Raw genomic sequence first — 144,179 nt, 5'->3', positions numbered from 1 at the left:
AACTGGGGGGAATAACAAATGGATTTATGCAATTAAATGACTGTCGAAAAAGAACACTCAACCCAGACCATCTGTAGGCTCTCTCTTCAGTTGGGTTCATACACAGAATCCTGTCTCCTGTCTGGAGTCCTCTGGACCCAAACAGGATCATTTCAGACAACCCTAGAACTTGTGTTATAAAACACTCATCTTTATCTAAACATGTCACCTAAACGAGAACATACACGGATGACTCATGTTCAAGAGAGGAAGGCATAAGTCAACTTTTTATGTAGCGGTGAAACTGGACGTCCTCAAGTTCAGGCAGATGGAACAGACAAGGATGAGACTGTAGGTTTAACACTGTAAAATTGCACTTAGGAACGATTACTCAACAGCTTAACTGAGTTTGTTTTCATCTCACTACAGAAAGACACCATGGTACTCTCGACTGACATGAGGTAACTTGGACTAGATTCTGTCAAATGGGAATGACAACTAATGATTTGCTCGGACAGATAACCCCTAGTATCAATATCAGAGACACTGAAAGTGTTGTCTTTAAAAAAGATAAACCCCTAGTATCAATATCAGAGACACTGAAAGTGTTGTCTTTTAAAAAGATAAACCCCTAGTATCAATATCAGAGACACTGAAAGTGTTGTCTTTTAAAAAGATAAACCCCTAGTATCAATATCAGAGACACTGAAAGTGTTGTCTTTTAAAAAGATAAACCCCTAGTATCAATATCAGAGACACTGAAAGTGTTGTCTTTTAAAAAGATAAACCCCTAGTATCAATATCAGAGACACTGAAAGTGTTGTCTTTTAAAAAGATAAACCCCTAGTATCAATATCAGAGACACTGAAAGTGTTGTCTTTTAAAAAGATAAACCCCTAGTATCAATATCAGAGACACTGAAAGTGTTGTCTTTTAAAAAGATAAACCCCTAGTATCAATATCAGAGACACTGAAAGTGTTGTCTTTTAAAAAGATAAACCCCTAGTATCAATATCAGAGACACTGAAAGTGTTGTCTTTAAAAAAGATAAACCCCTAGTATCAATATCAGAGACACTGAAAGTGTTGTCTTTAAAAAAGATAAACCCCTAGTATCAATATCAGAGACACTGAAAGTGTTGTCTTTTAAAAAAGATAAACCCCTAGTATCAATATCAGAGACACTGAAAGTGTTGTCTTTAAAAAAGATAAACCCCTAGTATCAATATCAGAGACACTGAAAGTGTTGTCTTTTAAAAAGATAAACCCCTAGTATCAATATCAGAGACACTGAAAGTGTTGTCTTTTAAAAAAGATAAACCCCTAGTATCAATATCAGAGACACTGAAAGTGTTGTCTTTTAAAAAGATAAACCCCTAGTATCAATATCAGAGACACTGAAAGTGTTGTCTTTTAAAAAGATAAACCCCTAGTATCAATATCAGAGACACTGAAAGTGTTGTCTTTTAAAAAGATAAACCCCTAGTATCAATATCAGAGACACTGAAAGTGTTGTCTTTTAAAAAGATAAACCCCTAGTATCAATATCAGAGACACTGAAAGTGTTGTCTTTTAAAAAGATAAACTCCTAGTATCAATATCAGAGACACTGAAAGTGTTGTCTTTTAAAAAGATAAACCCCTAGTATCAATATCAGAGACACTGAAAGTGTTGTCTTTTAAAAAGATAAACTCCTAGTATCAATATCAGAGACACTGAAAGTGTTGTCTTTTAAAAAGATAAACTCCTAGTATCAATATCAGAGACACTGAAAGTGTTGTCTTTTAAAAAGATAAACTCCTAGTATCAATATCAGAGACACTGAAAGTGTTGTCTTTTAAAAAGATAAACCCCTAGTATCAATATCAGAGACACTGAAAGTGTTGTCTTTTAAAAAGATAAACCCCTAGTATCAATATCAGAGACACTGAAAGTGTTGTCTTTTAAAAAGATAAACCCCTAGTATCAATATCAGAGACACTGAAAGTGTTGTCTTTAAAAAAGATAAACCCCTAGTATCAATATCAGAGACACTGAAAGTGTTGTCTTTAAAAAAGATAAACCCCTAGTATCAATATCAGAGACACTGAAAGTGTTGTCTTTAAAAAAGATAAACCCCTAGTATCAATATCAGAGACACTGAAAGTGTTGTCTTTTAAAAAGATAAACCCCTAGTATCAATATCAGAGACACTGAAAGTGTTGTCTTTTAAAAAGATAAACCCCTAGTATCAATATCAGAGACACTGAAAGTGTTGTCTTTAAAAAAGATAAACCCCTAGTATCAATATCAGAGACACTGAAAGTGTTGTCTTTTAAAAAGATAAACCCCTAGTATCAATATCAGAGACACTGAAAGTGTTGTCTTTTAAAAAGATAAACCCCTAGTATCAATATCAGAGACACTGAAAGTGTTGTCTTTTAAAAAGATAAACCCCTAGTATCAATATCAGAGACACTGAAAGTGTTGTCTTTAAAAAAGATAAACCCCTAGTATCAATATCAGAGACACTGAAAGTGTTGTCTTTTAAAAAGATAAACCCCTAGTATCAATATCAGAGACACTGAAAGTGTTGTCTTTTAAAAAGATAAACCCCTAGTATCAATATCAGAGACACTGAAAGTGTTGTCTTTTAAAAAGATAAACCCCTAGTATCAATATCAGAGACACTGAAAGTGTTGTCTTTAAAAAGATAAACCCCTAGTATCAATATCAGAGACACTGAAAGTGTTGTCTTTAAAAAAGATAAACCCCTAGTATCAATATCAGAGACACTGAAAGTGTTGTCTTTTAAAAAGATAAACCCCTAGTATCAATATCAGAGACACTGAAAGTGTTGTCTTTTAAAAAGATAAACCCCTAGTATCAATATCAGAGACACTGAAAGTGTTGTCTTTTAAAAAGATAAACCCCTAGTATCAATATCAGAGACACTGAAAGTGTTGTCTTTAAAAAGATAAACCCCTAGTATCAATATCAGAGACACTGAAAGTGTTGTCTTTTAAAAAGATAAACCCCTAGTATCAATATCAGAGACACTGAAAGTGTTGTCTTTAAAAAAGATAAACCCCTAGTATCAATATCAGAGACACTGAAAGTGTTGTCTTTTAAAAAGATAAACCCCTAGTATCAATATCAGAGACACTGAAAGTGTTGTCTTTTAAAAAGATAAACCCCTAGTATCAATATCAGAGACACTGAAAGTGTTGTCTTTAAAAAGATAAACCCCTAGTATCAATATCAGAGACACTGAAAGTGTTGTCTTTAAAAAAGATAAACCCCTAGTATCAATATCAGAGACACTGAAAGTGTTGTCTTTTAAAAAAGATAAACCCCTAGTATCAATATCAGAGACACTGAAAGTGTTGTCTTTTAAAAAGATAAACCCCTAGTATCAATATCAGAGACACTGAAAGTGTTGTCTTTTAAAAAGATAAACCCCTAGTATCAATATCAGAGACACTGAAAGTGTTGTCTTTTAAAAAGATAAACCCCTAGTATCAATATCAGAGACACTGAAAGTGTTGTCTTTTAAAAAGATAAACCCCTAGTATCAATATCAGAGACACTGAAAGTGTTGTCTTTTAAAAAGATAAACCCCTAGTATCAATATCAGAGACACTGAAAGTGTTGTCTTTTAAAAAGATAAACCCCTAGTATCAATATCAGAGACACTGAAAGTGTTGTCTTTTAAAAAGATAAACCCCTAGTATCAATATCAGAGACACTGAAAGTGTTGTCTTTTAAAAAGATAAACCCCTAGTATCAATATCAGAGACACTGAAAGTGTTGTCTTTTAAAAAGATAAACCCCTAGTATCAATATCAGAGACACTGAAAGTGTTGTCTTTTAAAAAGATAAACCCCTAGTATCAATATCAGAGACACTGAAAGTGTTGTCTTTTAAAAAGATAAACCCCTAGTATCAATATCAGAGACACTGAAAGTGTTGTCTTTTAAAAAGATAAACCCCTAGTATCAATATCAGAGACACTGAAAGTGTTGTCTTTTAAAAAGATAAACCCCTAGTATCAATATCAGAGACACTGAAAGTGTTGTCTTTTAAAAAGATAAACCCCTAGTATCAATATCAGAGACACTGAAAGTGTTGTCTTTTAAAAAGATAAACCGCAGCAATGAACTGAACATGCATCTTACTGTCCAGACAGACAGGTCCAGATAGACAGGTCCAGACAGACAGGTCCAGACAGACAGGTCCAGATAGACAGGTCCAGACAGACAGGTCCAGACAGACAGGTCCAGACAGACAGGTCCAGATAGACAGGTCCAGACAGGTCCAGATAGACAGGTCCAGACAGACAGGTCCAGACAGGTCCATATCTGATACAGACAGGTCCAGACAGGTCCAGACAGACAGGTCCAGGCAGACAGGTCCAGACAGACAGGTCCAGACAGACAGGTCCAGACAGGTCCATATCTGATACAGACAGGTCCAGACAGACAGGTCCAGACAGACAAGTCCAGACAGGTCCATATCTGATACAGACAGGTCCAGACAGGTCCAGGCAGACAGGTCCAGACAGGTCCATATCTGATACAGACAGGTCCAGACAGACAGGTCCAGACAGACAGGTCCAGACAGACAGAAAGATGAGGAAGACATAACAACAAGATAAAAGCTTGAGGCCTCGTGACGTTGGATTACACTACGGTTGGATTGTTGGTGCCAGTTTGGTGGTCTGGTGTGTGGCTCTTGGCCAAGACGAAAGAGGTGAATCATTTTTACTGGAGTCTGTTTTAAACTATCGTTGGCTGAACATCTCAGGTGATTCCCTCATAAATGTTATACAAACAGCCTTTCCCTGTCTGCTCTCGCTCAATCTCACTCGCTCTGTCTATCTGTGCACATACTAATACATTAAAACATGTACACATGCAACTCCAAAACTGCAACACAAATATAGGTATTGCAACATGATATGCATGACATTCAATCTATGTCCAGCCCATGACAACTAAAATACCCACAAAAACATTTTGTTTTGCATTCGCGTGCTTATCTGATGCTATGAGAAAATTACGAACGTCCTCTTTAGAGATTCTAATTTTATCTCAGGTCTTTGCAAACACTCCTAAATAGAATAAGAAAACAGGTTAGCAAATTCGCTATGTAGATATTTTGACATGTCAACCACTTACTGACTGTAAAAGCAATATTATAGGGACCAAAATAGAGCCTAAATATTGGTATGGTTTTGGTAGCTGTCAAATGTCACAGCAGACAGGAAGGAAAACATCCGGTGGCGCGCACACCTTTCGGTTCTGGAGAGCAGCGACTCACTTTGGCCCGTCTCTCTATTTAAGAGTGTAAATGACTTCCTTTATATCTCTGGATAACGTGCGCAATTGTCCGTGATAATACCGTTCTCTTATCCATTATTTCCAAAGCTCGTTTTATTGTAACTAGGATAGAGCAGTTTGATTTTCAGAATCCATTGGCTATCCGGTGATGGGACTGTCCTGTGCAGAGGCAGCGGTTACTTAGCAACTACACACGTACTATGCATGAAAAGGAAACAAAGACAAACGACATTGATAGCTGCTGTTTATTTTGTTGCCTGGTAATTATTTATTGCAATACCAGCAGTGTTGGGTGCTGTCGACATCCAAAGACGACCCAACTGGAAAAACGCTTGGAGGTAAGGATGACAGCAGGGGTGTACTTATACATCGTATATATATATATTTTACCTTTACAATTATTTACAATAACGCCCTATGGGACTCCCAATCACAGCCGGTTGTGACACAGCCTGGAATCGAACCAGGATCTGTAGTGACGCCTCTAGCACTGAGATGCAGTGCCTTAGACCGCTGCGTTGCTCGGGAGCCCGGAGTGTCTACGGCGATACGGATATCACGTATTATTGATATCTACGTAGTGCATTGATGTGAGTCAAACTGCTGCTCTCTCATTTAGCTATTTGCGCCTTACGGATTGTGGTTGTTGTGGATGGCTGTTCACAAATCTAAATGAGTATTTGAACCCAAGAATGGTTGAATTGAAGAAGTTTAAGCTGCCTATCAATCATTGTTTTTGAAACCAGCGGACAGCCAGTGAAAAATGTGCTCTGACAACAGCTGCATATTGTAGATCCCAGCCTATGGAATAAAAGTGTGGCTTTTATTGCTCAATCTAATTCATGCTGATAAAATAAATAAATCATAGGTCTAATGTACACTCGCACACTTTTAGTAGACTTAAAGGGGCAATCTGTAGTTGCTACATCCATTTATGGACGTATACATTATATATATTAATGTAAAGATATAATTTTATTGATTATTATGTTTAAACTCAGAAAAAAAGAAACTGCCATTTTTCAGGACCCTCTCTTTCAAAGATAATTCGTAAAAATCCAAATAACTTCACAGATCTTCATTGTAAAGGGTTTAAACACTGTTTCCCATGCTTGTTCAATGAAACATAAACAATTAATGAACCTGTGGAAAGGTCATCAAGACACTAACAGCTTACAGACGGAAGGCAATTAAGGTCACAGTTATGAAAACCTAGGACACTAAAGAGGCCTTTCTACTGACTCTGAAAAACACCAAAATAAAAGTGCCCAGGGTCCCTGCTCATCTGTGTGAATGTGCCTTAGGCATGCTGCAAGGAGGCATGAGGACTGCAGATGTGGCCAGGGCAATACATTGCAATGTCCGTACTGTGAGACACCTAGGACAGCGCTACAGAGAAACCGGATGGACAGCTGATCGTCCTCGCAGTGGCAGACCACGTGTAACAAAACCTTCACAGGATCGGTACATCTGAACATCACATCTGCGGGACAGGTACAGGATGGCAACAAAAACTTCCAGAGTTACACCAGGAACGCACAATCCCTCCAACAGTGCTCAGACTGTCCGCAATAGGCTGAGAGAGGCTGGAATGAGGGCTTGTATGTCTGTTGTCTGGTGAGGACCTGCCTTACATCACTGGCAACAAGGGCACAAACCCACCATCGCTGGACCAGACAGGACTGGCAAAAAGTGCTCTTCTCTGACGAGTGCTTTTTCTCCCCAATTTCGTGGTATCCAATTGTTAGTAGTTACTATCTTGTCTCATCGCTACAACTCCCGTACAGGCTCGGGAGAGACAAAGGTCGAAGGTTGGGTTACATTCTAAATGTAATCTGTTCCAGTTACTAGTTACCTGCCCAAAATTATAATCACTAACGTTACTTTTGGATTACAAGAGATTACAGTCCGCATCCAACCCGGAAGCCAGCCGCACCAATGTGTCAGAGGAAACATCGTGCACCTGGGGACCTGGTTAGCGCCCGGCCCGCCACAGGGGTCGCTAGTGCGCGATGAGACAAGGATATACGTACCGGCCAAACCCTCCCCGGACGACGCTAGGCCAATTGTGCGTCTTCAAGTGCAGTCGCAAAAACCATCAGCCGCTATGATGAAACTGGCTCTCATGAGGACCGCCACAGGAAGACCCAGAGTTACCTCTGCTGTAGAGGATAAGTTCATTAGAGTTAATGGCACGTCATATTGCAGCCCAATGCTTCACAGAGTTCAGTAACAGACACATCTCAACATCAACTGTTCAGGGGAGACTGCGTAAATCAGGCCTCCATTGTCAAATTGCTGCAAAGAAACCACTATTAAAGGACACCAATAATAAGAAGAGACTTGCTTGGGCCAAGAAACACGAGCAATGGACATTAGATCGGTGGTAATCTGTTGTTTGGTCTAATGAGTCCAAATTTGAAAATTTTGGTTCCAACCGCACTGTTTTTGTGAGACGCAGAGTAGGTGAACGGATGATCTATGCATGTGTGGTTCCCACCGTGAAGCATGGAGGAGGAGGTGTAATGGTGTGGAGGTGCTTTGCTGGTGACACTGTCGTGATTTATTTAGAATTCAAGGCACACTTAACCAGCATGGCTACCACAACATTCTGCAGCGATACGGTAACGGTTTTCTTCTATCTCCTCCTCTGACGAGGAGGTGTAGCAAGGATCGGACCAACATGCGACGTGTAGATTGCGATCCATGTTTATTAAACTGAAGCAACACGAATCTAAATACAAACACTACAAAACAATAAACGTAACGAAAACCGAAACAGCCTAATACTGGTGCACATAAACACAGAACAAGGACATCAGGAGACCAAGGACATCAGGATACTAAGGACAATCACCCACGAAACACTCAAAGAATATGGCTGCCTAAATATGGTTCCCAATCAGAGACAACGATAAACACCTGCCTCTGATTGAGAACCACTTCAGACAGCCATAGACTTAACTAGAACACCCCACTAAGCTACAATCCCAATACCAACACACCACATACAAAAACCCATGCCACACCCTGGCCTGACCAAATAAATGAAGATAAACACAAAATACTCTGACCAGGGCGTGACAGATACGCCATCCCATCTGGTTTGCGTTTAGTGGGACTATCATTTGTTTTTCAACAGGACAATGACCCAACACACCTCCAGGCTGTGTAAGGGCTATTTGACCAAGGAGAGTGACGGAGTGCTGCATCAGATGACCTGGCCTCCACAATCACCCGACCTCAACCCAATGGAGATGGTGTGGGATGTGTTGGACCGCAGAGTGAAGGACAAGCAAAAAGTGCTCAGCATATGTGGAAACTCCTTCAAGACAGTTGGAAAAACATTCCTCATGAAGCTGGTTGAGAGAATGCCAAGAGTGTGCAAAGCTGTCATTAAGGCAAAGGGTGGCTACTTTGAAGAATCTCTTTTTGTCACACTTTTTAGGTTACTACATATGTGCTATTTCATAGTGTTGATGTCTTCACTATTATTCTACAATGTAGAAAATAGTAAAAATAAAGAAAAACCCTTGAATGAGTAGGTGTGTCCAAACTTTTGACTGGTAGTGTATATACGGTAGGACATGGTATATCTCTATGGATCAGACATTGTTTGGACTCACATGTTCTAGATGATCTATGTTTTGGTGGTGCTGTATCCAACAACATCTCACTACCATAGCATTACTTAGCCTATAAATGGTGGAGTCATTTGAGTAAGCCAAGCTTATAACAACAATGACCTGCTACATGTACCCCATGACTCTGCTGTGACTCATCCACATCCAAAGGTAAGAAATCAGTTTAAACGTTTGTGGGTGTCCATCATATATAGACTATAGGCGACCATGGCTGAGGGTTGAGAAAGACCATTTTGAGTATGATATGCATCTTAGGTCTAACTATAGTTAACGTGATATAATTACTAAGGGGAGATTTTTTAAATGCAGAACATGCATGTGGTGTTAAGGCATGTTGATGGATTGCCATCATCAGGTGAGCCTCTGTCCAGTCCTCTCCTATAACGACTGTTTATTATCTCTCATGTGAACAACCAATTACGGGAGGAAATGGTCTCTGACATCGTTACACCTCGCAGATCCTGCATATAGTCGTTTTTATGTTGTTGTTCAGATAACAAATCTAAAACTATTTTAGTTTTGTTGAAATATTGTCAGTAATACGTTGACTTTTGCAACAGACGGGAAAAATCACAGTAGGAGTGACACAAATGTCCATTTGAAAAGGCTGTTGCACCTTGCATGACCATGGGCTCGAGAGGCGGGGTCTCTTCCAAGAGCAGAGAGTCTCTCTGTCCACAGCTCTTCTACTGTGTTTCTCATATCAACATTGAAGCGCGAGAGGGAGCGCAACAGCCCGCATGCAGCAGACGCTTGACTTCAATCATTTTTGCTCACTGACTCTATTACTTGTCGATTTCTTTGAAAACTGGATCATTATCTTATATCAAACATAAATAGGGTCATGCAAAACTTCTTTGAATCTTCAGTTCGAGGCTCTTTTAAGACTTTTCCCTGGAGAATATGAACATGACATGTGGGAAGTGTGATTTGCTGGCATTATAATGTCAAGTTTGCCATCGTCTTAGACTGCGAAGGATGAACCGAATGGGTTCCTTTACATAGAGCCTATAATATCCATTTATGCACTAGGAAAAAAATAAGATAGAACAACAAAAATGGAACCATTTACATTGCACGATATGCTCATAAACTCAACTAATCTTTATAAGATATTATGTGACTTTGGAATCAAGAATGTCTCAGAGTGTGATGATGAAAGCGAGACCCCTCCGGAACCGAAAGGTAACCAATCCTATTGATAATCATAAATTAAATGAACAAAAAGTCAATGTCTAATTGTAGTATGTTTTAAATCTAAATAAAACATTTTAGTGGAGATATTGATGAAAAGTCACAAAACTGTTTTGTTTTGAGATCATAACATTCCCAGACTGTTTCACACACGTTGGGCCATTTGTTTTTTCATTGTGAAAATGCGTTGTTTCTCAAATAATACATATTTTAAACTGTTAGTCATATTTTGGGATTTTTGCTCAACTGCACATGGGAGAGCGACCCTCTGGACACCCCCAAGCAGGGCCAGTGCGCTTTACACCGGTTGAAGTAGCATGCGTTCTTTCTGCTCCTCTGCTTGGATGGAGTGCCCTAGGACTGAATATCATTTTGTTTTTTTTAATGTAAATTAAGACCAGGTCAACAAGTATTTGCCTATTTGCTTAAGTCAAAATGGTCTGAGTGTTACATTGACGGAAATGATCTCTGAATTCCCATTGCAATTGAGCTGATATGTATAATATAGATCTATAATCTTTAAAATATTAAATAAGGGACAGAACATGTTGAATTTAATGTTGCTAATTCAAGCCCCACATATGCACACACTGTTCCCCTGAGTGATGCGACCAATCAGAACGGACTCCTACTGAATTCCAGCTTGCCTTCATTAATGCTCTAAAATAACCCGGATGAGTGATGCGACCAATCAGAACGGACTCCTACTGAATTCCAGCTTGCCTTCATTAATGCTCTAAAATAACCCGGATGAGTGATGCGACCAATCAGAACGGACTCCTACTGAATTCCAGCTTGCCTTCATTAATGCTCTAAAATAACCCGGATGAGTGATGCGACCAATCAGAACGGACTCCTACTGAATTCCAGCTTGCCTTCATTAATGCTCTAAAATAACCCGGATGAGTAATGCACAACAAAAATATTTTACAATCGAATTAGGATACACTTAAATGAACGTCAACCTCTTCACACAAGGGCTATGTCATTGAAAACAGACAGACTTAATGGATTGATTATTTGAAAGTAATGATAATGATCGTGATGATAATAATGACCGTAACAATTTCGGGATGATAATGATGTTGATTATTATTAAGATAAAGGATGTTTATGATAATAATAATGACGATAAAGACAATTATCACAACAATAATGCTGACCATTTGTCTCTCCTCTGTATAGATTTGAATCAGACGGTACGTATCTTCCTCTATAGCCTCATCTTCCTGGTCAGCGTGCTGGGTAACAGCCTGATCATCGCCGTGCTGGTGAGAAACCGCCGCATGCGCACCGTCACCAACCTGTTCCTGCTCTCCCTGGCCGCCAGCGACCTGATGCTCTGCCTCTTCTGCATGCCCTTCACCCTCATCCCCAACCTCATGAGGGACTTTGTGTTTGGCTCGGGCATCTGCAAGGTGGCCATGTACTTCATGGGTGAGTTTACTGTACACAGGTCACGACCCTGGTGCCGATATGGTCCCTGAGAAACAAAGTCGTGGCCATGTACTTCATGGGTGAGTTTACTGTACACAGGTCACGACCCTGGTGCCGATATGGTCCCTGAGAAACAAAGTCGTGGCCATGTACTTCATGGGTGAGTTTACTGTACACAGGTCACGACCCTGGTGCCGATATGGTCCCTGAGAAACAAATTCGTGGCCATGTACTTCATGGGTGAGTTTACTGTACACAGATCACGACCCTGGTGCCGATATGGTCCCTGAGAAACAAAGTCGTGGCCATGTACTTCATGGGTGAGTTTACTGTACACAGGTCACGACCCTGGTGCCGATATGGTCCCTGAGAAACAAAGTCGTGGCCATGTACTTCATTGGTGAGTCCTGTGGAAGCACTGTACGTACACAGGTTCTGACCTGGGCCCGTATTCACAAAGCGTCTCATAGTTGGAGTGCTGATCTAGGATCTGTCCATATAATCTAATTCATTATACACTGCTCAAAAAAATAAAGGGAACACTTAAACAACACAATGTAACTCCAAGTCAATCACACTTCTGTGAAATCAAACCGTCCACTTAGAAAGCAACACTGATTGACAATAAATTCCACATGCTGTTGTGCAAATGGAATAGACAACAGGTGGAAATTATAGGCAATTAGCAAGACACCCCCAATAAAGGAGTGGTTCTGCAGGTGGTGACCACAGACCGCTTCTCAGTTCCTATGCTTCCTGGCTGATGTTTTGGTCACTTTTGAATGCTGGCGGTGCTTTCACTCTAGTGGTAGCATGAGACGGAGTCTACAACCCACACAAGTGGCTCAGGTAGTGCAGCTCATCCAGGATGGCACATCAATGCGAGATGTGGCAAGAAGGTTTGCTGTGTCTGTCAGCGTAGTGTCCAGAGCATGGAGGCGCTACCAGGAGACAGGCCAGTACATCAGGAGACGTGGAGGAGGCCGTAGGAGGGCAACAACCCAGCAGTAGGACCGCTACCTCCGCCTTTGTGCAAGGAGGAGCAGAAGGAGCACTGCCAGAGCCCTGCAAAATGACCTCCAGCAGGCCACATATGTGCATGTGTCTGCTCAAACGGTCAGAAACAGACTCCATGAGGGTGGTATGAGGGCCCGACGTCCACAGGTGGGGGTTGTGCTTACAGCCCAACACCGTGCAGGACGTTTGGCATTTGCCAGAGAACACCAAGATTGGCAAATTTGCCACTGGCACCCTGTGCTCTTCACAGATGAAAGCAGGTTCACACTGAGCACATGTGACAGATGTGACAGTCTGGAGATGCCGTGGAGAACATTCTGCTGCCTGCAACATCCTCCAGCATGACCGGTTTGGCGGTGGGTCAGTCATGGTGTGGGGTGGCATTTCTTTGTGCTCGCCAGAGGTAGCCTGACTGACATTAGGTACCGAGATGAGATCCATAGACCATATGCTGGTGCGGTTGGCCCTGGGTTCCTCCTCATGCAAGACAATGCTAGACCTCATGTGGCTCGAGTGTGTCAGCAGTTCCTGCAAGAGGAAGGCATTGATGCTATGGACTGGCCCTCCCGTTCCCCAGACCTGAATCCAATTGAGCACATCTGGGACATTATGTCTCGCTCCATCCACCAACGCCACGTTACACCACAGACTGTCCAGGAGTTGGCGGATGCTTTAGTCCAGGTCTGGGAGGAGATCCCTCAGGAGACCATCCGCCACCTCATCAGGAGCATGCCCAGGCGTTGTAGGGAGGTCATACAGGCACGTGGAGGCCACACACACTACTGAGCCTCATTTTGACTTGTTTTAAGGACATTACCTCAAAGTTGGATCAGCCTGTAGTGTGGTTTTCCACTTTAATTTTGAGTGTGACTCCAAATCCAGACCTCCATGGGTTGATCAATTTGATTTCCATTGATGATTTTTGTGTGATTTTGTTGTCCGCACATTCAACTATGTAAAGAAAAAAGTATTTAATAAGAATATTTCATTCATTCAGATCTAGGATGTGTTATTTTAGTGTTCCCTTCATTTGTTTGAGCAGTGTATAATCTGAGATGCTTTGTGGATATGGGCCCTGGTTACATATTCACAAACTGTAATGGGTTTGTTTGTTGGGATTTGTGTGGTACTGCAATACAAGGTGCTCCAGCTTCTGCAAGTGTTGCATAGTTAAGGTATTGTATTGCACACAATCAGTAGGGTCAGATGTTTTTTAATTTGACCTTTATTTAACAAGGTCAGTTAAGAACAAATTCTTATTTATAATAATGGCCTACCGGGGGAACAGTGGGTTAACTGCCTTGTTCAGGGGCATAACAACAGATTCTTACCTTGTCAGCTCGGGTATTCGATCCAGCAACCTTTCGGTTACTGGCCCAACATGCTAACCACTGGGCAACTTGCTGCCCCATGCGTGGTCTGACCTTATTATTGTCTTCTACACCGATGCCACTCACTTCAAGGGGTCAGGTAAGGGAAGAGAGTACAGTAGGTTCTGTCCACATAGGAAGATTCCTTCCAGTTCCAACCACTCACTGGGGGCGATTAAATTGGCCTGATGATAGAAAATCAATAGAGAAGCAAATCCCAGAAGCCATTAAAGCCTCAATTGTGTCTCTGACCTGGTGCCTGGTGTGAAGAGACACCAAATAAAGCAATCTGATGGCTATTAGCCGTGGCTGCGTTCCCACATCGCCTCTCCTCCACTGGGGCTATTAGCCGTGGCTGCGTTCCCACATCGCCTCTCCTCCACTGGGGCTATTAGCCGTGGCCGCGTTCCCACATCGCCTCTCCTCCACTGGGACTGTAAATGTACTGGCACGTCTCCTGATTTAAGGAGCCATTTACCAGTGGTGTAAAAAGTACCCAGCTGTCATACTTGAGTAAAAGTAAAAGTGAATACTACTTGAGTAAAAGTCTAAAAGTATTTGGTTTTAAATATACTTAAGTATCAAAAGTAAATGTAATTGCTAAAATATACTTAAGTATCAAAATTATTTCAAATTCGTTATATTAAGCAAACCAGACTACAACGATTTCTTGGTATCTTAATGTACGGATAGCCCTGTGGCACACTCAACACTTAGACATAATTTAAAAACAAAGCATGTGTGTTTAGTGAGTCCACCAGATCAGAGGCAGTAGGGATGACCAGGCATGTTCTCTGTTTAGTGAGTCCACCAGATCAGAGGCAGTAGGGATGACCAGGGATGTTCTCTGTTTAGTGAGTCCACCAGATCAGAGGCAGTAGGGATGACCAGGCATGTTCTCTGTTTAGTGAGTCCACCAGATCAGAGGCAGTAGGGATGACCAGGGATGTTCTCTGTTTAGTGAGTCCACCAGATCAGAGGCAGTAGGGATGACCAGGTATGTTCTCTGTTTAGTGAGTCCACCAGATCAGAGGCAGTAGGGATGACCAGGTATGTTCTCTGTTTAGTGAGTCCACCAGATCAGAGGCAGTAGGGATGACCAGGTATGTTCTCTGTTTAGTGAGTCCACCAGATCGGAGGCAGTAGGGATGACCAGGTATGTTCTCTGTTTAGTGAGTCCACCAGATCGGAGGCAGTAGGGATGACCAGGTATGTTCTCTGTTTAGTGAGTCCACCAGATCAGAGGCAGTAGGGATGACCAGGTATGTTCTCTGTTTAGTGAGTCCACCAGATCGGAGGCAGTAGGGATGACCAGGTATGTTCTCTGTTTAGTGAGTCCACCAGATCAGAGGCAGCAGGGATGACCAGGTATGTTCTCTGTTTAGTGAGTCCACCAGATCAGAGGCAGAAGATATGACCAGGTTTGTTCTCTGTTTAGTGAGTCCACCAGATCAGAGGCAGTAGGGATGACCAGGTATGTTCTCTGTTTAGTGAGTCCACCAGATCAGAGGCAGTAGGGATGATCAGGTATGTTCTCTGTTTAGTGAGTCCACCAGATCAGAGGCAGTAGGGATGACCAGGTATGTTCTCTGTTTAGTGAGTCCACCAGATCAGAGGCAGTAGGGATGACCAGGTATATTCTATGTTTAGTGAGTCCACCAGATCGGAGGCAGTAGGGATGATCAGGTATGTTCTCTGTTTAGTGAGTCCACCAGATCAGAGGCAGTAGGGATGACCAGGTATGTTCTCTGTTTAGTGAGTCCACCAGATTAGAGGCAGTAGGGATGACCAGGGATGTTCTCTGTTTAGTGAGTCCTCCAGATCAGAGGCAGTAGAGATGACCAGGGATGTTCTCTGTTTAGTGAGTCCTCCAGATCAGAGACAGTAGGGATGACCAGGGATGTTCTCTGTTTAGTGAGTCCACCAGATCAGAGGCAGTAGGGATGACCAGTTATGTTCTCTGTTTAATGAGTCCACCAGATCAGAGGCAGTAGGGATGACCAGGGATGTTCTCTGTTTAGTGAGTCCACCAGATCAGAGGCAGCAGGGATGACCAGGTATGTTCTCTGTTTAGTGAGTCCACCAGATCAGAGGCAGTAGGGGAGACCAGGTATGTTCTCTGTTTAGTGAGTACTCCAGATCAGAGGCAGCAGGGATGACCAGGTATGTTCTCTGTTTAGTGAGTCCACCAGATCAGAGGCAGTAGGGATGACCAGGGATGTTCTCTGTTTAGTGAGTCTGCCAGATCAGAGGCAGTAGGGATGACCAGGTTTGTTCTCTGTTTAGTGAGTCCACCAGATCAGAGGCAGTAGGGATGACCAGGTATGTTCTCTGTTTAGTGAGTCCACCAGATCAGAGGCAGTAGGGATGATCAGGTATGTTCTCTGTTTAGTGAGTCCACCAGATCAGAGGCAGTAGGGATGACCAGGTATGTTCTCTGTTTAGTGAGTCCACCAGATCAGAGGCAGTAGGGATGACCATGTATATTCTATGTTTAGTGAGTCCACCAGATCGGAGGCAGTAGGGATGACCAGGTATGTTCTCTGTTTAGTGAGTCCACCAGATCAGAGGCAGCAGGGATGACCAGGTATGTTCTCTGTTTAGTGAGTCCACCAGATCAGAGGCAGTAGGGATGACCAGGGATGTTCTCCGTTTAGTGAGTCCACCAGATTAGAGGCAGTAGGGATGACCAGGGATGTTCTCTGTTTAGTGAGTCCTCCAGATCAGAGGCAGTAGAGATGACCAGGGATGTTCTCTGTTTAGTGAGTCCTCCAGATCAGAGACAGTAGGGATGACCAGGGATGTTCTCTGTTTAGTGAGTCCACCAGATCAGAGGCAGTAGGGATGACCAGTTATGTTCTCTGTTTAGTGAGTCCACCAGATCAGAGGCAGTAGGGATGACCAGGGATGTTCTCTGTTTAGTGAGTCCACCAGATCAGAGGCAGCAGGGATGACCAGGTATGTTCTCTGTTTAGTGAGTCCACCAGATCAGAGGCAGTAGGGGAGACCAGGTATGTTCTCTGTTTAGTGAGTACTCCAGATCAGAGGCAGCAGGGATGACCAGGTATGTTCTCTGTTTAGTGAGTCCACCAGATCAGAGGCAGTAGGGATGACCAGGGATGTTCTCTGTTTAGTGAGTCTGCCAGATAAGAGGCAGTAGAGATGACATGGGATGTTCTCTGTTTAGTGAGTCCACCAGATCAGAGGCAGTAGAGATGACCAGGTATGTTCTCTGTTTAGTGAGTCCTCCAGATCAGAGGCAGTAGGGATGACCAGGGATGTTCTCTGTTTAGTGAGTCTGCCAGATAAGAGGCAGTAGAGATGACATGCGATGTTCTCTGTTTAGTGAGTCCACCAGATCAGAGGCAGTAGGGATGACCAGGTATGTTCTCTTGATAAGTGCGTAACTGGACCATTTTCCTGTCCTGCTAAGCATTTAAAATGTAACAAGTACTTTTGGGTCACTGAAAATGCATGGAGTAAAAAGTGCATTATTTTCTTTAGAAATGTAGAGTGAAGTAAAAGTAAAAGTTGTCAAAAATATAAATAGTCAAGTAAATTACAGATTCCCCCCCAAAAATGACTTAAGTTGAACTTGAAAATATTTTGACTTAAGTACATTACATCACTGCCATTTACTCTGAGCTGAAAGGTCCAGGTCAGAAGAGAAGAAGAGAGAAGAAGAGAGAAGAAGAGAGAAGAGAAGAAGAGAGAAGAAGAGAGAAGAAGAGAGAAGAGAAGAAGAGAGAAGAAGAGAGAAGAAAAGAGAAGAGAGAAGAAGAGAGAAGAAGAGAGAAGAGAAGAAGAGAGAAGAAGAGAGAAGAAAAGAGAAGAAGATGAGAAAGAAGAACAGGGTACAAAAGGGATCTGTTGTTGTTCACAAGTGTCTCAATGACTTGAAACTCTCAGCCACAGATATATCAACGTCTACGTAGTTGAGGATCCATTCTCTACATTCTTTACAGTCGAGGCTGTACCGTTCTCATGCTTCGTAACCTGTTCAAACACATTCTATTGATATTTGTTATGTCTGGATACAGGTCCTGGATACAGCATAGCTGAAATTTCAAGTGCCCTTGTAGTTCAAATCCTTTTCAGCCATATTTCCTCACTGGATATAGCATGGATATATATCCCCTGGATATGTCATGGATATATATCCCCTGGATATGGCATGGATATATATCCCCTGGATATGACATGGATATATATCCCCTGGATATGTCCTCTGGATATGGCATGGATATATATCCCCTGGATATGACATGGATATATATCCCCTGGATATGTCCCCTGGATATGACATGGATATATATCCCCTGGATATGACATGTATATATATCCCCTGGATATGACATGGATATATATCCCCTGGATATGTCCCCTGGATATGACATGGATATATATCCCCTGGATATGACATGGATATATATCCCCTGGATATGACATGGATATATATCCCCTGGATATGGCATGGATATATATCCCCTGGATATGACATGGATATATATCCCCTGGATATGACATGGATATATATCCCCTGGAAATGACATGGATATATATCCCCTGGAAATGACATGGATATATATCCCCTGGATATGACATGGATATATATCCCCTGGATATGACATGGATATATATCCCCTGGATATGTCCCCTGGATATGACATGGATATATATCCCCTGGATATGTCCCCTGGATATGACATGGATATATATCCCCTGGATATGGCATGGATATATATCCCCTGGATATGACATGGATATATATCCCCTGGATATGACATGGATATATATCCCCTGGATATGTCCCCTGGATATGACATGGATATATATCCCCTGGATATGACATGGATATATATCCCCTGGATATGACATGGATATATCCCCTGGATATGACATGGATATATATCCCCTGGATATGACATGGATATATATCCCCTGGATATGACATGGATATATATCCCCTGGATATAGCATGGAGAAGTCCCCTGGATATGACATGGATATATATCCCCTGGATATGGCATGGATATATATCCCCTGGATATGACATGGATATATATCCCCTGGATATGTCCCCTGGATATGGCATGGATATATGTCCCCTGGATATAGCATGGAGATGTCCCCTGGATATGACATGGATATATATCCCCTGGATATGACATGGATATATATCCCCTGGATATGACATGGATATATATCCCCTGGATATGACATGGATATATATCCCCTGGATATGACATGGATATATATCCCCTGGATATGGCACGGATATATATCCCCTGGATATATCCCCAGGATATAGCATGGATATATATCCCCTGGATATGACATGGATATATATCCCCTGGATATGACATGGATATATATCCCCTGGATATGACATGGATATATATCCCCTGGATATGGCATGGATATATATCCCCTGGATATGACATGGATATATATCCCCTGGATATGACATGGATATATATCCCCTGGATATGTCCCCTGGATATAGCATGGATATATATCCCCTGGATATGACATGGATATATATCCCCTGGATATGACATGGATATATATCCCCTGGATATGACATGGATATATATCCCCTGGATATGACATGGATATATATCCCCTGGATATGACATGGATATATATCCCCTGGATATGACATGGATATATATCCCCTGGATATGTCCCCTGGATATAGCATGGATATATATCCCCTGGATATGTCATGGATATATATTCCTGGATATGTCCCCTGGATATAGCATGGAGATGTCCCCTGGATATGACATGGATATATATCCCCTGGATATGTCCCCTGGATATGACATGGATATATATCCCCTGGATATGACATGGATATATATCCCCTGGATATAGCATGGATATATCCCCTGGATATGGCATGGATATATCCCCTGGATATGACATGGATATATATCCCCTGGATATGACATGGATATATATCCCCTGGATATGACATGGATATATATCCCCTGGATATGTCCCCTGGATATGTCCCCTGGATATAGCATGGATATATCCCCTGGATATGACATGGATATATATCCCCTGGATATGGCATGGATATATCCCCTGGATATGACATGGATATATATCCCCTGGATATGACATGGATATATATCCCCTGGATATGACATGGATATATATCCCCTGGATATGACATGGATATATATCCCCTGGATATGACATGGATATATATCCCCTGGATATGACATGGATATATATCCCCTGGATATGTCCCCTGGATATGACATGGATATATATCCCCTGGATATGACATGGATATATATCCCCTGGATATATCCCCTGGATATGGCATGGATATATATCCCCTGGATATGACATGGATATATATCCCCTGGATTTGACATGGATATATATCCCCTGGATATGACATGGATATATATCCCCTGGATATGGCATGGATATATCCCCTGGATATGACATGGATATATATCCCCTGGATATGACATGGATATATATCCCCTGGATATGACATGGATATATATCCCCTGGATATGACATGGATATATATCCCCTGGATATGGCATGGATATATATCCCCTGGATATGACATGGATATATCCCCTGGATATGACATGGATATATATCCCCTGGATATGACATGGATTTATATCCCCTGGATATGACATGGATATATATCCCCTGGATATGACATGGATATATATCCCCTGGATATGACATGGATATATATCCCCTGGATATGACATGGATATATATCCCCTGGATATGTCCCCTGGATATGACATGGATATATATCCCCTGGATATGACATGTATATATATCCCCTGGATATGTCCCCTGGATATGGCATGGATATATATCCCCTGGATATGACATGGATATATATCCCCTGGATATGACATGGATATATATCCCCTGGATATGACATGGATATATATCCCCTGGATATGGCATAGATATATATCCCCTAGATATGACATGGATATATATCCCCTGGATTTGACATGGATATATATCCCCTGGATATGTCCCCTGGATATGGCATGGATATATATCTCCTGGATATGACATGGATATATATCCCCTGGATATGTCCCCTGGATATGGCATGGATATATATCCCCTGGATATGACATGGATATATATCCCCTGGATATGACATGGATATATATCCCCTGTATATGTCCCCTGGATATGACATGGATATATATCCCCTGGATATGACATGGATATATATCCCCTGGATATGACATGGATATATATCCCCTGGATATGACATGGATATATATCCCCTGGATATGACATGGATATATATCCCCTGGATATGACATGGATATATATCCCCTGGATATGTCCCCTGGATATAGCATGGATATATCCCCTGGATATGACATGGATATATATCCCCTGGATATGACATGGATATATATCCCCTGGATATGACATGGATATATATCCCCTGGATATGACATGGATATATATCCCCTGGATATGGCATGGATATATATCCCCTGGATATGACATGGATATATCCCCTGGATATGACATGGATATATATCCCCTGGATATGACATGGATATATATCCCCTGGATATGACATGGATATATATCCCCTGGATATGACATGGATATATATCCCCTGGATATGGCATGGATATATATCCCCTGGATATGACATGGATATATCCCCTGGATATGACATGGATATATATCCCCTGGATATGACATGGATTTATATCCCCTGGATATGACATGGATATATATCCCCTGGATATGACATGGATATATATCCCCTGGATATGTCCCCTGGATATGACATGGATATATATCCCCTGGATATGACATGTATATATATCCCCTGGATATGTCCCCTGGATATGGCATGGATATATATCCCCTGGATATGACATGGATATATATCCCCTGGATATGACATGGATATATATCCCCTGGATATGACATGGATATATATCCCCTGGATATGACATGGATATATATCCCCTGGATATGACATGGATATCTATCCCCTGGATATGTCCCCTGGATATGACATGGATATATATCCCCTGGATATGACATGTATATATATCCCCTGGATATGTCCCCTGGATATGGCATGGATATATATCCCCTGGATATGACATGGATATATATCCCCTGGATATGACATGGATATATATCCCCTGGATATGACATGGATATATATCCCCTGGATATGACATGGATATATATCCCCTGGATATGGCATGGATATATATCCCCTGGATATGACATGGATATATATCCCCTGGATATGACATGGATATATATCCCCTGGATATGGCATGGATATATATCCCCTAGATATGACATGGATATATATCCCCTGGATATGACATGGATATATATCCCCTGGATATGTCCCCTGGATATGGCATGGATATATATCTCCTGGATATGACATGGATATATATCCCCTGGATATGTCCCCTGGATATGGCATGGATATATATCCCCTGGATATGACATGGATATATATCCCCTGGATATGACATGGATATATATCCCCTGTATATGTCCCCTGGATATGACATGGATATATATCCCCTGGATATGACATGGATATATATCCCCTGGATATGACATGGATATATATCCCCTGGATATGACATGGATATATATCCCCTGGATATGACATGGATATATATCCCCTGGATATGGCATGGATATATATCCCCTGGATATGGCATGGATATATATCCCCTGGATATGACATGGATATATATCCCCTGGATATGACATGGATATATATCCCCTGGATATGTCATGGATATATATCCCCTGGATATGACATGGATATATATCCCCTGGATATGACATGGATATATATCCCCTGGATATGACATGGATATATATCCCCTGGATATGTCATGGATATATATCCCCTGGATATGACATGGATATATATCCCCTGGATATGACATGGATATATATCCCCTGGATATGACATGGATATATATCCCCTGGATATGGCATGGATATATATCCCCTGGATATGGCATGGATATATATCCCCTGGATATGACATGGATATATATCCCCTGGATATGACATGGATATATATCCCCTGGATATGTCATGGATATATATCCCCTGGATATGACATGGATATATATCCCCTGGATATGACATGGATATATATCCCCTGGATATGACATGGATATATATCCCCTGGATATGACATGGATATATATCCCCTGGATATGACATGGATATCTATCCCCTGGATATGTCCCCTGGATATGACATGGATATATATCCCCTGGATATGACATGTATATATATCCCCTGGATATGTCCCCTGGATATGGCATGGATATATATCCCCTGGATATGACATGGATATATATCCCCTGGATATGACATGGATATATATCCCCTGGATATGACATGGATATATATCCCCTGGATATGACATGGATATATATCCCCTGGATATGGCATGGATATATATCCCCTGGATATGACATGGATATATATCCCCTGGATATGACATGGATATATATCCCCTGGATATGGCATGGATATATATCCCCTAGATATGACATGGATATATATCCCCTGGATATGACATGGATATATATCCCCTGGATATGTCCCCTGGATATGGCATGGATATATATCTCCTGGATATGACATGGATATATATCCCCTGGATATGTCCCCTGGATATGGCATGGATATATATCCCCTGGATATGACATGGATATATATCCCCTGGATATGACATGGATATATATCCCCTGTATATGTCCCCTGGATATGACATGGATATATATCCCCTGGATATGACATGGATATATATCCCCTGGATATGACATGGATATATATCCCCTGGATATGACATGGATATATATCCCCTGGATATGACATGGATATATATCCCCTGGATATGGCATGGATATATATCCCCTGGATATGGCATGGATATATATCCCCTGGATATGACATGGATATATATCCCCTGGATATGACATGGATATATATCCCCTGGATATGTCATGGATATATATCCCCTGGATATGACATGGATATATATCCCCTGGATATGACATGGATATATATCCCCTGGATATGACATGGATATATATCCCCTGGATATGACATGGATATATATCCCCTGGATATGACATGGATATATATCCCCTGGATATGGCATGGATACATATCCCCTGGATATGACATGGATATATATCCCCTGGATATGACATGGATATATATCCCCTAGATATGTCCCCTGGATATAGCATGGATATATCCCCTGGATATGACATGGATATATATCCCCTGGATATGACATGGATATATATCCCCTGGATATGACATGGATATATATCCCCTGGATACATCCTATCTACATGCATTTCTTTCAGCTGGGTTACGGTTGTATTATTCATTGTCTTTGGGAAATGTTCCATCGTGGTGTTTCTTTGTAGTCAGATAGTTCACAGCCTCCCTGATCAGTTTGTTCTTGACTTGGGTCCGTGCGGTGAGATCCCGGCCATGTCAGTAGCTATGATTACCTCATCTGTCACGGGGTGTAACCAAGGTAACGTGCATGTATTTATAGGTGCCGTTGTTTGTTGTTTTGTGAGTTTTGTAACATCCACCGGTTAACGGATGGGGTTGTTGATCATCCACAAGTGCTGGAACTTACCTCTGTCCCTAAACGCTCGTAAAGTACAAAGTGACTAGCCGTGAACGTGTAAGGCCAGCTATTCCAAGTATTACAGTAGACAGTGCCAATCCCACCTGCTGTGTGTACAGTATTACATTAGCCATTGTACAAGGTTTAAAAGGGACAATCTGCGATTGCTATCTTCATTTTTGGACTTTTAAATGAATGATATTTAAAAAAATGTAACTTATAAATGCCTAATGAGCTTGGTTTAATCACAGACGTACAAAATCACATATGCTAGTGTAGCCTACAGTCTTGTCTGTTATCAATCTATTCATCAGATTGTATACTCAGTCCTGTGGTACAAAACTGTGGACCGCTAACCGTCGTCATCTCTCCAGGGATCTCGGTGAGCGTCTCCACCTTCAACCTGGTGGCCATTTCCCTGGAGCGCTACAGTGCCATCTGCAACCCCCTGACCTCCCGGACCTGGCAAACCAAGTCCCACGCTGCCAAGGTCATCTCTGCCACCTGGGTGGTGAGCTTCCTGTTCATGCTGCCCTACCCCATCTCCAGTACCCTGGTGCCCTTCACCCGGGTCAACAACAGCACGGGCAACATGTGCCGCCTGGTATGGCCCAGTGATGTCATCCAGCAGTCCTGGTGAGAGGATAGATAGTTTCATTTTGGTAGACGGGTGCCATCACAAAGAGGGGTTTCAACTGCTAGGTGATTTTCACTGTAAATAATGGAACGGTCTGTGCAAAAGATGAAATGGGCTATTCATGTCTATTAATTTAAGGGGGAAGTATCAAATTCACTGATTTGTTGGTCTGTTAGATGATAGATACTTAACAATGATGAGGTAGATCATCACTGAGCTCAGAGATCAGTTCTTGGTCAGGTCAAATCACTTTGATGCATGCTGAATGGGCACTTGCTTTCGACCAACCCGGTGACACCATCGAGCCTTCTTCCTTACAGGTATGTGTCCCTGCTGCTGCTGCTCTTCCTGGTTCCTGGGATCATGATGATGACAGCCTATGGCCTCATCTCCCTGGAGCTCTACAGGGGCATCAAGTTTGAGATGGCCAACAGGAAGTCCAGCAGAGGTACGTATACAAAACCTCAACCGACCTCTTGAAAATGTCCAGCTCTGGCGATTATTATCATGCCATATCAATTTGGTGGCATCCTTATTGGTCATTGTTTACCATTGGCTAATCTTTGGTAAATCTAATTTGCACAGGATCAGTCATTATTCATGTCTTATTTTTCTGATCTATCACAGAGATGATTAGATCCCCTTCTATCACCTATCATTTTTATTTAGAGAAAACATCTTTAGTTTAAGTTAATTTTGTATTCACATCTGATGTTATGATCTGTCACAGAGAGAGAGTGCAGCACCGGCAGCATCAAACCCGGCGACAACGACGGCTGCTACCTTCAGCCCGCCAAGAAGAAGGGCGAGCTTGCCCACCTCCAGAGCCCTCCCTCGACCCCTAGCCCTAACGTGACCGTCAACAGCAGAGACAACGTGGACAGCAACAAGTCCAAGCTGAGCCGTGTGTGCAGCAACAGCTCCACCTGCAACCTGATGGCTAAGAAGCGCGTGATTCGCATGCTCCTGGTCATCGTCTGTCTCTTCTTCCTATGCTGGACGCCCGTGTTCGCCGTTAACGCCTGGCGGGCCTTCGACCGCCGTTCTGCCGACAAGCTCCTCTCGGGGGCGCCGATATCCTTCATCCACCTGTTGTCGTACACCTCCGCCTGTGTCAACCCCATTATATACTGTTTCATGAATAAGCGTTTCCGCCAAGGGATTCTGTCCACCTTCACCTGCTGTAGCAGCCCCAAGGCCGGTGGAGTCGGGAGGGGGGCTGGGAGTAGGATGGGGACGGGGAGAGGGGGAGGAAGAGGAGGGATGAGGAGCAGAGAGGAGAATGGGCACACGCCGCAGAGTGGTAATAACACGCATTTCACATACAGTAGTATCCGTGGCTCCGCCCAGGCTTAGCTTCCTTTCTCCATCATTGACCAATCAGAATGAGTAAGTGGTCATGCAGCACCCCCTCCCCCCCTCCCCTCACACACACACACACTGTACATTGAGCTTTCGGTCTCTGATGAGGTCATGCATGCCTGCTTTCAACTTTTAAAGTCACCATACTTGTGAAAGTGGACATCTCAGACAATAGGTTGATGATATACTTGGTGTCATTACAATGAAAGGACAATCAAACGATGGCATGTTGACTACATGAAATGGAGAAATGGGATAATCAGCCAAGGTTTTCAACAAGGAGAAGGTTATGCATTTAAATAAGTATCGGTAAACAAACTACATGGACTGAGGAACGGTGGCACGTGATATAAAACTCTTTATGAGGTACAGGAACCTACATGCTTCTTTGATAGGGACCGTGAGAAAACATGGCTAGTTTATGTCTTACAGCCATGAGGTTAACATCCAATGCTGTTCCTCCACACAGACATTCACCTCAAACACCCATGATGTGTACAATCGTCAACGGTGTCTCTTCAAGTAAACCCCTCCTCCTCTCCTGAATCACCCACGGGGAAAAGCAGCACCCTAGTTGTCTTGGTTTGACGTTGACCAGATGATCCCAGAGGAACGTCCAAGCAGCTTTTTCAGAGCCATGTAAGATCTCCATGAGCATGGTGAACAGATGAACCCTGGCTGACCCTTGTGTGTGTGTGTGTTTTCTCCCCTCTCTGCATAATATTCTCTCTGTACACATTCTTGTCAGGGACTTGAAAGGCACAAGCCACAGCCCAATGACGACACCACGTTCCCCAAGACATTAATAACTTCCCATACCTCGGACTCCTTTTTACAGGCAGTGTGACACACAAATATGCCCATACGTGTAAATAATTGTTACCATAATTGTTACCATCCCTGGCCTTGTCATGCTCTGAAACGCATTCCTAGCCTTGTAGCATAGTGTCATCCTCGTGGGCGCACAACAAAAAAAAAAAACTGTGTTTTCTTGTCCTTGACTCAGTCATCTTTTATCGTTGTACCTAGTGTACTATTTATTGTAAGTGACACGACTGTGGCCTTATCGTGGTGTGGGACTCTGTGCACCTGTCTGTCCCACTACTTCAAAAGGACCTTTCCCAGCATTACCTGTCAAGCATATCACACCTGGTCTCTGTTGACTTGGGTTGTTAAATACACTGCAGCACAAATGTAGCAAATGGTGTTGTTTTCTCCTCTTTGTTGTATTGTATCGTCATGTCACTGTTAATTAGAGGATTTTTAGTGTTGCTCTCGAAGGGAAATTGTTCTGTAAAGTGCATGGGATGCATTACCAAAAAAAAAAAGTAAATTAAATATTAAAAGTCTGTAGTGTTGTATGAGAATGTCAGAATGCATTTCTGCTCTGCTATGCTACTTGCTGGTGTCTGTGGGGGGGGGGGGGGGGGGGGGGGGGGAAGCATAAACACACCACGTCATTTCAATGTGGAGAATTGGGTAATATGTTTAATAGATACGTTGGGTCAATGAGATTCCTATATTCAACCCACTCAAAAAGACAACACATTGTTGAATTCCCAAACTTTTGGCTATCACTATGCTAAAAGCACCATCTAAAAGCACAACCAAATTCAAATTCAAATGAATGTCTGATTTTTGGTATAGTTGTCACATAAATGTGTTTTCACTGCGCTTTCAACCACAACAAAGTTCAAACGGGAATACCAATGTCGGACGTTTTGTTGATTTATAAAAATCAACTTGAAGCACAGTGATAACGCCTTATCTAACAGCACAACCAAGTGACCTGGATTGCAGTTGAGATTACGTTATACTACATGGTGCAAATAATGAATGGCGTTTGAGATTCTGTGCTGGCTATAGCAATTGTGACGTTGTCCACAGACCTGTGACCCTGAACCTGCAGGCTTTCTGATTACATCAGATGTTTAAATGTTACAGTTACCGGCCACTGATGCGTTACTCATTTCACGGTTGAATAAATTCTGTTACATTAGTTTGTAAGATAACCTTAACATTAGGCTGTTTACAGTATAGCAAAAGTGATATTGAATTACGTTTGGTTGTCAACGCAACCAAATATCAACATTTGAAGGAGATGCATCCATGTTTGCTACTGAGTCTTGATTTAATTAGAGTTTGTCTACAAATTAATAATGAACATGTTGGATTCACGACTCCATTTGGACCAAAAATCTAACTTAAAGACCAGGACCAAATCAAATACACTTTAAAAGGCACATTAAATACAGTTTTGATTTGATAAAAGTCTTTGAAGGAGTAGTCCACTATTTTACAACTTGATTTTAAATGGTTCCTCACCCTGAAAGGAGTCTGTGGCCCAAGAGAAACAGTAATCCATGGATCAGCTCGTTTTAAACAGCCACTACAAACTTCAGCTAACCTTAACCACCACAAGCTAACAATCAATGGGGTTGATGAGAGCATGAGCATGTAAAAACAAACCCCCAACAAATCAAAATCACCTGAAATCAACATATTTGGTTTTATGTTTTTTCTTCTCGCATGCCCCTATCACTCCCATTGATTGTGAGCTTGTGATGGCTATGGTTACATTTCATTTGCTCTGTTGAACCGACCTTTTGGAATGACTTCGATAGCAACAGTGAACCTATTGAGTGGAGATCTCAACAATCATTCTCATAATAGCACATTTGGTAATAGTCAGTGACTAATATCCAAGCTGAGCTTGGTTAAAACCCTGGATGGGAGACCGAAGGGATAGCTGTAGACGGCCCCAGCTCTCCAGTAGGAGGTGCTGTAGGCGGCCCAGCTCTCCAGTAGGTGCTGTAGACGGCCCCAGCTCTCCAGTAGGAGGTGCTGTAGACGGCCCATCTCTCCAGTAGGAGGTGCTGTAGGCGGCCCAGCTCTCCAGTAGGTGCTGTAGACGGCCCCAGCTCTCCAGTAGGAGGTGCTGTAGACGGCCCATCTCTCCAGTAGGAGGTGCTGTAGACGGCCCCAGCTCTCCAGTAGGAGGTGCTGTAGACGGCCCCATCTCTCCAGTAGGAGGTTCTGTAGATGGCCCAGCTCTCCAGTAGGAGGTGCTGTAGACGGCCCCAGCTCTCCAGTAGGAGGTGCTGTAGACGGCCCCAGCTCTCCAGTAGGTGCTGTAGACGGCCCCAGCTCTCCAGTAGGAGGTGCTGTAGACGGCCCATCTCTCCAGTAGGAGGTGCTGTAGACGGCCCCAGCTCTCCAGTAGGAGGTGCTGTAGACGGCCCCATCTCTCCAGTAGGAGGTGCTGTAGACGGCCCCATCTCTCCCTATGAGGTGCTGTAGGCGGCCCAGCTCTCCAGTAGGAGGTGCTGTAGACGGCCCATCTCTCCAGTAGGAGGTGCTGTAGACGGCCCCAGCTCTCCAGTAGGAGGTGCTGTAGACGGCCCCATCTCTCCAGTAGGAGGTGCTGTAGACGGCCCCAGCTCTCCAGTAGGAGGTGCTGTAGACGGCCCCAGCTCTCCAGTAGGAGGTGCTGTAGACGGCCCCAGCTCTCCAGTAGGAGGTGCTGTAGACGGGACCAGCTCTCCAGCAGGAGGTGCTGTAGACGGGACCAGCTCTCCATTAGGAGGTGCTGTAGACGGCCCCAGCTCTCCAGTAGGAGGTTCTGTAGATGGCCCAGCTCTCCAGTAGGAGGTGCTGTAGACGGCCCCAGCTCTCAGTCAAGTTCTTCTCAACAAACCGTTTCTGTATGGACCTCGCTTTGTGCACAGGGGCATTGTCATGATGAAACAGGAAATGGCCTTCCCCAAACCGTTGCCACAAAGTTGGAAGCACAGAATTGTCTAGAATGTCATTGTATGCTGTAGCGTTAATATTTCTCTTCACTGGAACTAAAAGGAGCCTAGCCCAAACCATGAAAATCAGCCCCAGACCATTATTCATCCTCCACTAACATACTTTTCCATATCTAGTGTAGATGCCACGTCACAATACGGTGACCACTTACATTGAAACAACGTTGATTTAACCAGTTTGTGCCCAGTGGGTAACCTCCGAACTGAAGGTAGAGTTGCATCAAAGATGGCCTATTCAGTCTATTCGCAGTGCAATGTCAGCCCCCTACAAGGCTGTTACCATGTTGATGTATACTTTAAGTCCTTCAGGTCCTCCAATGTAAAATACATATAAAGACAGTTCATTTCACACATAATTGTCAATTTTTTATTTCTTGTGTTTTTTTTTTTTTATATGCCAATATAGCAACTTTTTTTCTTGTTTTTCTTCCTTTAAATGACATGGAATTTCAATATGTACAAAAAACAAAACAACCAATCATTATGTTATCAAAAAAAAACAATCCCCTTGTTTCACGTTATTGCTAAAAATGTTACAAACTGCACAGATTTCTACCGTCAGCAAACCCTTCGATCGCTGAGTATACTACCACTGGCTGACACCTCTGTTTACCATTAATGGAACATTACACACGGAGACAGAGAGAGAGAGAAAGATGGAGACAGAGAGAGAGAGAAAGATGGAGACAGAGAGAGAGAAAGATGGAGACAGAGAGAGAGAAAGATGGAGACAGAGAGAGAGAAAGATGGAGACAGAGAGAGAGAAAGATGGAGACAGAGAGAGAGAAAGATGGAGACAGAGAGAGAGAAAGATGGAGACAGAGAGAGAGAAAGATGGAGACAGAGAGAGAAAAAGATGGAGACAGAGAGAGAGAAAGATGGAGACAGAGAGAGAGAGAAAGATGGAGACAGAGAGAGAGAAAGATGGAGACAGAGAGAGAGAGAAAGATGGAGACAGAGAGAGAGAGAAAGATGGAGACAGAGAGAGAGAAAAAGATGGAGACAGAGTGTGTGTGAAAGGATGCGTGAGGGGGACAATATAAGAAATGGGACTGCAGCGAAGTTAAGCGTGCAGAGCTGAGAGAGTGAAGTCAAAACGTAGGTACAGAGAGACACAGAGGAGAGGGACACATTACTACTCCATAATGCAGCCAGCCAATCGTCTCGAGGAGTATTTCAAGGCAGAGCGTGTCAGAGAAAGGCTCCTCCCACACGGCTGTTCCTTTACTTAAAGCTGCTTCTCGCCCTGTCCTGTTTAGCAGTGCATGACAAATCTATGTTATAAAAAGACATTTGGCATATTAGAGGATACATACATACGTTGTTCAGAGCTCATTCACCCCCCCCAAAAAAAAACAGCTGCTTTTGGAAGGAAACAAACAATACGACTGACAAAATTAAAACCGCTTGAAAGTACAGTATGTACACAGTATTTGCAAAAAGCTTCACACGAGGTTAAGAGAGTATTTCATCAGATTTTGTTACCAGGTTAATCGTTTGTCCAGATTATAAGAAGACATGTAACAACATCCCACCCCTGTAAGAGAGAACTGCCTTCTCCTTGTTGAGTGAAATGTGAGAACGGATGCTTTTCTTGACCATGAAAACAAACAACTTAGTTGGACCAGCGCCGTTGCTAACTAGCATAGCTGGTCCCATTGTTGAAAAGAGTTATGGGATATTAGAATCCAAAAACAAAAACCCCAAAGCAGAAAGACAGCTGACTGGAGAATGATTCAGGCATTAGGCAGGCGTTTCCCGAACTCACTTCTCCCAGCTGACATCATGAAAACACCGAGCAAAACCCACAAAAAGATTCAGCGACCACCTTATTGACATGACAATAGAGTGAAAGGGTTTGGAAAAGGCCAGTAGCTTTTCTCGTTGTTGTGTAATTCCATAGTAAGGTGATAGGTGACAAAGCTCATGTTGGTTCCATGCTGCAAACTATTCAATTCAGGTTGATCGCACCCATTCTGGAATGAATTAAAAACATAAAACAACTGTCACTGGAGCGACAGCAACTGATCTTTTGTAAATTGACTCCCGGCGCCAAAGTAGGCAGCAAAGGCAGTAATGACCTTATTTCTTTAACATAGAAAATAAAACAAAACGGGGAAACTTTACACAATAATAAAAAAGATATATCATCAATATTACACTGTTTACATTAACATCAATGGCTGAAGAAACAGGTGGGTGGTGGTGGTGGTGGTGGTGGTGGGGGTGGTGGTGGAGGTGGTGGTGGAGAGGGTGGTGGAGGTGGTGGTGGTGGTGGTGGGTGGTGGTGGTGGTGGGTGGTGGTGGGGGTGGTGGTGGAGGTGGTGGTGGAGAGGGTGGTGGAGGTGGTGGTGGTGGTGGTGGTGGTGGGGGGTGGTGGTGGTGGGGGGTGGTGGTGGGTGGTGGTGGTGGGTGGTGGTGGTGGTGGGGGTGGTGGTGAGGGTGGTGGAGGTGGTGGTGGTGGTGGTGGTGGTGGGTGGGGGTGGTGGTGGGGGGTGGTGGTGGGGGGTGGTGGTGGTGGTGGTGGTGGGTGGTGGTGGTGGGGGTGGTGGTGGAGGTGGTGGTGGTGGAGGTGGTGGTGGTGGGTGGTGGTGGTGGGGGTGGTGGTGGAGAGGGTGGTGGGTGGTGGTGGTGGTGGGGGTGGTGGTGGAGAGGGTGGTGGGTGGTGGTGGTGGTGGAGGTGGTGGGGTGGTGGTGGGGGTGGTGGTGGTGGGTGGTGGTGGTGGGTGGTGGTGGTGGGTGGTGGTGGTGGGGGTGGTGGTGGGGGTGGTGGTGGTGGTGGTGGTGAGGGGGGGGGGCAGAAGCATCCCATCTGTTACGTTTGTATTTTTAGAGGAAACTTAGCCCTGTTTTGTTCCCTTTTATGAAATGGATTTGACTGTTAAATGGGTACATGACGAGAGAGGCCTGTAATACTTGTTAATTAAAAACATATTCAAGCTTCAGCATCATAGTTCTTCCTGGAAGAGCACATCGTCCCACTGTAACACACTGTGATCAAACTATTGGCGTTGATCGTCTTCTTCAGCCACATATTATTGTGCCAGAGAAATAATCACTTGTTTTATATTTGGATCAAATTCAGAAGGTGGCCAACCAACCTGGCCAACCAACCTGGCCAACCAACCTGGCCAACCAACCTGGCCAACCAACCTGGCCAACCAAAAGTCCATCTTTACAAGAACATTGATTGTTTTGAACATGAACAGTGTACACACGCACAAACACACTTTGAAACGGAACGAGTTTCGCTCACCGATCCATTGTTACAGACTATACAGCAGATCGTGAGCACACACACAAACAAGCTGGTGAAGTAGGTGGTCAGGCAAACCTCAAGAGACACGACCTGTATAATATTGCTGTACGTTTCTCTAAATATACATCTTCAATGATACAGCCTACATCTAGAAAGGCCGTGTTACTGTTAACAGAAGACTCGATCACCATAAGTACATTGGCTGGGTTTGGCTACTTTCAGACGGTGACGTACTTGTTTTGTTCGGGTCAAAAACCACAGGACGTTAGTTAAAAGGCTTTTAAATGAGCCACAGTGCTTGCAAGACAATGTCTCTAAAACGGAGAAAGCACGAGTGCTGTGATGAAGTAGACATATACAGTATCAGTCAAAAATGTTATAACACCTACTCATTCAAGGTTTTCATTTTTTTTTAAAACTATTTTATACATTGTAGAATAATTGTGAAGACATCAAAACGATGACAAAAACACCAAAAAAAAGTGTTCAACAAATCAAAATATATTTGAGATTCTTCAAAGTATCCACCCTTTGCCTTGATGACAGCTTTGCACACTCTTAGCATTCTCTCAACCAGCTTCATGAGGTAGTCACCTGGAATGCATTTCAATTAACAGGTGTGCCTTCTTAAAAGTTAATTTGTGGAATTTCTTTCACTTTTAATGCATTTGAGCCAATCAGTTGTGTTGTGACAGGCTAGGGGTGGTATACAGAAGACAGCACTATTTGGTAAAATACCATCATTACTTTAAGACATGAAGGTCAGTCAACGCAGACAATTTAAATAACTTTGAAAGTCGCAAAATCCATCAAACAGGACCGCCACAGGAAAAGAAAACCCAGAGTTACCTCTGCTGCAGAGGTGAAGTTCATTAGAGTTACCAGCCTCAGAAACCGGCAATTAACTGCACCTCAGATTGCACCTCAGAGTTCAAGTAACAGACACATCTCAACATCAACTGTTCAGAGGAGACTGCGTGAATCAGGCCTTCATGGTCGAATTGCTGCAAAGAAACCACCACTAAAAGGACACCAATAAGAAGAAGAGACTTGCTTGGGCCGAGAAACACAAGCAATGGATATTAGACCGGTGGAAATCTGTTCTTTGGTCTGGAGTTCAAATTTGAGATATTTGGTTCCAACCGCCGTGTCTTTGTGAGACGTAGAGTAGGTGAACGGATGGTCTCTGCTGCGATATGCCATCCCATCTGGTTTGGGCTTAGTGGGACTATGATTTGTTTTTCAACAGGACAATGACCCAACACACCTCCAGGTTGTGTAACGGCTATTTGACCCTAGAAGGAGAGTGATGGAGTGCTGCATCAGATGACCTGGCCTCCACAATCACCCCACCTCAACCCAATTGAGATGGTTTGGGATGAGTTGGACCGCAGAGTGAAGAAAAAGCAGCCAATGTGGGAACTCCTTCAAGACTGTTGGAAAAGCATTCCAGGTGAAGCTGGTTGAGAGAATGCCAAGAGTGTCCAAAGCTGTCATCAAGGCAAAGGGTGGCTATTTGAAGAATCTCAAATATAAAATACTGTTTTGGTTACTACATGATTCCATGTGTTATTTCATAGTTTTGATGTCTTCGCTATTATTCTACAATGTAGAAAACAGTTTTTTTTTTATTAAGAAAAACCCTTGAATGAGTAGGTGTGTCCAAACTTTTGACTGGTACTGTAAGTGTTGTACTTTTACACTGAACAGAGTTTGTTTTAACAACAAATCTCCCAGAACGCTGGTCGTATATGACAGTGTGTTTTTGAAGCAGTGACACAAAGATAGCATTATGGGTTATGTTGTCCAATGAAACAACTTCCTGTACCGAGTCCAGGTGAAAAAATATACAGGTTAGGACAACGTAATAATTCCATTGGGCAGCGTTAGAAAACAAACAACTTAATTGGACTAGCGCCGTTGCTAACTAGCATAGCGGGTCCCATTGTTGAAAAGAGTTATGGGATCTTAGAATCCCCTTTGTCATCTTCAGCCTAGTAATGAGCAGAGATAAGACCCGACTGTTCCCCCTCCCACACACAGATTCGTTCTAGTTACGTAAATGAAAAGGGCAGGTCGTTGGACGAGTAATGTTACTCTTTGACATTTAAGTGAGCGGTAAAGGCCACTTCAAATTGGAAGTGTCTGTCTTTTCGGGTTTTCTAAAAACCAACGAAAGTTTTAAATGCCACCAGAACTATACACAGGAAGACACCAAGGCCCGGAAACACAATATACTGACAGATTTGAAGACGTCGCTGGACACTTCTACAGCAACATGATATCAACTTTGGATATGTGACATGATTTTAGTTGACTGTAATAATATTACTGTACTAAGGCTACCATTTCATTTTAACGACTAGACTCATTAAAATGTGAAAATGACAAACTATTTTGTAACTGGAAGTCCAGTTTTTTTTTTTTTTTTTACATTTTAAATCAAATGGAAGAATTCACTTCACCACGGCTCCATGTGTGATGTACAGACATGTTGTACTTTCCAAAGGAAACGTAGCTTGTAGCGAACAGAGTATTGCAGGCAAGGCAGAGGCGTTGCTTAAAGCTTTTCTTTTTAAAGACTTCATTAAAAAAAAAACAATGAGAATACAAAAAATTAGGCCCGCTGAGGTTACCCCCTAACACAAACAAACCATCGGTTAGGTAAAAAATAAAAAATAAATCCCAAGACTAGCAAAGTATCAAAAATTCAGCGTTCCGTCAAAAAGACCGAAAGAAGCAGGCATTTGATGGAGACAAGAAGTAAAGGTAGCTATAATACACATGCCAGGTCGGGATTTGGACAACATAAAAAAAAGCCCAAAGCTCGGAGGAAGAGAATAGAAACTATTTGGTAACAAAAGTGTACTATACGGTTTCATACAAAAACAGGTGAAAATGTACCTTTACTGAAGCTTATGCAAGATCCTTGGTCCACAAAAACCATGGCATCGTCATGACATTTTTATGTCCCCCCCCACTATGTCCACTCCTCGCTCTCCCTCCAAAAACAATACATTTCCTCCCTTTACAGTAACATAGACGACTAACGAGCCAAAAAAAAGAGGGGAAAAAATGAACAGAGGGAGGGGGGGAGCGCACAAAATCAACCTTTTAGTTAACGTACTATACATGTGGTGGATGTATAGTTGTTGTGGTCTCCGTTCAAGACACTGTGGCGCTCTGAGCCAATAGGAACTCCCTATGTATGACACAGCTCCAACACCATGAACCGACAAGCATGTCCCTTACGAACCACAAGAGGGCAGCGGCGAGGAGTTCGCACAGTTTCTCTTATTTCCGCTGGTCGACAACTTTTAACATAGGAACTGTCTTTGAATTCCTCCTTTTTCCGTCCGATCAATTTTCAATTTCAGCTTCTTTTGAAATCCCAAATCAATATGCAGCACTTTTAGAGAGTCAGTTTACTTCATAGTCTTTTTACCAGGTGGTACATTTTGCTCTCAAGGCATATTGTGTGTGTATATAAGTGTGTGTGTGTGTGTGTAAGTGTGTGTGTGTGTGTGTTTGTGTTAGGACACCACGGCTGCAACCGTGGAAGAGGATGTGACTCCTGCGTTGTTGGGGCCGTAGCTGTTGTTAGCGTCGCTGTTGTTAGCGCTGTTGCTGCTAGCCGTTAAAAGACGGTCGCTGCCCGCCCGTAGGATGGCTCCGGCGGCGTTGCAGTGTGGCCGCGGCCCAGGCTCCGGTGTGTAGGTGAAGGTGAGCGTGGTGGAGTAGATGATGCCGTCGTTTCGCACCAGCGTGACGGGAACCTGCACCGGCTGACGCACCCAGCGCCAGCCCTCGCGGAAGGCAGAGATGTCGGGAACCACGCACAGCATGCTCTCCGCACACCTACACCAGCAAGCAGAGAGGAGAGAGTCAGACAGGCTTGACTCTAGCTATTTGGGTTGAATCCCTCACAGTGTGCCGACCTCACTGTTGACTAAAGAAACAACAAGAAAGGTCAGTCATGTAAAGATCCCACGTCGGTTGAGTATTGTCTTTCATGGTCCTTCGAGCAGGATTTGAACAAATGACAAGTATACCCCACTGGTAATATGGATCCATCAAGCACTATGCGAGGGTTGTGTTATCCATAGTGTCTATGATTGGCGACTACAAAAACAGTCCTGTAAAATCTCACTACGATACACACATCTCACACAAATGGGTCAAATGGGGATCGTGGCGTTCTCAGTCAACATTAGGGCCACTTACACGCCATTCTGCAGAGGACAACAACCTCAACGTTTCACACCCGGCTTCTCCCAGCGGGGTTTTAAATCCAGGGTGAATCCTACCGTTTATTACAGATTAAACCATGGAGCTCTTTCATCTGATCTAAAGACCTCTCTCTCTACCTCCATGGGTGGCAGACAAACACTGGGATCGCTAATTCATCTAGAAAATTCGACATCAAAAAGGAAAAACAGTACCTTTTGAAGAATGTTTGGCAGAGCCTAAAGGGTGTGCTTTGAAAATGGAAATATCTGAGCCTAAATTGAATTCACGTTTGTTCAGTTGGTACTCTCATTAGCAGAACATTGCTTTGATTTGGATCAAAGCACGGCTGTAATCTGTCTGGGTTATCCCCTGGTTAGTACTCATATAGAGATTATAATGAGTAACAAGGTCAGACTGAGTAGGAACATCCCCTACCCCTCTCCCCAGAAAGGTGTATCTCATTCATCGTTTGAGGCCGTTTCAGTTTGACTTTAGTAGAATAAAGTGGTGTTTCTGATTCTAAATCCTTTCTGTCTGGTCAAGCTACAGTATTCTGTCTGGTCAAGCTACAGTATTCTGTCTGGTCAAGCTACAGTACTCTGTCTGGTCAAGCTACAGTACTCTGTCTGGTCAAGCTACAGTACTCTGTCTGGTCAAGCTACAGTACTCTGTCTGGTCAAGCTACAGTACTCTGTCTGGTCAAGCTACAGTACTCTGTCTGGTCAAGCTACAGTACTCTGTCTGGTCAAGCTACAGTATTCTGTCTGGTCAAGCTACAGTATTCTGTCTGGTCAAGCTACAGTACTCTGTCTGATCAAGCTACAGTACTCTGTCTGGTCAAGCTACAGTACTCTGTCTGGTCAAGCTACAGTACTCTGTCTGGTCAAGCTACAGTACTCTGTCTGGTCAAGCTACAGTACTCTGTCTGGTCAAGCTACAGTATTCTGTCTGGTCAAGCTACAGTACTCTGTCTGGTCAAGCTACAGTACTCTGTCTGGTCAAGCTACAGTACTCTGTCTGGTCAAGCTACAGTACTCTGTCTGGTCAAGCTACAGTACTCTGTCTGGTCAAGCTACAGTACTCTGTCTGGTCAAGCTACAGTACTCTGTCTGGTCAAGCTACAGTATTCTGTCTGGTCAAGCTACAGTATTCTGTCTGGTCAAGCTACAGTACTCTGTCTGGTCAAGCTACAGTACTCTGTCTGGTCAAGCTACAGTACTCTGTCTGGTCAAGCTACAGTACTCTGTCTGGTCAAGCTACAGTACTCTGTCTGGTCAAGCTACAGTACTCTGTCTGGTCAAGCTACAGTATTCTGTCTGGTCAAGCTACAGTACTCTGTCTGGTCAAGCTACAGTACTCTGTCTGGTCAAGCTACAGTACTCTGTCTGGTCAAGCTACAGTACTCTGTCTGGTCAAGCTACAGTACTCTGTCTGGTCAAGCTACAGTATTCTGTCTGGTCAAGCTACAGTATTCTGTCTGGTCAAGCTACAGTATTCTGTCTGGTCAAGCTACAGTATTCTGTCTGGTCAAGCTACAGTACTCTGTCTGGTCAAGCTACAGTACTCTGTCTGGTCAAGCTACAGTATTCTGTCTGGTCAAGCTACAGTATTCTGTCTGGTCAAGCTACAGTACTCTGTCTGGTCAAGCTACAGTACTCTGTCTGGTCAAGCTACAGTATTCTGTCTGGTCAAGCTACAGTACTCTGTCTGGTCAAGCTACAGTATTCTGTCTGGTCAAGCTACAGTATTCTGTCTGGTCAAGCTACAGTACTCTGTCTGGTCAAGCTACAGTACTCTGTCTGGTCAAGCTACAGTATTCTGTCTGGTCAAGCTACAGTATTCTGTCTGGTCAAGCTACAGTACTCTGTCTGGTCAAGCTACAGTACTCTGTCTGGTCAAGCTACAGTATTCTGTCTGGTCAAGCTACAGTATTCTGTCTGGTCAAGCTACAGTACTCTGTCTGGTCAAGCTACAGTATTCTGTCTGGTCAAGCTACAGTACTCTGTCTGGTCAAGCTACAGTACTCTGTCTGGTCAAGCTACAGTATTCTGTCTTGAACAACTTGAACATAATTTTGCACCTCCATATTGAGCCACAGTAGAGAGGAGCAGCGAGGTGTGTCTGTCAGTACCTGTACATGGTCTCTGCCTCCACGTCTCCGAACCAGACCCTCAGGTTTGAGGTGAAGTTCTGTCCCGTCAGCTCCAGCATGGCCACATCCCCACCCCCGTTTAGCTAAACACACACACACACACACACACACACACACACACACACACACACACACACACACACACACACACACACACACACACACACACACACACACCCACACCCACAAAAGCATAAATGTTTTTGTGTTGTTGACAGAGGATGAGATGGAATCTGGTAAAGGGACTAAAGGGTGTTTGTTTGGAGCACTGCAAGAGGAACAAATTGTTGTTTATAATAGGAATGGAGTGTGGATGTGGCCTGTGTGTGCATGCATATCTGTGTGTGTCCCTCTCTAACCTGTGTGTGCGTGCATATCTGTGTGTGTCCCTCTCTAACCTGTGTGTGCGTGCATATCTGTGTGTGTCCCTCTCTAACCTGTGTGTGCGTGCATATCTGTGTGTGTCCCTCTCTAACCTGTGTGTGTGTGCATATCTGTGTGTGTCCCTCTCTAACCGGTGTGTGCGTGCATATCTGTGTGTGTCCCTCTCTAACCTGTGTGTGTGTGCATATCTGTGTGTGTCCCTCTCTAACCGGTGTGTGCGTGCATATCTGTGTGTGTCCCTCTCTAACCTGTGTGTGCGTGCATATCTGTGTGTGTCCCTCTCTAACCCGTGTGTGCGTGCATATCTGTGTGTGTCCCTCTCTAACCTGTGTGTGCGTGCATATCTGTGTGTGTCCCTCTCTAACCTGTGTGTGCGTGCATATCTGTGTGTGTCCCTCTCTAACCGGTGTGTGCGTGCATATCTGTGTGTGTCCCTCTCTAACCTGTGTGTGCGTGCATATCTGTGTGTGTCCCTCTCTAACCTGTGTGTGCGTGCATATCTGTGTGTGTCCCTCTCTAACCGGTGTGTGCGTGCATATCTGTGTGTGTCCCTATCTAACTTGTGTGTGCGTGCATATCTGTGTGTGTCCCTCTCTAACCTGTGTGTGCGTGCATATCTGTGTGTGTCCCTCTCTAACCTGTGTGTGCGTGCATATCTGTGTGTGTCCCTCTCTAACCTGTGTGTGCGTGCATATCTGTGTGTCCCTCTCTAACCTGTGTGTGCGTGCATATCTGTGTGTCCCTCTCTAACCTGTGTGTGCGTGCATATCTGTGTGTGTCCCTCTCTAACCTGTGTGTGCGTGCATGCATATCTGTGTGTGTCCCTCTCTAACCTGTGTGTGTGTGTGTGTGTGTGTGTCCCTCTCTAACCTGTAAGCTCTCAACTCCAGGCACGGGGGTGACAGGCGAGTGGACGGGGCCCATGCCCTCGTAGAAGGTGTACTCAGCCTTGTCGGTGCTGATGATTGTCCAGGACGCTCCGTCGTTGATCATCTCTTTGTTTGGTTCCTTTGGGCATGGGGTGGCCTGGGGGGGAGGCAGACACACACACACACACAGACACACACACACGCACACAGACACACACAGACACACACACACACACACACAGACACACACAGACACACACAGACACACACAGACACACACAGACACACACAGACAGACACAGACAGACACAGACAGACACACACAGACAGACACAGACAGACACACACACACACACACACAGACACACACACAGACACACACAGACACACACACAGACACACACACAGACACACCGTATTTCAGATATAGATAAATAAATGTAATGAAGGTAGTCTCAACGCATAATAAAGGTAGTCTCAACTAGTCTCAGCGCGTAATGAAGGTGGTCTCAACGCGTAATGAAGGTGGTCTCAACGCGTAATGAAGGTGGTCTCAACGCGTAATGAAGGTAGTCTCAACTAGTCTCAGCGCGTAATGAAGGTAGTCTCAACTAGTCTCAGCGCGTAATGAAGGTAGTCTCAACGCATAATAAAGGTAGTCTCAACTAGTCTCAGCGCGTAATGAAGGTGGTCTCAACGCGTAATGAAGGTGGTCTCAACGCGTAATGAAGGTAGTCTCAACGCGTAATGAAGGTGGTCTCAACGCGTAATGAAGGTAGTCTCAACTAGTCTCAGCGCGTAATGAGGGTAGTCTCAACTAGTCTCAGCGCGTAATGAAGGTAGTCTCAACGCGTAATGAAGGTAGTCTCAACTAGTCTCAGCGCGTAATGAATGTAGTCTCAACGCGTAATGAAGGTAGTCTCAACGCGTAATGAAGGTAGTCTCAACTAGTCTCAACGCGTAATGAAGGTAGTCTCAACGTGTAATGAAGGTAGTCTCAACGCGTAATGAAGGTAGTCTCAACTAGTCTCAGCGCGTAATGAAGGTGGTCTCAACTAGTCTCAGCGCGTAATGAAGGTAGTCTCAACGCGTAATGAAGGTAGTCTCAACTAGTCTCAACACGTAATGAAGGTAGTCTCAATGCGTAATGAAGGTAGTCTCAACGCGTAATGAAGGTAGTCTCAGCGCGTAATGAAGGTGGTCTCAACGCGTAATGAAGGTGGTCTCAACGCGTAATGAAGGTAGTCTCAACGCGTAATGAAGGTAGTCTCAACTAGTCTCAGCGCGTAATGAAGGTGGTCTCAACGCGTAATGAAGGTAGTCTCAACTAGTCTCAGCGCGTAATGAAGGTGGTCTCAACGCGTAATGAAGGTAGTCTCAACGCGTAATGAAGGTAGTCTCAACTAGTCTCAGCGCGTAATGAAGGTAGTCTCAACGCGTAATGAAGGTAGTCTCAACTAGTCTCAGCGCGTAATGAAGGTAGTCTCAACGCGTAGTGATGGTAGTCTCAACTAGTCTCAACGCGTAATGAAGGTAGTCTCAACTAGTCTCAGCGCGTAATGAAGGTAGTCTCAACGCGTAGTGATGGTAGTCTCAACTAGTCTCAACGCGTAATGAAGGTAGTCTCAACGCGTAATGAAGGTAGTCTCAACGCGTAATGAAGGTAGTCTCAACGCGTAATGAAGGTAGTCTCAACTAGTCTCAGCGCGTAATGAAGGTGGTCTCAACGCGTAATGAAGGTGGTCTCAACGCGTAATGAAGGTAGTCTCAACTAGTCTCAGCGAGTAATTAAGGTAGTCTCAACGCGTAATGAAGGTAGTCTCAACGCGTAATGAAGGTAGTCTCAACGCGTAATGAAATTAGTCTCAACTAGTCTCAGCGCGTAATGAAGGTAGTCTCAACGCGTAATGAAGGTAGTCCCAACTAGTCTCAGCGCGTAATGAAGGTAGTCTCAACGCGTAATGAAGGTAGTCCCAACTAGTCTCAGCGCGTAATGAAGGTAGTCTCAACGCGTAATGAAGGTAGTCCCAACTAGTCTCAGGGCGTAATGAAGGTGGTCTCAACTAGTCTCAGCGCGTAATGAAGGTAGTCTCAACGCGTAATGAAGGTAGTCTCAACGCGTAATGAAGGTAGTCTCAACTAGTCTCAACACGTAATGAAGGTAGTCTCAACGCGTAATGAAGGTAGTCTCAACGCGTAATGAAGGTAGTCTCAACTAGTCTCAGCGCGTAATGAAGGTAGTCTCAACGCATAATGAAGGTAGTCTCAACGCGTAATGAAGGTGGTCTCAACGCGTAATGAAGGTGGTCTCAACGTGTAATGAAGGTAGTCTCAACTAGTCTCAGCGCGTAATGAAGGTGGTATCAACGCGTAATGAAGGTAGTCTCAACGCGTAATGAAGGTAGTCTCAACTAGTCTCAGCGCGTAATGAAGGTAGTCTCAACGCGTAATGAAGGTAGTCTCAACGCGTAATGAAGGTAGTCTCAACTAGTCTCAGCGCGTAATGAAGGTAGTCTCAACGCGTAATGAAGGTAGTCTCAACGTGTAATGAAGGTAGTCTCAACTAGTCTCAACACGTAATGAAGGTAGTCTCAACGCGTAATGAAGGTAGTCTCAACGCGTAATGAAGGTAGTCTCAACTAGTCTCAGCGCGTAATGAAGGTAGTCTCAACGCGTAGTGATGGTAGTCTCAAATAGTCTCAGCGCGTAATGAATGTAGTCTCAACGCGTAATGAAGGTAGTCTCAACGCGTAATGAAGGTAGTCTCAACTAGTCTCAACGCGTAATGAAGGTAGTCTCAACGCGTAATGAAGGTAGTCTCAACGCGTAATGAAGGTAGTCTCAACTAGTCTCAGCGTGTAATGAAGGTGGTCTCAACGCGTAATGAAGGTAGTCTCAACTAGTCTCAGCGCGTAATGAAGGTGGTCTCAACGCGTAATGAAGGTAGTCTCAACTAGTCTCAACGCGTAATGAAGGTAGTCTCAACGTGTAATGAAGGTAGTCTCAACGCGTAATGAAGGTAGTCTCAACGTGTAATGAAGGTGGTCTCAACGCGTAATGAAGGTGGTCTCAACGCGTAATGAAGGTAGTCTCAACTAGTCTCAACGCATAATGAAGGTAGTCTCAACGCGTAATGAAGGTAGTCTCAACTAGTCTCAACGCGTAATGAAGGTAGTCTCAACGTGTAATGAAGGTAGTCTCAACGCGTAATGAAGGTAGTCTCAACGTGTAATGAAGGTGGTCTCAACGCGTAATGAAGGTGGTCTCAACGCGTAATGAAGGTAGTCTCAACGCGTAATGAAGGTGGTCTCAACGCGTAATGAAGGTAGTCTCAACGCGTAATGAAGGTAGTCTCAACGCGTAATGAAGGTAGTCTCAACGTGTAATGAAGGTAGTCTCAACGCGTAATGAAGGTAGTCTCAACGTGTAATGAAGGTAGTCTCAACTAGTCTCAGCGCGTAATGAAGGTGGTCTCAACGCGTAATGAAGGTAGTATCAACTAGTCTCAACGCGTAATGAAGGTAGTCTCAACGCGTAATGAAGGTAGTCTCAACTAGTCTCAACGCGTAATGAAGGTAGTCTCAACGCGTAATGAAGGTAGTCTCAACTAGTCTCAACATGTAATGAAGGTGGTCTCAACGCGTAATGAAGGTAGTCTCAACGCGTAATGAAGGTAGTCTCAACGTGTAATCAAGGTGGTCTCAACTAGTCTCAACGCGTAATGAAGGTAGTCTCAACTAGTCTCAGCGCGTAATGAAGGTGGTCTCAACGCGTAATGAAGGTAGTCTCAACATGTAATGAAGGTAGTCTCAAAGCGTAATGGAAGGTGGTCTCAACTAGTCTCAACGCGTAATGAAGGTAGTCTCAACTAGTCTCAACATGTAATGAAGGTAGTCAACGCGTAATGGAAGGTAGTATCAACTAGTCTCAACGCGTAATGAAGGTAGTCTCAACTAGTCTCAACGCATAATGAAGGTAGTCTCAACGCGTAATGAAGGTAGTCTCAACTAGTCTCAACGCGTAATGAAGGTAGTCTCAACGTGTAATGAAGGTAGTCTCAACGCGTAATGAAGGTAGTCTCAACGTGTAATGAAGGTGGTCTCAACGCGTAATGAAGGTGGTCTCAACGCGTAATGAAGGTAGTCTCAACGCGTAATGAAGGTGGTCTCAACGCGTAATGAAGGTAGTCTCAACGCGTAATGAAGGTAGTCTCAACGCGTAATGAAGGTAGTCTCAACGTGTAATGAAGGTAGTCTCAACGCGTAATGAAGGTAGTCTCAACGTGTAATGAAGGTAGTCTCAACTAGTCTCAGCGCGTAATGAAGGTGGTCTCAACGCGTAATGAAGGTAGTATCAACTAGTCTCAACGCGTAATGAAGGTAGTCTCAACGCGTAATGAAGGTAGTCTCAACTAGTCTCAACGCGTAATGAAGGTAGTCTCAACGCGTAATGAAGGTAGTCTCAACTAGTCTCAACATGTAATGAAGGTGGTCTCAACGCGTAATGAAGGTAGTCTCAACGTGTAATCAAGGTGGTCTCAACTAGTCTCAACGCGTAATGAAGGTAGTCTCAACTAGTCTCAGCGCGTAATGAAGGTGGTCTCAACGCGTAATGAAGGTAGTCTCAACATGTAATGAAGGTAGTCTCAACGCGTAATGGAAGGTGGTCTCAACTAGTCTCAACGCGTAATGAAGGTAGTCTCAACTAGTCTCAACATGTAATGAAGGTAGTCAACGCGTAATGAAGGTAGTCTCAGCGCGTAATGGAAGGTAGTCAACGCGTAATGGAAGGTAGTCTCAACGCGTAATGGAAGGTAGTATCTCACTCACTTGAAACTGTATGATCCTCTCTTGGGAAAGGCACAGGTACATCCGCTCTGTGTCCTTCAGGTAGAATGAACACTTGTGCAGCTGGGAAACGGGGTCGTCTGCATCCAACAAGGCCGTCTGCTTGTCCACCTTACGGATGATCTGACACACACAGACAGGCTGGTGTTTAGGGTTTAGTTGCTTAGAGCTCAGTGTACAAATAACATCATTAACTTTCATTAGTGTGTGTGTGTGTGTTGGTAATAAAGAGAAATAGTGAGAATATTAACATAAAAAAAGACATACAAGACACAAAAGTAAAGAGTTCTGTAGGAAAAATGGAGAGAGGAGAGAAACATGGAGAGAGGAGAGAGAAACATGGAGAGATGCGAGAAAAATATGGAGAGATGAGAGAGAAACATGGAGAGAGGAGAGAGAAACATGGAGAGAGGAGAGAGAAACATGGAGAGAGGAGAGAGAAACATGGAGAGAGGAGAGAGAAACATGGAGAGAGGAGAGAGAAACATGGAGAGAGGAGAGAAACATGGAGAGAGGAGAGAGAAACATGGAGAGAGGAGAGAGAAACATGGAGAGAGGAGAGAGAAACATGGAGAGATGAGAGAGAAACATGGAGAGAGGAGAGAGAAACATGGAGAGAGGAGAGAGAAACATGGAGAGAGGAGAGAGAAACATGGAGAGAGGAGAGAGAAACATGGAGAGAGGAGAGAAACATGGAGAGAGGAAAGAGGAGAGAGAAACATGGAGAGAGGAGAGAAACATGGAGAGAGGAAAGAAACATGGAGAGAGGAGAGAGAAACATGGAGAGAAACATGGAGAGAGGAGAGAGAAACACGGAGAGAGGAGAGAGGAGAGAAACATGGAGAGAAGAGAGAGAAACATGGAGAGAGGAGAGAAACATGGAGAGAAACATGGAGAGAGGAGAGAGAAACACGGAGAGAGGAGAGAGGAGAGAAACATGGAGAGAAACATGGAGAGAGGAGAGAGGAGAGAAACATGGAGAGAGGAGAGAAACATGGAGAGAGGAAAGAGGAGAGAAACATGGAGAGAGGAGAGAAACATGGAGAGAGGAGAGAAACATGGAGGAAAAACATGGAGAGAAACATGGAGAGAGGAGAGAAACATGGAGAGAAACATGGAGAGAGGAGAGAAACATGGAGAGGAGAGAAACATGGAGAGAAACATGGAGAGGAGAGAAACATGGAGAGAGGAGAGAAACATGGAGAGAAACATGGAGAGAGGAGAGAAACATGGAGAGAGGAGAGAAACATGGAGAGAGGAGAGAAACATGGAGAGAAACATGGAGAGAGGAGAGAGAAACATGGAGAGAGGAGAGAGGAGAGAAACATGGAGGAAAAACATGGAGAGAAACATGGAGAGAGGAGAAAAATATGGAGAGAGGAGAGAGGGGAGAAACATGGAGAGAGGAGAGAAACATGGAGAGAGGAGAGAGAAACACGGAGAGAGGAGAGAAACACGGAGAGAGGAGAGAAACACAGAGAGAGGAGAGAAACACGGAGAGAGGAGAGAAACACGGAGAGAGGAGAGAAACACAGAGAGAGGAGAGAAACACGAAGAGAGGAGAGAAACACGAAGAGAGGAGAGAAACACGGAGAGAGGAGAGAAACATGGAGAGGAGAGAAACATGGAGAGACGAGAGAAACATGGAGAGACGAGAGAAAAATGGAGAGAGGAGAGAAACATGGAGAGAGGAGAGGGGAGAGAAACATGGAGAGAGGAGAGAAACATGGAGAGAGGAGAGGGGAGAGAAACATGGAGAGGAGAGAGAAACATGGAGAGAGGAGAGAGAAACATGGAGAGAGGAGAGAAACATGGAGAGAGGAGAGAGAAACATGGAGAGATGAGAGAAAAATATGGAGAGATGAGAGAGAAACATGGAGAGAGGAGAGAGAAACATGGAGAGAGGAGAGAGAAACATGGAGAGAGGAGAGAGAAACATGGACAGAGGAGAGAGAAACATGGAGAGATGAGAGAGAAACATGGAGAGAGGAGAGAGAAACATGGAGAGAGGAGAGAGAAACATGGAGAGAGGAGAGAAACATGGAGAGAGGAGAGAAACATGGAGAGAGGAGAGAAACATGGAGAGAGGAGAGAAACATGGAGAGAGGAGAGAAACATGGAGAGAGGAGAGAAACATGGAGAGAGGAGAGAGAAACATGGCGAGAGGAGAGAAACATGGAGAGAGGAAAGAGGAGAGAGAAACATGGAGAGAAGAGAGAAACATGGAGAGAGGAAAGAAACATGGAGAGAGGAGAGAGAAACATGGAGAGAAACATGGAGAGAGGAGAGAGAAACACGGAGAGAGGAGAGAGGAGAGAAACATGGAGAGAGGAGAGAAACATGGAGAGAAACATGGAGAGAAGAGAGAGAAACATGGAGAGAGGAGAGAAACATGGAGAGAAACATGGAGAGAGGAGAGAGAAACACGGAGAGAGGAGAGAGGAGAGAAACATGGAGAGAAACATGGAGAGAGGAGAGAGGAGAGAAACATGGAGAGAGGAGAGAAACATGGAGAGAGGAGAGAGGAGAGAAACATGGAGAGAGGAGAGAAACATGGAGAGAGGAGAGAAACATGGAGGAAAAACATGGAGAGAAACATGGAGAGAGGAGAGAAACATGGAGAGAAACATGGAGAGAGGAGAGAAACATGGAGAGAGGAGAGAAACATGGAGAGAGGAGAGAAACATGGAGAGAGGAGAGAAACATGGAGAGAGGAGAGAAACATGGAGAGAAACATGGAGAGAGGAGAGAGAAACATGGAGAGAGGAGAGAGGAGAGAAACATGGAGGAAAAACATGGAGAGAAACATGGAGAGAGGAGAAAAACATGGAGAGAGGAGAGAGGAGAGAAACATGGAGAGAGGAGAGAAACATGGAGAGAGGAGAGAGGAGAGAAACATGGAGAGAGGAGAGAGAAACACGGAGAGAGGAGAGAAACACGGAGAGAGGAGAGAAACAGAGAGAGGAGAGAAACACGGAGAGAGGAGAGAAACATTGAGAGACGAGAGAAACATGGAGAGAGGAGAGAAACATGGAGAGAGGAGAGAAACATGGAGAGAGGAGAGGGGAGAGAAACATGGAGAGGAGAGAGAAACATGGAGAGAGGAGAGAGAAACATGGAGAGAGGAGAGAAACATGGAAAGAGGAGAAAAACATGGAGAGAGTAGAGAAACATGGAGAGAGGAGAGAAACATGGAGAGAGAAGAAAAACATGGAGAGAGGAGAGAGGAGAGAAACATGGAGAGAGGAGAGAAACACGGAGAGAGGAGAGAAACATGGAGAGAGGAGAGAAACATGGAGAGAGGAGAGAAACACAGAGAGAGGAGAGAAACATGGAGAGAGGAGAGAAACACTGAGAGAGGAGAAAAACATGGAGAGGAGAGAAACATGGAGAGAGGAGAGAAACATGGAGGAAAAACATGGAGAGAGGAGAGAGGAGAGAAACATGGAGAGAGGAGAGAAACATGGAGAGAGGAGAGAGGAGAGAAATATGGAGAGAGGAGAGAAACATGGAGAGAGGAGAGAAACATGGAGAGAGGAGAGAGGAGAGAAACATGGAGAGAGGAGAGAAACATGGAGAAGAGAAAAACATGGAGAGAGGAGAGAGAAACATGGAGAGGAGAAAAACATGGAGAGGGGAGAGAGGAGAGAAACATGGAGAGAGGAGGGATAAACATGGAGAGAGGAGAGATAAACATGGAGAGAGGAGAGAAACATGGAGAGAGGAGAGAAACATGGAGAGAGGAGAGAGGAGAGAAACATGGAGAGAGGAGAGAAACACGGAGAGAGGAGAGAAACATGGAGAGAGGAGAGAAACACGGAGAGAGGAGAAAAACATGGAGAGGAGAGAAACATGGAGAGAGGAGAGAAACATGGAGGAAAAACATGGAGAGAAACATGGAGAGAGGAGAAAAACATGGAGAGAGGAGAGAGGAGAGAAACATGGAGAGAGGAGAGAGAAACATGGAGAGGAGAAAAACATGGAGAGGAGAGAGGAGAGAAACATGGAGAGAGGAGAGAAACATGGAGAGAGGAGAGAGGAGAGAAACATGGAGAGAGGAGAGAAACATGGAGAGAGGAGAGAAACATGGAGAGAAACATGGAGAGAGGAGAGAAACATGGAGAGAGGAGAGAAACATGGAGAGAGGAGAGAAACATGGAGAGAAACATGGAGAGAGGAGAGAAACATGGAGAGAAACATGGAGAGAGGAGAGAAACATGGAGAGAGGAGAAAAACATGGAGAGAAACATGGAGAGAGGAGAGAAACATGGAGAGGGGAGAGAAACATGGAGAGAAACATGGAGAGAAACATGGAGAGAGGAGAGAAACATGGAGAGAGGAGAAAAACATGGAGAGAAACACGGAGAGAGGAGAGAAACAGAGAGAGGAGAGAAACACGGAGAGAGGAGAGAAACACGGAGAGAGGAGAGAAACACGGAGGAGAGAAACACGAAGAGAGGAGAGAAACACGAAGAGAGGAGAGAAACACGAAGAGAGGAGAGAAACACGAAGAGAGGAGAGAAACACGGAGAGAGGAGAGAAACATGGAGAGAGGAGAGAAACATGGAGAGACGAGAGAAACATGGAGAGAGGAGAGAAACATGGAGAGAGGAGAGGGGAGAGAAACATGGAGAGAGGAGAGGGGAGAGAAACATGGAGAGGAGAGAGAAACATGGAGAGAGGAGAGAGAAACATGGAGAGAGGAGAGAAACATGGAAAGAGGAGAAAAACATGGAGAGAGGAGAGAAACATGGAGAGAGGAGAGAAACATGGAGAGAGAAGAAAAACATGGAGAGAGGAGAGAGGAGAGAAACATGGAGAGAGGAGAGAAACACGGAGAGAGGAGAGAAACATGGAGAGAGGAGAGAAACATGGAGAGAGGAGAGAAACACGGAGAGAGGAGAGAAACATGGAGAGAGGAGAGAAACACAGAGAGGAGAAAAACATGGAGAGGAGAGAAACATGGAGAGAGGAGAGAAACATGGAGGAAAAACATGGAGAGAGGAGAGAGGAGAGAAACATGGAGAGAGGAGAGAAACATGGAGAGAGGAGAGAGGAGAGAAATATGGAGAGAGGAGAGAAACATGGAGAGAGGAGAGAAACATGGAGAGAGGAGAGAGGAGAGAAACATGGAGAGAGGAGAGAAACATGGAGAAGAGAAAAACATGGAGAGAGGAGAGAGAAACATGGAGAGGAGAAAAACATGGAGGGGAGAGAGGAGAGAAACATGGAGAGAGGAGGGATAAACATGGAGAGAGGAGAGATAAACATGGAGAGAGGAGAGAAACATGGAGAGAGGAGAGAAACATGGAGAGAGGAGAGAAACATGGAGAGAGGAGAGAAACACGGAGAGAGGAGAGAAACATGGAGAGAGGAGAGAAACACGGAGAGAGGAGAAAAACATGGAGAGGAGAGAAACATGGAGAGAGGAGAGAAACATGGAGGAAAAACATGGAGAGAAACATGGAGAGAGGAGAAAAACATGGAGAGAGGAGAGAGGAGAGAAACATGGAGAGAGGAGAGAGAAACATGGAGAGAGGAGAGAGAAACATGGAGAGGAGAAAAACATGGAGAGGAGAGAGGAGAGAAACATGGAGAGATGAGAGAGAAACATGGAGAGAGGAGAGAGAAACATGGAGAGAGGAGAGAGAAACATGGAGAGAGGAGAGAGAAACATGGACAGAGGAGAGAGAAACATGGAGAGATGAGAGAGAAACATGGAGAGAGGAGAGAGAAACATGGAGAGAGGAGAGAGAAACATGGAGAGAGGAGAGAAACATGGAGAGAGGAGAGAAACATGGAGAGAGGAGAGAAACATGGAGAGAGGAGAGAAACATGGAGAGAGGAGAGAAACATGGAGAGAGGAGAGAAACATGGAGAGAGGAGAGAAACATGGAGAGAGGAGAGAGAAACATGGCGAGAGGAGAGAAACATGGAGAGAGGAAAGAGGAGAGAGAAACATGGAGAGAAGAGAGAAACATGGAGAGGGGAAAGAAACATGGAGAGAGGAGAGAGAAACATGGAGAGAAACATGGAGAGAGGAGAGAGAAACACGGAGAGAGGAGAGAGGAGAGAAACATGGAGAGAGGAGAGAAACATGGAGAGAAACATGGAGAGAAGAGAGAGAAACATGGAGAGAGGAGAGAAACATGGAGAGAAACATGGAGAGAGGAGAGAGAAACACGGAGAGAGGAGAGAGGAGAGAAACATGGAGAGAAACATGGAGAGAGGAGAGAGGAGAGAAACATGGAGAGAGGAGAGAAACATGGAGAGAGGAGAGAGGAGAGAAACATGGAGAGAGGAGAGAAACATGGAGAGAGGAGAGAAACATGGAGGAAAAACATGGAGAGAAACATGGAGAGAGGAGAGAAACATGGAGAGAAACATGGAGAGAGGAGAGAAACATGGAGAGAGGAGAGAAACATGGAGAGAGGAGAGAAACATGGAGAGAGGAGAGAAACATGGAGAGAGGAGAGAAACATGGAGAGAAACATGGAGAGAGGAGAGAGGAGAGAAACATGGAGGAAAAACATGGAGAGAAACATGGAGAGAGGAGAAAAACATGGAGAGAGGAGAGAGGAGAGAAACATGGAGAGAGGAGAGAAACATGGAGAGAGGAGAGAGGAGAGAAACATGGAGAGAGGAGAGAGAAACACGGAGAGAGGAGAGAAACACGGAGAGAGGAGAGAAACAGAGAGAGGAGAGAAACACGGAGAGAGGAGAGAAACATTGAGAGAAACATGGAGGAGAGAAACACAGAGGAGAGAAACACGAAGAGAGGAGAGAAACACGAAGAGAGGAGAGAAACACGGAGAGAGGAGAGAAACATGGAGAGAGGAGAGAAACATGGAGAGACGAGAGAAACATGGAGAGAGGAGAGAAACATGGAGAGAGGAGAGAAACATGGAGAGAGGAGAGGGGAGAGAAACATGGAGAGGAGAGAGAAACATGGAGAGAGGAGAGAGAAACATGGAGAGAGGAGAGAAACATGGAAAGAGGAGAAAAACATGGAGAGAGTAGAGAAACATGGAGAGAGGAGAGAAACATGGAGAGAGAAGAAAAACATGGAGAGAGGAGAGAGGAGAGAAACATGGAGAGAGGAGAGAAACACGGAGAGAGGAGAGAAACATGGAGAGAGGAGAGAAACATGGAGAGAGGAGAGAAACACGGAGAGAGGAGAGAAACATGGAGAGAGGAGAGAAACACTGAGAGAGGAGAAAAACATGGAGAGGAGAGAAACATGGAGAGAGGAGAGAAACATGGAGGAAAAACATGGAGAGAGGAGAGAGGAGAGAAACATGGAGAGAGGAGAGAAACATGGAGAGAGGAGAGAGGAGAGAAATATGGAGAGAGGAGAGAAACATGGAGAGAGGAGAGAAACATGGAGAGAGGAGAGAGGAGAGAAACATGGAGAGAGGAGAGAAACATGGAGAAGAGAAAAACATGGAGAGAGGAGAGAGAAACATGGAGAGGAGAAAAACATGGAGAGGGGAGAGAGGAGAGAAACATGGAGAGAGGAGGGATAAACATGGAGAGAGGAGAGATAAACATGGAGAGAGGAGAGAAACATGGAGAGAGGAGAGAAACATGGAGAGAGGAGAGAGGAGAGAAACATGGAGAGAGGAGAGAAACACGGAGAGAGGAGAGAAACATGGAGAGAGGAGAGAAACACGGAGAGAGGAGAAAAACATGGAGAGGAGAGAAACATGGAGAGAGGAGAGAAACATGGAGGAAAAACATGGAGAGAAACATGGAGAGAGGAGAAAAACATGGAGAGAGGAGAGAGGAGAGAAACATGGAGAGAGGAGAGAGAAACATGGAGAGGAGAAAAACATGGAGAGGAGAGAGGAGAGAAACATGGAGAGAGGAGAGAAACATGGAGAGAGGAGAGAGGAGAGAAACATGGAGAGAGGAGAGAAACATGGAGAGAGGAGAGAAACATGGAGAGAAACATGGAGAGAGGAGAGAAACATGGAGAGAGGAGAGAAACATGGAGAGAGGAGAGAAACATGGAGAGAAACATGGAGAGAGGAGAGAAACATGGAGAGAAACATGGAGAGAGGAGAGAAACATGGAGAGAGGAGAAAAACATGGAGAGAAACATGGAGAGAGGAGAGAAACATGGAGAGGGGAGAGAAACATGGAGAGAAACATGGAGAGAAACATGGAGAGAGGAGAGAAACATGGAGAGAGGAGAAAAACATGGAGAGAAACACGGAGAGAGGAGAGAAACAGAGAGAGGAGAGAAACACGGAGAGAGGAGAGAAACACGGAGAGAGGAGAGAAACACGGAGGAGAGAAACACGAAGAGAGGAGAGAAACACGAAGAGAGGAGAGAAACACGAAGAGAGGAGAGAAACACGAAGAGAGGAGAGAAACACGGAGAGAGGAGAGAAACATGGAGAGAGGAGAGAAACATGGAGAGACGAGAGAAACATGGAGAGAGGAGAGAAACATGGAGAGAGGAGAGGGGAGAGAAACATGGAGAGAGGAGAGGGGAGAGAAACATGGAGAGGAGAGAGAAACATGGAGAGAGGAGAGAGAAACATGGAGAGAGGAGAGAAACATGGAAAGAGGAGAAAAACATGGAGAGAGGAGAGAAACATGGAGAGAGGAGAGAAACATGGAGAGAGAAGAAAAACATGGAGAGAGGAGAGAGGAGAGAAACATGGAGAGAGGAGAGAAACACGGAGAGAGGAGAGAAACATGGAGAGAGGAGAGAAACATGGAGAGAGGAGAGAAACACGGAGAGAGGAGAGAAACATGGAGAGAGGAGAGAAACACTGAGAGAGGAGAAAAACATGGAGAGGAGAGAAACATGGAGAGAGGAGAGAAACATGGAGGAAAAACATGGAGAGAGGAGAGAGGAGAGAAACATGGAGAGAGGAGAGAAACATGGAGAGAGGAGAGAGGAGAGAAATATGGAGAGAGGAGAGAAACATGGAGAGAGGAGAGAAACATGGAGAGAGGAGAGAGGAGAGAAACATGGAGAGAGGAGAGAAACATGGAGAAGAGAAAAACATGGAGAGAGGAGAGAGAAACATGGAGAGGAGAAAAACATGGAGAGGGGAGAGAGGAGAGAAACATGGAGAGAGGAGGGATAAACATGGAGAGAGGAGAGATAAACATGGAGAGAGGAGAGAAACATGGAGAGAGGAGAGAAACATGGAGAGAGGAGAGAGGAGAGAAACATGGAGAGAGGAGAGAAACACGGAGAGAGGAGAGAAACATGGAGAGAGGAGAGAAACACGGAGAGAGGAGAAAAACATGGAGAGGAGAGAAACATGGAGAGAGGAGAGAAACATGGAGGAAAAACATGGAGAGAAACATGGAGAGAGGAGAAAAACATGGAGAGAGGAGAGAGGAGAGAAACATGGAGAGAGGAGAGAGAAACATGGAGAGAGGAGAGAGAAACATGGAGAGGAGAAAAACATGGAGAGGAGAGAGGAGAGAAACATGGAGAGAGGAGAGAAACATGGAGAGAGGAGAGAGGAGAGAAACATGGAGAGAGGAGAGAAACATGGAGAGAGGAGAGAAACATGGAGAGAAACATGGAGAGAGGAGAGAAACATGGAGAGAGGAGAGAAACATGGAGAGAGGAGAGAAACATGGAGAGAAACATGGAGAGAGGAGAGAAACATGGAGAGAGGAGAAAAACATGGAGAGAAACATGGAGAGAGGAGAGAAACATGGAGAGAGGAGAGAAACATGGAGAGGGGAGAGAAACATGGAGAGAAACATGGAGAGAGGAGAGAGAAACATGGAGAGAGGAGAGAAACATGGAGAGAGGAGAGAAACATTGAGAGAAACATGGAGAGAGGAGAGAGAAACATGGAGAGAGGAGAGAAACATGGAGAGAAACATGGAGAGAGGAGAGAGAAACATGGAAAGAGGAGAAACAGATGTAAAAGAGAGTGAAGTGGTGGGTAGTACCAGGCGTGGCAGGGCCATCCCGGTGACAGAGCAGACCAGTTTGACCGTCTGTCCATAGTGGATGTAGCCATCTCTCACAGTGAACTCCTCTCCTTCAGACTCCTCGTCATCCACTGGGGAACAGGACACACAACATTCATCTTTTGTTGCAATAGCACATACACTTACACGGAGTATAAAGAATATTATGGTGGAAATGTAACGTCAGGCCAGCCTCTCAACAATCCACTTTAAAACAAGGCATGGTATTGTCATCTACCCATACAGTGGAATCAGAAAATATTCAGAACGCTTGACTTTATCAAAATGTTGTTACATTAGTCTTATTCTTAAATAAATTACATAAACAAATGTCCTCAATCTACACACAATACCCCATAATGACATCACAATACCCCATAATGACATCACAATACCCCATAGTGACATCACAATACCCCATAATGACATCACAATACCCCATAATGACATTACAATACCCCATAATGACAAAGCAAAAACAGGTAAGAATTTTTTGCACATTTATAAAAAAATAAAAAAACAGAAATAGCTTATTTACATAAGTATTCGGACCCTTCTCTATGAGACAAAAAATTGCGCTCAGGTGCATCCTGTTTCCATTGATCATCCTTGAGATGTTTCTCCAACTTGATTAGAGTCCACATGTGGTAAATTCAATTGATTGGGCATGATTTGGAAAGGTACACACCTGTCTATATAAGGTCCCACAGTTGACAGTGCATATCAGAGCAAAGACCAAGCCATGAGGTCGAAGGAATTGTCCGTAGATCTCAGATCTGGGGAAGGGTACCAAAACATTTCTGCAGCATTGGAGGTCCCCAAGAACATAATTCTTAAATGGAATAAGTTTGGAAGATTCTCTGGTCTGATGAAACCGAGATTGAACTCTTTGGCCTGAATGCCAAGCATCATGTCTGGAAGAAATCTGTGGTGAAGCATGGTGGTGGCAGCATCCCTACGGTGAAGCACGGTGGTGGTGGCAGCATGCTGTGGGGATGTTTTTCAGTAGCAGGGACTGGGAGACTAGTCAGGATCGAGGGAAAGATGAAAGGAGCAAAGTACAGAGAGATCCTTGATGAAAACCTGCCACAGAGTGCTCAGGACCTCAGACTGGGGTGAAGTTTCACCTTCCAACAGGACAACGACACTAAGCACGCAGCCAAGACAACACAGGAGTGGCTTCGGGACATGTCTCTGAATGTCCTTGAGTGGCCCAGCCAGAGCCCGGACTTGAACCCGATCCAACATCTCTGGAGAGACCTGAAAATAGCTGTGCAGCGACGCTCCCCATCCAACCTGACAGAGCTTGAGAGGATCTGCAGAGAAGAATGAGAGAAACTCCCCAAATACAGGTGTGCCAAGCTTGTAGAGTCATACCCAAGAAGACTCAAGGTTGTAATTGCTGCCAAAGGTGCTTCAACAAAGTACTGAGTAATATTTGTCATTATGGGGTAGTGTGTGTCGATTGATGAGGGAATAAAATGCACTTTTAGAATAAGGCTGTAACATAACAAAATGTGGAAAAAGTGAAGGGGCCTGAATACTTCCCTATACACATTACCCATACATTACCCACACACACATACATTACCCATTTGGGGCGGCAGATAGCCTAGTGGTTAGAGCGTTGGACTAGTAACCGAAAGGTAGCAAGATTGAATCCCCGAGCTGACAAGGTAAAAAAATTGCTTCTTCTGCCCCAGAACAAGGGAGTTTACCCACTGTTCCCCTGAACAAGGGAGTTAACCCACTGTTCCCCAGAACAAGGGAGTTAACCCACTGTTCCCCTGAACAAGGCAGTTAACCCACTGTTCCCCTGAACAAGGCAGTTAACCCACTGTTCCCCAGAACAAGGGAGTTAACCCACTGTTCCCCAGAACAAGGGAGTTAACCCACTGTTCCCCTGAACAAGGGAGTTAACCCACTGTTCCCCAGAACAAGGGAGTTAACCCACTGTTCCCCAGAACAAGGGAGTTAACCCACTGTTCCCCTGAACAAGGGAGTTAACCCACTGTTCCCCTGAACAAGGCAGTTAACCCACTGTTCCCCTGAACAAGGGAGTTAACCCACTGTTCCCCTGAACAAGGGAGTTAACCCACTGTTCCCCTGAACAAGGGAGTTAACCCACTGTTCCCCTGAACAAGGGAGTTAACCCACTGTTCCCCTGAACAAGGCAGTTTACCCACTGTTCCCCTGAACAAGGCAGTTAACCCACTGTTCCCCTGAACAAGGCAGTTAACCCACTGTTCCCCTGAACAAGGCAGTTAACCCACTGTTCCCCTGAACAAGGGAGTTAACCCACTGTTCCCCTGAACAAGGGAGTTAACCCACTGTTCCCCTGAACAAGGGAGTTAACCCACTGTTCCCCTGAACAAGGCAGTTAACCCACTGTTCCCCTGAACAAGGCAGTTAACCCACTGTTCCCCAGAACAAGGGAGTTAACCCACTGTTCCCCAGAACAAGGGAGTTAACCCACTGTTCCCCTGAACAAGGGAGTTAACCCACTGTTCCCCAGAACAAGGGAGTTAACCCACTGTTCCCCTGAACAAGGGAGTTAACCCACTGTTCCCCTGAACAAGGGAGTTTACCCACTGTTCCCCAGAACAAGGGAGTTAACCCACTGTTCCCCAGAACAAGGGAGTTAACCCACTGTTCCCCGGTAGGCTGTCATTGTAAAATAAGATTTTTTTCTAAACTGACTTGTCTAGTTCAATAAAGATTTTTAAAAATGAAATACATTGCCCATACACACATACACCCTTACACACATTTGTACAGTGGAAGTGTGTGTACCACACTCACACAGGTGAACGTAGAAGGCACCCCATTGCTGGGAGCTGGCGTGGAAGTTCCCCCCCTCCACATGTAGGTAGCGCGTGCTGACCGTCTGGGACCGCAACCGGTTGAACAGGGCCACCTTGGTCCCCGATGCAATACACACTGCAGTAGGAGAGACACACAGAGAGAGAGATAAAGATAACACACTACATGTACGTCTGGGTGATAAGATGAGAGAGAACAACACATGTCCCCGTCTGGGTGATAAGATGTGAGAGAACAACATGTCCCCATCTGGGTGATAAGATGTGAGAGAACAACACATATCCCCATCTGGGTGATAAGATGTGAGAGAACAACACATGTCCCCATCTGGGTGATAAGATGTGAGAGAACAACACATATCCCCATCTGGGTGATAAGATGTGAGAGAACAACACATGTCCCCATCTGGGTGATAAGATGAGAGAGAAGAGGGTAGAAAGCGGGCCGAAAAACAAACTCTACAGCGACTTAACAATATTGAACATTGGGTCATTTTTCAGGCATCGGTTGTCATCTGTTTTTTGAGCTGTAGCGCCCTCTAGCGGCAAGACTGGCAAACAGGGGAAACTTTGTTGAAGAGCAATAGTAGCATTGTGAATGGTAGAAATGAACATCGTTTGAACACGATAGAATAGTTTCAATAGACATCTTTCACGAGCCACGTCCTGTTCGAGGAAGGAAGGATGCCTTTTGAAAGCAGGGCCCTATGAGTGTGTGTGTGTGTGTGTGTTGGCGTTTGTGTGACTCACGGTCTGCGTTCTTCAGGGACTGTTTCTTCTTGGAGGGCTTGGAGATGACTTTTATCCTCTTACTAAGGAAGACGCCGATGTCGGCGCTGTTGCCGTAGAACATCTTGACCGACAGCATGAAGTGCTTTCTCTTGTCGGAGTCTGATATGTACAAGGTTTTGGCTGTGCAATAGTTCTGAGTGAGAGGGGAAAAAATAAGGCCAGGCACCAGTTAGTCATTTCTTTGGTGAGAGTGAGTGAGTGAGTGAGTGAGTGAGTGAGTGAGTGAGTGAGTGAGTGAGTGAGTGAGTGAGAGAGACAGAGAGTGAGTGAGAGAGACAGACACAGAGAGAGAGACACAGAGAGAGAGAGACAGAGACACAGAGAGAGAGACACAGAGAGAGAGAGAGAGAGAGAGAGAGAGAGAGAGAGAGAGAGAGAGAGAGAGACAGAGAGAGACAGAGAGAGAGGTGTGAGTGAGACAGAGAGAGAGGTGTGAGTGAGACAGAGAGAGAGGTGTGAGTGAGACAGAGAGAGAGGTGTGAGTGAGACAGAGAGAGAGGTGTGAGTGAGACAGAGAGAGAGGTGTGAGTGAGACAGAGAGAGAGGTGTGAGTGAGACAGAGAGAGAAGTGTGAGTGAGACAGAGAGAGAAGTGTGAGTGAGACAGAGAGAGAGGTGTGAGTGAGACAGAGAGAGAGGTGTGAGTGAGACAGAGAGAGAGGTGTGAGTGGGACAGAGAGAGAGAGGTGTGAGTGGGACAGAGAGAGAGGTGTGAGTGGGACAGAGAGAGAGAGGTGTGAGTGGGACAGAGAGAGAGGTGTGAGTGGGACAGAGAGAGAGAGGTGTGAGTGGGACAGAGAGAGAGAGGTGTGAGTGGGACAGAGAGAGAGGTGTGAGTGGGACAGAGAGAGAGGTGTGAGTGGGACAGAGAGAGAGGTGTGAGTGGGACAGAGAGAGAGGTGTGAGTGGGACAGAGAGAGAGAGGTGTGAGTGGGACAGAGAGAGAGGTGTGAGTGGGACAGAGAGAGAGGTGTGAGTGGGACAGAGAGAGAGGTGTGAGTGGGACAGAGAGAGAGGTGTGAGTGGGACAGAGAGAGAGGTGTGAGTGGGACAGAGAGAGAGGTGTGAGTGGGACAGAGAGCGAGGTGTGAGTGGGACAGAGAGAGAGGTGTGAGTGAGACAGAGAGAGAGGTGTGAGTGAGACAGAGAGAGAGGTGTGAGTGAGACAGAGAGAGAGGTGTGAGTGAGACAGAGAGAGAGGTGTGAGTGAGACAGAGAGAGAGGTGTGAGTGAGACAGAGAGAGAGGTGTGAGTGAGACAGGAAAAAAGGGAGGGAACGAGAGAGAGTGAGACAAAAGAAGTGTACAGGGCCCTACCTTCCCCTCGATGTTTAGCTGTTGCATCTCCTGGTCACTGTTTCCTATCCCTATAAAGGCACAGGGCTGAGCCTCCTGCTCTGAACAGCCCTCTCTCTCCATCTCCTCTCTCTTCTTCTTCCAGCCAGAGCCCATCAGGTAGACACATGGGGGTGGACAGAAGAACCTGAACACACACACCAGTATAATTTACATACACTGAGTATAGCAAACATTAGGAACACCTTCCTAACATTGAGCGAAACCACCCCCACCCCCACCCCCACCTTTCTCCCTCAGAACAGCCTCAATTCGTCGGGGTATGGACTCTACAAGGTATTGAAAGCGTTCCACAGGAATGCTGGTCCATGTTGACTCCAATGCTCCCCACAGTTGTGTCCAGTTGTCTGGATGTCCTCTGGGTGGTGGACCATTCTTGAAACACACGAGAAACTGTTGAGCGTGAAAAAACCCAGCACCGTTGCAGTTCTTGACACACTCAAACCGGTGCACCTGGCATCTACTACAATACCCAGTTCAAAGGCACTTCAATATTTTGTCATGCCCAGTCTTCACAATACATGTCTCAAGGCTTAAAAAATCAATTTTAAACGTGTCTCCTCTCCTTCATCTACACTGATTGGAGTGGATTTAACAAGTGACATCAATAAGGGATCATCACCTGGTAAGTCTGTCTTGTAAAGAGCAGGTGCTCCTAATGTTTTGTATCCTCAGTGTACACACCACTGCCCAGACTACACACACATCAAATGATTAGTAGCTATAATACTTTACACACACACACACACACACACACACACACACACACACACTAACGATAGAACAGTCTGGAATATACTCTGGTCTGGTGGGTCCAGAATGTTCATAAACATGTCATACTGCATGTTAGACGTTCTGCCACTAGATGGCAGTGTGACATAAACAAGTAAGGAAGTGTAGAACTTGGGAATGAAGTTTCAGCCAAGTTGTCAGCGCATTTCTTTGAGTGACAAACAAACTTCTCAAAACAACTACTAAAATCCTGTAAAACCTTGTTTCATTTTCAAAGGAGAAAGTGCAATGTTAATCCAATAACCGATGGGGCTTGCTCGAGTCGAATCTGACAAGAACTTGAATTTTAGCCAGTACCTCAGGGAGACATGTCAGGAGAAATAAACACGTAGATTGCTAAAAACAACACTTTTACTAGTCTCAGTCATGTCCCCTCTTTAGGGAGAAATATCAAAATGTTTTCACCCATGTTGCTCTTCAAAATAACTAAAGCGGTTTGTTTTTATGAGCATGTGCAGGGAAAGAAGGAAAGTGGGTCACATGGAGACACTTGTCATAAGACTGTCTGTCTAGTCTGAGGAGGAGAGTGACACAACACCAGTCTGCTTTCATCTCCTAAAAAAGAGAGAGAAAGAGGGAGATTTCTGTGGAAAACCCATCTTTACACACACAATTTATTCATGCTCAGAGCTCCTATTGTGTATCAAAACACAGACAAGCATTCATATTGTAAACACACACACACACACACCGACAGCGACGCCACGCCCACTAGGCTCTTCCTTAGAGAGGGACACACTCCCGGAGAGCTGACCCAAACCAACGTTGGTCAGTTCAGAATGAAACGCTGACTAACGTGTGTGTGACTACACACAGTGTACAAAATATTAGGAACAACTTCATAATGTTGAGTTGGAGATTAGAGTTACACTACAGAGATACATTACACTAGAGAGAGACTACAGTTACACTAGAGAGATACATTACACTACAGAGAGACTACAGTTACACTAGAGAGATACATTACACTACAGAGAGACTACAGTTACACTACAGAGATACATTACACTACAGAGATACATTACACTACAGAGATACATCACACTACAGAGATACATTACACTACAGAGAGACTACAGTTACACTAGAGAGATACATTACAATACAGAGAGACTACAGTTACACTACAGAGATACATTACACTACAGAGAGACTACAGTTACACTACAGAGATACATTACACTACAGAGATACATTACACTACAGAGATACATCACACTACAGAGATACATTACACTACAGAGACTACAGTTACACTACAGAGAGACTACAGTTACACTAGAGAGATACATTACACTACAGAGAGACTACAGTTACACTACAGAGATACATTACACTACAGAGATACATTACACTACAGAGATACATTACACTACAGAGATACATTACACTACAGAGAGACTACAGTTACACTAGAGAGATACATTACAATACAGAGAGACTACAGTTACACTAACTACAGTTACACTGCAGAGAGACTACAGTTACACTAACTACAGTTACACTAACTACAGTTACACTGCAGAGAGACTACAGTTACACTAACTACAGTTACACTGCAGAGAGACTACAGTTACACTGCAGAGAGACTACAGTTACACTACAGAGAGACTACAGTTACACTAACTACAGTTACGCTAACTACAGTTACACTGCAGAGACTACAGTTACACTAACTACAGTTACACTAACTACAGTTACACTGCAGAGAGACTACAGCTACACTACAGAGAGACTACAGTTACACTAACTACAGTTACACTGCAGAGAGACTACAGTTACAATAACTACAGTTACACTAACTACAGTTACACTGCAGAGAGACTACAGTTACACTGCAGAGAGACTACAGTTACACTACAGAGAGACTACAGTTACACTAACTACAGTTACACTAACTACAGTTACACTAACTACAGTTATACTGCAGAGAGACTACAGTTACACTAACTACAGTTTTACTAACTACAGTTACACTAACTACAGTTACACTAACTACAGTTACACTAACTACAGTTACACTGCAGAGAGACTACAGTTACACTAACTACAGTTACACTACAGAGAGACTACAGTTACACTAACTACAGTTACACTGCAGAGAGACTACAGTTACACTAACTACAGTTACACTGCAGAGAGACTACAGTTACACTAACTACAGTTACACTGCAGAGAGACCAGTTACACTGCAGAGACACCACAGTTACACTGCAGAGAAACTACAGTTACACTAACTACAGTTACACTGCAGAGAGACTACAGTTACACTAACTACAGTTACACTGCAGAGAGACACCAGGTACACTGCAGAGAGACACCAGTTACACTGCAGAGAGACACCAGTTACACTGCAGAGAGACCACAGTTACTGCAGAGACCACAGTTACTGCAGAGACCACAGTTACACTGCAGAGACCACAGTTACACTGCAGAGACCACAGTTACACTGCAGAGAGACCACAGTTACACTGCAGAGAGACCACAGTTACACTGCAGAGAGACACCAGTTACACTGCAGAGAGACACCAGTTACACTGCAGAGAGACACCAGTTACACTGCAGAGAGACCACAGTTACTGCAGAGACCACAGTTACACTGCAGAGAGACCACAGTTACACTGCAGAGAGACCACAGTTACACTGCAGAGAGACCACAGTTACACTGCAGAGAGACCACAGTTACACTGCAGAGAGACCACAGTTACACTGCAGAGAGACCACAGTTACACTGCAGAGAGACCACAGTTACACTGCAGAGAGACCACAGTTACACTGCAGAGAGACCACAGTTACACTGCAGTTACACTGCAGAGAGACCACAGTTACACTGCAGTTACACTGCAGAGAGACCACAGTTACACTGCAGAGAGACCACAGTTACACTGCAGAGAGACCACAGTTACACTGCAGAGAGACCACAGTTACACTGCAGAGAGACCACAGTTACACTGCAGAGAGACCACAGTTACACTGCAGAGAGACCACAGTTACACTGCAGAGAGACCACAGTTACACTGCAGAGAGACTAAAATGTTGGTTGTGTCATTTTTAGCCCATCATGTGCCCTATTCCAGAGAACACTGGAATCGTTCTTCCAAACTGCTCCCAGTAAAGAACACTGGAATAGTTCTTCCAAACTGCCCCCAGTAGAGAACACTGGAATAGTTCTTCCAAACTGACACCAGTAGAGAACACTGGAATAGTTCTTCCAAACTGCCCCCAGTAGAGAACACTGGAATAGTTCTTCCAAACTGACCCCAGTAAAGAACACTGGAATAGTTCTTCCAAACTGCCCCCAGTAATTATATAGATTTATTTCATTCAATTGACTCCGATGACAGAATAAACATCTCCAGGGTTTCTAAGTGTGAAGATATTCATCATGCCAAGCACTGAATACTCGCGCTTGGCTGCCGAATGTGAAGGTGTCTCCATACCATTTACATTGAGGAAGTTGGTCATAATCTATATTTTAGCGATCCACGGTGGACGTCACACCCCATCCCCCCCCCCCCCCCCCCCCCCCCCCCCCCCCCCTCCCATCCTGCTGATGAGAGCTGCTGAACAACGCACCGTGCCTGAGATGCGTGATGAGAAAGCCATTTCTACAAAGATTAGCTCAGTGGGGAACTGGGGATGCCCTGATGTGCCATCTACTACCTATATTAACAGAGTTTCATTAGACAGGCCCAGGGGCAAAACGTTTCTGTACAACGTTTAAACAAGCTGACGCATTTGGCGATGTTCCATTTCTATTAATTGGCACAAAACGAAGCCTATAAACAAAACTGTTCATTGTGAAAGTTTCTCCATTCAGGCCATTCGTATGAAATATTGTATTCATTTTTTTATTTGACTTTTATTTAACTAGGCAAGTCAGTTGAGAACAAATTCTTATTTTACAATGACGGCCTACACCGGCCAAACCCTAACCCGGCCAATTGTGCGCCGCCCTATGGGACCCGATCCCAGGTCTGTAGTGATGTCTCTAGCACTGAGAAGCAGTGCCTTAGACCGCTGTGATACAGCCTGGAACAGAACCAGGGTCTGTAGTGACGCCTCTAGCACAGAGATGCAGTGTCTTAGACCGCTGTGACACAGCCTGGAATTGAACCAGGGTCTGTAGTGACGCCTCTAGCACAGAGATGCAGTGTCTTAGACCGCTGTGACACAGCCTGGAATTGAACCAGGGTCTGTAGTGACGCCTCTAGCACTGATGCAGTGTCTTAGACCGCTGTGACACAGCCTGGAATTGAACCAGGGTCTGTAGTGACGCCTCTAGCACTGAGATGCAGTGTCTTAGACCGCTGTGACACAGCCTGGAATTGAACCAGGGTCTGTAGTGACGCCTCTAGCACAGAGATGCAGTGTCTTAGACCGCTGCGCCACTCGGGGGCCTTAATATATGCGTAGCGCTGTTTCTTCTCTTTCTCAAACTGCACAAAGCACCTGTCAAACTACGTGATTCTCTGAATAACACAGGGGCTTTCGTTATGCACAGAACTAGCTTTATCAGAGGAACTTGGAGTTTGTCAAAAAAACAAACAGTTGTTCTGTCCGGAACACCCCTGGCCATGTAAAAACGCCCACCATGGCAGACTCAGACGGGACAAAAAAATATATACATATGTGGTGTTTTGTGTTCGTGCACATAATGACATTACCCAACTTCCCCTAGTAAAACGAATCCCGGTCGAATAGTGAATGACTCAATCGTGAGTGAATAAGTGTCAGATAAGAGGAACGTATATGAAGGTTCTGTTTTTGGGGGCTTTATGACCAACTATGAAAACTCAAATGACTTGAAGCTTGATGTGTCCCAGGGTGCATTGCTACAAAAGGGTCTGCCGCCAAAACCGGACCCCCCTCACCATTACCCCCAAAACAGGCCCCGCTCGCATCTTCTGTCTTGGTCAGTGTGACTTTAACCAGAGAGGACAGAGGAGAGGAATTCAGCTATTTAACAAACACATACTGACACACGCAGTCACACACACGCAGTCACACACACACACAGTCACACACACACACAGTCACACACACACACAGTCACACACAGTCACACGCAGTCACACACGCAGTCACACACACACGCAGTCACACACACAATGCTGCTCCTTCTCTTTCGTGCTCCAAAACTCCGAGGTGTCACAGTGTCGGCTGAGGGCTGCTGATTTACTAAGACATGGTTCTGGTGAGATGCTGCTGATTTACTAAGACATAGTTCTGGTGAGATGCTGCTGATTTACTAAGACATGGTTCTGGTGTGATGCTGCTGATTTACTAAGACATGGTTCTGGTGTGATGCTGCTGATTTACTAAGACATGGTTCTGGTGTGATGCTGCTGATTTACTAAGACATAGTTCTGGTGAGATGCTGCTGATTTACTAAGACATGGTTCTGGTGTGATGCTGCTGATTTACTAAGACATAGTTCTGGTGTGATGCTGCTGATTTACTAAGACATAGTTCTGGTGTGATGCTGCTGATTTACTAAGACATAGTTCTGGTGTGATGCTGCTGATTTACTAAGACATAGTTCTGGTGAGATGCTGCTGATTTACTAAGACATAGTTCTGGTGTGATGCTGCTGATTTACTAAGACATAGTTCTGGTGAGATGCTGCTGATTTACTAAGACATAGTTCTGGTGTGATGCTGCTGATTTACTAAGACATGGTTCTGATGAGATGCTGCTGATTTACTAAGACATAGTTCTGGTGTGATGCTGCTGATTTACTAAGACATAGTTCTGGTGAGATGCTGCTGATTTACTAAGACATAGTTCTGGTGTGATGCTGCTGATTTACTAAGACATAGTTCTGGTGTGATGCTGCTGATTTACTAAGACATAGTTCTGGTGAGATGCTGCTGATTTACTAAGACATAGTTCTGGTGTGATGCTGCTGATTTACTAAGACATAGTTCTGGTGTGATGCTGCTGATTTACTAAGACATAGTTCTGGTGAGATGCTGCTGATTTTCTAAGACATAGTTCTGGTGAGATGCTGCTGATTTACTAAGACATAGTTCTGGTGAGATGCTGCTGATTTACTAAGACATAGTTCTGGTGTGATGCTGCTGATTTACTAAGACATGGTTCTGGTGAGATGCTGCTGATTTACTAAGACATGGTTCTGGTGTGATGCTGCTGATTTACTAAGACATAGTTCTGGTGTGATGCTGCTGATTTACTAAGACATAGTTCTGGTGAGATGCTGCTGATTTACTAAGACATAGTTCTGGTGAGATGCTGCTGATTTACTAAGACATAGTTCTGGTGTGATGCTGCTGATTTACTAAGACATAGTTCTGGTGTGATGCTGCTGATTTACTAAGACATAGTTCTGGTGTGATGGCAGGCAGGGCTCCAATGATCAGACCCAGCCAAGAGGAAGGGGAGAGGGAGAGAGAAAAGGGGAGAGTGCCTTCGGAAGGTATTCAGAACTCTGACTTGTTCCACATTTTGTTACGTTACAGCCTTCTTCTAAAATGTTTTTTTTTTTTATCCTCCGCAATCTACACACAATACCCCATTATGACAAAGCGAAAAACAGTTTTTTAGAAATGTTTGCAAATGTATTAAAAACAAATAACAGATACCTTATTACATAAGTATTCAGACTCTTTGCTATGAGACTCGAAATTGAGATCAGGTGCATCCTGTTTCCATTGATCATCATTTCCACCAGTGGTAAATTCAATTGATTAGAAATGATTTGGAAAGAAACACAGAAGTCTATATAAGGTCCCAAAGGTGACAGTGCATGTCAGAGCAAAAACAAAGCCATGAGTTTGAAGAAATTGTCCGTAGAGCTCAGAGACAGGATTATGTCAAGGCACAGATCTGGGGAAGAGTACCAAAACATTTCTGCACCATCATTCTTAAATGGAAGAAGTTTGGAACCACCAAGACTCTTCCTAGAGCTGGACGCCCGGACAAAATGAGCATTCGAGGGAGAAGGGAATTGGTCAGGGAGGTGACCAAGAACCCGATGGTCACTCTGACAGAGCTCTTGAGTTCCTCTGTGGAGATGGGAGAACCTTCCAGAAGGACAACCATCTCTGCAGCACTCCACCAAACAGGCCTTTATGGTAGAGTGACCAGACGGAAGCCACTCCTCAGTAAAAGGCACATAACAGCCATCTTGGAGTTTGCCAAAAGGCCCCCAAAGAATCAGACCATAATAAACAAGATTCTCTGGTCTGATGAAACCGAGATTGAACTCTTTGACCTGAATGTGAATGCCAAGCATCATGTCTGGAGGAAACCTGACACCAACCCTACAGTGAAGCATGGTGGTGGCAGCATCATGTCTGGAAGAAACCTGACACCAACCCTACAGTGAAGCATGGTGGTGGCAGCATCATGCTGTGGGGATGTTTTTCAGCAGCAGGGACTAGTCAGGATCGAGGGAAAGATGAAAGATGCGAAGTACAGAGAGATCCTTGATGGAAACCTGCCCCAGAGCGCTCAGGACCTCAGAGTAGGGCGAAGGTTCACCTTCCAACAGGACAACGAACCCAAGCACACAACCAAGACAATGCAGGAATGGCTTCGGGACAAGTCTCTGAATGTCCTTGAGTGGCCCAGCCAGAGACCGGACTTAAACCCAATCAAACATCTCTGAAGAGACCTGAAAATAGCTATGCAGCAATGCTCCCCATCCAATCTGACAGAGCTTGAAAGGATCTGCACAGAAAAATGGGAGAAACTCCCCAAATACAGGTGTGCCAAGCTTGTAGCATCATACCCAAGAAGACTCAAGGCTGTAATCGCTGCCAAAGGTGCTTCAACAAAGAGTAAAAAGTGTCTCAATACTTACATAAATATAATATTTACAATTTCTAAAAATTAGCAAACATTTCTAAAAACCTGTTTTTACTTTGTCATTATGGGGTATTGTGTGTAGATTGATGACGGGGGAAATAAACAATTCAATACATTTTAGAATAAGGCTGTAACCTCACAAGATGTGGAAAAAGTCCAGGGGTCTGAACACTTTCCTAAGGCACTGTGTACATGAGTGCGAGAGAGAGCGAGAGCAAGGCTTCATTCTGTCTAATCCCCTACAACTGGATGACCATATTCAGAACAGCTCATTACCTCAGAGTAGGGCCGACTGGGGCGAAGGTCATCACACACACCATGTAGGGGCTGTGCGAGTACTACACCAGGTAGGAGCTGTGGGAGGTACGACACCAGGTAGGAGCTGTGCGAGGTACGACACCAGGTAGGAGCTGTGGGAGGTACTACACCAGGTAGGAGCTGTGGGAGGTACGACACCAGGTAGGAGCTGTGGGAGGTACTACACCAGGTAGGAGCTGTGGGAGGTACTACACCAGGTAGGAGCTGTGGGAGGTACTACACCAGGTAGGAGCTGTAGGAGGTACTACACCAGGTAGGAGCTGTGCGAGGTACTACACCAGGTAGGAGCTGTGGGAGGTACTACACCAGGTAGGAGCTGTGGGAGGTACGACACCAGGTAGGAGCTGTGGGAGGTACGACACCAGGTAGGAGCTGTGCGAGGTACTACACCAGGTAGGAGCTGTAGGAGGTACGACACCAGGTAGGAGCTGTGGGAGGTACTACACCAGGTAGGAGCTGTGGGAGGTACTACACCAGGTAGGAGCTGTGGGAGGTACGACACCAGGTAGGAGCTGTAGGAGGTACTACACCAGGTAGGAGCTGTGGGAGGTACGACACCAGGTAGGAGCTGTGGGAGGTACTACACCAGGTAGGAGCTGTGGGAGGTACGACACCAGGTAGGAGCTGTAGGAGGTACTACACCAGGTAGGAGCTGTGCGAGGTACTACACCAGGTAGGAGCTGTGGGAGGTACTACACCAGGTAGGAGCTGTGGGAGGTACGACACCAGGTAGGAGCTGTAGGAGGTACTACACCAGGTAGGAGCTGTGCGAGGTACTACACCAGGTAGGAGCTGTGGGAGGTACGACACCAGGTAGGAGCTGTAGGAGGTAATACGTGGGAGGTACTGTGGAAAGTGGTGTGCAGGGTAAGTGGTGTGCAGGGTAAGTGGTGTGCAGGGTAAGTGGTGTGCAGGGTAAGTGGTGTGCAGGGTAAGTGGTGTGCAGGGTAAGTGGTGTGCAGGGTAAGTGGTGTGCAGGGTAAGTGGTGTGCAGGGTAAGTGGTGTGCAGGGTAAGTGGTGTGCAGGGTAAGTGGTGTGCAGGGTAAGTGGTGTGCAGGGTAAGTGGTGTGTAGGGTAAGTGGTGTGTAGGGTAAGTGGTGTGTAGGGTAAGTGGTGTGTAGGGTAAGTGGTGTGTAGGGTAAGTGGTGGTTGGTTACCTTTTTTCATTGCCATAAGATTTCTGGGCAACCTTTGCATGCAGGATCAGGACAGTTTGGTCTCCTCGCTCCTTCAGGTAATTCCTCATCGCTTCTCTGTGAAGAAGGGAAGAGAGGGGAGAAGTTAGAAACAGAGGGATGGAAAGAGGGAGAGATGAGAGGTTTGTTATTCATCCATTGAAATAAACAAGTTATAGATGACAGAAGTGACAGAGATAAAGTATACTGATCAAAAATATAGAAGCAACATGCAACAATTTCAACGATTTTACTGAGTTACAGTTCATATAAAGAAATCACTCAATTGAAATAAATTAATTCGGACCTAATCTATGGATTTCACGGTTGGGCAGGGGTGTAGCCATGGGTGGGCATAGGCCCACCCACTGGGAGCCAGGCCCACCCAATGATAATTAGTTTTCCCCACAAAAGGGCTTTATTACTCCCTAGTTTCATCAGCTGTCCGGGTGGCTGGTCTCAGGCGATCCCGCAGGTGAAGAAGCCGGATGTGGAGGTCCTGGGCTGGTTTGGTTACACGTCGTCTGCGGTTTTGAGGCCGTTTGGACATACTGCCAAATTCTTTAAAGCGATGTTGGAGACGGCTTATGATAGAGAAACTAACATTCAATTATCTGGCTATGGCGGACATTCCTGCAGTCATCCGGCTAATTGCAAACTTGAGACATCTGTGCCATTGCATTTGTGTGACAAAACTGCACATTTCAGAGTGGCCTTTTATTGTCCCCAGCACAAGGTGGAGCTGTGTAATGATCATACTGTTTAATCAGCTTCTTGATATGCCATACCTGTCAGGTGGATGAACTATCTTGGCAAAGGAGAAATGCTCACTAACAGGGATGTAAAAAAAAAAAAGAAATTCACACAAAATGAGAGAAATAAGCTATTTGTGTGTATGGAACATTTCTGGGATCTTTTATTTCAGCTTATGAAACATGGGACTAACACTTTACACGTTGCATTTATATTTTTGTTCAGTGTAGATAAGGAACGTGAAAATTCAGGGTCACTAAGACGAACATTTGAAACATGGAGAGACGGGAACATTTTAACAAGTTCCAGTTTGATTAGCCAATTCTCTGGTGTGCTGAAGGTTGTGTTGCTTACACACACACACACTCTGCACACACAGACCGCTCACACACAGACACATGGACACACACAGTTCGGTGCCAAAAGCTATGTTCTCTCCAGCTGGGTTGACTGAAAGGAGAGAAAAAAGAAAACTCCAAAGCCCTGAGCTCACCACCAAAGAATCCACATCTCGTGTTAAAATGTTGCAAAGGCCCGTGCTCCAATTACTTCTGTCACCTAAGCAAAAACATAAATGGGTTTCCATCGCATTTTCAACTCTACTTACGGTTTTGGCACAACAAATGTTGTGTTATAGAGGGAATGTGGCCACTCCGCTCTTAGCAACAGTGCTCTAGCCAACAGCTACCAGCTACAGGGAAGGTTATAGTCTACATAATGGACAAAAGAGCAGGATTTCTATTTGTCAAAGGGAAGCCAAGCGTCGATCATCGTCACCAGAATGAGACCCTCGATATTTATTGTAAAAGAGCATCAAGCTCATCACTTTGCAATTTCGCCACCCTGTGAAGTTGATTATAATAAAACTGTTCCGAGTCGTAGCGGGAGAAAGGAACACCATGTCGTCGTGAGGTTTACTTTGATGTGATGGTTATTATGTCAATGTCTGCGCATAAAAACGTTTCCACCACCATCTCTCACATCATTTATTTTACCGGCACAAAAAGATCCCACCTTGTCTAGTGTATTTTTATTTTGTCTACATTTGGAAATCTGACCGACAAATGTGCTGTTTCCATCAGGCTGGTCACAAAAAAAAAATTATCCAACGTTCTTTACTGGCATAACATTTTTTGGATAGACACCTGGTTACTGTGTGTGTACTCGTTGAGAAGCACACAGCTAAAGATCTTCAGACTAGCAGGGGTCAAGGGTCACCCTGAGCAGACACAATGGCCCATTTGCACAGATGTCAGTGTCACCTTGACACGTCCAGAGACACAGAAAGGGAGTCATACACATACATTAGGGCTGGGCGATATGGCCAAAATATCATATCACTAGATTTTTTTTGTTGACAGGATGATGCACTTTGGCGGGATGGCGGTATTTGGCGGTATGATGCTATTTGGCGGTATTTGTGGTTTTTGAATAATACCAGTTCTAGGAGTAGTGCTTGACCTTAGGGTCAACACATACATTTTAAGTGTTTTCAAATGGGGCTTTCTGCATTCCGATTGTTTTAAACTTCAACCCAAAGGTGATCTTGCATACATTTGTACCTGCCTATAATCATCTGACGGACACCACTCTGCGGTGCCTATAATCATCTCACGGACACCACTCTGCGGTGCCTGTAATCAAATGACGGACACCACTCTGCGGTGCCTGTAATCAAATGACGGACACCACTCTGCGGTGCCTGTAGTCATCTGAAGGACACCACTCTGCGGTGCCTGTAATCATCTGAAGGACACCACTCTGCGGTGCCTGTAATCATCTGACGGACACCACTCTGCGGTGCCTATAATCATCTGAAGGACACCACTCTGCGGTGCCTGTAATCATCTGACAGACACCACTCTGCGGTGCCTGTAATCATCTGACGGACACCACTCTGCGGTGCCTATAATCATCTGAAGGACACCACTCTGCGGTGCCTGTAATCATCTGAAGGACACCACTCTGCGGTACCTGTAATCATCTGAAGGACACCACTCTGCGGTGCCTGTAGTCATCTGAGAGAACAGAACAGAGAGAACTAATTCTAAACCTAAGCCAAGTCTAATGATTTTTCTTTCTTTTAATGAGTTCAAAATGGACACCACTCTGCGGTGCCTATAATCATCTGATGGACACCACCCTGCGGTGCCTATAGTAATCTGATGGACACCACTCTGCGGTGCCTATAGTCATCTGATGGACACCACTCTGCGGTGCCTATAGTCATCTGACGGACACCACTCTGCGGTGCCTGTAATCATCTGACGGACACCACTCTGCGGTGCCTATAGTCATCTGATGGACACCACTCTGCGGTGCCTATAATCATCTGACGGACACCACTCTGCGGTGCCTATAGTCATCTGATGGACACCACTCTGCGGTGCCTATAGTCATCTGACGGACACCACTCTGCGGTGCCTATAGTCATCTGACGGACACCACTCTGCGGTGCCTATAATCATCTGATGCTACAGTGATCTCCACTGATATTTCTACATGGCACTGGACACGCACACGCACACACACACCTGACTGATTACAGGGGAACACACTCGCTCAGCTCAGAACACGGTCATGTCATGCTCACAGGGTGTCATTGGACACCGCTGATACTGATTGTGACCTTCCTGTTGTGAGGCTGACATCAAACTAAGGTGGAAAAGCGATGCGGTATTAAGGTGACCCCTAGACACTGGCCTGAGGACAGTTTTGCACTTCCCTGCCTAATGATCACTATTTGGATATGTGGTGGCTAGGCTCATCCTGGATCTGTGCCTAAGTAACAACTTCTAGAAGGGGGGGGGAAAAAAAGCTTGTCATATTGGCGAAGCTATTTTGTAGTTTGTTTTTCTCGTTGGTCCGTTGTGTTTGTAGCTAGTACCTTGTGTTGCCGGAGCAGGGGAAATGAAAGTTCCAGATTTCACCCTAAAGATGAGACTTTTGAGGAAGTGCGTGGGTTAAGACTCACGCCAGTGTGTTGTTGCCACTTCACAAATATGGCTTCTGCCCTGTGGATGACTGGAAGTAAACTACCCTATTTGTTGTTGGATCAGAGTTGACTGGCGGAGATGGCCTCAGAGCTAACCAAGAAAGAACGAAAGAAAGAGAGAGAAAAAAAGAGTGAGCTGCAGCATCTAGAGTAGAAAATACCCTCTGTTTTTTTACACCTCACAAGCACTGGTTGATTGTAGAGCTGGGAATTGCCAGGGACCTTATGATACGATATTATCGCAAAACTTAGTTGCAGATACGATATATACTGAGATTCTCACGATTCTATATGTATTGAGATTTGATACTGTGATTTTATTACAATTAGATTTTCCAAACATATTGCTCATCGTATGTCTGCCGAACAAGAACCAGAGAGAGCCATGAGAAAACCAGTTTTGATCAGTCATGGAAAAAATGTAAAAAGATGGAGAATGAAGAAAAAAAAATACAGGTTTCGATGGAGGTTCCGCAAACTAGCGCAAAAAATAATATTGCAATATATTGTCAAAAATAATATTCAATTTTTTTCCCCCATCACTAGTTGATAGTTAAAGTAGGATTAGAGTGTAACAGGACTGTTCTCCACAAAAACAATGGGATATTCCAAAAGCAGATCTTTGTCAAAAACCCAATGAATGCATTTCAATCCTGGGTACAAATGATTGGTCCTATAGTAAGACTGTTGTCCCATGTTCCAAAACCTTCTTGGTTCACAAGTTCATACTGACAGTCCTGGAGGACGACTGCTGGTTAAGATGTGGTTGTTGTCGTGGTGTGTGTGTGAAGACAGCACCATTAATCTATTACACCCCTGGAGGGGCCAGGCTGCACAAGGCCAAGTTCAACCAGCATTCACACATCATATTTACACACAAACACACACACACACACACACACGAAAATATGGTGCTGGCCATTTGACCGGCAACATTTTTAATTAGCTGTGGGACAATAGATCCCAAATTCATACAACCAGTAGGAATACATCAAATTAAAATTCCGCTAAAACTATTATTATTTCTTCACATGATAAGCGCAGCAATGCACACAAGGCAGTAGGCTACATTAGAATGTTCCTTCCATAATGCAATTGGCGGGAAAACAGCATTGTCCAGAAGGGAAAAGCGATTTCATACGACCGATGTAATTTAGACATTTTGATCATCTAATAGGATACTATTATTACGTAAGGTAAGACACGCCTCATAATATGGTATTAAAACGTTCAGGTTTCAAACAATTAAGTATACGTTTTAAAATGCGCTCCTGCTTTCTGACAGATTTTTATCTCCAAGGCTTTGTATCTGTACGCTGTACATGTGTGATAAATAACTAATATTACTGTACACTAGTGCCAATTTAATTCCACTAAATTATTCTAATTAACCTATAGACCAACACCATGACCAGTCGGAAAGTATTCAGACACATGGACTTTATCCACATTTTGTTACGTTGCAGCCGACAGGTAGCCTAGTGGTTAGAGCGTTGGACTAGTGACCGAAAGGTTGCAAGATCGAATCCCCGAGGTGACAAGGTAAAAAACAAAAAAATCTGTCATTCTGCTCCTGAACAAGGCAGTTAACCCACTGTTCCTAGACCAGTTAACCCACTGTTCCTAGACCAGTTAACCCACTGTTCCTAGACCAGTTAACCCACTGTTCCTAGGCCGTCATTGAAAATAAGAATTTGTTCTTAACTGACTTGCCTAGATAAATAAAGGTTAAATAAAAGAATACAATATTTCATATGAATGGCCTAAATGGATCAACTTTCACTTAAATAAAAAAAATTCATCTAAAATTAAATCAATCTACACACAATAACCCATAATATTAGCACATTTTGTTAAAAAAAATTCAGAGCCTTTACTCTATTTGGTTGAAGCACCTTTGGCAGTGAGTCTTCCTGCGTGTGACGCTTCAAGTTTGCCACACCTGTATTTGGGGAGTTTCTCCAATTTTTCTCTGCAGATCTTCTCAAGCTCTGTCAGGTTGGATGGGGAGCGTCACTGCACAGCTGTTTTCAGGTCACTCCGGGCTCTGGCTGGGCCACTCAAGGACATTCAGAGACTTGTCCCGAAGCCACTCCTGCGTTGTCTTGGCTGCGTGCTTGGGGTTGTTGTCCTGTTGGAAGAGGAACATTCGCCCCAGTCTGAGGTCCTGAGGGCTCTGGAGCAGTTTTCCATCAAGGATCTCTCTGTACTTCGCTCCGTTTCGCTTTTCCCTTGATCCTGTCTATGTCTATGAACAACTGAGAGACAAACTGAACAAGTTCCACAGACAAGTGACTAACAGAAATTGAATAATGTGTCCCTGAACAAAGGGGGGATCCAAATCAAAAGTAACAGTCAGTATCTGGTGTGGCCACCAGCTGCATTAAGTACTGCAGTGCATTTCCTCCTCATGGACTGCACCAGATTTGCCAGTTCCTGCTGTGAGATGTTACCCCACTCTTCCACCAAGGCACCTGCAAGTTCCCAGACATTTCTGGGGGGGAATGGCCCTGGCCCTCACCCTCCGATCCAACAGATCCCAGACGTGCTCAATTGGATTGAGATCCCGGCTCATTGCCTGGCAGAACACGGACATTCCTGTCCTGCAGGAAATCACGCACAAAACGAGCAGTATGGCTGGTGGCATTGTCATGCTGAAGGGTCATGTCAGGTAGAGCCTGCAGGAAGGGTACCACATGAGGGAGGAGGATGTCTTCCCTGTAACGCACTGCGTTGAGATTGCCTGCAATGACAACAAGCTCAGTCCGATGATCTTGTGACACACCGCCCCAGACCATGACGGGCTCCAGAGTACAGGTCTCGGTGAAACGCTCATTCGTTCGACGATAAATGCAAATCCGACCATCACCACTGGTGAGACAAAACCGCGACTCGTCAGTGAAGAGCACTTTTTGCAAGTCCTGTCTGGTCCAGCGACGGTGGGTTTGTGCCCATAGGCGACGTTGTTGCTGGTGATGTCTGGTGAGGACCTTCAAGCCCTCAGTCCAGCCTCTCTCAGCCTATTGCGGACAGTCTGAGCACTGATGGAGGGATTGTCCGTTCCTGGTGTAACTCGGGAAGATGTTGTTGCCATCCTGTACCTGTCCCGCAGGTGTGATGTTCGGATGTACAGATGCTGTGCAGGTGTTGTTACACGTGGTCTGCCACTGCGAGGACGATGTCTTAGGCGTCTCACAGCACGGACATTGCAATTTATTGCCCTGGCGACATCTGCAGTCCTCATGCTTCCTTGCAGCATGCCTAAGGCACATTCACGCAGGTGAGCAGGGACACTGGGCATCTTTATTTTGGTGTTTTTCAGGGTCAGTAGAAAGGCCTCTTTAGTGTCCTAAGTTTTCATAACTGTGATCTTAATTGCCTACCATTTAAGATGTTAGTGTCTGAACGACTGAACTGAGGTGGTGGGTGATAATCTTAGGACCTGGACCCAAGTCATCTGATTTGAAAGTGGCATTTCATCACCACACGCACAGCCGCCACGCACAGCCGCCACGCACAGCCGCCACGCACAGCCGACACGCACAGCCGACACGCACAGCCGACACGCACAGCACACTACAACAGCCATGCAACAAAACACACGCAACAAGAGATAACCAGAACACACAAAACACAAACAAAAGAGACATGCAAGGAGATGCGCGGTACGCAACCACACAAGAGATGCTACAGCACATCACAACGAAAACTGAATAGGAAAATGCCGGACAGATCAGTACTACACAAGTCAATATTGGACAGAAAAACTAAACATGCATTGAAAACATGTTGGTAGAGCATAATGCTTGCAACGCCAAGGTTGTCGGTTTGATTCTCACGGGGGACCAGAACGAAAATGTATGCACTCACTAACATTACTTACAGTTAGTCGCTCTGAATAACAGCGTCTGCTAAATGACTAAAATGTAAACGTAAAATGATGTTCAAACAAGCCAAGAGTCACATGGACACACCAAGCAAAGGGGACAAGCTAAATGACAACAGAAAGCTACAGGCTAGCGGCATACAACAGAAAGCTACAGGCTAGCGGCATACAACAGAAAGCTACAGGCATACAACAGAAAGCTACAGGCTAGCGGTATACAACAGAAAGCTACAGGCTAGCGGTATACAACAGAAAGCTACAGACTAGCGGTATACAACAGAAAGCTACAGACTAGCGGTATTCAACAGAAAGCTACAGACTAGCGGTATACAACAGAAAGCTACAGACTAGCGGTATTCAACAGAAAGCTACAGACTAGCGGTATACAACAGAAAGCTACAGGCTAGCGGTATACAACAGAAAGCTACAGACTAGCGGTATACAACAGAAAGCTACAGGCTAGCGGTATACAACAGAAAGCTACAGACTAGCGGTATACAACAGAAAGCTACAGGCTAGCGGTATACAACAGAAAGCTACAGGCTAGCGGTGTACAACAGAAAGCTACAGACTAGCGGTATACAACAGAAAGCTACAGACTAGCGGTATACAACAGAAAGCTACAGACTAGCGGTATACAACAGAAAGCTACAGGCTAGCGGTATACAACAGAAAGCTACAGACTAGCGGTATACAACAGAAAGCTACAGGCATACAACAGAAAGCTACAGACTAGCGGTATACAACAGAAAGCTACAGGCATACAACAGAAAGCTACAGGCATACAACAGAAAGCTACAGGCTAGCGGTATACAACAGAAAGCTACAGGCTAGCGGTATACAACAGAAAGCTACAGACTAATGATGCGTCTGCGTGTGTGGAGTTAAGCCTGGCTACAGATAAGGCAGAGCAGAGTGGAATCTGTCCAGTGTATCTGTCACAGTGTCTAGCGACACCAGTATAGTGGATTCATCCAGACCCCCCCCACCAGTGTCGAATGGGGTTGGCCATCATTGTAAATAAAAATTTGTTCATAAACTGACTTGCCCTAGTTAAATAAAGGTTAAATTAAAAAAATTAAAAACAGCAGCTGGCTAGGACAGGGAGGGGCACACACACACACACAGGATCAAATGCGGGAACACACACCAAGTCAAAAGGTACACACACACACACACACACACTGGATCAAATGCGGGCACACACACGCAAACACACACAAAGTCAAAAAAGGTACACACACACAGGAAACACAAAGAGTCCTCGAGTCCCTTTGGATCACAAAGGGGACATGACACGCGTACTCAACCCAGGACCCGTGGGTTAAATGAAAACATCGACAGTCACGTCAGTCAGCATGTCATTAAGGCACAATGGGCTGAGAATTGACTGTCAGAGGAAACTGAAACCCCCCCCATGTCAACTTAATTTGTGACGTCGGGCACATTCTAGTTCATTAAAATCACATGACAATAAATACGGCCTACATTCATATAGCCTACAGGTGAGTGTAAACTTGAGTCAGATCTCACAGCATACTTTATAGATTTTCATTTTCAGATTGAGTCTCAAGTGTCTCTGAAGTTTCCCCTGCAACAAAGCCAGGCAGCATTTCAAGCAGTCTACAGTGTGTTTTGTATCAGCTGAACAGTGGAACAGCCTGGCTGACAGTGGGGCCCTGAAGGACCCGAGACTTAGCAGCCCCTGGAGGATCCTGGCTTTTAGCTGCCCCCGTCACTGCCAAACTAAAATCAACAGGGCCAAGCTATGGGGTAACCGCAACACAGACACAGCCACACACACACACACACACACACACACACACACACACACACACACACAGCCGCACGCACACACACACACACACACAGCCGCACACACACACAGCCGCACACACACACAGCCGCACACACACACAGCCGCACACACACACAGCCGCACACACACACAGCCGCACACACACACAGCCGCACACACACACACACAGCCACACACACACACACAGCCGCACACACACACACAGCCGCACACACACACACAGCCGCACACACACACACAGCCGCACACACAGCCGCGCACACACACACACAGCCGCACACACACAGCCGCACACACACAGCCGCACACACACACAGCCGCACACACACACACAGCCGCACACACACACACAGCCGCACACACACACAGCCGCACACATACACACACAGCCGCACACATACACACACAGCCGCACACACACACATACAGCCGCACACACACACACACACACAGCCGCACACACACACACAGCCGCACACACACACACAGCCGCACACACACACACAGCCGCACACACACACACACAGCCGCACACACACACACAGCCGCACACACACACACACATACACCCGCGCACACACACACACACAGCCGCACACACACACACACACACCTTTCATAGACAACATCTCTAAACTCACCACAGTGTCTTTCTCCCAATCGTCGGTAACAAGTGTTCGGTGAACGCAGAGGGGGAGAGATCAAGAGGGGGAGAGGCCAGGGCCCCCTCCAAAACAACGTGTGTTCCAGAGAATGCTCAACCGCTCATTTTCCCCTTGGAGCGGCTTGCATACGTACACACAGAGAGATATCAGATTTGGTTGGGGATTGTGTTAGATATTAGATTTTGTTGTGGAATTTTTAAATATTACCTGTTAGATATTGCTGCATTGTCGGATCTAGAAGCAAAATAATTTTGCTACACTCACAATAACATCTGCTAACCACGTGTCTGTGACCAATAAAATCTGATTTGATTTGACAGGCACACACACAAATATCCTCCTCTCTCTCTCTCCAGGCTGACTGACCAAATGACCAACAGACCTAACACTGCTGAGACCAGTCTCCTGGCCTCATCTCACCCCTAATCATAACAAGCCCTGTTGAACTGTCTGTGAATAAAACAAGCATACTGAAATGCGTGTGTGTGTGTGTGTGTGTACTCACCTTGTTAGGCGCTGTGGTTGAGGGCGCTCCCCAAACTTCCTGCAGAGAAAGAGACCAAAACTTGAGTACGCAGCTAAACACACACACACACACACACACACCAGGTAGGAGATGAGAAAGCACACCTGGTTACAGACACAGAGAGAGACAGAGGCGGCTGCAGCAGCATGAGACCATGTGACACAGTGGCCAAACACAGACAGGTGGCGAGGACGGAAGCCTTAACACAGAGAGAGAGAGAGAGAGGGAGAGATGAGGGAGAAGGGAGAGAGGAGAGATGAGGGAGAAGAGAGAGAGAGAAGAGATGAGGGAAGAGAGAGAGAAGGGAGAGATGAGGGAGAAGAGAGAGAGAGAAGGGAGAGATGAGGGAGAAGAGAGAGAGAGCAGGGAGAAATGATGGAGGAGAGAGAGAGAGAGTAGAGATGAAAGAGAGAGAGAGGGAGAGAAGGGAGAAGAGAGAGAGAGAGAGAGAGAGAGAAAGGAGAGAGAGAGAGAAAGGAGAGATGAGGGAGGAGAGAGAGAGAGAGAGAGAGAGAAGGGAGAGATGAGGGAGAAGAGAGAGAGAAAAAGGAGAGAGAGAAAGGAGAGAGAGAAAGGAGAGAGAGAAAGGAGAGAGAGAAAGGAGAGAGAGAGGGAGAGAGAAGGGAGAGATGAGGGAGAAGAGAGAGAGAAAGGAGAGAGGGAGAGAAAGGAGAGAGAGAGAGAAAGGAGAGAGAGAAAGGAGAGATGAGGGAGGAGAGAGAGAGAGAAGGGAGAAGAGAGAGAGAAGGGAGAGATGAGGGAGAAGAGAGAGAGAAGGGAGAGAGAGAAAGGAGAGAGAGAAAGGAGAGAGAGAAAGGAGAGAGAGAAAGGAGAGAGAGAGAAAGGGATGAGGGAGAAGAGAGAGAAGGGAGAAGAGAGAGAGAAGGGAGAGATGAGGGAGAAGAGGGAGAAGAGAGAGAGGAGAGAAAGGAGAGATGAGGGAGAAGAGAGAGAGAAAGGAGAGATGAGAGCGAGAAAGGAGAGCGAGAGAAAGGAGAGCGAGAGAAAGGAGAGCGAGAGAAAGGAGAGCGAGAGAAAGGAGAGCGAGAGAAAGGAGAGAGAGAGAGAAAGGAGAGAGAGAGAGAAAGGAGAGAGAGAGAGAAAGGAGAGAGAGAGAGAAAGGAGAGAGCGAGAGAGAGGAGAGAGCGAGAGAGAGGAGAGAGCGAGAGAGAGGAGAGAGAGAGAAAGGAGAGAGGAGAGAGAGAGAAAGGAGAGATGAGAGCGAGAGAGAGAAAGGAGAGCGAGAGAAAGGAGAGATGAGAAAGGAGAGAGAGAGAAAGGAGAGAGAGAGAGAAAGGAGAGAGAGAGAGAAAGGAGAGAGAGAGAGAAAGGAGAGAGAAAGGAGAGAGCGAGAGAAAGGAGAGAGCGAGAGAAAGGAGAGAGCGAGAGAAAGGAGAGAGAGAGAAAGGAGAGAGAGAGAGAGAGGAGAGAGAGCGAGAGAGAGGAGAGAGAGAGAGAGAGGAAGGAGAGAGAGAGAGAAAGGAGAGAGAGAGAAAGGAGAGAGAGAGAAAGGAAATAGAGAGAAAGGAAATAGAGAGAAAGGAGAGAGAGAGAAAGGAGAGATGAGAGAGAGAGAAAGGAGAGCGAGAGAAAGGAGAGATGAGAGAGAGAGAGAGAGAGAGAAAGGAGAGAGAAAGGGAGAGAGAGAGAAAGGAAAGAGAGAGAGAGAAAGGAGAGAGAGAAAGGAGAGAGAGAGAGAAAGGAGAGAGAGAAAGGAGAGAGAGAGAAAGGAGAGAGAGAGAAAGGAGAGAGAGAAAGGAGAGAGAGAGAGAAAGGAGAGAGAGAGAGAAAGGAGAGAGAGAGAGAAAAAGGAGAGAGAGAAAGGAGAGAGAGAGAGAGAGAGAGAGAGAGAGAGAGAGAGAGAGAGAGAGGGAAAGGAGAGAGAGAGAAAGAGAAAGGAGAGAGAGAGAAAGGAGAGAAAGGAGAGAGAGAGAAAGGAGAGAAAGGAGAGAGAGAGAAAGGAGAGAGAGAGAAAGGAGAGAGAGAGAAAGGAGAGAGAGAAAGGAGAGAGAGAGAGAAAAGGAGAGATGAGGGAGAAAAGGAGAGATGAGGGAGAAGAGAGAGAAAAGGAGAGATGAGGGAGAAGAGAGAGGGAGAAGAGAAAGAAATAGAGGGGGAGAGAGCGAGTGAAATGTCGCCGTAGGCAGACAGGCTATGTACACACTGCCCACAAAATGAGGTGGAAACTGAGATGCAATTCCTAACTTCCTGCCAAATGTATGACCATATTAGAGACATATTGCCCTCAGATTATACAGATCCAAAATATTCGAAAACGAATCCAATTTTGATAAACTCCCATATCTACTGGGTGAAATACCACAAGGTGCCATCACAGCAGCAACATTTGTGACCTGTTGCCACAAGAAAAGGGCAACCGGTGTAGAAGAAACACCACTAACTACTTGCACATTGTTACAACACTGTATATAGACATAATGACATTTGAAATGGCTTTATTCTTTGGTGGTGTAATGGTTACTGTTAAACAACAAAAATGATTTCACTTTTGTTTATTTCCTATTTCACTTGCTTTGGCAATGTAAACATATGTTTTTCCATGCCAATAAAGCCCCTTAAATTGAATTGAAATTGAATTGAGAGAGAGAGAGAGAGAGAGAGAGAGAGAGAGAGAAATGCTAAACCAAGTGATCTCACCTTAGACTTTGAAACCCGAGCCGCAAAACATTTCACATAAGTCATCTGTGAAAACAACCTTTAACACGCGATGTCACAGCTATAGTCCTACCAGAAAAGAGACCCGTTTATTTTACAACAATGACATCATAGGAACACATCACAGTCATTCCTATCCTACCAACACAACTTTTTCTTCTCAAGCTATTTCTTTTAACACAACACTGCCGGGCATCACAGGGGGAAATGTATCACAACACTGCCAGGTATCACAGGGGGAAATGTATCACAACACTGCCAGGTATCACAACACTGCCCAGGTATCACAACACTGCCCAGGTATCACAGGGGGGAAATGTATCACAACACTGCCCAGGTATCACAGGGGGGAAATGTATCACAACACTGCCCAGGTATCACAGGGGGAAATGTATCAACACTGCCCAGGTATCACAGGGGGGAAATGTATCACAACACTGCCAGGTATCACAGGGGGGAAATGTATCACAACACTGCCCAGGTATCACAGGGGGAAATGTATCAACACTGCCCAGGTATCACAGGGGGGTAATGTATCACAACACTGCCAGGTATCACAGGGGGGAAATGTATCACAACACTGCCAGGTATCACAGGGGGGAAATGTATCACAACACTGCCAGGTATCACAGGGGGGAAATGTATCACAACACTGCCCAGGTATCACAGGGGGAAATGTATCAACACTGCCCAGGTATCACAGGGGGAAATGTATCACAACACTGCCCAGGTATCACAGGGGGAAATGTATCACAACACTGCCAGGCATCACAGGGGGAAACTTGACGTATTAGCAGTCTGAACCTGGAACCCAAGGATAACTCCTCCCCCCTTCATCCATCCATCTACAGTATCTTCTGTATACGGTAAGGCCCTGCTCTGGGACTGCTCTTAGCATCCTGTAAGGCCCTGCTCTAGGACTGCTCTTAGCATCCTGTAAGGCCCTGCTCTGGGACTGCTCTTAGCATCCTGTAAGGCCCTGCTCTGGGACTGCTCTTAGCATCCTGTAAGGCCCTGCTCTGGGACTGCTCTTAGCATCCTGTAAGGCCCTGCTCTGGGACTGCTCTTAGCATCCTGTAAGGCCCTGCTCTGGGACTGCTCTTTGCATCCTGTATGGCCCTGCTCTGGGACTGCTCTTAGCATCCTGTAAGGCCCTGCTCTGGGACTGCTCTTAGCATCCTGATTGGCTGAGCCTTGGATACAGCCAGTATTGCTCCAAATGCGCATCACTCGTTGGCATACAGTCAGTAGTCACCCAAAGCCACCCCACCCAAACTTTTCTCATCGGATCTACACAAATCACATAGGTCACCTATTTTGGATACAGAATGGCGAATTTCGCCAAAAGGTGACTAGTTTGCATTCCTGTGTCCTTCTCTCCCTTATCCCCCCAGTCCTGGGAGAGGGGTGGGGGAGGCGCCTCTATAAGATGAGAGGAGATAATTGCAAGAGAGATATTTGAATGTGGAGAGAAAGGAGGACAGAGAAAGAAGGGAGAAGAATGGAAATAGACAATGAGTTAAAGCAACCAGAAATAATTGTTGACTTTCTGGATTATTAAAGAAAGCTAAAACTTGAATATGCGTTGGACCAAGTCCATTTCAAGCTGATCTTTCTAAAAAATAAAACAGGCAAGTTCCTGCTTTATAGCAGGCTAAAGGCTTGCTCAACACCATGGCCAAATTTCACTGCAATCATCACCACAAACACTTACCTATCAGCATCATGCTCAGGCCAGCTACGGTGATAACATTGTACATATCTCTCACACACAACTAGCAATCCTAAACTTCTCTGGTATAAAACTGGTTGTTTCAAAAACACAAAAAGGAGACATTGGAAAAAGCAAAGAAACGGTGAATCTCAAATGGAGATTGGTAGAGATTTCAGCTTTGTTGCTGTCGTGTCTTCGGCATCATTAAACTGAAGACTTATTTTATCAAATGACTCTCTGTAATTATTATTACGCGATTAAACTGATTAATCATGTAACTGTAATTAACTAGGAAGTCAGGGCACCGAGGAAAATATTCAGATTACAAAGTTATAATTTTCCTAATACAACTTTCCAGATATTTTAATATCTGATCACTGCCGAAAACTTCACCTCCGCTGTCTTCAACCAGGATCTCAGCGATCACTGCCTCATTACCTGTATCCGCTACGGAGCCGCAGTCAAATGACCACCCCTCATCACTGTCAAACGCTCCCTAAAACACTTCTGTGAGCAGGCCTTTCTAATCGCCCTGGCCCGGGTATCCTGGAAGGACATTGACTTCATCCCGTCAGTTGAGAATCCAGATAGCAGATGTTCTGAAAGAGCTGCAAAACCTGGACCCGTACAAATCAGCTGGGCTTGACAATCTGGACCCTCTATTTCTGAAACTATCCGCCGCCATTGTCGCAACCCCTATTACCAGCCTGTTCAACCTCTCTTTCATATCGTCTGAGATCCCCAAGGATTGGAAAGCTGCCGCAGTCATCCCCCTCTTCAAAGGGGGAGACACCCTGGACCCAAACTGTTACAGACCTATATCAATCCTGCCCTGCCTAAAGCCAAGTCAACAAACAGGTCACTGACCATCTCGAATCCCACCGTACCTTCTCAGCTGTGCAATCTGGTTTCCGAGCCGGTCACGGGTGCACCTCAGCCACGCTCAAGATACTAAACGATATCATAACCGCCATCGATAAAAGACAGTACTGTGCAGCCGTCTTCATCGACTTTGCCAAGGCTTTCGACTCTGTCAATCACCATATTCTTATCGGCAGACTCAGTAGCCTCGGTTTTTCTGATGACTGCCTTGCCTGGTTCACCAACTACTTTGCAGACAGAGTTCAGTGTGTCAAATCGGAGGGCATGCTGTCCGGTCCTCTGGCAGTCTCTATGGGGGTGCCACAGGGTTCAATTCTCGGGCCGACTCTTTTCTCTGTATATATCAATGATGTTGCTCTTGCTGCGGGCGATTCCCCGATCCACCTCTACGCAGACGACACCATTCTATATACTTCCGGCCCGTCCTTGGACACTGTGCTATCTAACCTCCAAACGAGCTTCAATGCCATACAACACTCCTTCCGTGGCCTCCAACTGCTCTTAAAGGCTAGTAAAACCAAACGCATGCTTTTCATCCGTTCGCTGCCTGCACCCGCATGCCTGACTAGCATCACCACCCTGGATGCTTCCGACCTTGAATATGTGGACATCATCCTTCCAGACTCATATCAAACATCTCCAATCGAAAATCAAATGAAGAATCGGCTTTCTATTCCGCAACAAAGCCTCCTTCACTCACGCCGCCAAACTTACCCTAGTAAAACTGACTATCCTACCGATCCTCGACTTCAGCGATGTCATCTACAAAATTGCTTCCAACACTCTACTCAGCAAACTGGATGCAGTTTATCACAGTGCCATCCGTTTTGTCACTAAAGCACCTTATACCACCCACCACTGCGACCTGTATGCTCTAGTCGGCTGGCCCTCGCTACATATTCGTCGCCAGACCCACTGGCTCCAGGTCATCTACAAGTCCATGCTAGGTAAAGCTCCGCCTTATCTCAGTTCACTGGTCACGATGGCAACACCCACCCGTAGCACGCGCTCCAGCAGGTGTATCTCACTGATCATCCCTAAAGCCAACACCTCATTTGGCCGCCTTTTGTTCCAGTTCTCTGCTGCCTGTGACTGGAACGAACTGCAAAAATCGCTGAAGTTGGAGACTTTAATCTCCCTCACCAACTTCAAACATCTGCTATCTGAGCAGCTAACCGATCGCTGCAGCTGTACATAGTCTATCGGTAAATAGCCCACCCATTTTTACCTACCTCATCCCCATACTGTTTTTATGTATTTACTTTTCTGCTCTTTTGCACACCAATATCTCTACCTGTACATGACCATCTGATCATTTATCACTCCAGTGTTAATCTGCAAAATTTTAATTATTCACCTACCTCCTCATGCCTTTTGCACACAATGTATATAGACTCCCTTTTTTCTACTGTGTTATTGACTTGTTAATTGTTTACTCCATGTGTAACTCTGTTGTCTGTTCACACTGCTATGCTTTATCTTGGCCAGGTCGCAGTTGCAAATGAGAACTTGTTCTCAACTAGCCTACCTGGTTAAATAAAGGTGTTCTCAACTAGCCTACCTGGTTAAATAAAGGTGTTCTCAACTAGCCTACCTGGTTAAATAAAGGTGTTCTCAACTAGCCTGCCTGGTTAAATAAAGGTGTTCTCAACTAGCCTACCTGGTTAAATAAAGGTGTTCTCAACTAGCCTACCTGGTTAAATATAGGTGAAATAAAAAATTAAAATTAGTCTTCTGAATAATGAATTCTTCTTTCTCTCACGTTAGTCTCATTCCAAACATCGTAAATTGTTGGTTATCTGCACGAACCCAGTCTTCACTATGAAAAGTTTGTTTCTTTTGTAGAATTGTCCGTCTCTCTCTCTCTCTCTGCCGTGGTCAGATGGATACTTCAGAGTAACATTCAGCGATGTTGTTGTTGAATGGGTGTTTCGGCAGTTGTCGGTCTTCAAGTTCAATGATACCGAATTCCTAGCTGCAGACTAGTAATTAGCATCAAAGACTTGTTCTTATTCTGACGGTATCGATAGTCTAAGAGTTTAACCACGTGGGATCGCTAAAAGATTCAGCAGGCTGGTCTCAAACCTTGGCCCTCTCGTTATCATGGTAAGCTGGTCTGCAAACCTTTGTCCTCTCGTAATTGAGAGAAACATGGTCTGTTGAGAAATTCTCAAGGTGGGGGTTTTATTCTGAAGAGCAGAAAAAGGCTGTCTCATGAAGCCAGGTCCTAACTGTGTTCATGGAGGTGTGCCAGTGACTTATTAAGTGAAACTTTACACAGAAATAAAATTCTCTCACATTACATCATTACATAGCATCCCATAATTTCACAAATAGTTTAATCTTTCCTCATTCATCCTGTACAGCAATTAGATGCAAGACTCATAACTGGGGCTATTATATAAACAGCGTTATGGTAATGTGGCCGTATTGTCTCCCATGAGTTTCACAAAAGTGTACCAAACGGACCAGTTCGTAGCTGGATTCTTCACCGATCTTTTATGCCTTCTCCAGAACATAAAATGTTGTTCGGACCTCAAGTTCTGTGAGGTGGAAAAAATTCCTTTGTTCCCTCTATGAAACTTCACGCCTCTCTATACTGTGGCCATGAGGAGATAATCTCCACCAGGAATTTACGACCTGAGGTCGCAGCAGCCTGAGTGTAGGAGACAGAGGTGCTCGCTGTACCCAAAGAGGGAAACGTCATGACATTGCTATCTCTCTGAGGCATAGCTTAGAGATGGTGTTTCTGGCCATCGCAGCGCTTAGTGTGAAAACCAAGTTCCAGGAAAAACCACAGCCGTGTCTTCACAGCTCTATGTACAGACTGCAAACACACACACACACTCACACACTCACACACTCACACACTCACACCATTTATTGGTTTGCTTGATCGTTTATTTGTGTGGGGGATTTTCCAGCGCAATCTTTAAATAGGCCTAGTGAACCACCACAAGCATCAGCTAAGAAAATAACAAGAAAAGGGGAGGAACACACTCAGCGTGTCAGAGGTCCAAAACCAATTTAGATTAGTGAGGTAGAGGTGGAGGTAGACTGTCTGGGCCTATCAATTTTATTTTTTTAAATTACACCTATGTTTAACTATGCAAATAACTTAAGAACAAATGTTTATTTACAATGACGGCCTAGGAACAGTGGGTTAAACTGCCTTGTTCAGGGGCAGAACGACAGATTTTTACCTTGTCAGCTCGGGGATTCGATATAGCAACCTTTTGGCCCAAACGCTCTAACCACTAGGCTACCTGCCGCCCCTACACTCTAACCACTAGGCTATCATACCCTCATTTCCACTTTTATTCAGAAAGTGGTATGCCTTTCTGTCCTTCAGCCAGCTGGGTTCACTTCCTGGCCTCAGAGGCCCAATGGCACACAGGGATTAAAAATAGCCAGCTGTCAATCAAAACGCTTGACGACCCCAAGAGCGCTAGCTAGCGTACGTCGAGACAGACATAAAATGCCTCTTTTTATTTTTCTGTCTGGACGAGTGTAGCAAAACAGGCTAACCCCGGCTGGTGGACACTGGAGGGAGGAAGAGAGGGGGAAGAAAGGAAATAAGAATAAAAAAATAGATGTCTGGTCTGTTGGTGACATTTCCACCTCTTCAGAGAGGAGGCCAATAGAGGAAAAGGAAGCTGTGTCCAAAATGGGCTTTCTGTTTCTCTCCCTCCGCTATCACTCTCTCGCTTCCTCCCACCTCCTCACTACAACTGGTTCAGTCTGCAGTACATCCTGCTTTTTGGGAGTTCATTTACACAGAGACAACTTCCCCAGCCAGACAGTGTTGATGTTCTTCAGTCTATCTACAGTTAATTAGGACAGGGAAATAAAACAGAGAAGTGTTGGAATGTACACAGCTGGGCACAGCATATTGACCAAGCAGAACAACCTAGTGCATGTGGTCTTCGCTGGGGATCAATGTAACATCACACAGAAGAACCAAAGGATCCTGATTCTGACTCGGTGTGTCTGTGGACCTGGCAATAGTCCTGGCAAGCAGAGGCGCAGCACCACCATAGGTCACTAGGCCTATGTACTTCCATTTTAACACAACAAATCAAGCCAAACGGTAGTGCCACATAAAAAAAAAATACTCAGGCCTTCATAATAACAGGAAGTCCTGACTCTCTCTTTTCCAACAGGAAGTCCTGACTCTCCCTTTTCCAACAGGAAGTGAGATCACCACCGTTTCCTCCGGCCAAAACTCCCACCTGGACCTAGTAAGGATATGTATGAATGAATACTTCTTGCCATCTACTGCACCGGGAAGTGTATGAGCTGTGGACTGTCCACCAAGCATCCGTAGCAGTGCACAAGGTCACCAGGGTAAAAGACGAAGACAGTCATTTATGTAAAACGGGTCAATAAGTCACTAGTGTCACTGTGTGATGACTGACCTGGCTGTACTTCCCCCTACCCCACAGTGCATGGCAGGCTGAATGACATTCTGAAAAAACCACACACACACACACGGCACGAGAAGGTCAATGCTGGGTTTGGCACAATAACTTCCTCATGCTTTTAGAGGTTCAATAGGAAGCAGACAGACACTGACAAGATAAGTTAGGGTCCTTGATTTTAAAAAACAACAACACACACACACAACACACACAACACACACAACACACACACACACACACACAGAGACGCATCAGAGTCAGTAGGAGAGAGCTGTTGCAGAGAAACGTACCAACACCCTGCATGGAATCGTACTCTTCGGATTCTTCAGAACAGCGCTTTACCCAAATGAAAGAACACCAATGGTGAGTCATCAACACAAGACATCTAGCTTGGCTAATTTCTGTGACTGTGTGGTAGACTGGAGGGGTTCAGAAGAGCCTAAATGTGGTTGAACAACATCGATGACAGTGGGGCCTCTACTCTCCAAATCCTCACCACGCTCTGGTGACAGTCATGACAGCACCCGCCCATCTCTTAGGTAATAATCAGATGTTGAAAAACACACACATTATTCCTGTTGGTATTACACTGAACACAACATCCTGAGGACTCAGACTTGTCATCCTAATGGTCAGGGTGCAGGGCTTTGATTGGTGTCCCCTGTGCTCTGCTCTGTTCGTCTGACGACAGACGAGGACTTCATTAAGACCAACCCCCGCCCCCCCCCCCGGGTCGGAGGTCAAGTCTGTCAGCCATCCAGGGGGTGCGGTGACTTGAGGGGAGGGTGTTTCATGTAAAAGCCCCCCTCTATCAAGAGGCTTCCAACAGTCTTCCACATTTAGTGTCAGCGGTAGGGTCACAAATGTCCAAATGAAACCCATTGAAGCCAAATGTCTCAAAAGGGAGGCCGGCTTTATCACAGTAGTAATTAGGTGAACCTTTAGCGTGGGGAAATGTGTTTGATATTGATAGGTGAGAGGTGACACAATGTATTGGTGATAGGTGAGAGGTGACACGATGTATTGATGTATTGGTGGTAGATGAGAGGTGACACAATGTATTGGTGGTAGGTGAGAGGGGACACGATGTATTGGTGGTAGGTGAGAGGTGGCACGATGTATTGATGTATTGGTGGTAGATGAGAGGTGACACGATGTATTGGTGGTAGGTGAGAGGGGACACGATGTATTGGTGGTAGGTGAGAGGTGGCATGATGTATTGGTGGTAGGTGAGAGGTGACACGATGTATTGGTGGTAGGTGAGAGGTGACATGATGTATTGGTGGTAGGTGAGAGGTGGCATGATGTATTGGTGGTAGGTGAGAGGTGGCATGATGTATTGGTGGTAGGTGAAAGGTGACACAATGTATTGGTGGTAGGTGAGAGGTGACATGATGTATTGGTGGTAGGTGAGAGGTGGCATGATGTATTGGTGGTAGGTGACATGATGTATTGGTGGTAGGTGAGAGGTGACATGATGTATTGGTGGTAGGTGACATGATGTATTGGTGGTTGGTGGTAGATGAGAGGTGACATGATATATTGGTGGTAGGTGAGAGGTGACATGATGTATTGGTGGTTGATTAGAGGTGACATGATGTATTGGTGGTAGATGAGAGGTGACACGATGTATTGGTGGTTGATGAGAGGTGACATGATGTATTGGTGGTAGATGAGAGGTGACACGATGTATTGGTGGTAGGTGAGAGGTGACACGATGTATGGGTGGTAGGTGAGAGGTGACATGATGTATTGGTGGTTGATGAGAGGTGACATGATGTATTGGTGGTAGATGAGAGGTGACATGATATATTGGTGGTAGGTGAGAGGTGACATGATGTATTGGTGGTTGATGAGAGGTGACATGATGTATTGGTGGTAGGTGAGAGGTGGCATGATGTATTGGTGGTTGATGAGAGGTGACATGATATATTGGTGGTAGGTGACATGATGTATTGATGTATTGGTGGTAGGTGAGAGGTGACATGATATATTGGTGGTAGGTGAGAGGTGACATGATGTATTGGTGGTAGGTGAGAGGTGACATGATGTATTGGTGGTAGGTTAGAGGTGACATGATGTATTGGTGGTTGATGAGAGGTGACATGATGTATTGGTGGTAGGTGACATGATGTATTGGTGGTAGGTGAGAGGTGACATGATGTATTGGTGGTAGGTGACATGATGTATTGGTGGTTGGTGGTAGGTGAGAGGTGACACAATGTATTGGTGGTAGGTGAGAGGTGACACAATGTATTGGTGGTAGGTGAGAGGAGGCACAATGTATTGGTGGTAGGTGAGAGGTGACACGATGTATTGGTGGTAGATGAGAGGTGGCATGATGTATTGGTGGTAGATGAGGTGAAAGAACACCAAGAACACACAATCTGTGTCAGAAATAGGAATGACTTCTATTTTAGCCCTTTGCATCGCAGACGCTCGCTGGAGCGTGCAAGCAGTGTGGGTGCGATAATTAAATAACATGGATTTTTAAATTTATTTCGCGGCGCTTGCGCACGCGACAAGTCCGGTCTGGTCAGTATGTGAGAGACGCCCTAGTCCCAGCGTAGACGCCAGCGTAGACGCCCTAGTCAGATCCCAGCGTAGAGACGCCCTAGTCAGATCCCGGCGAAGAGACGCCCTAGTCAGATCCCGGCGTAGAGACGCCCTAGTCAGATCCCGGCGTAGAGACGCCCTAGTCAGATCCCAGCGTAGAGACGCCCTAGTCAGATCCCAGCGTAGAGACGCCCTAGTCAGATCCCAGCAAAGAGACGCCCTAGTCAGATCCCGGCGTAGAGACGCCCAAGTCAGATCCCGGCGTAGAGACGCCCTAGTCAGATCCCGGCGTAGAGACGCCCTAGTCAGATCCCGGCGTAGAGACGCCCTAGTCAGATCCCGGCATAGAGACGCCCTAGTCAGATCCCGGCGTAGAGACGCCCTAGTCAGATCCCGGCGTAGAGACGCCCTAGTCAGATCCCGGCGTAGAGACGCCCTAGTCAGATCCCGGCGTAGAAACGCCCTAGTCAGATCCCGGCGTAGAGACGCCCTAGTCAGATCCCGGCGTAGAGACGCCCTAGTCAGATCCCGGCGTAGAGACGCCCTAGTCAGATCCCGGCGTAGAGACGCCCTAGTCAGATCCCGGCGTAGAGACGCCCTAGTCAGATCCCGGCGTAGAGACGCCCTAGTCAGATCCCAGCGTAGAGACGCCCTAGTCAGAGCCCTTTTCTTAGGGTGCGTTCGTAAATTCACTTTGGCTATTTACTCCGATTTCAGAGCACTCTCATCTGAGTGTACCAGCGTGCAGAATAGCTGATGAATCTATGAACGCTCAACACCTGTTGGGGCCTGGAGGGGTTGTGCAGGGGAGAACAACACTTAGGAGGATTAGAGGTGTTTGATTTCAATACCTGAGCACTGACAGGCTCTCTCTCTCTCTCCACAACCCTGTAATTACCCAACCTCTCACTCATACCTTTGTGTAGACATGGGTGGTAGGAGAAATCCACAGCTAGAGATATGATGAACTGTGGTAAGAGCAGGCTTGTGGACTTCTAGGAAAGGTTTTCCTTGTGATCGTGATTATTTACAACATTCTAAGTTGTTGGCAGGTCACTCTGGATAACAATCCCTCAATGTGAGTGTCTTGAGGACATGCAGAAGCATTAGTGAGAGAGATAGATGGAAAACCTGGGAGTGTTAGTGACTGGTTTGGGAGGGAGAGAGTAGAGATTTAGAAGAAGCTGCCAGCACTGGCTACATTTACTCCCTAATGACAAATACCAGAATCATCATGTCACGCTGAATTTAAACCCCCACACACACAGATCCCATAATCAACACCTAGGTGACAGTGTGTGGTCTGAAGAACTATATATGAACTCATCTTTCAAACAACCATTTAATCATTGAGAAAACAGTGTGTGTGTGTGTGTGTGTGTGTGTGTGTGTGTGTGTGTGTGTGTGTGTGTGTGTGTGTGTGTGTGTGTACAGCCCCTCTCTCGCGGAGCTTGGCATCAGTGCGAGCATGTGCCACCCAGCAATGCCAAGCATCACATCACTGCCTGGGGTGCGAGCTCAGGGAAGACTCAATACAAACACTCACAACCTTTCCTGTTAGCCACCATAACTAAAAAAACATGAGGATTAAACAATAACGCAAGGGAGAGAGACTGAGGAGAGGATAGCGAGAGAGAGAGAGAGACTGAGGAGAGGATAGAGGGAGAGAGAGAGACTGAGGAGAGGATAGCGAGAGAGAGAGAGACTGAGGAGAGGATAGAGAGAGAGAGGCTGAGGAGAGGATAGAGAGAGAGAGAGACTGAGGAGAGAGAGAGAGACTGAGGAGAGGATAGAGGGAGAGAGACTGAGGAGAGAGAGAGAGAGAGACTGAGGAAAGGATAGAGGGAGAGAGAGACTGAGGAGAGGTTAGAGGGAGAGAGAGAGACTGAGGAGAGGATAGAGGGAGAGAGAGAGACTGAGGAGAGGATAGAGAGAGAGACTGAGGAGAGAGAGAGAGAGAGAGAGAGACTGAGGCGAGGATAGCGAGAGAGAGACTGAGGAGAGGATAGAGGGAGAGAGAGCGACTGAGGAGAGAGAGAGAGAGAGAGAGAGAGAGAGAGACTGAGGAGAGGATAGAGGGAGAGAGAGAGACTGAGGAGAGGATAGAGGGAGAGAGAGAGACTGAGGAGAGGATAGAGAGAGAGAGAGACTGAGGAGAGGATAGAGAGAGAGAGAGACTGAGGAGAGGATAGAGAGAGAGAGAGACTGAGGAGAGGAGAGAGAGAGAGAGACTGAGGAGAGGATAGAGAGAGAGAGAGAGAGAGAGAGAGAGAGACTGAGGAGAGGATAGTGAGAGAGAGAGAGTGAGGAGAGGATAGAGAGAGAGAGAGAGAGACTGAGAGGATAGAGAGAGAGAGAGAGAGAGACTGAGGAGAGGATAGTGAGAGAGAGAGAGAGACTGAGGAGAGGATAGAGAGAGAGAGAGAGAGAGACTGAGGAGAGGATAGAGAGAGACTGAGGAGAGGATAGAGAGAGAGAGAGAGAGAGACTGAGGAGAGGATAGAGAGAGAGAGACTGAGGAGAGGATAGAGAGAGAGAGACTGAGGAGAGGATAGAGAGAGAGACTGAGGAGAGGATAGAGAGAGAGACTGAGGAGAGGATAGAGAGAGACTGGGGATAGAGAGAGAGAGACTGGGGATAGAGAGAGAGGATAAAGAAAGAGAGACTGGGGATAGAGAGAGAGAGACTGGGGATAGAGAGAGAGAGACTGGGGATAGAGAGAGAGACTGGGGATAGAGAGAGAGGATAAAGAAAGAGAGACTGGGGATAGAGAGACTGAGTAGAAAGACTGAGGAGAGGATAAAGAGAGAGAGACTGAGGAGAGGATAAAGAGAGAGAGACTGAGGAGAGGATAAAGAGAGAGAGACTGAGGAGAGGATAAAGAGAGAGACTGAGGAGAGGATAAAGAGAGAGACTGAGGAGAGGATAAAGAGAGAGACTGAGGAAAGGATAAAGAGAGAGAGACTGAGGAGATGATAAAGAGAGAGAGACTGAGGAGAGGGTAAAGAGAGAGAGACTGAGGAGAGGGTAAAGAGAGAGAGACTGAGGAGAGGGTAAAGAGAGAGAGACTGAGGAGAGGGTAAAGAGAGAGAGACTGAGGAGAGGGTAAAGAGAGAGACTGAGGAGAGGATAAAGAGAGATACTGAGGAGAGGATAAAGAGAGAGACTGAGGAGAGGATAGAGAGAGAGACTGATGAGAGGATAGAGAGACTGAGGAGAGGATAGAGAGAGCGACTGGGGAGAGGAGGAGAGGATAAAGAGAGAGAGAGAGACTGAGGATAGAGAGAGAGAGACAGAGGAGAGAGACTGAGGAGAGGATAAAGAGCGAGAGAGAGAGACTGAGGAGAGGATAAAGAGCGAGAGAGAGAGACTGAGGAGAGGATAGAGAGAGACTGAGGAGAGAGACTGGGGAGAGAGACTGAGTAGAAAGACTGAGGAGAGGATAAAGAGAGAGAGACTGAGGAGAGGATAAAGAGAGAGAGACTGAGGAGAGGATAAAGAGAGAGAGACTGAGGAGAGGATAAAGAAAGAGAGACTGAGGAGAGGATAAAGAGAGAGAGACTGAGGAGAGGGTAAAGAGAGAGAGACTGAGGAGAGGGTAAAGAGAGAGAGACTGAGGAGAGGGTAAAGAGAGAGAGACTGAGGAGAGGGTAAAGAGAGAGAGACTGAGGAGAGGGTAAAGAGAGAGAGACTGAGGAGAGGGTAAAGAGAGAGAGACTGAGGAGAGGGTAAAGAGAGAGAGACTGAGGAGAGGATAAAGAGAGAGACTGAGGAGAGAGACTGAGGAGAGGATGAGGAGAGAGACTGAGGAGAGGATAAAGAGAGAGACTGGGGAGAGGATAAAGAGAGAGACTGAGGAGAGGATAAAGAGAGAGACTGAGGAGAGGATAAAGAGAGAGACTGAGGAGAGGATAAAGAGAGAGACTGAGGAGAGGATAGAGAGAGAGACTGAGGAGAGGATAGAGAGAGCGACTGGGGAGAGGAGGAGAGGATAAAGAGAAAGAGAGAGACTGAGGATAAAGAGAGAGAGAGAGAGACAGAGGAGAGAGACTGAGGAGAGGATAAAGAGCGAGAGAGAGAGACTGAGGAGAGGATGAAGAGCGAGAGAGAGAGACTGAGGAGAGGATAGAGAGAGAGAGAGAGAGAGACTGAGGAGAGGATAGAGAGAGAGAGACTGAGGAGAGGATAGAGAGAGAGAGAGACTGAGGAGAGGACAGAGAGAGAGAGACTGAGGAGAGGACAGAGAGAGAGAGACTGAGGAGAGGACAGAGAGAGAGACTGAGGAGAGGATAGAGAGAGAGACTGAGAAGGATAAAGAGAGAGAGACTGAGGAGAGGATAGAGAGAGAGAGACTGAGGAGGATAAAGAGAGAGACTGAGGAGAGGATAGAGAGAGAGACTGATGAGAGGATAGAGAGAGAGACTGAGGAGAGGATAGAGAGAGCGACTGGGGAGAGGATGAGAGGATAAAGAGAGAGAGACTGAGGATAGAGAGAGAGAGACAGAGGAGAGAGACTGAGGAGAGGATAAAGAGCGAGAGAGAGAGACTGAGGAGAGGATAGAGAGAGACTGAGGAGAGAGACTGGGGAGAGAGACTGAGTAGAAAGACTGAGGAGAGGATAAAGAGAGAGAGACTGAGGAGAGGATAAAGAGAGAGAGACTGAGGAGAGGATAAAGAGAGAGAGACTGAGGAGAGGATAAAGAGAGAGAGACTGAGGAGAGGGTAAAGAGAGAGAGACTGAGGAGAGGGTAAAGAGAGAGAGACTGAGGAGAGGGTAAAGAGAGAGAGACTGAGGAGAGGGTAAAGAGAGAGAGACTGAGGAGAGGGTAAAGAGAGAGAGACTGAGGAGAGGGTAAAGAGAGAGAGACTGAGGAGAGGGTAAAGAGAGAGAGACTGAGGAGAGGGTAAAGAGAGAGACTGAGGAGAGGGTAAAGAGAGAGAGACTGAGGAGAGGGTAAAGAGAGAGAGACTGAGGAGAGGATAAAGAGAGAGACTGAGGAGAGAGACTGAGGAGAGGATGAGGAGAGAGACTGAGGAGAGGATAAAGAGAGAGACTGGGGAGAGGATAAAGAGAGAGACTGAGGAGAGGATAAAGAGAGAGACTGAGGAGAGGATAAAGAGAGACTGAGGAGAGGATAAAGAGAGAGACTGAGGAGAGGATAGAGAGAGAGACTGAGGAGAGGATAGAGAGAGAGACTGAGGAGAGGATAGAGAGAGCGACTGGGGAGAGGAGGAGAGAGACAGAGGAGAGAGACTGAGGAGAGGATAAAGAGCGAGAGAGAGAGACTGAGGAGAGGATAAAGAGCGAGAGAGAGAGACTGAGGAGAGGATAGAGAGAGAGAGAGAGAGAGAGACTGAGGAGAGGATAGAGAGAGAGAGACTGAGGAGAGGATAGAGAGAGAGAGACTGAGGAGAGGACAGAGAGAGAGAGACTGAGGAGAGGACAGAGAGAGAGAGACTGAGGAGAGGACAGAGAGAGAGAGACTGAGGAGAGGACAGAGAGAGAGACTGAGGAGAGGATAGAGAGAGAGAGACTGAGAAGAGGATAGAGAGAGAGAGACTGAGGAGAGGATAGAGAGAGAGACTGAGGAGAGGATAGAGAGAGAGACTGAGGAGAGGATAGAGAGAGAGACTGAGAAGGATAAAGAGAGAGAGACTGAGGAGAGGATAGAGAGAGAGAGACTGAGGAGGATAAAGAGAGAGAGACTGAGGAGGATAAAGAGAGAGAGACTGGGGATAGAGAGAGAGACTGAGGAGAGGATAGAGAGAGAGACTGGGGATAGAGAGAGAGACTGAGGAGAGGATAGAGAGAGAGACTGAGGAGAGGATAGAGAGAGAGACTGAGGAGGATAAAGAGAGAGAGACTGAGGAGGATAAAGAGAGAGAGACTGGGGATAGAGAGAGAGGATAAAGAAAGAGAGACTGGGGAGAGAGAGACTGAGGAGAGGATAAAGAGAGAGAGACTGAGGAGAGGATAAAGAGAGAGAGACTGAGGAGAGGATAGAGAGAGAGAGACTGAGGAGAGGATAAAGAGAGAGAGACTGAGGAGAGGATAGAGAGAGAGAGACTGAGGAGAGGATAAAGAGAGAGAGACTGAGGAGAGGATAAAGAGAGAGAGACTGAGGAGAGGATAAAGAGAGAGCGACTGAGGAGAGGATAAAGAGAGAGCGACTGAGGGGAGGATAAAGAGAGAGAGACTGAGGAGAGGGTAAAGAGAGAGAGACTGAGGAGAGGGTAAAGAGAGAGAGACTGAGGAGAGGGTAAAGAGAGAGAGACTGAGGAGAGGGTAAAGAGAGAGAGACTGAGGAGAGGATAAAGAGAGAGACTGAGGAGAGAGACTGAGGAGAGAGACTGAGGAGAGGATAAAGAGAGAGACTGAGGAGAGGATAAAGAGAGAGACTGAGGAGAGGATAGAGAGAGCGACTGGGGAGAGGAGCAGAGGATAAAGAGAGAGAGAGAGACTGAGGAGGATAAAGAGAGAGAGAGAGACTGAGGAGAGGAGAGAGAGAGAGACAGAGGAGAGGAGAGAGAGAGAGACAGAGGAGAGGAGAGAGAGAGAGACAGAGGAGAGAGACTGAGGAGAGGATAAAGAGCGAGAGAGAGAGACTGAGGAGAGGATAGAGAGAGAGAGACTGAGGATAAAGAGAGACAGAGAGAGAGACATAGGAGAGGATAAAGAGAGAGAGAGAGAGACTGAGGAGAGGATAAAGAGAGAGAGAAAGACTGAGGAGAGGATAGAGAGACTGAGGAGAGGATAGAGGGAGACTGGAGAGGATAAGGAGAGAGACTGAGGAGAGAGACTGAGGAGAGAGACTGAGGAGAGGATAAAGAGAGAGACTGAGGAGAGGAGAGAGAGAGAGGAGAGAGACTGAGGAGAGGATAAAGAGCGAGAGAGAGAGACTGAGGAGAGGATAAAGAGCGAGAGAGAGAGACTGAGGAGAGGATAGAGAGAGAGAGAGACTGAGGAGAGGATAAAGAGAGAGAGAGAGAGACTGAGGAGAGGATAAAGAGAGAGAGAGAGAGAGACTGAGGAGAGGATAAAGAGAGAGAGAGAGAGACTGAGGAGAGGATAAAGAGAGAGAGAGAGAGAGAGAGACTGAGGAGAGGATAAAGAGAGAGAGAGAGAGACTGAGGAGAGGATAAAGAGAGAGAGAGAGGAAGGAAGGAAGTGATTCACAAACCTTCCATAACAAAGCCATCACCTACAGAGAGATGAACCTGGAGAAGAGTCCCCTAAGCAAGCTGGTCCTGGGGCTCTGTTCACAAACACAAACACACCCTACAGAGCCCCAGGACAACAGCACAATTAGACCCAACCAAATCATGAGAAAACAAAAAGATAATTACTTGACACATTGGAAAGAATTAACAAAAGAACAGAGCAAACTAGAATGCTATTTGGCCCTAAACAGAGAGTACACAGTGGCAGAATACCTGACCACTGTGACTGACCCAAAATTAAGGAAAGCTTTGACTATGTACAGACTCAGTGAGCATAGCCTTGCTATTGAGAAAGGCCGCCGTAGGCAGACATGGCTCTCAAGAGAAGACAGGCTATGTGCTCACTGCCCACAAAATGAGGTGGAAACCGAGCTGCACTTCCTAACCTCCTGCCCAATGTATGACCATATTAGAGAGACATATTTCCCTCAGATTACACAGATCCACAAAGAATTTGAAAACAAATCCAAATTTGAAAAACTCCCATATCTACTGGGTGAAATTCCAGTGTGCCATCACAGCAGCAAGATTTGTGACCTGTTGCCACGAGAAAAGGGCAACCAGTGAAGAACACACACCATTGTAAATACAACCCATATTTATGCTTATTTATTTTATCTTGTGTCCTTTAACCATTTGTACATTGTTAAAACACTGTATGTATATATAATATGACATTTGTAATGTCTTTACTGTTTTGAAACCTCTGTATGTGTAATGTTTACTGTTAATTTTTGTTGTTTTTCACTTTATATATTCACTTTGTATGTTGTCTACCTCACTTGCTTTGGCAATGTTAACACATGTTTCCCATGCCAATAAAGCCCTTGAATTGAATTGAATTGAATTGAGAGAGACTGGATGAGAGGATAAAGAGAGAGACTGGATGAGAGGATAAAGAGAGAGACTGGAGGAGAGGATAAAGAGAGAGACTGGAGGAGAGGATAAAGAGAGAGACTGGAGGAGAGGATAAAGAGAGAGACTGGAGGAGAGGATAAAGAGAGAGACTGGAGGAGAGGATAAAGAGAGAGACTGGAGGAGAGGATAAAGAGAGAGACTGGAAGAGAGGATAAAGAGAGAGACTGGAGGAGAGGATAAAGAGAGAGACTGGAGGAGAGGATAAAGAGAGACTGGAGGAGAGGATAAAGAGAGACTGAAGAGAGGATAAAGAGAGACTGAAGAGAGGATAAAGATAGAGACTGGAGGAGAGGATAAAGAGAGACTGAGGAGAGGATAAAGAGAGAGAGAGAGAGAGAGACTGAGGAGAGGATAAAGAGAGAGACTGAGGAGAGGATAAAGAGAGACTGGAGGAGAGGATAAAGAGAGAGACTGGAGGAGAGGGTAAAGAGAGAGACTAGAGGAGAGGATAAAGAGAGAGACTGGAGGAGAGTATAAAGAGAGAGACTGGAGGAGAGAGACTGGAGGAGAGGATAAAGAGAGAGAGAGACTGAGGAGAGGATAAAGAGAGCGAGAAATAGAGAGAGACTGGAGGAGAGGATAGAGAGAGAGACTGGATGAGAGGATAGAGAGAGAGTGAGACTGAGGAGAGGATAAAGAGAGACTGGAGTAGAGGATAAAGAGAGAGACTGGAGGAGAGGATAAAGAGAGAGACTGGAGGAGAGGATAAAGAGAGACTGAAGAGAGGATAAAGATAGAGACTGGAGGAGAGGATAAAGAGAGACTGAGGAGAGGATAAAGAGAGAGAGAGAGAGAGAGACTGAGGAGAGGATAAAGAGAGAGACTGAGGAGAGGATAAAGAGAGAGACTGGAGGAGAGGATAAAGAGAGAGACTGGAGGAGAGGATAAAGAGAGAGACTGGAGGAGAGGATAAAGAGAGAGACTGGAGGAGAGGATAAAGAGAGAGACTGAGGAGAGGATAAAGAGAGAGACTGAGGAGAGGATAAAGAGAGAGACTGGAGGAGAGGATAAAGAGAGAGACTGGAGGAGAGGATAAAGAGAGAGACTAGAGGAGAGGATAAAGAGAGAGACTGGAGGAGAGTATAAAGAGAGACTGGAGGAGAGAGACTGGAGGAGAGGATAAAGAGAGAGAGAGACTGAGGAGAGGATAAAGAGAGCAAGAAATAGAGAGAGACTGGAGGAGAGGATAGAGAGAGAGACTGGATGAGAGGATAGAGAGAGAGTGAGACTGGAGGAGAGGATAAAGAGAGAGAGAGACTGAGGAGAGGATAAAGAGAGAGAGACAAAAACAAAAGGCTGGTTGGTTGATTGATTGATTGATTGATTGATTGATTGGTAGAAAGAAAGAAGAAAAGGGAGATTGATTATCAGGCTCGTCTGCACTGGGAAACTTTCCCCTTTCCTTGAAAGAGGCAGAGTAGGAGAGTTAAACTTGGAACTCACTGACTGTCGGAGTCCAGATGGCTGGTGGCTTCTGGGATGCCCCTCTAAGGGATAACATGCGGGCTTAGGCAAGGGGGGGTTGTGTGTGTGTGTAGTTCTGGTTGGGTCGCCTGAGGCAAAGCACTGAGAGCACACACACACACGGCTGGTTCTGGCAGGGTCCACACAGCACCAGCTTTCACATGGGAGAGTTTAATGACAGAGAGGGGAAACCAGAGAAAAAAACTCCAGCACTCTTTCTCTCTCTCATTCCTTGTATTTCGTTCCCTCTCTGACCGCCTTCCAACATCAAGCGGGTGTCACTGCTCCATAAGGAGCTCTATAGGGAGACCTTTAACTGTTGGCCTCGAGCCTGAAGCACTCCGCTAAACAAACACACACACACACACACACACACACTTGATCGTTAACAGTCGAAAACCACAGAGAAATAAGAATCCACAGAACCATCTACAGAACAGAACCATCTACAGAACAGAACCATCTACAGTACCATCTACAGAACAGTACCATCTACAGAACAGTACCATCTACAGAACAATACCATCTACAGAAGAGTACCATCTACAGAGCAGTACCATCTACAGAACCATCTACAGAACAATACCATCTACAGTACCATCTACAGAACAATACCATCTACAGTACCATCTACAGAACAGTACCATCTACAGAACCATCTACAGAACAATACCATCTACAGAACCATCTACAGAACAATACCATCTACAGAACAGTACCATCTACAGAACCATCTACAGAACAATACCATCTACAGAACCATCTACAGAACAATACCATCTACAGTACCATCTACAGAACAGTACCATCTACAGAACAATACCATCTACAGTACCATCTACAGAACAGTACCATCTACAGAACCATCTACAGAACAATACCATCTACAGTACCATCTACAGAACAGTACCATCTACAGTACAGTACCATCTACAGAACAGTACCATCTACAGAACCATCTACAGAACAGTACAATCTACAGAACCATCTACAGTACCATCTACAGAACAGTACCATCTACAGTACAGTACCATCTACAGAACCATCTACAGAACAGTACCATCTACAGTACAGTACCATCTACAGTACAGTACCATCTACAGAACCACCTACAGAACAGTACCACCTACAGAACAGTACCGCCTACAGAACAGTACCACCTACAGAACCATCTACAAAACAGTACCACCTACAGAACAGTACCACCTACAGAACCATCTACAAAACAGAACCATCTACAAAACAGTACAATCTACAGAACAATACCATCTACAGAACCATCTACAGAACAGAACCATCTACAGAACAGAACCATCTACAGAACCATCTACAGAACCATCTACAGAACCATCTACAGAACCATCTACAGTACAGTACCATCTACAGAACCATCTACAGAACAATACCATCTACAGAACAATACCATCTACAGAACAGAACCATCTACAGAACCATCTACAGAACAGAACCATCTACAGAACCATCTACAGAACAGAACCATCTACAGAACCGTACCATCTACAGAACAGAACCATCTACAGTACAGTACCATCTAAAGTACAGTACCATCTACAGAACAGTACCATCTACAGAACAGTACCATCTACAGAACAGAACCATCTACAGAACAGAACCATCTACAGTACAGTACCATCTACAGAACAGAACCATCTACAGTACCATCTACATAACCACCTACAGAACATAACCACCTACAGAACAGTACCACCTACAGAACAGTACCACCTACAGAACAGTACCATCTACAGTACCATTGACAGAACAGTATAATCTACAGAACAGTACCATCTACAGAACAGTACCATCTACAGAACCATCTACAGAACAGAACCATCTACAGAACCATATACAGAACAGAACCATCTACAGAACAGTACCATCTACAGAACAGTACCATCTACAGAACCAAGAACAGTACCATCTACAGAGCAGTACCATCTACAGAGCAGTACCATCTACAGAACAGTACCACCTACAGAACAGTACCACCTACAGAACAGAACCATCTACAGAACAGTACCATCTACAGTACCATTGAAAGAACAGTATCATCAACAGAACAGTACCATCTACAGTACCATCTACAGAACAGTACCATCTACAGAACCATCTACAGAACCATCTACAGAACAGAACCATCTACAGAACAGTTACATCTACAGAACAGTACCATCTACAGAACCAAGAACAGTACCATCTACAGAGCAGTACCATCTACAGAACAGTACCATCTACAGAACAGTACCATCTACAGAGCAGTACCATCTACAGTACCATCTAGAGAACAGTACCATCTACAGAACAGTACCATCTACAGAACCTAGAACAGTACCATCGACAGAACAGTACCATCTACAGTACCATTGACAGAACAGTACCATCTACAGAACCATCTACAGAACAGTACCATCTACAGAACCATCTACAGAACAGAACCATCTACAGAACCATCTACAGAACAGAACCATCTACAGTACCATCTACAGAACAGTACCATCTACAGAACAGTACCATCTACAGAACCAAGAACAGTACCATCTACAGAGCAGTACCATCTACAGAACAGTACCATCTACAGAACAGTAGCATCTACAGAACAGTACCATCTACAGAACAGTACCATCTACAGAGCAGTACCATCTACAGAACAGTACCATCTACAGAACCTAGAACAGTACCATCGACAGAACAGTACCATCTACAGAACAGTACCATCGACAGCACTGTACCATCGACAGCACTGTACCATCGACAGTACCATCTACAGAACAGTACCATCTACAGTACCATCTACAGAACAGTACCATCTACAGAACAGAACCATCTACAGAACAGAACCATCTACAGTACCGAACCATCTACAGAACAGAACCATCTACAGTACCGAACCATCTACAGAACCGAACCATCTACAGTACCATCTACAGAACCATCTACAGAACAGTACCATCGACAGTACCACCTACAGAACAGTACCACCTACAGAACAGTACCACCTACAGAACAGTACCATCTACAGTACAGTACCATCTACAGAACCATCTACAGAACAGTACCATCTACATAACCATCTACAGAACAATACCATCTACAGAACCATCTACAGAACAGAACCATCTACAGTACAGTACCATCTACAGAACAGAACCAGCTACAGAACAGAACCAGCTACAGTACCATCTACAGAACAGAACCATCTACAGAACAGAACCATCTAAAGTACAGTACCATCTACAGAACCATCTACAGAACAGAACCATCTACAGTACCATCTACAGAATCACCTACAGAACAGTACCACCTACAGAACAGTACCACCTACAGAACAGTACCATCTACAGTACCAAGAACAGTATCATCTACAGAGCAGTACCATCTACAGAACCATCTACAGAACCAAGAACAGTACCATCTACAGAACCAAGAACAGTACCATCTACAGAGCAGTACCATCTACAGAACAGTACCATCTACAGAACAGTACCATCTACAGAACAGTACCATCTACAGAACCCAGAACAGTACCATCGACAGAACCATCTACAGAACAGAACAATCTACAGAACCATCTACAGAACAGAACCATCTACAGTACCATCTACAGAACAGTACCATCTACAGAACAGTACCATCTACAGAACCAAGAACAGTACCATCTACAGAGCAGTACCATCTCCAGAACAGTACCATCTACAGAACAGTAGCATCTACAGAACAGTACCATCTACAGAACAGTACCATCTACAGAGCAGTACCATCTACAGAACAGTACCATCTACAGAACCTAGAACAGTACCATCGACAGAACAGTACCATCTACAGAACAGTACCATCGACAGCACTGTACCATCGACAGTACCATCTACAGAACAGTACCATCTACAGTACCATCTACAGAACAGTACCATCTACAGAACAGAACCATCTACAGAACAGAACCATCTACAGAACAGAACCATCTACAGTACCGAACCATCTACAGAACAGAACCATCTACAGTACCGAACCATCTACAGAACCGAACCATCTACAGTACCATCTACAGAACCATCTACAGAACAGTACCATCGACAGTACCACCTACAGAACAGTACCACCTACAGAACAGTACCACCTACAGAACAGTACCATCTACAGTACAGTACCATCTACAGAACCATCTACAGAACAGTACCATCTACATAACCATCTACAGAACAATACCATCTACAGAACCATCTACAGAACAGAACCATCTACAGTACAGTACCATCTACAGAACAGAACCAGCTACAGAACAGAACCAGCTACAGTACCATCTACAGAACAGAACCATCTACAGAACAGAACCATCTAAAGTACAGTACCATCTACAGAACCATCTACAGAACAGAACCATCTACAGTACCATCTACAGAACCACCTACAGAACAGTACCACCTACAGAACAGTACCACCTACAGAACAGTACCATCTACAGTACCAAGAACAGTACCATCTACAGAGCAGTACCATCTACAGAACCATCTACAGAACCATCTACAGAACAGTACCATCTACAGAACCAAGAACAGTACCATCTACAGAACCAAGAACAGTACCATCTACAGAGCAGTACCATCTACAGAACAGTACCATCTACAGAACAGTACCATCTACAGAACCAAGAACAGTACCATCTACAGAACCAAGAACAGTACCATCTACAGAGCAGTACCATCTACAGAACAGTACCATCTACAGAACAGTACCATCTACAGAACAGTACCATCTACAGAACCCAGAACAGTACCATCGACAGAACCATCTACAGAACAGAACCATCTACAGAACCATCTACAGAACAGAACCATCTACAGAACAGTACCATCTACAGAACAGTACCATCTACAGAACCAAGAACAGTACCATCTACAGAGCAGTAGCATCTACAGAACAGTACCATCGACAGAACAGAACCATCTACAGAACAGTACCATCTACAGAACCATCTACAGAACAGTACCATCTACAGTACCGAACCATCTACAGAACAGTACCATCTACAGAACAGTACCATCTACAGAACAGTACCATCTACAGAGCAGTACCATCTACAGAACAGTACCATCTACAGAACAGTACCATCTACAGAACCATCTACAGAACCATCTACAGAACAGAACCATCTACAGTACAGTACCATCTACAGAACAGAACCAGCTACAGAACAGAACCAGCTACAGTACCATCTACAGAACAGAACCATCTACAGAACAGAACCATCTAAAGTACAGTACCATCTACAGAACCATCTACAGAACAGAACCATCTACAGTACCATCTACAGAACCACCTACAGAACAGTACCACCTACAGAACAGTACCACCTACAGAACAGTACCATCTACAGTACCAAGAACAGTACCATCTACAGAACCATCTACAGAACCATCTACAGAACAGTACCATCTACAGAACCAAGAACAGTACCATCTACAGAACCAAGAACAGTACCATCTACAGAGCAGTACCATCTACAGAACAGTACCATCTACAGAACAGTACCATCTACAGAACAGTACCATCTACAGAACCCAGAACAGTACCATCGACAGAACCATCGACAGAACAGAACCATCTACAGAACAGTACCATCTACAGTACCATCTACAGAACCATCTACAGAACAGTACCATCTACAGTACCGAACCATCTACAGAACAATACCATCTACAGAACAATACCATCTACAGAACAGTACCATCTACAGAGCAGTACCATCTACAGAACAGTACCATCTACAGAACAGTACCATCTACAGAACAGTTTGGGGCGGCAGGGTAGCCTAGTGGTTAGAGCGTTGGACTAGTAACCGGAAGGTTGCAAGTTCAAACCCCCGAGCTGACAAGGTACAAATCTGTCGTTCTGCCCCTGAACAGGCAGTTAAGCCGTCATTGAAAATAAGAATTTGTACTGACTTGCCTAGTTAAATAAAGGTAAAATAAATCAATAAAAATAAAGAGCCCAGAGCAATAAATAACCATCTCCCTAAACAGAAAAGTACAGAAGAGATGAATGACTCCACCACACAGTCAAGTGTTGAACAGTACCAGTCTGTGTCTACTGGGGGTCTCATCTCTGAATCACTGCGTTTTGATTCACTCCTTTTTCTATCGTGGCTTTTATCACCTCCCAGACATAGTAGTCTGAGGATAGAACGTAGGACTCAAGAGTGAAGTGACAGGCTTTCTGAAGAGGAATCACTGGTCAAATTCAGATCCCAAACTGTGGCAATCAATCTCTATGGGTGGGACTCTGAGCTGTCGGTCAGCCCACAAGAAAAATAGTTGCAGATGTTTTTTCCATATGTGGGCCGCTGGTCTCAGGCATCTTCATGAGTGGACTTTTCACTGGGTTTCCATTCTACACTTCTACTAGGGCTATGTCCACTACCCTAAACACTACTAGGGCTATGTCCACTACCCTAAACACTACTAGGGCTATGTCCACTACCCTAAACACTACTAGGGCCTAATACAGAGTCAAATAAAAGTGTTAATTTAATGCTGTTTAGATAACATTAGGTCCCAGTCTAGATAGCGTTAAAGTTACTCTTTAAGTAGTGTCACATTTTCAGAGTTAATTTGACTCGAAATGGTGTTAAAATTCCACTGAATTGAGTTGCATTTACACTGCAATGACTGCATCGTTTAACACTCCGATTTAATTCAGAAACTAAAGCTTATTGACTCCTCAGTGATGAAAATACTCATCCTGGGTTCAAATAAGTCAACACTTATTTTTACACCCCCCCCCTTTTTTTTTGGACTGTGTAGCCAATACTGATAACAACAATACAATACTGGGAAATGTATATAACTGTAGCCTACAGGACAGAACGAGTCTCACACACACATTTACATACAGATGTAAATTAGGCCTCAGAGTGTGGGTTGTGTGAAAGAAGTGCTCTGCCCAGTGGGGAGGGGAGTGAGAGAGCGAGACCATTCAGAGAGCATTGAGTTGATGTTCTTCTTTCATCTGCACCCTCAATGCCCTTCCCTCTTTCTATCTTCATCCCCCTTTCTTTCCCTCTCCAGGGGGAAAAGGGGGTCAGAGTTTATAGAGCGACACTCCCCCAACCAACCCCTCTGGGAGCCTGGCAGTGTTTTAGATAGCGCGCGGGGGGGGGGGGGGGGGGGGGGGGGGGTGATGTAAATTAGAAAGGGTTTCTGTAGTCTTCTGTGGTGCAACAAACCACCAAAGGACCATCACTCCCCTCATGTAAATAAGAATTTGATCTTACTGGAGGTTAAATTTAAAATAAAAAAAAACACACAAAATCACACACCAGGATATTCGTCAGTACATTTTGGCACCAGACGTACCAGTCCCCCATAATGCATTGGGTTCGTAACCCATTAGGGTATCCACCCACACAGCCAGAGACGCCAATAAATGAGGGATATTGCACAAATTACCACACAAAAAAAAGCCTGTAACTAATTACAAAAAACACTATTCCTTGTGTTTCCATGGAAAACTTTATAGCCTGTTGTTTTATTGGTTTTTCCTTTCCTCAAACAATTGTCCACCTCACAGTTCAGCTGTCGGATTTTAGCAGTAAATTGCATCAGGGCATTGCATGCACAGGCCTATAGGCGTCCACGGTACGAGATAAAACAAAAATATAAAAACGCAACATGTGAAGTGTTGTCCTGTGTTTAATGAAACGTATTTCTGTCAAATTTGGTGAACTAATGTGTTTACATCCCTGTTAATGAGCATTTCTCCTTTGTCCATCTACCTGACAGGTGTGGCATATCAAGAAGCTGATTAAACAGCATGATAATTACACAGGTCCACCTTGTGCTGGGGACAATAAAAGGCCACTCTAAAATGTGCAGTTTTGTCACACATCACAATGCCACAGACATCTCAAATTTTTGAGGGGGCATTCCATTGGCATGCTGACGGCAGGAATGTCCACCAGAGCTGTTGCCAGAGAATTGAATGTTCATTTCTCAACCATAAGCAATGTTGTTATAAAGAATTTGGCAGGGCGTACAACTGGCCTCACAACCTCAGACCGCGTGTAACCACGCCAACCCAGGACCTCCACATCCGGCTTCTTCACCTCAGACCACGTGTAACCACGCCAACCCAGGACCTCCACATCCGGCTTCTTCACCTCAGACCACGTGTAACCACGCCAACCCAGGACCTCCACATCCGGCTTCTTCACCTCAGACCACGTGTAACCACGCCAACCAAGGACCTCCACATCCGGCTTCTTCACCTCAGACCACGTGTAACCACGCCAACCCAGGACCTCCACATCCGACTTCTTGCGGGATCGTCTGAGATCAGCCACCCAGACAGCTGATGAAATTGAGGAGTATTTCTGTCTGTAAAAAAGCCCATTTGTGGGGAAAAACTCATTCTGATTGGCTGGGCTGGCTCCCAAGTGGGTGGGCCTACACCCTCCCAGACCCACCCATTACAGCAAATCCAAAGATTAGGCCCTAATGAATTTATCTAGACTGACTTCCTTATATGAACTGTAATTCAGTAAAATCATTGAGTTTATATTTTTGTTCAGTATATAAAAAGTAAGAGAAGCTTGGGCCTGCCGAGAGAGAAAGAGAGACAGGGAGAGAAAGAGGGAGAGAGAAAGAGAGAGAGATGCCAGTGGCTAAGACAACAACATGAATTTCTTTATCCTTGTCAGATAGGCTACTACAGCTAGAGGTCTACAAAAGTTGGCTAATTTGTACATTTTCAAATATAATATATATTTTTTTATAAATATAAGCATTATATTGTTACATTATAGGAGTAACTATGGTAAGCCTAAAACATTCTTCCTCACTTCAAGTTGAACTGTCTGTCGGGGGTGCCGGCGAGCACTGCCTTCATATCATTGGCCTGCAAGAAATGGGCTAATAGCACCAAACGTTCAAACATTTCTAAACTTTATTAGCCAAGTCAAGCTATTGTTTAGAGGAAAAATACATGCAGGATATTACATTGCGGCAAACACAACATTACAGTTGGAGCTTAAATTTGGTCCCAAAAAATCCTCAACAAAATGGAACGAAACACTTGTGAACGAACTGGTTTAAACCTTTAAAATGTTTTGAACAGGTTGCAGCATTTACCAAGGTTAGTGACTTCCGGCGCCGACAGAGATGGCCGCCTCGCTTCGCGTTCCTAGGAAATTATGCAGTTTTTTGTTTTTTTTACGTGTTATTTCTTACATTGGTACCCCAGGTCATCTTAGGTTTCATACATACAGTCAAGAAGAACTACTGAACATAAGAGCAGCGTCAACTCATCGTCAGTACGACCAAGAATATGACTTTCGCGAAGCGGATCCTGTGTTCTGCCTTTCACCCAGGACAACGGAATGGATCCCAGCCGGCGACCCAAAAAAACAACTTCATAAAAGAGGGAAACGTAGCGGTCTTCTGGTCAGACTCCGGAGACGGGCACATCGTGCACCACTCCCCAGTATACTTCTCGCCAATGTCCAGTCTCTTGACAACAAGGTTGATGAAATCCGAGCAAGGGTAGCAATCCAGAGGGACATCAGAGACTGTAACGTTCTTTGCTTCACGGAAACATGGCTCACTGGAGAGACGCTATCGGAGTCGGTGCAGCCAGCTGGTTTCTCCACGCATCGCGCCGACAAAGACAAACATCTTTCTGGTAAGAAGAGGGGCGGGGACGTATGCCTTATGGCTAACGAGACGTGGTGTGGTCACAAAAGCATACAGGAACTCAAGTCCTTCTGTTCACCTGATTTAGAATTCCTCACAATCAAATGTCGACCGCATTATCTACCAAGGGAATTCTCTTCGATTATAATCACAGCCGTATATATTCCCCCCCAAGCAGACACATCGATGGCTCTGAACAAACTTTATTTGACTCTTTGCAAACTGGAATCCATACATCCTGAGGCTGCATTCATTGTAGCTGGGGATTTTAACAAGGCTAATCTGAAAACAAGAATCCCTAAATTGTATTAGCATATCGATTGCGCAACCAGGGCTGGCAAAACCTTGGATCACTGCTATTCTAACTTCCGCGACGCATATAAGGCCCTGCCCCGCCCTCCTTTCGGAAAAGCTGACCACGACTCCATTTTGTTGATCCCTGCCTACAGACAGAAACTAAAACAAGAAGCTCCCACGCGGAACAGGATGTCTTGCTCCCAGGCAGACTAAATAACTGTTTTGCCCGCTTTGAGGACAATACAGTGCCACTGACACAGCCTGCAACAAAAACCTGTGGGCTCTCCTTCACTGCAGCCGAGGTGAGTAAAACATTTAAACGTGTTAACCCTTGCAAGGCTGCAGGCCCAGACGGCATCCCCAGCCGCGCCCTCAGAATACTCAGACCAGCTGGCTGGTGTGTTTACAGACATATTCAATCAATCCCTATCCCAGTCTGCTGTTCCCACATGCTTCAAGAGGGCCACCATTGTTCCTGTTCCCAAGAAAGCTAAGGTAACTGAGCTAAACGACTACTACTAAGTGTAGCACTCACTTCCGTCATCATGAAGTGCTTTGAGAGACTAGTCAAGGACCATAACACCTCCACCCTAACTGACACCCTAGACCCACTCCAATTTGCTTACCGCCCAAATAGGTCCACAGACGATGCAATCTCAACCACACTGCACACTGCCCTAACCCATCTGGACAAGAGGAATACCTATGTGAGAATGCTGTTCATCGACTACAGCTCAGCATTTAACACCATAGTACCCTCCAAGCTCGTCATCAAGCTCGAGACCCTGGGTCTCGACCCCGCCCTGTGCAACTGGGTACTGGACTTCCTGACGGGCCGCCCCCAGGTGGTGAGGGTAGGCAACAACATCTCCACCCCGCTGATCCTCAACACGGATCAGCGGTCCGTGCGTTCTGAGCCCGCTCCTGTACTCCCTGATCACCCTCGACTGCGTGGCCAAGCACGCCTCCAACTCAATCATCAAGTTTGCGGACGACACAACAGTGGTAGGCTTGATTACCAACAACGACAAGACCGGCCTATATGGAGGAGGTGAGGGCCCTCGGAGTGTGGTGTCAGGAAAACAACCTCACACTCAACGTCAACAAAACTAAGGAGATGATTGTGGACTTCAGGAAACAGCAGAGGGAACACCCCCCTATCCACATCGATGGAACAGTAGTGGAGAGGGTAGCAAGTTAAGTTCCTCAGCATACACATCACAGACAAACTGAATTGGTCCACCCACACAAACAGCATCGTGAAGAAGGCGCAGCAGCGCCTCTTCAACCTCAGGAGGCTGAAGAAATTTGGCTTGTCACCAAAAGCACTCACAAACTTCTACAGATGCACAATCGAGAGCATCCTGTCGGGCTGTATCACCGCCTGGTACGGCAACTGCTCCGCCCACAACCGTAAGGCTCTCCAGAGGGTAGTGAGGTCTGCACAACGCATCACCGGGGGCAAACTACCTACCCTCCAGGACACCTACACCACCTGATGTTACAGGAAGGCCATAAAGATCATCAAGGACAACAACCACCCGAGCCACTGCCTGTTCACCCCGCTATCATCCAGAAGGCGAGGTCAGTACAGGTGCATCAAAGCTGGGACCGAGAGACTGAAAAACAGCTTCTATCTCAAGGCCATCAGACTGTTAAACAGCCACCACTAACATTGAGTGGCTGCTGCCAACACACTTACTCAACTCCAGCCACTTTAATAATGGGAATTGATGGGAAATGATGTAAAATACAGTGCCTTGCGAAAGTATTCGGCCCCCTTGAACTTTGCGACCTTTTGCCACATTTCAGGCTTCAAACATAAAGATATAAAACTGTATTTTTTTGTGAAGAATCAACAACAAGTGGGACACAATCATGAAGTGGAACGACATTTATTGGATATTTCAAACTTTTTTAACAAATCAAAAACTGAAAAATTGGGCGTGCAAAATTATTCAGCCCCCTTAAGTTAATACTTTGTAGCGCCACCTTTTGCTGCGATTACAGCTGTAAGACGCTTGGGGTATGTCTCTATCAGTTTTGCACATCGAGAGACTGAAATTTTTTCCCATTCCTCCTTGCAAAACAGCTCGAGCTCAGTGAGGTTGGATGGAGAGCATTTGTGAACAGCAGTTTTCAGTTCTTTCCACAGATTCTCGATTGGATGCAGGTCTGGACTTTGACTTGGCCATTCTAACACCTGGATATGTTTATTTTTGAACCATTCCATTGTAGATTTTGCTTTATGTTTTGGATCATTGTCTTGTTGGAAGACAAATCTCCGTCCCAGTCTCAGGTCTTTTGCAGACTCCATCAGGTTTTCTTCCAGAATGGTCCTGTCTTTGGCTCCATCCATCTTCCCATCAATTTTAACCATCTTCCCTGTCCCTGTTGAAGAAAAGCAGGCCCAAACCATGATGCTGCCACCACCATGTTTGACAGTGGGGATGGTGTGTTCAGCTGTGTTGCTTTTACGCCAAACATAACGTTTTGCATTGTTGCCAAAAAGTTCAATTTTGGTTTCATCTGACCAGAGCACCTTCTTCCACATGTTTGGTGTGTCTCCCAGGTGGCTTGTGGCAAACTTTAAATGACACTTTTTATGGATATCTTTAAGAAATGGCTTTCTTGCCACTCTTCCATAAAGGCCAGATTTGTGCAATATACGACTGATTGTTGTCCTATGGACAGAGTCTCCCACCTCAGCTGTAGATCTCTGCAGTTCATCCAGAGTGATCATGGGGCTCTTGGCTGCATCTCTGATCAGTCTTCTCCTTGTATGAGCTGAAAGTTTAGAGGGACGGCCAGGTCTTGGTAGATTTGCAGTGGTCTGATACTCCTTCCATTTCAATATTATCGCTTGCACAGTGCTCCTTGGGATGTTTAAAGCTTGGGAAATATTTTTGTATCCAAATCCGGCTTTAAACTTCTTCACAACAGTATCTCGGACCTGCCTGGTGTGTTCCTTGTTCTTCATGATGCGCTCTGCGCTTTTAACGGACCTCTGAGACTATCACAGTGCAGGTGCATTTATACGGAGGCTTGATTACACACAGGTGGATTGTATTTATCATCATTAGTCATTTAGGTCAACATTGGATCATTCAGAGATCCTCACTGAACTTCTGGAGAGAGTTTGCTGCACTGAAAGTAAAGGGGCTGAATAATTTTGCACGCCCAATTTTTCAGTTTTTGATTTGTTAAAAAAGTTTGAAATATCCAATAAATGTCGTTCCACTTCATGATTGTGTCCCACTTGTTGTTGATTCTTCACAAAAAAATACAGTTTTATATCTTTATGTTTGAAGCCTGAAATGTGGCAAAAGGTCGCAAAGTTCAAGGGGGCCGAATACTTTCGCAAGGCACTGTAGATCCATTTTAGCGGTCCAAAAGCCAACAATTGCAGGCTAATGGAAACCCTGACACACACATGTCAGTGAACCAATTCAAAGCTATCCTCTGCTCATTAATGCACTCCACCACAAACTGTCCTCTGCTTAGAGAGAGAGACAGCGAGAGAGACAGAGAGAGTAATGTTTACTGTTAATTTTTATTGTTTATTTCACTTTATATATTATCTACCTCACTTGCTTTGGCAATGTTAACACATGTTTCCCATGCCAATAAAGCCCTTGAATTGACAGAGACAGAGACAGAGAGACAGAGAGAGAGAGACACAGAGACAGAGAGAGAGAGAGAGACAGAGAGAGCAATAGAGAGAGAGAGAGAGAGAGAAGTCAGACATGAGAAACCTCAGCGCCCTTTAGCCCACATGTTCTGTGATCCTCAGCAGACTGTGAAGTCTGTGTGTTTGTTGCGCTCCGAGTTTGTCACCTCCAGCCCACTGTCTGGTTTCTGTGTTGTTGTCATGTTAGGAGTAACAAAAAGGTTTCAGCTACCCTGTTCCCCTTTTTCAAGTCTCTGTCTGGACTGATGTGGTGTGATGTTTTAAAGAGAAAAACACAACTCATATGTCTGTCGCTGACCAGCAAAGGAAGAGACGGAGTCTGTCACCTACTTTCTTTTTCATAGATCCCTGCTTCTCCTCCCTCTAATTCGTTCTGTCTCGCTCTCCCTCAGTCCCTCCTTTAGCAGAGGGAGGCAGACTCTCCTTCTCCCTGGATGCAATCGTCACTTGTAAGGGCACAGTGGCAGTGGAGCCCCTGGGGCCACACAAAATAATTGCCTGTGTGTGTGTGTGTGTGTGTGTGTGTGTGGCCCTTGCCAGTCTCCATGGTGCCACAGGATAATATTAGCCTCTACCAGGGGAGGGTGACATAGGGAGCAGGAAGAGGGTGAATGCCAGGGCTGGAGAAAGACAAAAATGGTTAACTAGGCTAACGAGGTGGTGAAAGACTAAATGGTTAACTAGGCTAACGAGGTGGTGAAAGACTAAATGGTTAACTAGGCTAACGAGGTGGTGAAAGACAAAATGGTTAACTAGGCGGCTGACTGGTTGTAGTAGGTTCTCCATATTTTCCTAGCTCTTAGCCATGGTTGTGTTGCAGACATAGAAATGGAATGTAGAGCTAATTTTGTGGTGGCGGTGGTGGTGGCGGCAGCATCCTAGCATGGGTTGGATAATGACGACATCAGGCTATACTAACGGGTCTCTGAAATGGTTCATCGGTCTCTGCGAGGAGGTTCCTTGCCAATTGCCACTCCTTGCTCCTCAGATTGGAGAGCGTGGCAGTTGGGGATGCTGACGGTGCTGGGGGTTTCCCCTCATGTGAACTCTACGGCCGAGCAAGGGAAACAGACTTCCAAAAGGCCAACGTTGCCTACAGTCCAGATTCAAAAACACCCGTCTGAAAAGAGACAAAACTTCGACTGACTAAAAAGAGTCTGGTGGTTTAGCCAACTATCGACCACAATCTAAAAATCCATTGAGGTCCAAAAACAACACATTCAACAAGCCATTTTTGCAAGGCCAAAAACATTAGAGAACAAAGGATGTCATTCTAAACAGATGCTCTCCTGCTATGTTCTCTTGGTAACATCAAACATATTATTAATGTCTAATAAACAGCGCTTGGCAGAACTCTTTCCCCCCTATTAAAAAAGAGTACGTGTCCAAAAACAATTCCCCTTTTCTCACCCGAGGAGCCACCCCCCCACTCTTTTCACAACAAAAAAAAAACTGCTGCAGGAATTGTTTTAAAAATTACATTGAAAAAGTCAATACCATTGAAGCTGTATCCAACCGTTGTCTTATCCACTGTGTGTGCTGTAAAAGATTGCAAAAACATTACATGATTCTGGGATGGTAGGAGAGGACGTTGAATTGAAATCAAAATGAGCAGACAGACAGACATGGGGATTCACTTCGTGTTTTCTGAATGAAACATCCTGAAACGTAACGGTGGGGCAGAAAACGCTGACGCCGGTAGAAAGACGGCTGGTTCCCTTGGCGATGCTGAAACTCGCTTGGCTTGGGGAGAAAGGGGGCACCACAAAACAGTACTTTCTGTGCTCTCTTTCCCTTCCTCTCTCTCTAGCCTGGGAGAGAGGATTAGCAAGGCCAACAACAACAGGGAACTTGGGCTTCGTTCAACCATGACGCGAGGGTGTTTTTCAAAAACCACACCGGCTTATTTGCATCGAGAATTCTTCTGATCTTGTCCTTCTTGAAACAATAACGCGTTTTGAGCCCCAGAGATAAAGTTGGAGCTCATGCAGAGCTCACGCAAGCAAATACTGCATTCTCACTTGGGTAAAGAGAAGGGGGGGGGGGGGGGGGGGGGGGGGGGGGGGCGCTTTCCTCCTACAAAGAATTCAATTCTTGTCTGGTGATGGTAAGGGAATAACTTAAAAAACTCTGGCCCTCAGGCTTTTGGGAATAAGGAAATGCGCCCCCAACCCCAACAAGAAAAGGTTAATCAAATACACAAGGTCATTTCCATGTAAAAGGAAACATTAGCATTCAACATGGGAAGTTTATTGGAGCGTATCAAATTTGGTGTCAAATGAAAGCAAAAAGAGTCTATATTTTTTGGGCATGAAGGCAAGTTTTTCAACCATTTTCCAGCCTATAAAATTTGGAATGAGCAAAGGCTTTGAATTCTGGTCACACAGATGGAAAATGGGTCATCTGCAGAAATGATTTGCCTTCTGTAAGAAATATTGCATAGTGTCTGTTTCTGTTACCAGAAACCCACATATCTTTGAGATATTATCTAATTCCTCTCCCCTGTGAGGAGGGAGGTTTATGAAAGTTCACAGAAGTTAATGTTTCTCCTGATAACAATCTTTTTTATAAATTATTAAGTAATTAAAACATGACACTCTTACCAAATCGAAGAGTGACCAACAAGAAGAGTGACCAACAAAATGTTTTTATCAGTAACAAGAGTGACTACAATTGAATTGGCCACAACAGGAAGTCATAGCAGTCACAAACCACAGTTGCAGTAGAGCACAGCACAGCACAGCACATGCATACATTTAATGTATGGGTGGTCCTGGGAATCGAACCCAATGCCTGTAAGTACCAAGAGCTACCAACTGAGCTACAGAGGACCACAATAATAAAAATAATAAAAAAATAGGACCACAATAATGAGGGATAATTAACATTAACGCCTAAAGGCTAGATTCTGTCGACATACTCATGGTTCACTCAGATCAAATGGTCACGAGAGTGAGGGACAGAGATTTGTTGCGCACCGCACATCACCCACCTTAACTGAGCGGAGGTGGTTAGCATTTTTGAAACTATTTAACTTAAATTGCTTAAAACCTGGACTTTTTATGTCATTTCATGAAGCACATCATACCGGCTTTCAAAGTAAACAAAATATGACCATAGACATTTTGAGAGAGTTATTTAATAAACCCTTAATGGGCCATTGAAACCAGCATCTCTCATCTATTGGTTTTCCAATCAACGATATTTTATTGTCCAGCAGCCAGAGGCGTAATCCTAGTCATATTAGTAACCCGTGCTAGTTGGTGATAATCCTAGTCATATTAGTAACCCGTGCTAGTTGGTGATAATCCTAGTCATATTAGTAACCCGTGCTAGTTGGTGATAATCCTAGTCATATTAGTAACCCGTGCTAGTTGATGATAATCCTAGTCATATTAGTAACCCGTGTTAGTTGGTGATAATCCTAGTCATATTAGTAACCCGTGCTAATTGGTGATAATCCTAGTCATATTAGTAACCCGTGCTAGTTGGTGATAATCCTAGTCATATTAGTAACCCGTGCTAGTTGGTGATAATCCTAGTCATATTAGTAACCCGTGCTAGTTGATGATAATCCTAGTCATATTAGTAACCCGTGCTAGTTGGTGATAATCCTAGTCATATTAGTAACCCGTGCTAGTTGGTGATAATCCTAGTCATATTAGTAACCCGTGCTAGTTGGTGATAATCCTAGTCATATTAGTAACCCGTGCTAGTTGATGATAATCCTAGTCATATTAGTAACCCGTGTTAGTTGGTGATAATCCTAGTCATATTAGTAACCCGTGCTAATTGGTGATAATCCTAGTCATATTAGTAACCCGTGCTAGTTGGTGATAATCCTAGTCATATTAGTAACCCGTGCTAGTTGGTGATAATCCTAGTCATATTAGTAACCCGTGCTAGTTGATGATAATCCTAGTCATATTAGTAACCCGTGCTAGTTGGTGATAATCCTAGTCATATTAGTAACCCGTGCTAGTTGGTGATAATCCTAGTCATATTAGTAACCCGTGCTAGTTGGTGATAATCCTAGTCATATTAGTAACCCGTGCTAGTTGGTGATAATCCTAGTCATATTAGTAACCCGTGCTAGTTGGTGATAATCCTAGTCATATTAGTAACCCGTGCTAGTTGGTGATAATCCTAGTCATATTAGTAACCCGTGCTAGTTGGTGATAATCCTAGTCATATTAGTAACCCGTGCTAGTTGGTGATAATCCTAGTCATATTAGTAACCCGTGCTAGTTGGTGATAATCCTAGTCATATTAGTAACCCGTGCTAGTTGATGATAATCCTAGTCATATTAGTAACCCGTGCTAGTTGTTGCACCTTAAGATCTCCCCTCTTAATTTCAAACCAATATTTTAAACTGGCGCATAGCCTACCTCATAGCCTACAGCCATCTGTGCATTATAATAGGAAAAAATACATATTATAAACATTTTAAATCTTAAAACGGTTGCGTCAGTCTCATAGCTTCTTTTTTATACATGTGCCGAGGTCGTATGTCGTAGGTGGTATTTTGGTTCTGTCATCCCAGAAGTGTCCCAGAGTCTGTTTTGAACGATAAATATATTTACATTAATTCAAGCCCTGGAGGGAATTATTTTATAAAAACAAAAGTATTTGGTTGTGATTGTACTGTTGCAATATTTTATAGGCTACTAAATGTGGCCAACCATCCTCCAGGAGAGTGTTAAAGGGGCAGTGTTGAATTTTGAGACAGGCTTGAATATGCAGATAAACCAATAGACAGTGTGTAGCCTACATTTCTGTCTGATTCTCTATGGTAAAAAAAAAAAAAGATAGCAATGCATTATATTTTGTAAAGATGCATCCTTATTTGGTGACTTGAGCTTTTGAACAAGTTAAAAATAGTTGTCCTACTTTGGGCTGGGCGATATGGCCATAATATTATATCACAGTGTATATATTTATATATTTTAATTTGACAGTTTTTAAATGTTGTGGAATAATAAAAGTTCTACATTTGCTTTATGAGTAGTGAGTGATCCCAGGGTGCTTCATGAGTAGTGAGTGATCCCAGGGTGCTTCATGAGTAGTGAGTGATCCCAGGGTGCTTTATGAGTAGTGAGTGATCTCCGGGTGCTTTATGAGTAGTGAGTGATCCCAGGGTGCTTTATGAGTAGTGATCCCAGGGTGCTTTATGAGTAGTGATCCCAGGGTGCTTTATGAGTAGTGAGTGATCTCAGGGTGCTTTATGAGTAGTGAGTGATCTCAGGGTGCTTTATGAGTAGTGAGTGATCTCAGGGTGCTTTATGAGTAGTGATCCCAGGGTGCTTTATGAGTAGTGAGTGATCCCAGGGTGCTTCATGAGTAGTGAGTGATCCCAGGGTGCTTTATGAGTAGTGAGTGATCCCAGGGTGCTTCATGAGTAGTGAGTGATCCCAGGGTGCTTCATGAGTAGTGAGTGATCCCAGGGTGCTTTATGAGTAGTGAGTGATCTCAGGGTGCTTTATGAGTAGTGATCCCAGGGTGCTTTATGAGTAGTGAGTGATCTCAGGGTGCTTTATGAGTAGTGATCCCAGGGTGCTTTATGAGTAGTGAGTGATCTCAGGGTGCTTTATGAGTAGTGAGTGATCTCAGGGTGCTTTATGAGTAGTGATCCCAGGGTGCTTTATGAGTAGTGAGTGATCCCAGGGTGCTTTATGAGTAGTGAGTGATCTCAGGGTGCTTTATGAGTAGTGAGTGATCTCAGGGTGCTTTATGAGTAGTGATCCCAGGGTGCTTTATGAGTAGTGAGTGATCCCAGGGTGCTTCATGAGTAGTGAGTGATCCCATGGTGCTTCATGAGTAGTGAGTGATCCCAGGGTGCTTTATGAGTAGTGAGTGATCTCAGGGTGCTTTATGAGTAGTGATCCCAGGGTGCTTTATGAGTAGTGAGTGATCTCAGGGTGCTTTATGAGTAGTGATCCCAGGGTGCTTTATGAGTAGTGAGTGATCTCAGGGTGCTTTATGAGTAGTGAGTGATCTCAGGGTGCTTTATGAGTAGTGATCCCAGGGTGCTTTATGAGTAGTGAGTGATCCCAGGGTGCTTTATGAGTAGTGAGTGATCCCAGGGTGCTTTATGAGTAGTGAGTGATCCCAGGGTGCTTTATGAGTAGTGAGTGATCTCAGGGTGCTTTATGAGTAGTGAGTGATCTCAGGGTGCTTTATGAGTAGTGAGTGATCCCAGGGTGCTTTATGAGTAGTGAGTGATCCCAGGGTGCTTTATGAGTAGTGAGTGATCCCAGGGTGCTTTATGAGTAGTGAGTGATCCCAGGGTGCTTTATGAGTAGTGAGTGATCTCCGGGTGCTTCATGGGTAGTGATCTCAGGGTGCTTTATGAGTAGTGAGTGATCCCAGGGTGCTTTATGAGTAGTGAGTGATCCCAGGGTGCTTTATGAGTAGTGAGTGATCTCAGGGTGCTTCATGGGTAGTGATCCCAGGGTGCTTTATGAGTAGTGAGTGATCCCAGGGTGCTTTATGAGTAGTGATCCCAGGGTGCTTTATGAGTAGTGAGTGATCCCAGGGTGCTTTATGAGTAGTGAGTGATCTCAGGGTGCTTTATGAGTAGTGATCCCAGGGTGCTTTATGAGTAGTGAGTGATCTCAGGGTGCTTTATGAGTAGTGATCCCAGGGTGCTTTATGAGTAGTGAGTGATCCCAGGGTGCTTTATGAGTAGTGAGTGATCTCAGGGTGCTTTATGAGTAGTGAGTGATCTCAGGGTGCTTTATGAGTAGTGATCCCAGGGTGCTTTATGAGTAGTGAGTGATCCCAGGGTGCTTTATGAGTAGTGAGTGATCCCAGGGTGCTTTATGAGTAGTGAGTGATCCCAGGGTGCTTTATGAGTAGTGAGTGATCTCAGGGTGCTTTATGAGTAGTGAGTGATCCCAGGGTGCTTTATGAGTAGTGAGTGATCCCAGGGTGCTTTATGAGTAGTGATCCCAGGGTGCTTTATGAGTAGTGAGTGATCTCAGGGTGCTTCATGGGTAGTGATCCCAGGGTGCTTTATGAGTAGTGAGTGATCCCAGGGTGCTTTATGAGTAGTGAGTGATCCCAGGGTGCTTTATGAGTAGTGATCCCAGGGTGCTTTATGAGTAGTGAGTGATCTCAGGGTGCTTCATGGGTAGTGATCCCAGGGTGCTTTATGAGTAGTGAGTGATCCCAGGGTTGCAACACATACATTCTTAGGGATTGCAATGAGTCTTTCTCCATTCTGATTGAAGTTGAATTGAACAGTATAAAACAATCAAAACAAATTTCAGCACTTTTATCATTTCCTGCACTCCATTGCAGCGGTGGAAAAAGTAGCCAATGGTCATACTTGAGTAAAAGTAAAGATACGTTAATAGAAAATGACTCACGTAAAAGTGAAAGTCACCCAGTAAAAAACTACTTGAGTAAAAGTCTAAAAGTATTTGGTTTTAAATATCCGTAAGTATCAAAAGTAAAATGTAGTTGATCAAATGTACTTAGGTAAAAGTATAAATAATTTCAAAATTCTTATTTTAAGCAAACCAGATGGCACCAATTTCTTGTTGTTTTCTTTACAGATAGCCAGGGGCACACTGCAAATCTCAGGCATAACACAAATGCTTTGTTTGTAAGTTCAGTGAGTCCACCAGATCAGAGGCAGTAGGGATGACCAGGTATGTTCTCTGTTTAGTGAGTCCGTCAGATCAGAGGCAGTAGGGATGACCAGGTATGTTCTCTGTTTAGTGAGTCCACCAGATCAGAGACAGTAGGGATGACCAGGTATGTTCTCTGTTTAGTGAGTCCACCAGATCAGAGGCAGTAGGGATGACCAGGTATGTTCTCTGTTTAGTGAGTCCACCAGATCAGAGGCAGTAGGGATGACCAGGTATGTTCTCTGTTTAGTGAGTCCACCAGATCAGAGGCAGTAGGGATGACCAGGTATGTTCTCTGTTTAGTGAGTCCACCAGATCAGAGGCAGTAGGGATGACCAGGTATGTTCTCTGTTTAGTGAGTCCACCAGATCAGAGGCAGTAGGGATGACCAGGTATGTTCTCTGTTTAGTGAGTCCACCAGATCAGAGGCAGTAGGGATGACCAGGTATGTTCTCTGTTTAGTGAGTCCACCAGATCAGAGGCAGTAGATGACCAGGGGGATGTTCTCTTGATAAGTGTGTGAATTGGACCATTTTCCTGTCCTGCTAATAAGCATTCAAAATGTAACTAGTACTTTTAGGTGCCAGGGAAAATGGAGTAAAAAGTACAGTATTTTCTTTAGGAATGTAGTGAAGTAAAAGTTGGCAAAAATATAAAATAGTAAAGTACAGATACCCCCCAAAAAACCACTTAAGTAGTACTTTAAAGTATTTTATTTACACGACTGCTAAATTGAGAATTTCCACACTGCCACGAAGGGTTGCACAATATGGGCAAATAATCTAAGACTTATTTTTAACCAAATGTTGCAATTGCGATTTGACTTGCAAAATAGAGCAAAACTGTTAGAATGACTATTCTAATTCTACAGTTAGAATGCAGTCTTCGAATACAGTGTTGTTTGATATGACAACAAATTAAAATGCCAGAGGAGTTATTGTGACAAAATAGGAACTAAAGTGTTGATAAGTGTTTCCTAGGGGACCCTATAAGCTTTGGCTACATTGCATGTGTTCTCTTAGCTACTTCATGTAGCGAACATATTCTTGCTTTGCATATAACTCTTTGATTTAGAAGATACTGTTGCACAAACAACATTCTGAGTTAGGTCGACGCCATCACTGGTATTATCAGGCTGTATAACCCAACTACGTTTGCTCTGACTCGGTACATTTATTAGCTAACTAGCTATTAGCATTAGCAGCTAACAATTAGCATCTCAAGATTTAGGGCAACATGCTAAGCCACAACAAACTAGCTGTTTGCTGATGTAAGAAACAAACAAAGTGTCATTATAGAACGCTAGTGGATTTATATTATGAAGTAAAGTGAAAACAGAATTGTTGCATGTGCTGCATTAACCATGCAGAAGGAACGCAATTGTCTCGCGGTTGAGGAACATCAAATGCGCTCCTTGAGTGACAGGGGCGTGGCTAGGTCTGTGTGGAAAGTGGCACCGCGAGAAAGAGCCCGGCGAGAGATGACTCAAGTAGCGAAGTCAACTATAAAATGTATATTACATATATGGCATGTTTACATTTAACAAACCAAATATTAAAATACCAGTATATAAGGTAAAGTAAAAACTCAAACTGTCTCTGAATCAAAACCGGTATATCATAAAATACAGTATACAGCCCAGCCCTACTTGTCTGGAGGACAACAAAAAAAAAAGTTACTGTCAAGCCCTGGCCAGTGTGTAGCATAAGGGTAGCCTAGTGGTTAGAGCGTTGGACTAGTAACCGGAAGGTTGCAAGTTCAAATACCCGAGCTGACAAGGTACAAATCTGTCGTTCTGCCCCTGCCCCTGAACAGGCAGTTAACCCATAAGAATTTGTTCTTAACTGACTTGCCTAGTAAAATAAAAAAGGTAAAATAAATAAAATAATAACCAAACATGCAAAGGAGGATATGAAATATTTATATCTTTGTGCATCTATTCCAGATACATCACCGTGAAGGAAATTATTCTTTTTTTCCCTTTAATTTTGACAGACAGTCAATGCTGAGACCCAAAGTCTCTTTTCCAGATTAGGCCTGTATAGCACCACAATACACATCAAAATACAATAAACACATTAAAACAACACATTAATAATTTAGCATTTCTGTATAGTACAGTTCAAGGACCCATGATGTCATTCTGTTTTTGAGGTGTTGATCCACTTTCCATTTTACTGTCGTTCAATAACCAAAATATGTTTTCAAACTCAAGTGTCTTACCATAGCTGACAACCATTTCTTTCTGCAGACAATCTTAATTCAGAGTAGATATTTAACAGATTTTAGAAAATATGGTCTCACAAAAAAAAATAATAATAATTATGTTACCAAACTTTGCATCTCCACTCTTTCTCAAGTGTTTTAGAAACAATTTCTTGTTAAAAGCAGATTTCAGCATATTGTTAAAACGTTGTAATCGATGGTTGTTGCTTGGCAACACTTTAAAGTGAAAGAGTGAGTGTCAGCGTCACTGCAACCCTGGACTTGTACATGACAAATAAAGTAAACCACTTGTTATGTAAAAAAAATAAAAAATGGTTAACTAATGTATGAGATGTACGTGGATTGGGCTTATTCTCATTGGCAGACATCCTTGCCTCTTCCACACTCACACTAGCGTGTGGCGGAGGACCAAGTATGGGGAGCGCCAAGCTGGGCGAATGCCAAGCCAAATGACTCAAAAATGTGCCTTTTCATCCCTTGTGTTTCCTCGGAAAGAGATTGAAAGGAGAGCAAGAAAGAAAGAAAGAAAGAGAGAGCGAAATACAAAAAGAAAGGAAAGAACGGAGAGAAAACAAGACTGAGCGTGATAGGGAAGCATGTCATAACTAGGGCTGTTGCAGTGACCGTATTACTGCCACACCAGCAGTCATGACCTCAGTCAAATTCTACGTGACCTTTGAGTCACGGTGATCTCCTCTTATGCACTCTGGACATGCGTTAGTAGTACTCAACTCACTAACAACCATCAGGTCCTAATGGCCTGGTACTCAGAGCTCTATGGTCCCTCTAAGCATGCAGAGAGATCGGCTGACAGTTTAATTAAATATGTTTTGTTTTGAAAACGTGTTACTATTGATGTGTCTTCAGATCTACCAAAGATAAATAATGGATTTCGTCCGATTGTGGGTGTGTGTGTGTGTGTATGAGATATATATATATATATATATATTTGGGGCGGCAGCGTAGCCTAGTGGTTAAAGCGTTGGACTAGTAACCGAAATGCTGCAAGATCAAATCTCCGAGGTGACAAGGTACATATCTGTCATTCTGCCCCTGAACAAGGAAGTTAACCCACTGTCCCTAGGCCATCATTGATAATAAGAATTTGTTCTTAACTGACTTGCCGCTCAGATCCCTTTCGTCAACATCCGGTGAATTGCAGAGCGCCAAATTCAAATTAAATTACTAAAAATATTTAATTTTCATGAAATCGCAAGTGCAATACACCAAAACACAGCTCAACTTAATACACCCACAATGTTAGATTTTATGTGAGGACAGCTCTTTGCAGACAAAACGTTACAAACAGCTAGCAGCAAAGTGGATTGGTCACGAAAGTCAGAAAAGGAATCTAATTAATCGCTTACCTTTGATGATCTTCGTATGTCTGCACTCACGAGACTCTCAGTTACACAATAAATGTTAGTTTTGTTCGATAAAGATTGTCTTTATATCCAAAAACCTGCCGCGTTTTGTTCAGTAATCCACAGGCTCGTGCGGTCACGACGGGCAGACGAAAATTCCAAATAGTATCAGTTAAGTTCGTAGAAACATGTCAAACGTTTTTTTAAATCAATCCTCAGGTTGTTTTTACAATAAATAATCAATACGGACGGTAGCCTTTTCAATAGAAGAGAGAAAGAAAAGGTCTCACTCCCGGCGAGCGAGCATGCACAAATCTGAGGACATCTGGCTATCCACTGACGCGATGTGATCATTCTAGCTAATTTTTCAGAATAAAAGCCTGAAACTATGTCTAAAGACTGTTCACACCTTGTGTGAGAAAAGGAAGAAAGGAGAAAGGAATCTGGTTGATATCCCTTTAAATGGAGGATAGGCTTACAATGGAAAAGAGTAGTTTCAGAAAAACAGCACTTCCTGGATGGATTTTCCTCAGGTTTTCACCTGCCATATCAATTCTGTTATACTCACAGACAATATTTTGACCGTTGTGGAAACTTTAGAGTGTTTTCAATCCTAATCTGCCAATTATATGCATATTCTAGCTTCTGGGCCTGAGAAATAGGCAGTTGACTTTAGGCACGTTTTTCATCCAAACATCAAAACACTGCCCCCTAGCCTAAAGAGGTTCTTAACTGACTTGCCTAGTTAAATAAAAGTCAAATAAATAAAACTAAAATAAATAAATAAATAAATAAATAAATATATAACAGTAACCGGCTGACAAAATGTCATGACCGCCACGGCCCTAGTCATAACTCAATCAAGTTGAGTCCAACCTAGCTGGTCCATGTTGGCCAATAAGCATCAGTGGATATCGCAATGAAATGGCACCATAGCACCTTTCCAAATCATCCTGGCAACTTTGTTGGGTAAAAACTACAAGTCAGGCAAACTGTATGTGATTCATTGCCTTCCATGTTCAATGAATCTGCCTCTGGAGATGTTTCAGAACATTTATTGAATATAAGACCATGTGTATAGCGCTCAGGTCACAACGTGTCAAACAGATTGGCTCTTTACCAGCATGCATCTCCTCCCTCAACCGATCCTTCAATGCCTCGGCTCAGGTAGAGGAGGGAGTGAGGCGGGGAGTGCTAGAGTGTCAGGAGGGATGAATCGGTGGACCCTTTTAACTCCACCACAGCCCTCTGCCACCAAAAAGGTCACTGCTTCCACATCTGCTCCTCTCCTTTCATAATGTGTGAACTGAAAGAGGAGAGGACCCTGGAGACCGCTTCACTCACACACACGCCAAATACACAGACACACACACACTCAGTGACTCGCACCTACGCTTAACACAACACACTCCCCAAATAGGCAAAAATGCACGCACACACCACCTCTGTCCCTCACAGGCAGGTTTAATGGTTGAAAAGAGGCCTGGCGTTGACTCGACAAAGTCTTCCCGATGTACGCCTTTTGGCAGAGGGGTAAAAAGTGTGAGGACATGAGGGAGAAAAAAAATTATACGAAAGTTGAATCAAATAGCGTTCCCTGGGGCCAAGCAGAGGCATCATTGTGTTGAAATAAGTGATTCATGCTTTTATCATCCCAGGCGATGCCCAGATTGTTCTTTCAGCCAGAACTGCTAGGCTCACTGGTATCCTCAATGAGGTCGGAAGAAAGATTGCTGTGTAATCTGATTTTATTCCAGTTTTTCTAACATTCAGAGAGCTGTGTTGAGGAGATAGGCTGCGTAAGCTAGTCTTACGTTCTGTGGACAGCTCAAATATGAATTCCTGTGGATAATTTGGAAGAGGTTTTTATCTCATTTTAGACAAAACAAACATTTACAATGGTCCTTTCCCTTGTTGTTTTTCTGCCCTGAAGAGACATCCTGCCTGAGTTCTTCACTGCTTCTCTTATCAAAAGGACAGATCATGTACAATGTCACATGATACTATTTAGGATAAACTGAGCTGAAAGAGTTCAGATATAAAGTACCAGTCAAAAGTTTGGACACACTCATTCAAGGGGTTCTTTGTTTTAACAATTTTCTACATTGTAGAATAAGAATAAAGAAATCAAAATTATGAAATAACCCATTTGGAGGTAACCAAAAAAAAGTGTTAAAAAAAATCTAAATATATATGTGAGATTCTTCAAAGTAGCCACCCTTTGCCTTGAGAGCTTTGCACACTCTTGGCATTCTCTCAACCAGCTTCACCTGGAATATTTTCCAAGATTCTTGAAGGATTTCCCACAAATGCTGAGCACTTGTTTGCTGCTTTTCCTTCACTCTGCGGTCCAACTCATCCCAAACCATATCAATTGGGTTGAGGTCAGGTGGCTGTGGAGGCCAGGTCATCTGATGCAGCACTCCATCACTCTCCTTCTTGGTCAAATAGCCCTTACACAACCTGGAGGTGTGTTTTGGATCATTGTCCTGTTGAAAAACAAATGATAGTGGGACTAAGTGTAAACCAGATGGGATGGTGTATTGCTGCAGGAGGCTGTGGTGCCATGCTGGTTAAGTGTCCCTTGAACTCTAAATAAATCACAGACAGTGTCATCAGCAAAACACCCGCACATGCTTCACGTTGGGAACCACACATGGGGAGATCATCAGTTCACCTAGTCTACGTCTCAAAAAGACAGGGCGGTTGGAAACAAAAATCGCAAATTTGAACTCAGATTTCCACCGGTCTAGTGTAGATTACTCGTGTTTCTTGGCCCAAGCAAGTCTCTTCTTAATATTTATGTACTTTAGTAGTGGTTTCTTTGCAGCAATTCGACCACGAAGGCCTGATTCACGCAGTCTCCTCTGAACAGTTGATGTTGAGATGTCTGTTACTTGAACTCTGTGAAGAATTTATTTGGGCTGCAATTTCTGAGGCTGGTAACTCTAATGAACTTATCCTCTGCAGCAGAGGTAACTTCCTTTCCTGTGGCGGTCCACATGAGAGGTAGTTTCATCACAGCACTTGATGGTTTTTGTGAGTGCACTTGAAGAAACTTTCAAAGTTTTTGAAATTTCCCAGACTGACTAACTTCATGTCTTAAAGTAACATCGAGAGCATCCTGAATGGTTGGATCACTGCCTGGTATGGCAATTGCTCGGCCTCAGACCGCAAGGCACTACAGAGGGTAGTGCGTACGGACCAGTACATCACTGGGGCTAAGCTGCCTGCCATCCAGGACCTCTTCACCGGACGGTGTCAGAGAAAGGCACTAAAAATTGTCAAAGACCTCAGCCACCCCAGTCATACTGTTCTCTCTACTACCGCATGGCAAGCGGTACCGGAGTGCCAAGTCTAGGACAAAAAGGCTTCTCAACAGTTTTTACCCCCAAGCCATAAGACTCCTGAACAGTTAATCAAATGGCTACCTGGACTATTTGCATTGTGAGCCCCCCCAACCCCTCTTTTTACACTACTGCTACTCTCGGTTTATCATATATGCATAGTCACTAACTAACTATACATTCATGTACATACTACCTCAATTGGCCCCGACCAACCAGGGCTCCCACACATTGGCTAACCGGCAGTTCAGACTGCCTTCTCATCTCTGCACTAGTGCCCTGCCTCAACCACAACTCCCTGCCAACCCTGAGAGGGGGCTTTGTCTGTCAGATCTGACCCTGAGTGGGGCTGTAGGGGCACTGGGCTGTGTACAGGCCGCCCGGGGTGTGGGCTCTCTCTCTCATCCCTAGCCTCCAGCCTCGTGCCCAGCCACATGATAATAATGACCCCGTATGGCATTCTAACCCCCCCCCCCCCCCCCCCCCCCCCCCGCTCACTCACTCCATCCCCCGCAGAAAAAAAAGCACACAGCTTTAGTAAATATCATTTGGACAGGTGGCCAGCCACCCAGACCCACCCCGCCTGCCCTCTCTCCAAACAGATATCAGCTCAGGTCTGCTGGAAAGCCCCAAATGAGCAAGCACGCACGCATTGCCCCACCCCCTCCCCCAAAAGGCCCAGCTAATGTCTGTCACCCACTGAGCTGTCTGTGGGGATTACTGACTCCACAGTACAAAAAGGCCTGTGTTTGGCTAATGTGCAGGCAAACCATCTAAATTACTGTTTTGGGTATGGGACTGTTTTGGGCATGGGAGATATCCATAGACCAGATAGCTACTGTAGATGCTATTTTGATAGTACCTTATAATACATTATAGTAACATTAATAATAATTAATACTAGTTATTGCATCATAAGAGCATTGGAAACTTGGAAAATTAAGCTATAGAGCAGTAGACTTAAGACGAGCTATGATGACAATACTATTTCCCAGTCAATTATAAAGTCTGGTGACATACAGGCTAAATAAAGCCCATTTTATTGATCTTTTTTTTTCATAAAATAATGGCCCACGTTTCATCTCCCAATTGCAAAATATAGCTATAATCAAAGAAATTAGACAAAGCCCATGAAACTGACTAACATTCAAAAAGATTGCGAGTCTGAGGTTTACATTTACCTCTTCGCCTACACCAGCAAAAATACAGGGTATTTAGACAGATTAGATAGCTGCCTCTTTTAGGTTTGCCTTTCAGAAATGTAAGTAGCTTAAAACTAGTTAAATAATCACAGTATCTAATTTATTATGGCGTTCGCTATTTCATAAAGCGGCGAACCAACGTTGGACAGGGGCGTCACATTTCAGGCATATTTTCTTTGAGCTTCACATTTCAGTGGCTCTGCGCTGGCTATCTGACGTTTACGGACCTATATAGAAAGATACACAATTCCATATGTACAAAATAAAAAAAACTAAAGCTCCACAACGTGATTTTTTGGGACTTTCGGGTAGTTTCTAGAGAATTGGCGTTAGGTTATGCCCCTAGTTGCGCTCAAAAATAAGAATAAACATTTGTCTGCACCGCGCATGGAGAGGATATGGCACGGGAAAGCACGGGACTGTTGTATAAACACTTTATATTCGAGTACATTTACGCACCGCAAAACATCGCTTAATCACACGTCTGCAAGTGTATTTACCAACAGTCGATAGAGAAATATCCAGAAAGCTAGCTAGTTAGCCAGCTAACAGCACAGACTTATGAGTTGAACGCAATGTAGGACAGAAAACGATGCCTTGCTTGACAAAGCCACAACGTGTTTCAAGCACAGCGGAACAGTATATTCAATTGCAACATGGTTAGAAGGTGAATTCATTTATATCGTGGGATACATTGTTGAATAAATGTCCTCTAAAAATATTAGACAAACACAACCGTTTATTTTTTCCCCAACCCAGACCGATTGTACTCGTGTCGTTGCCTGGTGCTGGAAAAGGACCTCAATGCTAGCTAGCTCAAACCCCACAACACCGCACCGTGGTGCAGCAACAGTCAGCACAGTGGAATAGTCAAACGAAAACACACACACACAATACATTTAGACAAAGAAAATGCTTTCCCCGACTGAAAACAAATGGCCATAAATACCCAAATGTGGTCGGCAATCTATGCTCGAACATAAGCAACCAATTCTCTCTGAAAAACTTAAATTCACTTTAACTCCAGTACAACCACCAGCCCTGAATCTCAGACTTACCCTGTCACAACAGGCGCCATCTTCCACAAACTCTCACCAAAACTCCAACACTCGCGATATCTTTTCTCCCCAAGACCAACAATCCGCCGAGACAACAGAAGCAGACTGGCGATGCAGGGACGCTGGAGAGGGGGAGAGGAGTCCAGAAAGGAGGGGGAGGCGGAGGGTTGCTAGAGAGAGTGAGAGAAAAGGGCAGACACCACAACAATAGGCGTGGGAAACTTCAGACATCACGCGAGACCAGGAAAACTCTCACCATAGACAAGCATGGAGGGATCGTGGAACTATCGCGAGATGGACGTGGAGTGGAGTTGTTGCTTATTTTATAGCGCTGAAATAGTATTCCCACGTGTTTACGGGGTAATAAATTACAGCACCGATTGGAACATAGTTTGGCATAGAATTTTGCACAATGTTGTGAGGAAGCCTGTATTTTCCCAGGCCCCCAGGACTTATTCTGTATGCAATAATAGTGTTTAATTTTTTAATGACTACCTCATCTTTGTACCCCAGACATACAATTATCTGTAATGTCCTTCAATCGAGCAGTGAATTTCAAACACAGATTCCACCACAAAGACCAATTCCTCGCAAAGAAAGACACCTATTGGTAGATGAGTAAAAAAAAAAAATCAAAGCAGACAATGAATATCCCCTTTGAGCATGGTGAAGTTTGGATCGTGTATCAATACACCCAGTCACTACAAAGGTACAGGCGTCCTTCCTAACTCAGTTGCCGGAGAGGAAGGAAATGGCTCAGGAATTTCACCATGAGGCATAAGATGAAAAAACAGTTACAAAGAACTGAGGATGGATCAACAACATTGCAGTGGTTAGCGCGTTGGGCCAGTAACTGAAAGTTGCTGGATCGAATCCCCGAGCTCACAAGGTAAAAATCTGTTGTTCTACACCTGCATAAGGCAGTTAACCCACTGTTCCCTAGTAGGCTGGGGGGGTTTGTTCTTAACTGACTAGTTAAATAAAGGTTAAATACAAAATTGTAGTTGCTCCACAATACTAACCTAATTGACAGAGTGAAACGAAGGAAGCCTGTACAGAATAAAATACTCCGAAACATGCATCCTGTTTGCAACAAGGCACTAAAGTACAACTTTTTTTTTAAATGTGGCAAAGAAATGTACTTTTTGTCCTGAATACAGTGTGTTATGTTTGGGGCATATCCAATACAGCACATCAGAGGTGGGACCAAATCATTGTTTTATAAGTCACAAGTCCCAAGTCAAGACAGGCAAGTCCGAGTCAAGTCTCAAGTCAAGACCGTCAAGTATCAAGTCAAGTTCTAGACTTTGCGTTTCGAGTCCTAAACAGGTCATAATGTGCTCTTCACCAAATATAATACCATTTCATATTTTTAACAAGAGTAATAGTATTTTTTAAATCTTTATTTAACTAGGCAAGTCATTTAAGAACAAATTCTTATTTTCAATGACGGCCTAGGAACAGTGGGTTAACTGCCAGTTCAGGGGCAGAACAACAGATTTGTACCTTGTCAGCTGGGGGGTTTGAGCTTGCAACCTTCCGGTTACTCACTCTAACTACTAGGCTACCCTGCCGCCCCACATTTACGCAAATCATGAATGCTTTTAAAAAATATCTATATATTTATTACTTTCTACTTTACTTTCTACTTTCTAAATAAACGTTATATTTCCATGGAAATATATGGGTAGCCATGAGAAAGACACACCCCCCCAATAGTGATCGACTATCGAGGATCGCTATGGGGCGCAATCGGGCGGTGTAGGCTTATACAAAATCGCCCAACCTTAACACACACACACTCTCTCTGTGTGGTTACAGTAGGCTAACGTATGTCAATGTTTTTAGGAACAGCAGTAACATCAGGCAGGATTTAGGCTACCAACTGCCTAGCCAGTTGTAGCTCAATCTTGGGTGCAATGATCACATTCCTGCACTGACTGACTAACTGTGTGGAGGCTCATTGATTTAACGTTACGTTAGCCTACATGCTACACCAGTAAAGTAATAAAATATATAGCTGTCGGCTATATTAGCCACGACTTACAGTTCTTTATGCAGCTTCAAATGTCAAACAAAGTTGTAAATTGTTGCGACTCCGTCTGTCATTTTCTTCCCGCATGTTTTGCAAGTTGCCATCTGTTTTTTGTTGATACAGCGTCGTCTTTATATCCGAAAATAATAATTTTGGGTATCGTCTTTCCAAGGGCTCCATCTGAATTCACCCACCAACCTTCCTCTGCACTGCCACGCACAACTCTTTCTCACCTGGCACAATTTGATTGGCTGCTGTCTGATTTAAACTGTATTCCGTGAAATGAAGAGTTGCACACTTTTTTTAATAGCATCATTTTTAATATTTGGGTTTGGGGAGGGTATCAAGTCAGGTCGAGTCATAAGGCTCAAGTCCAAGTCAAGTCACGAGTCATCGGTGTTAAAGTCAAAGTTGAAGTGCAAGTCATCATATTTGTGACTCGAGTCTGACTATATTTTCAAGCATAGTGGTGGCTGCATCATGTTATGGGTATGCTTATAATCGTCAAGTTTTTCAGGATAAATGGAGCTAAGCACAGGCAAAATCCTAGAGGAAAAACAAAATAACTGACTAAATAACTCTGTCAGAATCCATATGCCCACATCTTCTACGTACTGGTGCACCAGATGCTACCTTTCCCAGTGCATACCATATAAATCCTCACGTTTCATATCCTTCAGCTTAACTCATTTTTATTGACCCTTTGCAGGTCTGCCAGAGAGAGAGGGGAAAAGAGAGGAAGAGAGAAAGAGAGGGGGAGGTCAGGGAGAGAAGTAAAGAGAGAGAGTGAGTGAGTGAGTGAGTGAGTGAGTGAGTGAGTGAGTGAGTGAGTGAGTGAGTGAGTGAGTGAGAAAGAGGGGAGTCAGAGGAGAGAGGGGAGTCAGAGAGAGAGGGAGAGAGCAAAAGAGAAAGGGAGAGTAAGAAAGATGAGGAAGTCAGAGAGTGAGAGTGTGAGGGAAATAGTGAGAGGGGGGGTTGCATCAGAGTGTGACTGGCTTGACGCCCACACTATGAAGACACAGAGAGGGAGGAGGATCACATCCTCCCCAATCCGATTTTCCATTCTTTCATCATTTTAATAGTCAGCCAAAGACCTCTAGCTAGTCCCAGCATTGAATACAGGAAGAATAAAGTTTCTCAAAATGTTTTACAGCTGAACACAGTAAAAAAAAGACAACACAAATGCACGTTTATTTCAGAAGAGGGAGGGAAAAAAAGAGAGAGAATCAAGCTACTGCTGTCGATGCTTGTCAATATGTTATATTCTTTTGTTTAACAACTGAAGTTGACCTCTAACCACTCGCTGTTGTAAAACTCATAACATATTTTTTATGGATACTTTCCTACGTGATTTAACGTTTCCTTTTAGGGCCCCCCTTGGAATCCTGATGTCTCCGACTGTTGCTTTTTGGCATCCGCATCATGATTCCGAGTACTTTGGAAAATTCATGTGTGACCTCACAATCAAAACAATGTGGTAAAACATTCCAAATAAAGGCTAAAGCACCACGTTTGGTTCTAATCAAGCGACGTCAATCATTTAGCAGAATTTCTCCATCTACTCAGTCTTTCCCTGTCTTTTCTCGCCCCTCTCTCTCGTAAGGTATGAAACAATTATTTTAAATGGACAGGAACGCTCTCTAGAGCTCAATAAAGGGAAGGTAAGCCGCCAATTCAAGCAATCATGACTATGCCACGAGTGCTCCATCTATAAATCCTCTCACTTGACTGCCTGAGTGTCTACTGCCAATAGACAGATTGGTCATCATTCGCCAACCTCCTTGTTCCCAACCAGACCTGACTTTGTCATGTTATGAATTTGCCACAAGATGGGTTGAGTCACGTGATTAACTACTGTACGATGGATTTGGCAGCTCGTCTTCCATTTTATTATCTTTATATATTCGTCACTAGGATAGACACGTCTGGATAGGCTTTTTCTTTGGAGCATCTAGCTGAAATAGTCAAATGAATGACGGGAAATTATAGTGTGTTTTGAACTCTGAGAAACAAATTTTCATGGTTTTGAGTTCAGCGTCGTAATGAATCATTATGAGAGGTTATTTGATCTTTTATTTTTGGTTTGAGCTTTGTGAAAGCAAATGAGGAAAAAAGCCAGACGATCAAACAAGTAGTGAAACTACAGGTTCTTCAGCAGGGATTTGTGTGGAATCTGTTGTGATGAAACTTAAAATAGCTGGACAGACAGTCAGATAGAGAATCAGACAGACAGACACACAGACAGAGAAAGAGAGAGAGAGAGAGAGGTTTCAGACTCAGACAGAGACTTTCAGATGGACACAAAAAGAACAGAAAGTGTAGGTGCCAGACAGCCAGACTGACAGGCAGACAAAAACAGGAAGGAGAACCATATTTACCCTGTAACCTAGCATGTGCTTCTCTCCTTCACCCCCATATAAACAAACCTCTTCAAGCCTCTGCATCTGTCAGATCCAACTCAGATATTATCCGGTTCTCTTTATGAATCAAAGCCACAGCGCCTCACAAGACGAGAGTCACACATCACTTTGCATGGCTAGTGTGTGGGTGTGAGGGAGTTCAAGGCATGAAGGACGGAGAGACAGGGTGGCTACGTCTGCCTGTACCGGGATGCCTAGGAGGGGCACGGGCCAGTCAGCTTTACAAATCAAATGGAAGGGGACCTGGAGGTGACATGGAGTCCAGGCGGAGAGGCTGGGGCTTTAAAAGGCCCGACCCCCCCCCCCCCCCCCCCCCCCCCTCCCCATTTATATCTCTCACCCTCCACTCAAAGATCCCCATCACATGACTGTGAGTGTTCCGAAAGCCTGGAGCAGAGCGTTTCTGTGATGGTGTCACAATGACGGGGTGATAAGTTGTACATATAGTGCTAAGTGAATTCGGACTGTGTATGTTACAAACACGATGAGCTCATTTCTTCTTCTCTTTTTTTTTACAAGCTGTGATAAAGAGGTAAAGCAAGAAAATCTGCCTTGGGCCGTAAATATTGGCATTTCTGTCACTTGACAAATCTTAAGGGGTCCGATTCAGTTACACGATATATGATCTATACAATCATGACATTTTAAGGCTTACAAAATGAAGTTACTTGACATGGTTACAAACGTACTGTTAATGTGAAACCAGACATACCTGTCCATGTGTATCGGTCACTGTTAATGTGAAACCAGACATACCTGTCCATGTGTATCGGTCACAATGTGAAACCAGACATACCTGTCCATGTGTATCGGTCACAATGTGAAACCAGACATACCTGTCCATGTGTATCGGTCACAATGTGAAACCAGACATACCTGTCCATGTGTATCGGTCACAATGTGAAAACAGACATACCTGTCCATGTGTATCGGTCACAATGTGAAAACAGACATACCTGTCCATGTGTATCGGTCACTGTTAATGTGAAACCAGAGATAGTTGTCCATGTGTATCGGTCACTGTTAATGTGAAACCAGACATACCTGTCCATGTGTATCGGTCACTGTTAATGTGAAACCAGAGATAGTTGTCCATGTGTATCGGTCACTGTTAATGTGAAACCAGACATACCTGTCCATGTGTATCGGTCACTGTTAATGTGAAACCAGACATACCTGTCCATGTGTATCGGTCACTGTTAATGTGAAACCAGACATACCTGTCCATGTGTATCGGTCACTGTTAATGTGAAACCAGACATACCTGTCCATGTGTATCGGTCACTGTTAATGTGAAACCAGACATACCTGTCCATGTGTATCGGTCACTGTTAATGTGAAACCAGACATACCTGTCCATGTGTATCGGTCACTGTTAATGTGAAACCAGAGATAGTTGTCCATGTGTATCGGTCACTGTTAATGTGAAACCAGACATACCTGTCCATGTGTATCGGTCACAATGTGAGAATTTATTGCCTTCATTATGGGATTAATGAGGGTTTTATTGCTTGTTAGTCAATATAAAACCTCATAAGAAATCAAACTCTTGATTAGACATAAATCTATGTCAAATATATTTTACAAGCATTTGGAATGAGTCCATAAATGGACCATAAATGTACAAAAGTAGATTCTTATCAGCATTGGAAACTATAATTACATTATTAACAAAACATGAAAATATATATATATATATATATATATATATCTTTAATTTCTCTATTTTTACCAAGTCCTAGACCTTATACCTATGCCAACAACTGTGTTATAATCACCCCAGTGGAGTTGTCCATGGCAGATTGTATTCCCATTTCAGATGAGGGAAACAGTCTAATAAAAAGTATATGAGTGTCGTCTGCTCTCCCTGGCTCTGTGCAGGCTCTACCAGTATCTTTTACAGTTCTGTCTTTGCCTTGGGGCCGCGGCACCATCTGACTTGTTTTGTTTAAACGGTGGAAATGATCATGAGTTCTGAAAATATGTATTATTCATTATATTACGAAAACGGGAATATGTTGAATCCTTTATAAAGACTATGAATTATCCCAAATTAGTTATTTGCTAAACAATAACTTTTTGTATTTTGCCATAATAGTGTCAACCCTCTACTTGTAGTAAAGTAAGTAGCCTTGGCTTGTGTGAGCCGGAAGGAACTTAAGTGAAGGATTTCTCAATAGTAGAATGAGGTTATAGCCACATCAACAGGTTTCCTGGCATGTCCATATTACACCAGCAAATGGCAAGACTGTAATATTTGAGTGTTTTCTATAGTCCATAGAAGATGTCCAATCTTCTAAACTAAGACCCTGGAACAGGCCACCAAAACTAGTGATAAGCAAATGATGATAACATCAGCCATTCACATGATGCGTTTTCAGTAAAGATCACATTTTCTGGTAGAGATCACATCATGTGTTTTCCCCCTTCAGGGACAGACTGAACTCTCCCCCTTGAAGATGTTCACTTTTTTTTTCTCTTTCTAAAAGACTGCCGTACATAGCACGTTCTATATAAACTGATTGACAACTCCCCCCAGTTTAGACCCAAACACCCTGGCTTGCGTCCCAAAAGGCCAGCTATTTCCGTATAATATAGTGCACTACTTTTAATGGACCCTGGTCAAAAGTAGTGCACTATAATAGGGAACAGATATCTAGAAGAATGTCTTAGTCACAGTGAGATAATGCAAGTTGATTTTAACAGTAGTCATTTAGCAGACGCTCTTACCCAGAGCAACTGACAGGAACAATTAGGGTTAAGTGCCTTGTTCAACGGCACATTGACAGATTCTTCACTTAGTCGGCTGACGGATTCGAACAAGCGACCTGTCGTGTGTGCGCTTCCATTCAATGAAAATGTAATTAGTCAAATGACTCAGCAACTCCAAACAGGAGAAGGAATATCACATCATTGATAAGAATCTGCTAGGATGCAGTGCTGCTGCCACAGGTTGTCTGAAAAGTTCATACTGAAGAGAGAGGAACAATGAGGCCTAAGGGTTTTTACTTACAAGGTCTTGTGACTCCAATGTTCTCTCTTCAGCCATTTTTTTTTAGGGTGATATTTTCATAATGCCCAAAAGTAATGTGCAAAGTGAAAAATGAGTTCATACCATGCACACTTGTAAAAGCTTTTAAACGCATCTGCAATAAGCTTTGTGAACTCTTCAGTCGCCTTAGGCCTACTGTAGTTTTCCTTAACAGCCTAATAACATTAGACACGTTTGGTATAATGTCAGGCAGGTTTGGGCCGATGGTAGTAACCTAAAACACACAATAAGGACATTGGAGCCACGTGTTGATTTGCGTAAGCAACTACATTCATCCTGTGGCAAAGGAAACTGATGTGATCGGGAAGTCTTTATTGGATAGTATGTTACTGCAGATATAGTTTTACTGTAAGTGACACTCACTGTTCCTCCCTTCAGGCTATGTGGAAATCAATGAGTCAATATGTACTTTCACACTGTGTTTCTGTTATAAAAAACAAAATGGACCTTTCTCCAAACCTCAACAGAAATTATTTTGTTTGTCGTCAGGATCTGGTGGAAATATTTGCTCCTGAATCTTCATATGCAGTGTCAATAAGGACCCGTTCGATAAGGACCCGTTCAATAAGGACCTGTTCAATAAGGACTTGTTCAATAAGGACCCGTTCATTAAGGACCTGTTCATTAAGGACCTGTTCAATAAGGACCCGTTCATTAAGGACCTGTTCAATAAGGACCCGTTCATTAAGGACCCGTTCAATAAGGACCCGTTCATTAAGGACCCGTTCAATAAGGACCCGTTCGATAAGGACCCGTTCAATAAGGACCCGTTCATTAAGGACCTGTTCAATAAGGACTTGTTCAATAAGGACCCGTTCAATAAGGACCCGTTCGATAAGGACCCGTTCGATAAGGACCCGTTCGATAAGGACCCGTTCCAATGTTTTGGGAGGTTTTCATTGTAGTGAGGGCTTGTACAGAATCCCTGCTCAAACCTAAACCAGACACGAGAACAAAGAGGGAAAAGGACAGAGATGTCAGAACAAAGAGGGAAAAGGACAGAGATGTCATAACAAAGAGGGAAAAGGACAGAGATGTCATAACAAAGAGGGAAAAGGACAGAGATGTCATAACAAAGAGGGAAAAGGACAGAGATGTCATAACAAAGAGGGAAAAGGACAGAGATGTCATAACAAAGAGGGAAAAGGACAGAGATGTCATAACAAAGAGGGAAAGGACAGAGATGTCATAACAAAGAGGGAAAGGACAGAGATGTCATAACAAAGAGGGAAAAGGACAGAGATGTCATAACAAAGAGGGAAAGGACAGAGATGTCAGAACAAAGAGGGAAAAGGACAGAGATGTCATAACAAAGAGGGAAAAGGACAGAGATGTCATAACAAAGAGGGAAAGGACAGAGATGTCAGAACAAAGAGGGAAAAGGACAGAGATGTCATAACAAAGAGGGAAAGGGACAGAGATGTCATAACAAAGAGGGAAAGGACAGAGATGTCATAACAAAGAGGGAAAAGGACAGAGATGTCATAACAAAGAGGGAAAGGACAGAGATGTCATAACAAAGAGGGAAAAGGACAGAGATGTCAGAACAAAGAGGGAAAAGGACAGAGATGTCATAACAAAGAGGGAAAAGGACAGAGATGTCATAACAAAGAGGGAAAAGGACAGAGATGTCATAACAAAGAGGGAAAGGACAGAGATGTCAGAACAAAGAGGGAAAGGACAGAGATGTCATAACAAAGAGGGAAAGGGACAGAGATGTCATAACAAAGAGGGAAAGGACAGAGATGTCATAACAAAGAGGGAAAGGACAGAGATGTCATAACAAAGAGGGAAAAGGACAGAGATGTCAGAACAAAGAGGGAAAAGGACAGAGATGTCATAACAAAGAGGGAAAGGGACAGAGATGTCATAACAAAGAGGGAAAAGGACAGAGATGTCATAACAAAGAGGGAAAAGGACAGAGATGTCATAACAAAGAGGGGAAAGGACAGAGATGTCATAACAAAGAGGGAAAGGGACAGAGATGTCATAACAAAGAGGGAAAGGACAGAGATGTCATAACAAAGAGGGAAAAGGACAGAGATGTCATAACAAAGAGGGAAAAGGACAGAGATGTCATAACAAAGAGGGAAAAGGACAGAGATGTCATAACAAAGAGGGAAAAGGACAGAGATGTCATAACAAAGAGGGAAAGGACAGAGATGTCATAACAAAGAGGGAAAGGACAGAGATGTCATAACAAAGAGGGAAAGGGACAGAGATGTCAGAACAAAGAGGGGAAAGGACAGAGATGTCATAACAAAGAGGGAAAGGACAGAGATGTCATAACAAAGAGGGAAAGGGACAGAGATGTCAGAACAAAGAGGGAAAAGGACAGAGATGTCAGAACAAAGAGGGAAAAGGACAGAGATGTCATAACAAAGAGGGAAAAGGACAGAGAT

The 144,179-nt window shown here is 44.6% G+C and overlaps 2 protein-coding genes across 5 annotated transcripts; one reads left to right on the top strand and one right to left on the bottom strand.

The window, feature by feature from the left end:
- The first annotated feature begins 9,665 nt into the window (after nt 1-9,665).
- Nucleotides 9,666-27,636, top strand: cckar (cholecystokinin A receptor). Its single transcript, XM_021578282.2, has 5 exons — nt 9,666-10,128; nt 11,323-11,574; nt 25,032-25,293; nt 25,615-25,742; nt 26,025-27,636. The coding sequence occupies exons 1-5, from the start codon at nt 10,002-10,004 to the stop codon at nt 26,648-26,650; spliced, it is 1,395 nt and encodes a 464-aa protein (XP_021433957.2). The 5' UTR covers nt 9,666-10,001; the 3' UTR covers nt 26,651-27,636.
- Nucleotides 27,637-36,142: 8,506 nt separating this feature from the next.
- Nucleotides 36,143-134,427, bottom strand: LOC110500894 (suppressor of hairless protein homolog). 4 transcript variants are annotated; one of them, XM_036958257.1, is made up of 12 exons: nt 134,271-134,286; nt 81,874-81,912; nt 81,345-81,488; nt 71,233-71,328; nt 61,093-61,258; nt 59,736-59,910; nt 58,966-59,106; nt 56,143-56,255; nt 46,192-46,332; nt 41,364-41,519; nt 40,089-40,192; nt 36,143-37,585 (listed from the first exon to the last, which is right to left on the bottom strand). In XM_036958257.1, exons 4-12 carry the CDS (start codon nt 71,319-71,321, stop codon nt 37,261-37,263), a joined length of 1,410 nt encoding a protein of 469 aa, XP_036814152.1. In that variant the 5' UTR covers nt 71,322-71,328; nt 81,345-81,488; nt 81,874-81,912; nt 134,271-134,286; the 3' UTR covers nt 36,143-37,260. The 4 variants fall into 4 exon arrangements, with proteins under 4 accessions (XP_036814152.1, XP_036814150.1, XP_036814153.1 ...); XM_036958255.1 differs by lacking the exon at nt 81,345-81,488 and having other exon boundaries at nt 134,271-134,427; XM_036958258.1 differs by lacking the exons at nt 81,345-81,488; nt 134,271-134,286 and adding an exon at nt 74,978-75,089.
- Nucleotides 134,428-144,179: the final 9,752 nt, after the last annotated feature.

Source organism: Oncorhynchus mykiss, chromosome 21, assembly GCF_013265735.2.
Source record: "Oncorhynchus mykiss isolate Arlee chromosome 21, USDA_OmykA_1.1, whole genome shotgun sequence".
NCBI classification, from domain to species: Eukaryota; Metazoa; Chordata; class Actinopteri; order Salmoniformes; family Salmonidae; genus Oncorhynchus; species Oncorhynchus mykiss.
Note: the sequence above shows the minus strand (reverse complement) of the source record. Positions and strands in the feature narration are given on the sequence as shown.

Bases quoted from the DNA above. Each gene is read 5' to 3' on its own strand.
- cckar (XM_021578282.2), top strand. From the start codon at position 10,002: ATGGAACCATTTACATTGCACGATATGCTCATAAACTCAACTAATCTT. The intron at 10,129-11,322 runs GTAACCAATCCT...TCCTCTGTATAG, and splicing joins GACCCCTCCGGAACCGAAAG to ATTTGAATCAGACGGTACGT. The intron at 25,743-26,024 runs GTACGTATACAA...GATCTGTCACAG, and splicing joins CAACAGGAAGTCCAGCAGAG to AGAGAGAGTGCAGCACCGGC.
- LOC110500894 (XM_036958255.1), bottom strand. From the start codon at position 134,290: ATGGCGCCTGTTGTGACAGG. The intron at 81,913-134,270 runs GTAAGTCTGAGA...CTTTCTCTGCAG, and splicing joins ATGGCGCCTGTTGTGACAGG to GAAGTTTGGGGAGCGCCCTC. The intron at 46,333-56,142 runs GTACTACCCACC...TGTGTGTGTCAG, and splicing joins GGATGGCCCTGCCACGCCTG to ATCATCCGTAAGGTGGACAA.